The sequence below is a fragment of the Manacus candei genome, unplaced genomic scaffold, assembly GCF_025592945.1.
Source record: "Manacus candei isolate 608988 ecotype Guabito, Panama unplaced genomic scaffold, ASM2559294v1 h1tg000069l, whole genome shotgun sequence".
In the NCBI taxonomy this organism is placed as follows: domain Eukaryota; kingdom Metazoa; phylum Chordata; class Aves; order Passeriformes; family Pipridae; genus Manacus; species Manacus candei.
In genome coordinates this window covers 5,184,748-5,304,895 of record NW_026138117.1, presented here as the reverse complement: position 1 = coordinate 5,304,895, position 120,148 = coordinate 5,184,748, and the positions used below count along the sequence as shown (strand labels likewise).

General features: G+C 39.3%; 4 protein-coding genes across 16 annotated transcripts; all 4 read right to left on the bottom strand.

Annotated features, from left to right (window-relative positions):
* Positions 1 to 5,414: 5,414 nt before the first annotated feature.
* SLC9A4 (solute carrier family 9 member A4) lies at positions 5,415 to 38,667 on the bottom strand. Of its 2 annotated transcripts, none has more exons than XM_051806851.1 (12): positions 38,234 to 38,667; positions 35,660 to 36,123; positions 29,573 to 29,832; positions 26,482 to 26,699; positions 22,066 to 22,268; positions 20,844 to 20,930; positions 19,566 to 19,636; positions 17,139 to 17,300; positions 12,267 to 12,363; positions 10,300 to 10,431; positions 9,490 to 9,577; positions 5,415 to 7,816 (listed from the first exon to the last, which is right to left on the bottom strand). In XM_051806851.1, the coding sequence occupies exons 1-12, from the start codon at positions 38,631 to 38,633 to the stop codon at positions 7,515 to 7,517; spliced, it is 2,484 nt and encodes an 827-aa protein (XP_051662811.1). In that variant the 5' UTR covers positions 38,634 to 38,667; the 3' UTR covers positions 5,415 to 7,514. The 2 variants fall into 2 exon arrangements, with proteins under 2 accessions (XP_051662811.1, XP_051662812.1); XM_051806852.1 differs by having other exon boundaries at positions 29,573 to 29,799.
* A 1,713-nt stretch (positions 38,668 to 40,380) lies between these two features.
* Positions 40,381 to 55,556, bottom strand: IL18RAP (interleukin 18 receptor accessory protein). 5 transcript variants are annotated; one of them, XM_051806857.1, is made up of 12 exons: positions 55,429 to 55,520; positions 54,289 to 54,380; positions 53,915 to 54,046; positions 52,617 to 52,884; positions 52,339 to 52,513; positions 50,918 to 51,092; positions 48,651 to 48,719; positions 48,368 to 48,488; positions 46,485 to 46,639; positions 45,458 to 45,595; positions 41,497 to 41,667; positions 40,381 to 40,850 (listed from the first exon to the last, which is right to left on the bottom strand). In XM_051806857.1, exons 3-12 carry the CDS (start codon positions 54,036 to 54,038, stop codon positions 40,480 to 40,482), a joined length of 1,767 nt encoding a protein of 588 aa, XP_051662817.1. In that variant the 5' UTR covers positions 54,039 to 54,046; positions 54,289 to 54,380; positions 55,429 to 55,520; the 3' UTR covers positions 40,381 to 40,479. The 5 variants fall into 5 exon arrangements, with proteins under 5 accessions (XP_051662817.1, XP_051662819.1, XP_051662816.1 ...); XM_051806859.1 differs by lacking the exons at positions 54,289 to 54,380; positions 55,429 to 55,520 and adding an exon at positions 55,545 to 55,556; XM_051806856.1 differs by lacking the exon at positions 54,289 to 54,380 and having other exon boundaries at positions 55,429 to 55,530.
* Positions 55,557 to 61,574: 6,018 nt separating this feature from the next.
* Positions 61,575 to 85,176, bottom strand: IL18R1 (interleukin 18 receptor 1). 7 transcript variants are annotated; one of them, XM_051806864.1, is made up of 14 exons: positions 85,083 to 85,176; positions 83,946 to 84,144; positions 82,563 to 82,632; positions 81,817 to 81,966; positions 81,408 to 81,525; positions 80,177 to 80,417; positions 74,887 to 75,064; positions 73,083 to 73,236; positions 72,520 to 72,582; positions 70,210 to 70,366; positions 69,897 to 70,030; positions 68,360 to 68,521; positions 66,607 to 66,765; positions 61,575 to 64,941 (listed from the first exon to the last, which is right to left on the bottom strand). In XM_051806864.1, the coding sequence occupies exons 5-14, from the start codon at positions 81,454 to 81,456 to the stop codon at positions 64,541 to 64,543; spliced, it is 1,698 nt and encodes a 565-aa protein (XP_051662824.1). In that variant the 5' UTR covers positions 81,457 to 81,525; positions 81,817 to 81,966; positions 82,563 to 82,632; positions 83,946 to 84,144; positions 85,083 to 85,176; the 3' UTR covers positions 61,575 to 64,540. The 7 variants fall into 7 exon arrangements, with proteins under 7 accessions (XP_051662824.1, XP_051662825.1, XP_051662821.1 ...); XM_051806865.1 differs by having other exon boundaries at positions 83,946 to 84,108; positions 85,083 to 85,105; XM_051806861.1 differs by lacking the exon at positions 85,083 to 85,176 and adding an exon at positions 84,300 to 84,767.
* A 5,561-nt stretch (positions 85,177 to 90,737) lies between these two features.
* On the bottom strand, positions 90,738 to 116,536 carry IL1RL1 (interleukin 1 receptor like 1). Of its 2 annotated transcripts, none has more exons than XM_051806958.1 (12): positions 116,432 to 116,536; positions 113,359 to 113,472; positions 112,412 to 112,482; positions 109,964 to 110,165; positions 109,507 to 109,675; positions 109,261 to 109,423; positions 106,403 to 106,471; positions 104,383 to 104,515; positions 104,133 to 104,290; positions 98,288 to 98,431; positions 96,399 to 96,557; positions 90,738 to 92,483 (listed from the first exon to the last, which is right to left on the bottom strand). In XM_051806958.1, exons 3-12 carry the CDS (start codon positions 112,476 to 112,478, stop codon positions 92,137 to 92,139), a joined length of 1,611 nt encoding a protein of 536 aa, XP_051662918.1. In that variant the 5' UTR covers positions 112,479 to 112,482; positions 113,359 to 113,472; positions 116,432 to 116,536; the 3' UTR covers positions 90,738 to 92,136. The 2 variants fall into 2 exon arrangements, with proteins under 2 accessions (XP_051662918.1, XP_051662916.1); XM_051806956.1 differs by lacking the exon at positions 113,359 to 113,472 and adding an exon at positions 115,912 to 115,972 and having other exon boundaries at positions 116,432 to 116,506.
* Positions 116,537 to 120,148: the final 3,612 nt, after the last annotated feature.

Sequence of the window (120,148 nt, the reverse complement as noted above, 5' to 3'; positions counted from 1 at the left end):
TCTTTCATAGGTGCCATAAGGATTGGGTCAGTGGAATACTACTTCAGGCACATTAAGCTGCACTGATATGTTCACCATTAGGGTGTCTACACAAGCAGTAGGTGTTTGAGCTCCCACTGGAGTCAGTGGAGGCTGAACTGTAGCCACCCACGTGTTCAACTGATTTATGCCCTAAGTGCCATTAGCTACCTTGAGCAGATCCCCACCAACTTAAGCCCCAGGGGTGCTGTCCAGCTGCCACAAAGGAGCTCCAAGGGGCCTCCCTAACCTCTGACTGCTGATCCAGGGAGTAAAGGGAGTAAATGGTTCCTATGCCAAACCTGGCAACACAGATGGCTCGAGGCACCTGTGTATGACTTAGCCCTGAGTGTCTTTAGCCCTGTGCTAAAACATCTGAGGCCTGCCATCCTCATCAGATCAAAACGAAAAGCAGCAATTTCCAAGAATTTCTGTTATTGGTTCCAAGAAAAAAGTTTATTTGCCATAGTATATTTACTTCTTACAAGCCCCTACAATGTTACCAGCTTTTGGAACTAAGCAAAACTTGCCAAACATATGTAGTTTTTTAAAGGAACGACAGTGAATGTACTAGGGAAAAGTGAGTGAAAAAAGTATTTTTTTCACATTTCATGTGTTTTATACAGATATCTTAAATATGGCAACATTTTATGATATCTTTTAGGATACTGGGCATTTGTAAACAGCAGGTCCTGATGTCTGGCTTGAAGCAGTGCACAAACAATACACAATTTTCTGTGCAGATTGTTTTGGTTTTTATGGTGAGAGATGAATGAAGACTTTCAGCTTGCTCTTCTGTTCCTTTCTGTAGGTTTCAGTCACCTGAAAGTTTAATGGAAGCAAAAGTAGACTCTGGGTCAAGGAACCAGTGTCTCTTTTTCCTGGCACTGTTCCTATAGTATGTGTACACACGGCTCATTTTCTTTGTGCAAGTTTTGCCACCTTACACATAGGGTTCTAACACTGGCATAAATCTCAGGATGTCCTGCTGCTGAACTGTCTGGCCTTTGTCTTCATACAGCACCCAGAAGACACTGTGCAGCACTGCAAGTATTTTCAATATTCATCATCATGTAATATTGAAGCTGAATATATTTGGATAGCTGACTTTCATTTACATATTGTTTTCTCACCCATTGCAAGCTGCTGTGATGGGAAATTTACCCACAAATAAAGTAGTGAATAAAGCTAGCTAAAGGGTTATAGGTTTTATTCCAAGATATCTTAAAAAAAAGTAAGAGCCCTTTTATTTTGACATTTGTGCATAACTCATTATTTTCACACCGTATCACTGCTGATAGTACATTAGAGCAAGGAGCAAATGGTGTTAGGCTCAGTATCAAATAATGAGTCATAATTAATACGTGACAGCAGTTTAACTTCAAGCTTCTTTTATGATAATTTTATATTTAGCAGAATAGGTTACTGATAGGAAAGCACTGAGCAGATAGATGTCTAATGATCTGACTTGTGTTTGCATGTGTAAAGGGATGTTGCAGATGGTTAATACCTGTGCCCCCAGCTCACTGTGGCTATTCTTGACAGATACTTCCTTTTTTCCTAGCTTTCTCCTGCAAGACTGTAGAAAAAAAGTAAGGGATGATGTTCAGTTGGGATGTTTATTCCTTACCAGCTGTTCTCTATTGATGTGGCTGCAATCTGCCCTGCCAAAGTAAACCCTGAAAATCAGAGTTTGGACTAGTTTTCTTCAGTTCATGTCTCATTTCTTGTGACTGAAAGGTAGTCGAATTTTTCCATGTGGATGGGTGGATTAGAAGTAAACAAGAACCAATATTAACTTTTGAAATTTCACACCTGTGTAACCAAAGAAGGAAAGAAAAAGGAGTTTCACTTGTGATTAACACTGAGACAGATTCTCAAAACGAAATGAATTAAGAAGCTTAGCTCAACAGACTTCTAGTCCTTTTAACTGGTTCAGAATATTACTCATATAACTTCACACCTTTAATTTTAACGTTCTCCAGTATAGTGAGTTTGGCAAAACAATAAATGTAATTGTCCTACCTAAAAAGTAGACAAAATATAAAGATAAGGTAATCTGTTTTTCCACTCTCAGTGTTTATGTTTTATCCATATACAGAGAAAATTAGAAAAGGTACCTATGAAGAAAGGCAGCTTGGAAATATTTGTTATATTTTCCAGAGTCTCCCATAGGCTTCTAAATAGTAGTTTCCACAAATATATGACAATAAAATGTGAGTTTTGGGGATCTAATGGCTGCAGAGAAAAACTTTGAAAGTGTCAGTTCTCAAAACTGACACACCAGCAAGAAAGGCTGCTGGTGAAACACTTCACGATTATTTTAATCTTCTGTTACTTAAAAGTCATGGTTCTCATTCATAGCAATTTGACAATTTCCCCTGCAGAAATCACTGGTCCTCTTTCTCTGACTACCTCTCTTGTAAATATGGATTAAGCTATCCTTCTCACATTAAACATGATCTTCTCTACCAGCCCCTCCAGCCTGAAATTCTGACCTACTTTTCTGAATCTCATATAACCTTCCCTAGCTGGTCTTAGTATATCTGAACTTCTGTCTTTCAAGCTGGCCTAGTTCCTTGGCCCACACACACGGCAGTAAATCAGTCCACCTAGAGCTCCCATTGGGACATTTGCTCTATTCTTATTGCAGCTCCTCCTCTCTGGCTCTGATAGACACATGCCTGCTCCACTCACTGGAGTTTTAAGCCATGCCATGAGGTGAATTATCGCCCCTGCTTTTGCACTAGTGTAACTCAGAAACTGCTTTCTGGTCTTTCATAGCATCCTTCCCCACCTCGCTTGCTGGCATTATTACATAACCAGCGTGTCATCTGGGTGCTGTACAGATGGCAGAGGCAGCCCTGACTACACAGGGGTGAGCACTATTGCCCCTGGAAGAGAGATCATAGCAATGCCACCTTCTGGTGCACTCTGGTATATCGGGAGGGCACAGCTTGGGTGCTCCCTGCGCTAGCTGCTATCATGTCCTGATTGCTGGCGCTGCCCTTGCTGCTGCATTCCTGATGCTAAGCTCTCTAAGGAAGAGATTATCCTTTTACTACACATTCTTACTTGCCAGGGATATGAGTTGAAAAGCAATAGCTGCAGCAAGACTAACAGGATCTAACAGTTAATTACACTGTGCAATAAATATGAAAGTATTGCAGGCTGCTCACAACATATTATTGACTTTGATAACTCCTTCCTGTTTTCTGCAGTATTCTACAGAAAATATTGCAATATTTGACCATTACTGTTTTTACTACTAAACTCTTTTCTCATTATAACTGTTCTTATTGTCCTATTTCTCTCATCGATTAGCAAGTTCTGTTCAGGTGTGAGCTGGTTTAGGCTGGGATAGAGGTAATTTTCTTCATATTAGCTCATATGGCGCTGTATTTTGGATTTGTGTGAAACAGTGTTGATAACAAAGGGATGTTTTTGTTGTTGCTGAGCAGTGCTCATGACGAGTCAAGACCTGTTCTGCCTCTCATGCCACCCCACCAGAGAGCAGGCTGGGGGTGCACAAGGAGTTTGGAGGGGACACAGGCAGGACAGCTGACCCCATTTGACCAAAGGGATATCCCACACCATGTGGTGTCATGCTTCGCAATAAAAGTTGAGGGAATAGGAAGGAAAGGGAGGACATTCAGAGTGATGGTGTTTGTTTGGTTTTCCCAAATCAGCATTACACATGATGGAGCCTGGCTTTCCTGGAGAAGTCTGAACCTCCACCTACCCATAGGAAGTGGTGAATTAATTCCTTGTTTTGCTTTTTTTGCGTGCACAGCCTTTGCTTTACCTCTCAAACCGTCTTTATCTCAAGCAAAAGTTTTCTCACTTTTGCTCTTCCAGTTTTCTCTCTCATCCCACTGGGGGGGAGGGAACGAGTGGTTGCATGGGGCTGAGTTACCGGCTGTGGTTAAACCACAACAAGGTTGTGGTTTATTTTGTCTGCTGTCAAAGGTAGAGGCTATTCATTATTATTCCTTCCTGAAACTCACCTGTCCTGCACTGTCCTCCTGCCCAAGGAAATAGTCTGAACTCTTTGAGTTCCTGTTTCCTCTCTAGATTTTGAATAATAATTCTTTGCCTTCTGGGCATAAGTATACTGTTCTAGTTCACCTTAAATCAGTATACAATTTAAATTCCAGAGTACCAGGATAAAAAATAGGAGATCTTGAATTAACTTACCTTTGTAAATTATCAGCACAAGGTTCCTGGATGTGACCCAGGTTAAAGAGTCTAAGAATGTGCACACACAGTGGATTTAAATTCATTCTCTAAACCACTTCAGTTTTCTTTATGGACAGGCCTGAAAGCCTATAGACATGGAGTAAATTACTTGTAATAAGATATTGCTGTAGTTATTGCTTATTCAAAACATACTTAATGTGCTTCTTTAAGGAGAACTTTTTGTCCACAAGTATGAAATAACAATAAAAAAAATAAAATGTGCAAGTTTATATTTTAGAACATATTTTATACAGGCATTTGCAGCATTGCTTCTTGGCTGTTGGCCAGCAAAACCATTAACATCAATTAATGGCACAGAAGGAAATTTTCTTCCAGTCCTATTTACTAATTGCTAGGAAAGAAAACTAAAAATAGACTTTACAAGTTTGGGGGCCAAACTGAAAAATCTGAAAGCACTCTATTAACTTCTAGTTGCTCTACAGCTTTACACTCTCTGAAGTTCTGGTCTGCTGGTTTCATTGAAGAAAATATTAGAAATTAAGCAGAAGAGAGAGATTAATCTCCATCTTTGCACTATTAGTATTTTAGAAAGATTTAATTATTTTTCTCTAATTCTAATATAAATCAGTCATTAGAAATGGAATGCTTTGCTGCCTACTTACAATGGGTAATTATATAATGGTCTATGACTTTCACAATATTTAAGGAATTTGGGAGTCAATTTTGAGTATGTTTGTCAAACATATACTGACCAAACTGCACAGACTCCTCTTTTCTATGATGTATGTCTAGGCCCTTTCCATTCCACTCCAGACATTAATCCTCCTCATCTCCCAGAGTTTGTTTCAGTCCAGTTCCCCCAGACAAGCCGTTGATTAAATCTTCTTAAAGAGGAAATGCTGAATTTGCAGCTCACAGTAATTCCTCAGTTAAACCTCTCTCTTGAGCCTCCTTTTGAAGATGACACAATATCCCCTCTTCCCCCTCCTTTCAAATTTCCACTTTCTCTCCATCACTGTCCCCAAGGATTGCCAGCAATTCATATCACCCACCAGCCACTCTTGGAGATCCCACATCCTCACGACTCTGCAATGCAGAAGCACGTTCCACATCTCTGCCACCCTACTCCATACACCTCTGTGGCCTATGGACCACATCTTATAGGTACTAATTTTGCCCTTAATTAAATATCATGTGGCAACTGAGTGGCTCACAGTGCAATTTAAGACACAATTTTGTATGATAACTGTTCCTTTAATATCACAATTTAATTTAGATTTATGATATGTCAATATAACTTGCTATAGGACTGAGATCTGGCACAAGGCTTTTGTTTAAAAACTCTGTAGAGAACTTCCTCCTTTGGTGGAGCTGGGTTTATTTGTTGATTTTCAGGTACGTAACTGTATTTCATTGCTAATTCAGTGTCAATACAAAAGCAAAATCCTACTCTGTTTTAATAATGTACCAGTGTTTTCATAAAAGGAAGTTGTATAATTTCTCTGGCACAATAAGGAAATACAAACAGAACTTGAGTTCCATAAAGCTTTGTACGATTTCAATACAGATGATTCATTATCCTGCTAAGCATAAAAGCTGCAATCTTGAGAAAAGGGGGGAAAGGGCTTTTATTTTTTTCCTCTGGTGGTGCTTTTTAAATTTCTTAGTTTAGATTCTACCTGTCCTGATTCAGAAATCCTTTGTAAGAAATGTGAAGTCATAACTTACGCTTATAAGTTTTTTATGGACCAGGACACACAAACACTTAACAACAATAGGAAAAAAAAAAAGAAACATACAGGTGGCACTGCTCTCTCTAATTCTTATCTCTCTGACTCTTAGAGTAGCATTTACAGACCTTGAGTTGGGCAGCTAAGAATGCTCTGAGTGGAGGAGAAAGAAACTTGACAAAAACATGTCTGACCTTGGTGCATTTCTTAACCATAGATTTGAGCTGTAAGGGTGGGTTTATGGACTTCTGGATTCATTTCATCCCTCTGGATAAAATCAGCTCATGTACAGTTTCAAGACACAAGTGACAGTGGCAATGCTGCAGAAAAGAGCTCCATCAGAGGGACTAGGTGTCTAGGACTTAGCCTTTATCTAAAATTACTCAAGACCATACTTCTTGCTTATCCTGCCACTAGGGAGACCTACCATTGAGAGTGGAGCATGGGCATACAGAAACACTTGGAAGGGAGCTCTGTAGAAAGGTTGGGAAGTCATGTGCTTCAGTGCACGACCTTCTGGTTATTTCTGCTTTTTTGGTAAATACTTCTCTGTACAACATATAGACAGACACATTACAAAAAGCTGGGAGCAAAACACAGGGCCTCTCTTTCCTGCTAGCCGGCAGGCTACAAGGTTAGGTTCCCTTTACCTTTAATCCCAGTTTCTTACTTCCCACCTGCAGTGCTGGTCCAGTTTTAGTGTGAAGAATGGTCCACCCATTTTGAGCACACAAAGTGGGAGTGAGGAATGGAGATTAGATACAATGAAGCCTCCCACTTGCTGAATTACAAGAAAATTGTGTATGTTCTTGCCATCCCGCATTTACAAGTAAAAGGTATCCTGACAGCACCCTGCCTGAAGAGTCCTCTGGATTTGTGCATACAAGGATACCTCCTTTATTCATTCAATGTAGGCAGGTGATAGGAAATTGGTTTAAGTAGAGGGAGTTACAGACCATCACAGCAACTAACTTTAGGCACTTTTTCAGAGCCAAAATCTGAGCTGACAAAAAATTCCCAAGTGCTGAAAATGTCCACTAAAAATCCTTTTGACTTAAGATCTTGTTTAGGCACCTTCAGTTTAAAAGCCCTAAAAATGCCTTTCTGCTTTTAACTTCTTCCTGGAATATCTCAGCTACTCTGAGGTCAAAAGCTCTGTGCAAGTCATCAACCTATGCATTCGCGTGTCAAGGATGCCTTTACAAATTTCTTTCCTCTGGATGCAGGCCATAATTATGGAACAAAGGCAGTATCAGCTTCTACCCATAGCATTGCCTGAGCCCTACTACTGTTGCTTAAATCCAGGTTCAAACCTCTGCAAAGATCATGTTCTCCTCTTTCCTGCAGTGTTTTGTTGGAAAGAACGCTTGATATAAACATTTAAAAATTTGAGTCTTCTCTGAGCCACTAAGTGCCTTGATACAGTGCTTGAAAGTGATACGAGAACAAGGACACTGGTCCCAAAAGGAAAATCATAGTTTGGTTCATATAAGAAGAGCTTTGTTATTTCTTTTGGAGCAGTGCACAAGGGGCCCTAGAGATGCAAACACTGGTCTTCTCTGCTCCTCATATAACTAATGGCCTGGCTGGTGCCATTGCTTCTGTCTCTTCTTCTGACTCATACTCCTCTACTTCTCTCACAGTGAACCGAGACTTTGGCATTAGAGCTAGATTGTCTGCTCTGGTGAAACGATGATGGCTGATTGAATTTCCTCTTCGACCTGACAGATTGCATGGACCTGCTTGTCTATCTAAGTGTGCCATTGGAATCAGCTCTTCTTGGCGGTGCTTTGCTTCGAGTGGCCGTAGTCGGGCCTGGGGTCTGAACATTAATGGCAATGCAGCATCAGAGCCACTTCTATGCTGATCTAAAGAAAAATAGACAAATAATTAATATTTTAAAGAAGAGAAAAGAGAACTGCCATGGTATAGGCAAGAGCATTCAATAAAATACAGCATTATGGTTTTAAACTCTGTAACCGAAGCATTTTAAATAATTACTATAGAATAAGAAAGAAGTCAAGAACTAAAAATAACCCTATTTTTTTATTTTCATCCCAAAGCTGATGTTTAAAAGATTTTATTTATCTTGCCTCTACTCTGAAACCCCAGCAAATAAGCACATTCTGCTATCTTCTGATGTCTCGCAGACCTGCCCAGTGCTTTCGCAGGGCAAAATTGCTCCTTTACGTAGTTCTCAATTTTCCACAAATTTCACAAGTATACATAGTAGGTACCATGGTTGAAAAGCATTTTGAAACTCACAGCAGAAAACAAAAATGTGACAAAGAGATGTGACAAAGAAGACTCTAGTGCCATCAAATATCAAGTTTACCAGTGACCTGTGATTAACAACTAGGAAGAAGAGTTTCATCTGAAACCAGGAGTTTGACTCTGGGGTGCATTGATTACACTGGATGTGTCAGACCTGCTCCTACCAGCAGTATGGTTTGCCTACACATATCTCTTCTGCTTTCATCTCTTTCACAGTAAAACAAAAAGGCAAGAAAAAAAATTTGCACATGCAGAAGTTGTCTGAGTTTTTGATACAAATATGAAGATAAAAAATATGGTTTCAGTCACTATAGCTAATTTTGCCAGAAATTAAAAGGAATTTTTATAAGAACACCAATGCCTTTATGGTTCACATAAATAATGTGTCCCTGTGTGTGAGGCAGGAGGAGACCAGGGGATCCAGGAATCTGCTACAGGGAAGACTGGCTGCCCAAGGCCAGCTACAGGAGGGTCCTACAGTGCACGGAGTGGAAGAGTCTGCATGGGTTTGTGTGTGTGCATGTATGTATGTCTAAGTACCAGTAGCTGCTATGTGTCTGTCTCCCTAGGGGTTTACATGCCCAAGTGACACCAAATGGGCAGATGGAAGGTCCAGGGCCAGCTACTGAGCAGACCATCTATCTGAGGCCAGCTACTGGGGATTCAGATAGCATGTTTGTATTTATAAATTTTCACTAATAGTCTATCAGCCTGATCAGTCAGAGACAGGACCAAAATGTAGCCATTGGTGCTGTTTACTTGTGTGTGAGCACTGTGCCTGGTCTGTGCTGCTCTTTGTGTCTGGCCATGTGTACATGTGCACATAATTATGGAATGAGGAGGCCTGCTGGTAATATCTGCCCAGTCTTGATACTTGGAGGACCTGGGGGCATGTGTCAGCCTTGCCTGGACTGGGCTACAGGTCCAGCAACTCCTAACAATTTTGCATACAGTTGTGTCTGTGGGGCTGCAGAGTACAGATAGTTTGCATTCGTGGGCTTACACAAATGCCAGGTGGAAGTGCAGGGATCTCAGGAATATTTGTGCAAGAGGGAAAAAGAGAAAACTAGGAGGTGCTGGAACAAGACAGAAACTGCTGCAGTAATGACCATAAAAACAAGATAGATAAAACAGAAAGGAGAGAAGTGTGTAGCTCATTTAAAGAGGCCAGGGACTTTCATGCGAGTATTAATTTAATACTGTTAAGTCCACTGAACAAATGCCCCAGTTTCTTTCACTAGAATACAGAGTAAAGCAGTTCCATTACCTGTAAAAGTAACGTGCCTGGTTTTTCGTCTACTGGTCTGTGTGGGGCCCTGAGGCAAAGAGAGGTAGCGTACATCCGTGGTGTTAACCTGTGTATGAGACAGAAGTGCATTCAGTGTCCACGGTTGCCTCCACTTGGCATTTATTTGGTGGAATGGTAAAGACGGATAGTTATATGCTGCACTTTACAGCCAGGCTTTGAGAGGTATGAATAAGATCATTGCTTGACTTGGATGGTTGAATTCAATGTCAGCTCCAGTCTAAGTGTCTGTCTGATATAATAGTCCTAGAGGGTTTTTTTACAGTCAGCAGAGAGAAATATGTTCTTCTAAGATTCACCTTTCCTATTTCATGTGACAAATTTAAATAAAACTAATCTATCCAGCAAAAACTTATCTCTTTTCCTTAACTGTGATTATCTCAGGTATAAATGTCTATGCTGTCCAGTGCCTACATTTGGTCACAAAAATCTTTTATTGATCAAGAGTGCACTTGTCAGTGCAAGGTGTCAGGGGCTTGGCATCAGGCTTTCTTTGATTATACTCTGTTTTGCATATGCAAAACCAATGCAAGTTCTTTTACTACATGCAAACAGAGCAGCAAATCTCTGACCAATGTATAGAGGTAGGACATAAAAACATTGCTGTTCACATGCAAAGTGAACCCCTTTCTTCTTAGGTGCTGCATGAGCATAATGGGGAAAGTATCCATTTTGATTACAGCAAAAAGCATATAAAAATATGTATCTCTTTCCATATTTACAGATAAGCAGAGGCATTTTTACATAAATGAGAGTTTACACAATAGGTACCGGTCTACTCCAGGGCAAGCTGTTTCCCTTCCTGCAACTCTGCCTCAGGCTGTGCTGCCGGCGGATGAGGATTTCTTGCGCTTGTGTCTCATTTGTGTTGGTAGGTAGGTTGTGTCGGTTGTATGGTGGTGCCTGAAACAGAAAGTGCACTCAGCTGATTTTTGTTGCATTTGCAGTGTTAGTAATTCTGGTCAGTCACAGGGCCAAGGGTACATCTGCCTCAGCTCAGGCACCAACCGATCTCTTTGCTAACACGGGAAAATGCAGTCTTGCACAAACCTCACTGCTGCACAGTAAGATGGGAGGAGGCATGAACACAACTGTAAGTCTCCCACCTCAAGGGTTACATTTTGATGCCATTTTTTATAGACTCTTGCCTGCTTGAAGTGCAGGTGTATAAAAATATAGCCACCTGTTAAGAAGGCTGTTAACATCTCTGGGCTTGTCCTCCCTTTTTCATCCCTTCACACAAATTGGGAGCTACAGGTATGAGGCAGGTCCCAAAAGAGAGATAAGTGGCTAACTCACCTCTGAGCTTTGGTACTAATATTACTGAGCCAGAAGCAAGTTGCAGATGTGCTCAGGAATGAAGAATATGTCTCCAGAATGAGATGCACAGCTGAGTTCCCTTTCCATACTTTGACAAACTACAAATTAATATTACCCTAAAACTGAGCATCATTTAAGGTAAACTTTTTAATTTATCACATACATCTACTGAAATGGGGGAAATAATTATCTGCCTTAAAGAGAAAAATTCAGTGAAGTTTATAAGCCCTCTTAGAAAGTAGAATCTAATCTCAGTCTCATTTGCAAGTCTTCTTGTAAAGGTGGTCTGGTGAGCCAGAGCATTACCAGGCCTTCAGAGCGAAAAGGGAAGTATTAGAAGTGGCATTATTTTACTTCCAATCTTCCATTTCCAAAAGCACACAGTTCTCAATACCACATAAGAAGCAACTGGTTCAAATAATCATTACAGTAATTGATTTTGAAGAGAGAGTTCATTTCAGTAATCTGAGATAACCATATATGCGAATTGTTTCTGGTAAGATAAGAAATTAATATCATAAGGATAATTAGCCAGGGAAAAATCAAACAATGCTAGGAATGAATATCATATTAATAATGCCACATTTAAATGAGCAGGCCCTAGCATTTTCTAGTATATGCGTCTTAGATGGGTTAGCCTCACTTATTGGTGTCATTTCAAGGTTACTATAATATATCCTCTACCACTCATTGCTGTGGGTTACTTGTCTATTCAGGGCCCAGGATTGGGTTAAGTTGATACTACAGACGGGGCTGCATCAGGATTAGTACGAATTTCTGCAAAACAAATCCCTACTGAGGTATTATCACACCAGCTTTATGGAGGCAAAGAACATCGAATAAGTAAAATGAAGCTACGGAGGACGTCGAATTTTTCTTTTTCCTGCCGCGGTGCGGGTGAGCTGCTGCTCTCACGCAGGGCTGCGCAGGGTTTAGCGCCGCCGGTCCGCCCACCCGCGCAGGGGAGCTTCGCTGCCGCTGGAGCCCCGGCAGCCGCTGCTTCCAAAGGGCGAGGCAGCCCTCCCCGAGAGCCGGGAGCCCCGGCGGCCCTCCCGAGAGCCGGGAGCCCAGGCGGCCTCGAGGAGGCTGTTTCCCATCCGGAGAGCTGTGCAGCGAGGGAAGCCTGACCTCTACAGCTCAGTCAGAGATTTTCCTGGCTTTTCGCGCTGCCATCAGGGTGAAAAGCTGATGGGAAAAAAATCAGCTTTCCTTTATTCCGCATAGATAGGGGGCCCAAGCCCAGGCTTTTTCCCTCCATCCTTTCCCCGGGCAGGTGCCGGCTCGGAATGGCTGCGGGCTCCCACCAGGTGCCCCTGGAGCCTGTGCTGGTGCTGCTGCCACCGACGGTGCTGCGCTGCGGGGAGGGCAAACAGGGGCTTTGGGTCTGCAAACTGAGCAGCAGCCGGTGGCTCACCCACCCTTTGTCGCACGTGGTACAGATTGTGTGCCAGGACATCTCTCATGGACTCCACCTCTGCAGGGCACAGCCTGTGTGCACGGCGGTTCCTGCCACTCCTGTAAATAAAAGGGAAAATTAAATATGATGTTAACGAGCTGATTAAATACTAATCCTATGAAATAACACACAGTCTATTTTCAGTGCTAGAACAGAAGGCTACAAAGAGCCTTTCGGTGATCAGCAACACCAGAAAATCATCTAAAGATGAATAAAAAACGGTCAGACTTTGCTCTTTCACAGATTTTATCCATACAGTGGGTAGTCAGATTGGGCCCTAAACCTCACACTCCTGGCAGTAGAAACTCTTCTCTCTCTAACTCTCATAAGGAAGTTCTTATTCAATAATTAGATTGGGCCACAACCAGCTGTACATTCAGGAAGGCACTGCAAGTTTCCTCCTGTCTGAATAAAGACCTCAGTATGGTCTGGCAGTCTGGGTTTAGCCATACTACTGGTTTTAACTCCTTTGAGAAAGTGCAGAAAATCCCTAAGAACTAAAGGATATGCCAATTGTGGAGCCTGAAAGACCTGCCCTGTTGTGAGGAGAATGTATAGGGTTTCCTTTCTGATGACCCTGTTTCCCCATTTGAAATGAACTACCTAAAAGATAATCATCTTTGTATTTTTAAAAAAACTCCGACAAGAAGCCCACTGTCATTTGTAGCTGCCCAGTTTTTTCCACTAGCAAAACAATGGAGGAGGGCTGCTGTGAATTGTTAACTGATTTTATTACAGTGATCAGTCTCTGTGAGAGTTAGCATTCAGATGAATTCCCAAGAAAAGAAAGGGAAATAGATAGTGATCCTCCAGAATAAATCAGTCTGAGTTCATCTTGTTGTTTCTGGGGGTTTTTTTCCTTCATTCTGCTTTCCTGCTTCTTAAAAAAACCAAAAAACCAAATCAAAACAAAACAAGTGATTGCAAGTCTTTGTTTTCAGCTAAGTGGTGTCCTGTAAACTGCAGTTTAAAAATTGATCATGATCAATGTACAGTATTGCCAAAGCTTTGTGTGCATTTATTTCATACTTCCTCTAAAATAAATTAAAAACTTTTAATGGCAAAGGAAGATGGATTCAAGCTAATCTGAGATTATGCTGTAAATATAGGAAAAAGATTGTAGTTTGCAATTACAGGTACTTTAACAATATTACCACTGTTTTGTTCTATGATATACCATGAACATCTTGAAAACTTGTAGGACCAACATGAACTGCCTGAATTTTACATTTTACTACCTCTTACCATCAAGTAGACAGTAAGCCCTGGTGTCCTGGCCCTGTCCAAAGTCCCTGGAATATAAAACCTAATTTCTCATATATTTCAAGGTGCTGGAATGTGTTTTCATTCTGCATCAGACTAAAACTGAATCTGACAATTTTTTTGTCAAATAAAAACTAAGAGAAAAATTGACAACAGGTGAAGGTATAGTATTAGAGCTGGGTCATACCCGGCCTCCTCCACAAGCCAGCACAGAAGTGGTCAGTTCTAAGTCTTTTAAAAGCTTATTGTTTTGCTCTTAAAATGTTCTCTTGCTGAGGTAGCAAGAGAACAAACAGCATGAAGATAATCTGTATTGTTCTGCAGCACAAATAAAAAAATGTGTATTCTTTTCATAGAATTGGATATGAACCTACCCAACAGATAACAATGCACATATATAGTAATAAGGAACAGATTACTTTTACAATGTGCAATATACAATACATTTAAAAAGAACTTTAAAAAAAAACCCAAACAAGTTTGGTATGTTACCAAACCCATAAAGTAATCCTTACTGAAAGTATTTCTTTGTTCTTATGGAAACTTCCAACATGTTACAACAAAGCACAGCACAGGAGATATATTTGTGGAGAAAAAAACCTGAACTTACAATACGACATGAAAACTGACTGTCTCTCTGTAATGAGTACCCTGACAGTACTTCTTTCTTTAGATATGGAGATGTATAGTTGATATGATACTTGATACATTGATACCTCCACAAATGGTTTAATATTATTTTTTTATATTATATCAGAAATTTTGAACTTTGTAAGCTGCTCACCAATTTTTACTAGTCCTGTGAAGGAACTAACATTCAACAGGCACAGCTCTCTCACAACTGCACCACCACAAATGACAACACAACACTTGGTTCTCATTTGTACTGTATTGATTTTACCAAAGTCAGTATTGCACCAATATAAAGCCAACAATAAGTAAGCTCAGCATCAAACCATCTTTCTCTCTAATGAGCATATGTCCTCCAAAAAACAGCCGTAAACCCACAGTTTTGATAATATCTGTATGACTCTGCTTTTGCCATTTCTCTTTTTATTTCTAAGGCTTATATTCTCCAAAACATCATAACCAAATGCTCTATTTTCATTCAAAAGGGATTCTTTGTTGCACAATCCATAGGCAAATTTTTTTTCAGTATGCACTGAAGATACTTGCTGGACACCCATTCCAACAGCAGGAATCACGCCAGCATGAATGCAATTTTGCTAATTCACAGCAATGCAGATCTGCATTGATTCTTGTAATGCAATTCCCCTTGGGTACATAAAGGCTACAAAACTGATCAGAAGTGCAAGTGAGAGTTTTCTTACTACTCTGGCACTGCTAATAATGTTTTACATGCCATACACTGGAATTTTATTTCAAACCTCATCTTGTTCATGGCCAGAGTTTGTATCCTCACAGAAGACAGGGATTTTAGGTACAAGCTGTCTCAACAATAACAATCAGACATTCTATAATACATTTAGAAACCTTTTACATAGGTTCACTTAGTTGCTCAGGAAAATGGTGACAAGAACTTCTGCACTGGCCCTGACCAAAGATCCAACAACTAGATCACTATACTGTCTCCTGTAATGCTCCTGACAGCAGACATCTATCAATTAACAGAGTTGGGAAAATATGTCTTTTCCTAGAACACTCACAGTCTGTGAGAATCAGAATATTTTTGAGGCACAGGCTATGGGGTTTTTTTAAGTTGACACTTCACTTTTAAAAAGGCTTTCTCAGTAGGAGAAGCTGTTCATCAGAGATGATGCACAGTAAAATTGAATTATATCCAGAGTCGAGCTGGCAAAAATTACTCCATCATACCAGCTGTTTATTATAGAACATTTTTCAATCTAAATTCTCTGCTCAGGAGAGAATTTCTGAACTACACTGGAGTAATTTGTTTTATTTTCTCTCTCCCTCAGGAAAAGAAGAGGGACATGGTTTGATTGCTATGGATTGTCTAATAATTTTGCACATTTTCTCTTGGCTCAGAAGAGTTAAGGGAATACAGCAGACAGAAAGGAGCCTGACAGGCATGAAGTCTTTTAATATCATCCATTCAGCGAACAATGATTTAGAGAGAAAAGGGCTGGGTGTTACACTGCATGCTGACATCAGTTTCAAGAAAGCAGAAAGATCTTGACATGATTAAGCCAAAGTTTCAAGAAGGATTTTAATTTAACATCCAGTTGGTATTTGGACTTTCAGGTATGGGTAGAGATGACCATTCACAAAGGAAAATATGTTGGACCCTGCCAGAGACTGCTGCAAAATGCAGAAAGGTTTAATGATGCAGCAGGCAAGAGCAGGCAGTAGTAGCAACAGTGGTCAGCAAGACTCCAGGAAAGAGTTTGTGAAGGCAAGTGCCTTCAATACCCATACTCTGGACAGTGTGTTGCAAAATGAGGAGAAATATATGCATGTCAATTATAGCATGCAGGAGTCAAGATTTGTGCAGACTTCTCTCCTAGAGGATAGTTTCCTCGTTGATGGCTCTGGTCTGTCTGATGCCAAGTTGCATTACTGTTTCCTAGAATCATAGAATGATTTGCATCTAGTTCCAACACCTCTGCAATGAGCAGGGACATCTTCAACTTGATCAGGTCGCTCAGAGCCCCATCACACCCAACCTTGAATGTTTCCAGGGATGGGGCATCTGCCACCTCTCCGGGCAACCTCTTCCAGTGTTTCACTACCCTCATCGTAAAAAAGTTCTTCCTTGTTTCTAGTCTAGTTCTCTTTTAGTTTAAAACCACTACTTCTAGTCCTATTGCTACAAAGCCTACTAAAAAAGCCTGTCCCCATCTTTCTTGTAACCTCCCTTTAAGTGCTGAAAGTTATAATCCGGTCTCCCCAGAGCCTTCTCTTCCCCAGGCTAAAAAACCCCAACTCTCTTATCATTTCTTCACAGGAGAGGTGCTTCAGCCCTCTGATCATCTTTGCTGGTCACACTCCTTTTGATGCAGGATATGGTTGTTTTTCTGGGCTGCAAGTGCACATTGCCAGCTCATGTCCAGCATTTCATCCACAAGTACCCTCAAGTCCTTCTTGACAGGGCTGCTCTCAATGTTTAATTGGACAAATTTGTCACAGAAGTACCAAAATATGGCAAGATGGTTTGAAGGACTGCAAACTGGAGTAGCAAAAATTACAAATGCTACAAAGAAATCTGCTCTCAGCAAAAATTTGCGATTGGGATAATGGAGTCAGGGCCTGTGTGCTAAGCCATCCTGTAGGTCTCTCAGCACCTAACAGGGATGAGCAAAACCCGTTGGCAGATTAGTGGCAAGTACAGCCATCTTGATCCACTGCTGTGATTTAAAGCAGCTAGAGTGGCTTCTGCACCACTCATGATTCCTTTTCAGAACTTTGCATCATTGAAAAGAAACAGAGAAAATGTCCATTTTGATTTTCACTCTCTGAACAAAGAGACAAAGTGCAAATATAATGAACACCAAATTACAACTACTCTTTTCATAACTGTCTTTTTTTTCTTACATTTTGTCCCCCTCCTTCCTCTTCCTGCTCTGCAAAGGGTCAGGAGGTTGATACTCACTGTAAAGAAGCAGTGGATGGTTTTGAAATTTGCATGCCACTCTCAGCCATCTCTATGGCCAGTTTTATCTCCATCTTTTTGTATAATGACACAAGACTGGATTTGGGCTGGTGTTGCCGAATTAAAATTTTCTTCAGATACTTATTGTCAAACTTCTTAAATCTGCAAAAGAGATACCAAAATCAAAGTGTAAAAAAGGGAATGTGGTTTTTTTCTGTAGTACAAGCTGATCTTCATTCAAATGCACATACATGTAATTTGGTGGTGCAAACTGAATCCAAATTAGAGGCACCTGTGGAGGCTCCTGCAGGCCTAGTTAGCAGAGACCTTTAGGGGGATATTTGGCATAGTCTGCTGGTCCACAGAGATTTCAGAGCCCACGAGACAAAAGAAAGAAACAAGCTGTAATCAGAGCAAAAAAGAGGGCTGTGTGTGTTTGAATATAACACCACCACATTTGTCAGAAAAGAATATGGCCAGTCTCCACGCTTTTGTACTAATGTTGTATTATAGTAGGGCATAACAGCAGCAGCTGCTCTTACAGTAATCCTGGTCTATTCAGCCAGCCACCAATGAGGCTCTAAATGGCCCAGTAGTTACAGTAGTTTGAGCCCATTATGTTGCTGATAATTTTGAATCCTGACAATTAGAGTAGAGAAAATACATTTCTTTGTATTCTGAATAACAGAGAAATTGAATGGACCCCAAAATACTATGTGCTTGCAGATTGTAAAATATCACTAATGTGTGGCATCATTTGAATGTGAATGTGTGCGTGTGCCTTGGAACAGGTATGTGCTTTCAGGCAGCATTTAGCAGAACAACAGTGAATCTTTAGCAGGACAACTGTTCTGTTTCTTTCAAAGGAATAGTTTATCACAGCGAGGTAATGTGCTCCACAATGCTAAGAAAAGCAATACAGAAATCGTATCTTTTTTTCTTAACAAAGGCTATTTTTTATTCCTAAATAGCAGAGGTAGGTACACAAACGTTTCCACTGGCATTAGATTTCTTTATGTTTTTCTGTGTAACAGAAAGCCTCCTGGATTGTCATCGCTGAAGTAATTAATTCTGATATACATCTTTAAAGCTGCATAGAAAAGTTTAGGGAATACCTCTAATACAGTCTTCTTACGTTGTGTCTTCAGACATAGTGTGTTTTTTGAATCTGTCCCTAAACCAAAACACTACATTTATGGCTAGTATGGGCAAAACTCTCTTTTCAGAGCTATCAGGTAGACGTGAGACAATGGGATAGCATTTACTCGAACATATGTGTCAATGCAGCTACTTCAGTGAAATTACTGCTCCAACGGGGAATTGTTCAGACTATTGTCTATACAGACAGTGGTGTGGTCCCAGCAGATGGGTGTCCTAAAGCTATCTCTGTGTTGTCAGAGCCAAGAAGACATTTTAGCTTCCGGGTATGCCCTAGTACATTACATCATTACTCTCCACTAGGACAAGAACTGGATTCATAACAGCCATCTTCTTCCCACTCTTAATTCCTGGTTTCCATAGGGAGAAACCCAGTAATGAAAGGAGTTGCCACATGTCCCAGCAGACACCCCAGCTGGATTACTGGAGTCCAATGCTGAAAGGTCAGACAGGATTAGAGCACAGAAACCTAGGCATAGCTAGAATAACTAGGGGTAATTTTTAGCCCACAGAATCATAATAAGATGTTGGGAGGAAAGAAAGATTAGTCTTTCCCCTACTTCTCTTCACATGCTTTGGTGGTGGTCAACATGATCACAGAGCTCTCTTAGGGAAAAGGTAAAGGCCACAGCATATCCATCGCTTTTGGGCAGTGCTTGGAATAGTCCCAAAGCTCCACAAAACCACCTCATCCTGCTTATAGAAGAGACAATGCAGATCCTGCATTTCTGAGTGAAGACTAGCTTGAGAGCATCTGCTTATGCTACTGAACATTTGAATGCAAACATTCCCTTCAGATCTCTTATTTTAAATATTACTGGATTGGTCACCTGTAAGGACAGGTGACCAATTATTACTGAATCTGTACTCACCAAGAGGGGATCATATTTGCTGTGGAGGCTTACAGCAGAAGTCAGTGAAACTACACCTTATGTAGCTTATGTTTTAAATCCAGAGCTAAAGGAGCATTGCCAGGGATCTTAGATTTATATCAAAGCTATGTGCACAGGCTGATGTTTGCAGCACAAGTTCCCGTGCTTTACTTTTCTTTTGGAAGTATAATTTTCTGTTTCTTTGTGCAGAACCAAATTAGCAGGCAATATATGAGCACTGCCCTCCCAAAAGGCAAGGGTTACTCTGGAGTTCAGTTTTTAAAAGGAGATATTGCACATGTCCCCAGTATTTTGATTTCCTATTCTATTTACCTATTGTATTTTATATGGTAGATAGGTTATTTTATTATATTAGGCCGCAATAAGAGATACTTACTTATCTCTCAGCTGATAATGACTCCAGTGTCCACATATGTCTTCAATACCAGCCTTCAAGTGATCCATCAACTAGAGAAAAAAACATGGAAAAATTTTAAGTGGCCACAAACAGATATTTGATGACAGAATTTTGAGGGTTTTTTATTTTTTTTATTGGAGCATGTGAGTTAATTCTGAAAGCAACTACATTGCTCTAAAAATCAAGGCAAAGATCCCAGTGTCAGCTCCTATGCTTGGCTGCAGTGGCAATATTTTGATGGAGGCAACAAATCTCCTGGTCCTTTTTGCCTACTGAGCCCAAAAACTAAATTCTTGGTTCTGTCAACCAAACTTCCCTTCTGCATGTGTGACCTCTCTGAGAGGGACACAGCACCAGGTACCTAACACCTTTGCCTTGACTGACAAGTTCTCTGAGGATTTTTGAGATTGTTATGAGGCTGGTAAGTTTGTCACTGCTAACTGCAATGTTTTTCAGTCATTTTTTGTGTATTACTAGAGACAGACAGAAAAAGGCCGGTTCTTACAGGCATATTGTCATAAGTGGTGCTTTAAATGTAAATTCTTTTCAAGGTTAAATGTAAAGGTTGAAATACTAAGAATTAAATTCAAATTCAAATCAGTTGATATGCTCTAATTTTGCTAATGTCTCTGCATATGCTTCATTTTAAGTCAGTGTTTCCATTAATTTCAAATTTATTCCCTAATGGGAAAATGAAAGAATGTGCATACTTTTTCTATAACATTGTTAAGTCAGTTTGAGCAGCTTTCTGTTATTTTATATAATGGTAATTCGAGAACTAAAGTAAATGTTTGTGAGGGGAAAGATCATGACTTGGAATAACTTGAAATTAAATTTGAAGTCCAATGGTTCAACTCATTTTAGTTCAATAAAACTTGATTAAAGACTTTGGAGGTGTCAGTCTGTCTAGAAACAGTCAAAAGATGGCAACAAATGTATCTGACAAATCTATATCAGAAGGATTGTGAGTTCATTCTGTAAACTTTACCTTTCTGCTTCTGTCCTCCCACGGTCACAAGTACTAAGAAGTAAGGACTTGCTACACCGTGACATTTGTGACTTGATCTTATAATATGATAGTCACTATGAGTATAAATGAGATATCATATTTTAGAAAATTATGCCTAGGGTTTCCTCCATGTATCTTAAAAGCATTGAGTGTCCAAATCCAGTGAATGCCAGCGCTTCCAGGTGCCTCCCTCTATCCACCCTTTCTCTTCTTTTTTGGGATACCAGCTACTGATATAAAAAACTTACTCGCACATGTATTTCTTCATTGATAGATTCCTTTTTGTTTGTCTTTTTGACATCCAGATATCTGACCAATGGTCCAATTGTGATTCCCTGCATTTGGAATAGTGAGTTGAATTATTAGTTATCTTTCAGAAAAAAAGGGAAAGAAAGTAAAATGGTTTAATTTTAATAAATTAGGAAAGCTGTGTCTTAGACACACAAGTGAAGTATTATTTGCATGGAGAGCTATAAAAGAGAATTAAAATCAAAAACTTTAAAAAAGATTGTACACCAGGGTTTTCTTTAAGCAAGATTATATTTGTTGGCATATTCTAACTATGTAAAGTAATTGACTCATTGCCAATTTTTTTTTAAAACAGGACTCATTTGAAAGAAAACATTATCTTTGTGAGGTCTTGCAATCTTGAAGCTGTTTATTTTAACATTTTTAGAATTAATATCTTTGATGGGGTTCACTTAGAAACAGATTTCAGTTGTTCCCACTTCTTTACTGTACTGATACAGAATAGCATTTTAAAAGGGGAAATAGAAACAAAATGTGGGTTTTTTTCCTGAAACATTCTGCTGAAGTCTAAGTGCTTTACCTATAACAAGTGCATAGTGCCCCATTGGCACCCTATAGTATCTGAGATCTCTGTGTGGGAAAATATAGAGCATGGGATGCAAGACCTCTGGAAAATTCAGTTCTTCCAGGTACAGCAGTGTAAGCTAGGTGGAATAACCCAAATATCTAAAGTAGACACTTACACTTGCAAATATTAATTATTCACTTTATTTTTCTTTAGTATTCTTTTTAGAAGGATTTCAAAATATTCTTATTTGGTCTCCGAGATGGATGAAGATAAAAGTATAAAATCCAAAATCTGTCTTAGAAGAGACATACTGTTTCCTGGTCAGTTTGGGATACATGACTAGTAAAGAATGATTTGGTGTAAAGTTAAAATACTTCTTAAATTGGAAGCATCAGGAAATGCATATGGAGTGAACATAACTTTGAATACAGAGTGCCCTTTCCCTTGAATATTTTAGAAGACACGTTTTTTCAGTACAGGATTTCTGTAATACCTAAAATTTCCTGAAAGGGTAATTACACATTGAAATGCTAAATCTGGCCATAAAATGCAATAGCTTGTCCTAGTCTAGAAGTAAATTCAATGCAGTTTTCACTATGAAGCTTTCAGACACCTCTATTACATGAAAGCAATCCATTAAGAAATATACTTACTTGGATGAACACAGTGAAATATATAACGACAAGAGTAGCAGTGATGAACAGGTTTTTTCTGGGGAAGAGATGCACTGGAAGCAAGACTGCAAGAGAGAAGCTGCTGGCTCCTCGAAGGCCACTGTAGGAAATAATGAGCTGGTCTTTGACAGTAAAGGGATATGTTCGGAACTTGTTACTGATGTAGAAGAGAGCAAATACACCTAGGAAGGGAAAAACCCCACAACTATTATTATTAATCAAGGAGCAAATGAAAATATTAAAGGCAAAATGTCTTGGCTCAGGGAACTGTTGACAGCCCATTTTTTTCAGTTTTAGTTTTTTGTAGCTTCTCTTTGACCAGCTGCTGAATCTGGTTCATGTGAAATAACCTCATATAAAAGATGGTGGTTCATAACTGCTTCAGGATTTACACAGTTTAGTAGTGAGATTACGGCAAAAGATTTACTTTCTATATTTATGTCTCATAGTTTTCTCCAAAGTGTTCTGGAGACAAGAAAAATGACTGGATGAGAGTTTCTCCTGTGCCTACTCTTGCAATGTTTCCTGCTTTCTGCACAGTATCTGTACAAAGTGTTTGAACAGTGCTTTACCAATAAGTCCTGTGGACAGGTTCACTAAAAGGCAAAGAGTAATAGCATTTTAATTTTCAGTCCTCTGGCTTATTGTGTCTCTACTTCTCTGTTTAATAAAAATTAAAAACAGTAAGACAGTGTAAGGATTGCAACTTTTCTTTTTAGAGTACTTCCAGCAATCTGCTTGATTTACTCTTAATCTTCATTGTCTTCCATAAGAAACATGTATCCTATATTTTGTGTGGAAACTGGTAAATTACTGACATAAAAGCTGACAAATGCTGGTAATTGCTGGTGTTATTTTACACAGCTATCATTGATAAACTCAGATTATTAGCGGTAAAGACAATAGCAGTATGCTGTTATGTAGGTTGCTGGATACCACTTTATGCAAGACCTTTTTTGGCTATTTATAACTGTGCTAGACATCAGGTACTAAGACTGAAACTGCATATGTGAGGTATAACCCTCAGGCAATACCTTTATTCAAGCTTCAGAAAAAAAATGTGTAATCATTTTAACACACAGGTTTAGCAGAAAATATTTTGGCCTTCTGGAAAGCTCTAGCACTCCCCTTGGTGTCTGAGAGAAGGATGGACATGTGGCAGGAAAATATCTTTTATATCAGGAGAGTACTGTTTCCGTCTTGATTGGAATGATATTTCAAAATGGACTCCAAAAGCAAGCCTTGAAAAACTTAGAGGCCATGCTTGGTCCAGAAATAGCAAGAAAATATGTAATTACTTTGTTTTTGCTGTCAACCCACAAGAATCATATCACCTCTACTGTTGAGTATTTGTGTCTTCCCTATATATAATAGAGTTGTTCAGAGGCACATACTTGAACCTTCACAGGTTTCCTCTTCTCTCTTTTTCCTCTGTTAAATGTCTTTCTCCAGGGCTCCCAGACAAAAATCAAAGTCTTGAAGTGTGTATGGGCTTTGAAGTTCAAACCATCATCTTCTTCCTCCTCTGACATTCTTTTTGACTGAGGGATAAACCACCCAACAGATTTAAGAAATAGGACCTTAATCTCAGATGTTTGACATATCTGGTCCCAGATGTTTGAATCAGAGTTCTGTAGGCTGGAAAGGACCTTTGGAGTTCAATTAGTCCAAGTCCCTACTCAAAGCAGAGCTAATCAGATCAGGGTGCTCAAAGCTCCTTGAATGCCTTTAGGAATGGAGGGCTGGTCCAGTGTTATAGTAATGGATTACCCTCATGTTAAGATGCAGGTTCCTACTGTCTAATCAGAATTTCCTATGTTACAGGTTGTGATTGTTCCCTGTGCCCTATTGCTGTACACCTCTGAGAAGTGTCTGGATCCATCTTACTCTCTGTCTCCTCTGATCAGGTACTTGTAGAAAGTAGTAAGTTTTCTTTTGTGCCAGATCTTCTCCAGACTGCATAGACTCAGCACTCTCTGACATTCCTTGTATGTCCAGTGCTCCAGCCTCTGACCAGGTTGGTGGCCTCAACAGCACTTGATCCAGAACTGTCATATTCTTGTACAGTGGGTACCCTGGAACTGGAAAGCACTCTGAAAGCAGCACACATTTTCACCAGTTCTGAAGAGAGGATAAGAAACATTTTGCTGGGCCTGCCTGCTACACTTGCTAATGTAGACCAGGACATGTCTGAACTTCTTTGTCACAAGGACATAATTCTGGCTTGTGTTCAACTTATTGACTACTAGACCAGGCCCTTTTCTGCAGAGCTGCTCATTAGATTCCAAGCCTATACTAGTGTACGGAGTTATTCCAACCCACATGACAGTCCTTGCATGTGCTCCTCTTGAACTTCATAAGCCTTCTGCCTATTTCTCCCGTTTGTCCAGGTAACTTTGAATGGAAGCCATCCAAAATATTGACTACTCCCTGCAGTTTTCTATCAGCCACAAAATCACTTGGTGTGCAATCTGTTCCTTCATCCAGGTCATTAAGGAAGATTTAAAAAATTGATCTCATCTCCCCAAGGGATGCCATTAGCCACCAGCTCCGACTGTAAAGGGAATATAGATGGGGCAAATGGCTGAAGGAGGTGGTGGCAGGTGATCAATATAGATTTCTGCCCCACTGGATGCTCCAGAGGGTACTCCTTTGATTATAAATGAACCATGGGGGAATCAACCTACTAACTTAGCCAAGGTAGCCTAATTTCTGTGCTCAGAATATCTCCTCCAAGGCTTCTTGATAGAATATTTGGATTTCTCATTTTCTTTAAAATTATAAACTACCCTGAAAAAAAGCTACTGAAATTCAAAAAGAATGCTCTTAAGATGGAAAATTCAGGTACTCAGAAGTTAAAAAATGTCAGAAATAAGGTTGCCTACATAATTGTATTTTTGACCCTGTTATGTGTACTACTTCCAAAATATCATTAATTTCAAAAACATTGTTCACTCATATTTTTAGCTAGTGGCAAATAACAGTGGCTCAGTAGAATGTGTTCCATAATTCATCACCTCTCCAGGAGTAAATGTGTTTACTTTAAGTTGTAACTTAACCTGATGCAGCCAATCATCTTAGGTCAGTCGGTTAGAGCATGGTGCTAATAGTACCAAGGTTGTGGGTTCGATGCCTGTATGGGCCATTCATGTAAGAGTTGGACTCGATGATCCTCATGGGTCTCTTCTAATTCAGAATATTCTGTGAAATTCTATGAGAATAGAGTATTAAGGCTCCAAAAAAGGAAGTCATAATCTCGTGGGCTACCAATCAAAAAGAGACCTCTATGTGGCACGGGCAGGGACTGTACCCTCTCACATCTCTATCATAGAGACTGTAGGATCCTGGAGAAGTAGAAGGTGAATAAAGCTCAGAAAATGGCCAGGCTTGTAATTAGCATCTCCTGCAGGATCCATTGAAGACACCAGTAGATGGTTGGTCTGATCCAGTAGGTCATTCCTTCTTTCCTTATGTCCTCTAGAAAGCTTGGCAGAACAGTACTAGTAGATGAGGGAGAAGATGGCAATGTGTTGCCTCTCTGCTTCCACAGTTGTAGTAAACTCGCTAACAGGCACAAGAGCAGCTCTTGGTAGAGGCATACCAGGATTGCTACCACCTCCGGAACACCAACCACCAGCTGTCTTATTGCTTCTTCTTTTTCAACATAACTTTCAACCCATCCTGGACATTAGGAGGAGAAGAGCGCCTGTGTCCCACAAGTCATGTGAAATTATCTATAAACTGTCCTACTCATGCTGCAGGAACCCCAGTCTCACAGATCAGGGACTAGGAGACCTTTGCAGGAGTGGGAGATACCATGTGTGAAAATGCAGTATTTTCATACAAGCACTATTTTCTAGCAGTTTAAAACTTCAGAGTTGACTTGTGAGGAGCAGTAGCATAGTTGGTTGACCTACATATGGTATAAGTCCCTGTTCAGTCATCTATCAGCGCTAATTTTCACCTTCCCTCTTTTTATATGTCTCCAGCACTCCTGGCCCAGGACCTGTAGTAGGACCTATAGCACTAGAAGTGTGATGATATACATTATCTAATTAGTTAATGCAAGTGTGTGATGAAATCATTATGAGGCCCACTTACCAAAGGCATATAGTTAACTAAGATACAAGCATCTCTATAAGCATAATCCTGATAATATTTTAGTTTGCTTAAAATATTCCATTCTCACCTAAACATGAAGTCTTTGCTTGGAGACTGACATTCACGTTTGTTTGAGGCTTTTTTCTATTTTTTCTCCATGTGTAGATTTGTGAAACATGCTTGTCAGTAAGATAAACCAGTTGTGACAGTCTACACAGACTTTTCTAACATACCTTTGCACCCAAGGGTTTCTCTCTGAGGTGTGGAGAAGGTTTTCTGCAAAAGCTGACTTACTCAGTGTCCGCCAAATGAGGCAGAAGAGCAGAGTGAAGCAAATGAAGGCCCAGTTCCACTCGTGGTTTTTCCCCACTGTAGAAACTCCCATGAACACAAAAATCAGGGTCTCACTGATGCTGCTTAGCATCTTCATGAAATATTTTATTGTGGTATAAGAATTCTGGGACACATTCTCCTCCACATATTTTTTCATTGTCACTGCACATGCTGTCATTCTGTATCAAGAAAAACATCAGAAATCAGCCTGTTTTTCTTTTCAGTTAAGAACAACCTCAACCATCATTACCTGCACTCTCTATCACCAGATTCTGACCTTCCTAATATCAAGAAGAATTTTATTTCTTCAGTTACATTAGCTATTTCACTAGATAGAAAAGCATCTTCATTCAGCTTTACAAATCTGTTCTACATACAGGATAAAGGAAGCAAACCAGTCAGCCTTCCTAATGAGGAAGTGAGGGTATCACGTTCCAGTTCAAAGTCCATTTTATCCTGAATGCCTAACACAGAGTCACCAAGCACCAAATATTTGTCTCAAACAAAGGGCAGGTTGGTTTTGTACCAGTTAGAGGGACATAACTTGCCTCTTAGTGATCTTCCCCTTTGAGGTGGGAGAACACGGTGGTAGTGCCATGCCAAGGCCAAAGCTCCCAGTGGCTCCCAGACAACTGACTGGTAGATCAGCAGTGCCAGACCAAACTTCAGGACTCTCCACCCACAGTAACCCATTGTTGTACAGCAGGTGGAAATTCAGTTGTCCTACAGAAGTGTCCTTCCCCTTTTAGTTACCTAGGCTGTGAGGAAGGTGCCTAAGGAAGCAAAGGGATGTTTTCCACTTCTTCACTGTTAATGAAGACTAGAGCTTGCTTCAGAAGTATCAGCAGCCACCCAGTACAGACACTAGTGACAATCACATGGAGCAGCAGTCTTTGAGCAGTCCTACTGAAGGGGATTCCCTCTTCTCCCCTACCTTTTGCATAGTCATAGGTAATAAATAGATTGAGTGCGATGCTAGTAACATATTCCATCACCTATCTAGTTTCTACTGATATGATTTTATTCTTTGGGGGCTTCTTGTGATTATATTTTTTCAAACTTCTGAATTCAGAGAATGATGACTGCTCATTAAATAACCTTCCTCTAGTTTCCGCTCATTTAATTTCCACTGAAGAAATCTCAAGGGTATCATGGTGGAGCTGAGTCATTTAGCATGTCCAAGGACACTCCAAGACAAGGCCATTAGGCATTAATGATTAATACTGTTGACTTTCAGTTACACATGCATAATAGACTTTCACGATCCAAGTGAAAGATGAATGAATCCTCAATAATTCAGAAGAGTGACAATAAGTTCTCATCTCTAAAACAAGCAATAATTTCCTTAATGAAGCAGTAAGAATAATAAATCCCAATTATATTAACATTCTTATATTACTAATAATTTCAGAACTCTAATAAAAATAAGAATTAAAAAAAATAAAAAGCTATGTAGTCTAGTGCAATGGGTAGGCAGGCAAGCAGTATTTTGGGCAGTGCAGGTAGGAAAGGGTACATAAGGTATTAGCACCACCTGCATAGCACAGGAGGTCTCACCCTGCTCAACTAAAGTTGCCAGTCACCTCAATCTGGGTAAATATGTTGGATATGCAAAACATAGTACAAGACTCATCTGTCTTGTCTAATTTCTCAGGATAACCTATATCCTGTATAACTATTTATTTAGTATGTTTAAATATTCAAATATTGCTTCCCAGGGTCATCCTGCAAAGGTAGTTTTTTACAAAGCCAGTTCTGCTCTGAAGCTGAACAAACTGGTGTTGTTCAGCCTGGAGAAGAGAAGGCTCCAGGGAGACCTCATTTCAACTTTTTGATACTTACAGGAGGCCTATAAGAAAGATGGGGACAAACTTTTTAGTAGCACCTATTGCCATAGGACAAGAGGTAATGGTTTTAAACTGAAAGATTTAGGTAGATTTAGACTAGATATAAGGAGAACTTTTTTACTATGAGAGTGGTGAAACACTAGAACCGTTTGCCCAGCATAGTGGCAGATGTCCCAACGTTGGAAACATTCAAGGTCAGTTTGGAAGGGGATCTCTGCATCCTGATCTAGCTGAAGATGTCCCTGCTCATTGCAGGGGGTTGGACTAGATGACCTTTAAAGGTCCTTTCCAACCCAAACCTGTTGTTCTATGAAATCACTTTTTCACAAGTGGTGGTGAGTAAATGCACCTGTCTGGACATCAGCAACTATATGCTTGCATTTGTTATGTTTAAACTGCCATCAGTTTTCTCCTAAAGTCTCTCACTTCCACCCTTATTCCTTCCTTTCTCTTCTGACTCCCTTCCTGCCTCCACCGTTTTTCCTTTCCACAATACTCACTCTCTCTGCATCTCCCGTTGACAGACCTGCCAGCTTTCTCTCTGCAGTGGGCACCCATGCTAACACAGTACTTTAAGGAAGCGGTCCCCAGCATTACAGCAGTATCAAACTATCCTGACCACATCAAAATATGATTGTCAATATCCATATACATGAGTGTATGTATGTGTGTGTATTTGATGTTCTCAGTTGTCTGGTTTTGCCCAGTTTCAATCCCAGTGATGCTGTCCAAATGTAATGTAATTCCAGTACATTGTGTTAGAGGTGATGTTCACATCTGTATACAAACCCAAAAACTCTGACATTCTTTATTATGTTTTCCATACTCATTGCTTTACGTCTCTCTTGTGATCTGATGGTGATGCTGCTTAGAAATAGATACAGATAAAGTGATGTATTATCAAATCATTCTCTCCTCCTGCTGATCTTATCAGAGGTAGCAGACAGATGGTAGCAGCAATGGTTACTTTACTCACACCTTGCAGTACTTTTGCCAACACTCCTTGGTATCACATCTATTCCTACACTAACTGTAGGCATTTCCTAGTTACCACTGCATTTTACAGATCTATTAGAAGCTGTCCACTGCAGATCTCTAAGCCAGAGGCTGAATGCCTGTGTTGTATCAACCTTGAGCAAACCACCTGAACAAAACCGTGCCACTTCCTTCAAGAGGTCATCCAAAAAGCCATAAGGAATACTCACGCCAAAATGCCAGAGATGTAGAGGGTTTCAGCAGACAAGTATGACAGGTAGCTGAACATGAAGACCAGCAGGGGCTCGATTGCAGAGACGTTGTGGGTGAATCGAGTCATGAATGCTGAAACAAATCCAAATACGATCCCAAACAATACACCCCCCAGCCCCACCACGAAGAAGCGAGCGAAGCCAGCGAAGACGTCAATGGATTCGATTTCTTCGTACCTGTGCATCTGGGTGAAGGCAATGAAGATGTTGTATAAAACCTATGTGTGAAAATAAAGACACAGCAGTCAGGCATCTTCTGAACCTGGCTGTCTTACTCATTTCATAGGTAAGAGTGTGTGTCTATGTATGCCTAAAATTGCTTTAGACAGACAGCAAAGTAACAATTGAAATCTCAGCTGGTTCTTAACAAGTTCCAGGATTAGGGGCCTGTTAAGTGCCCTGAAAAAGAGCAAAAAATGAAGGGTAGATGGTTGTGCAATAGAAGTAAAACATTCAGGGACCAAATGCCATTGATGTAATCAAAAATACTCTTTTTTTTGTTTGTTTTCTGAAGGTAAATTTAATTTTTGATCTTTGTAGCAGATGTTGAAAGCCCAACTGGGTACCTTAAAATCCCCAGGCTCTACCCTCCATGTTCTCTTTCTGACTCAAGATGAGGCAGGGCAGGGACTAAGAATCACACATTGGATTTATATTCCATTTGAGTTTTCTATATGATCAGTAGACTGGACAAAATTCATTAGATGGACTCAGGAATGTTAAATGTTTTTTAGTAGTACTTGACACATAAAAATCATGAAACATCACTGGGAATGGAAAAGAAAGCATGAGAGAGAGGGGAGGGGAGGGGAGGGGAGGGGAGGGGAGGGGAGGGGAGGGGAGGGGAGGGGAGGGGAGGGGAGGGGAGGGGAGGGGAGGGGAGGGGAGGGGAGGGGAGGGGAGGGGAGGGGAGGGGAGGGGAGGGGAGGGGAGGGGAGGGGAGGGGAGGGGAGGGGAGGGGAGGGGAGGGGAGGGGAGGGGAGGGGAGGGGAGGGGAGGGAAGGGAAGGGAAGGGAAGGGAAGGGAAGGGAAGGGAAGGGAAGGGAAGGGAAGGGAAGGGAAGGGAAGGGAAGGGAAGGGAAGGGAAGGGAAGGGAAGGGAAGGGAAGGGAAGGGAAGGGAAGGGAAGGGAAGGGAAGGGAAGGGAAGGGAAGGGAAGGGAAGGGAAGGGAAGGGAAGGGAAGGGAAGGGAAGGGAAGGGAAGGGAAGGGAAGGGAAGGGAAGGGAAGGGAAGGGAAGGGAAGGGAAGGGAAGGGAAGGGAAGGGAAGGGAAGGGAAGGGAAGGGAAGGGAAGGGAAGGGAAGGGAAGGGAAGGGAAGGGAAGGGAAGGGAAGGGAAGGGAAGGGAAGGGAAGGGAAGGGAAGGGAAGGGAAGGGAAGGGAAGGGAAAATGATTGCCTCAGTTTCATATTGTCTCCAGCTAGATAAATGAAGTCTCTCTATCCTCACATGATTTGGGTTTGATGCCACTTAACCTCCTCCCCAAGGAACAATCTCGAAGTAAGAAACAAAAACTGTGGCACTCTAAATGGCCTAAAGACCCTTCACACATGCATATTTTGACTAGAAATCTTGAAATGACAAAATTTAGAGGAAAATAATGTCAGATTAGAAGAAAGGTTGAATTTACTGCAATTTATAATTTTTATATAATGTATTATATAATTGGGTCTGTAAAGATAATTTCTTTAATTTAGGGCAGAAAACTTTATCATACTTTTATTATCAATAATTTATTTTCTGTGGAAATTGGTGATGAAAATTTTCAGCAATTCCACTTCCACTTATCTTTTAAAAACTAATAGAAAGTTTCCATTGTATTAAGTGGTGTAGTAATAAAAAGGTCCTAGAGGTTGTTGACAATTGGTTAATATTAAGTCCTGTCAGGTCTGTTTACAGTGAGTGTGTAACACATGAAAGTCACCTTTCAGTTTTCAAGAGAATTTGGGAAACAACTAAAGACACCAGTTCTCCAAAGCTGTTCCATCAAAGCGTTAGTTCAAAACCAAAAAGTAGACCAATATAATTTGCATTTTATGGTTTTCTCTGGTCTTTCTTCTTCATTTAGTTAATTCCAAAAGGTTATTAAGAAGATTAAAGCAGGTGTTTGCAGGTAGAAGAGTCAAGTTCATTAGGATAATAATTACTCCCCAGCTACTATCTAATCTTAAATTGCTGCTGGGGACATGTGACCTTGAGGCTGTCACACAGCCTGTTCTCCAGAAGGCTCATTGCTAATATTTTTGGGGGACAGACAAAGCAAAACAAAATATTTCATGTGAGAAAATACACAGAACCACTTTATCCTAATGCCAGTGTATGAAATTTGACTGTTCAATGGAAGATAAGGAAAAGAGGGTTCATTCTTCTCAGTAAGCAAACCTCACTGAACCTACCATATAGCTTTTAATTACAGAATCTGTTTTCTCTCTGTACCCCCTTTCTTGTAGACTTTAACCTATTCCTAAGATTTGTGGTTCTTTGTAAATGATACCAAGGCATGAATCTATGCTGACTTATGAATAAAGCAAGTTATCCTCAGCAAATGACTTTGCAAGGTTTTTTCCCCTTTTCTAGTTCCTGTAGTGTCTGTATGATTTAACTGAGTTGGCATCAAAATAGAAATTGTGGAAATATGACATAATTTCCATTTTTTTTGTAACACGCTTCTTGGGATTAAACTGTTCTGTATAACAATCTGCACTGTGTCATACAAGTAAGGTTCCATGTAAGTGCTGCTCAGCTAAGTTACATTGCAGTGTTTATGCCAGTAAATGGAGTACTATCATTCTTTACATGGTAGGAAAGCCTAAATTGGCTTAGGATGCTTTTATTCACACAAAAAGAAGGGTTGGATTGATGTTTTGTGTCATTTAGCAACTCTGAGAATGTCTTTTTTGGAGAGAGTGTTACTGTGTGGTGGTGTACCACTGGGCGGCTCTTAGACCCAGGAAGAGGAAGAGAGAGCATGATGACATTGTCACTCACAGGGGACCCACCAGGGACTGCTCTGTGCTCCAGCTGTCTATATACAATTATTGCATATGCCATCCCCATCAGAAGCATTGGAAAAAAAATTTTCAAGTGACTGCCTTAACCACCAACACAGGCAGTCTTGGTAACTTTTTCTTACCACTCAGATGATTCTTAATGACCACTGTAGTTAGTTTTACTCTAAATACAGTGGATCAAGTTTAACATCAGTAGCAGAGACTATCTCCATCCTCCTTCCTAGTAACCATACATCCCAGTTGTGAAAGCCTTCCTCAGTGACGCCAGATGGGCAAATTCAGATTCCCTCAAATAAAAAAATAATTTTACTTGGGTCTTCAACATGTATTAGATTAAACTGTTCTGCTGCATACAAAGAAGAAAGGGTGCCATAAGAGAATATAGTCACTTGCACTCATTTTGAGTACAGCCTGATATATAGGTGTTCTCACTGTTTCTAAAATCAAGCCTCAGGGAATATTCCATTTCCTGATGCATACACGTGCTCAGCCCCTGTTGAGAAACAAAATTATATGTGTATATGCGGGAGGAGAGCTTTAGATGCCTGAAACATTTTGCAGCAAAATCAGGTTGCTCCACCTGTGTTCAGGTTTGAATAAGATCTGCACTGGATTTACCAACATCACTATTTCGAACAGGGCTTTGAAACTCCACTAATGTATGATATATGCTAGGACCAGTCCTGTTGCTGTCTGAGCTATTCTGATGCTCTCAGAAACAACTGGGTGCAACTAACAGGACTTGGAGCATTCTTGTTCCATCCACAGACATGGCCCTACTGAGGAGAACAGGAAAAAGTACCAATGGGTAAAAAGTGTAAATTATCCACTTTCTCTCTTTAAGTCAAAGGCATAACTTCTAGATCGTAATTCTAATTCCACAGCCTGTTCTTTTGCAATTTTTTAATACCAGGATATTAAACTAAACGTAGGAGACACCTATTGTTGCCTCAAGTGTAATACACAAGTTCAACAAAATTCATACCAGTTTTTCCTGCTGGAGAAAAAATGTTCTAGCTGATAAGCAGACTGGAGAGAACCAGGGCATATTTGTATTTAAATAATAAAAAAATACGTATGCTTAATATATCTTGGAGATATTATCTTTTTTAAACACATAGAGTTAAATGAAACAGTTAAGAGAGAAAGAGAAGGAAATTGTGAGATAAGACACCTGAGATAAATAGTTTTAGAGTCGTTAAAGCAAGTGAGATATCAGAGAGGAAAAAGCCACCTATTGGGCTCCATTCGGGTGACAAATACTTCAGTCTTCTGAAGCATGAAGACAGGCAGAGATTTTGAAAACTAAAATGCCCAGAAAATGGATGAGGGGTAGCTGATGCAGAGATGCAATAGCAGGAGCTGACAAACTGCTTGCTACACAGCTGCTGTGAGAAGAGCTCCAAAGATAAATGTGGGGGGGCAGTGGGAACTCACAGTGTTGTAGCCAGCATACCCCATGTACAGCCCTTTCATCTCTTTTACTAACACACCTATTGAAGCTGAGGAGTGCCTAAATACCACTGTTTAAAAAGGCTTTCTGTCTTTCCACATTTATGCTGTAACAGGATGCTATCTGAAAGCTCATGTAAATACCATCAGGAGTTGGACCCTGGACATAAATAACAGCTGGGAGAAAAGAAAAGGCAATGCAGTGAGCCAGTCAAAAAAACCATGAAACAAGCTCTTTCAGAGTGAAGAAGAGGTATGAATTTTTTGAGGTTTGCAGTTGAAGGAACCAAAAAGACAAGTGTAAGTGATAGATGCATCCTGGGTTTTCCTGTTACAACTATAGCACACAGATAGTTTGCATGTAAATGAAGTAACATTTGTCCCTGTGTTCTACATCAGCCTTACATCTCTGATTCACCAAGAGGAAGGATTTATGATCAATAGGTTGTGGCTGCAAGAAATTACTTTGTTCTTTTTCCTTTCCTCATCACTCATAAACTGCACTTCTCCCATGAAGCCTTTCAGCAGTGAACTTTATACAGATTTTACAAGTCCAAGTTTTGCTGTACCTCATGTATAGCATTATCTGAATAGTTTTTATGTGGTTTAGATTCCTGTGATTTAAATTCTGTAAAGATCTTATCTAATGAAACTCCTTAATCTGCCATTAACTTGTAGCACAGGAGCAGTGCTGTTGGTTTCTGAGCAATAAATTTCCTGCTTGAAATTTCTTCCTTGAAAAATATGTGTGTTCTAAGTGTTCTTACCACTTCTGCTTTACAGCTAGAGTTTCAGATTGCTCCAATTTTAGCAGAACTAACGAGATATGGGGGGAAATATTAGCAAAAGAAGCTCTGTAAAAGCACTCTTTTCCTATTAAAAGAGAAAACCAACAACAAACAACAAAGAAACCCCAACCAACCAAACAAAATCTCTCTTATTCTGGAAGCATTGTTTCTGGATACTTGAGATAAGACTGCCAAAATAGGTGAGCATTTGTCAGATGTCAATTTTTTTACTGATAGAAACATAGTTATGCAATGTTATTAGTGACATTTGGAATTCCTCTCAAAGGTCTCTGGGGAAATTCCTAAGAGGGGTTGGAGGATGGAGTGTGGCTTCCAGAGGTTGTCCACATTTGGATTTCTCTTTTTTTTCAGAGGGCTCTCTCAGGCATATGACAAAGCAGGGTCTCCCGTATTTCTACTCCTGCTTCCTTCAGTTTTTAAGCAGTACAATTTTCTATTTATTTCCTTGCATATTGCCAAGAACATTCCTAGGTCTTACACTGATCCTACCAGGGATATCAGCTGTAGCTCACCCATTCATTTCAGTGAATGCAAGAGCAAGATGAGTTCTCATGTGTATGTATATACTTCCCTCTTCTAGCAGCTCTAAAATACATGCTTTTGAAAGAGTTAATATAAGATGTAATTAAAATCCCTTGTGGGTAATCGAGTGGAGTATCTATAAAATAAATAATGTATCTAGAATCTCCTTAAAGCTGCAGTTGTCCTGTGCCCAAAAACCCTACAAGCCACAAGAGCCCAAAGAAGGGAAGACAAGGAGTGGAAAGAAACTCACCACAGTTATGCCATCATTTAGCAATGACTCTCCAAAGATCATCATGTAAAGCTGCTCATTAACGGAGGCTTCTTCAAAAACTACCAGCGCTGCCACAGGATCCACTGCTGAAATCATACTGCCAAAGAGCAGATTCTGCAGCAGGTTCAGGTCGGTCAGGCCAAAGGCTTTGATCTGGCAGACTCCATAGAGAGAGAGGCCAATCCCAAATGAGTTTAGCAGAGATCCCAGAACAGACCACCACAGAATGGACCCAAAGTTTTCAAAAAATGGGCGAGTTGGCATGAAATAACCCTCCTCCAGGACAATGGGTGGAAGGAGATACAAGAAGTAAATACTTGAGCTCATCACTGGTGGAGATTTGTGATGCGAAGCAAAGATGATTGCTCCTACCAGTGCTCCAATAGCAATCAGGATGCAGCTTTCAGGCATGAGTCTTGGTAATCGGTGATAGATATGAAAACCTTGAATAAAACATTAGGATATTATTCAAGTTTAAATCAACCTGTTGTCAGAGAGATGTTTTGCCTCTGTTTGAATACTTTGTCTTCAGACAGCTTTTGTTCTTGGGATTATGAATGTAAAACCAGGCAGCACTGTTCCCCTTGAAACTAAACATTCCCAGACTTGTATCATTAAAGCAGGGCAAGAGTTTGGCCACGAATCTCTTCTCTTCCTGCTTCCCAGCTTTTGATTTTTAAGCAGGCATGCCTGAACCTAAGCTCCACTTCTGGGAAGGCAGAAACTTCTTTGAAGATTCTCCACAATTTGGAAAAAAATGTTCTTCAAGAATCCTTAATGCCCAACTGCTGTTAGGTTGTCTACTCACTATACCAGGAACTGTGTAATCATACTGTGAATGAAAGGTGTCTCTACTAGAAATGTGAGGAATTTTTCAGAATTTACAATAATGAGAATGAGGCAGACTAAGAAACCTTTAAATCCAATGTCTGTGTCTCTATGACTGAGGGTAGGTCAGCCTTCATCTTGTAACTCTAGAATGTAATGCCATGAATGTATTTCTGTGACCCTTGAATTATCAATCTTCAAAAGTAAAGGAACAGAAAAATATTTTTATGAAATTTTCAATAATATATTTAGGACACCATTTTTTATTTTTTATTTTTCTTACCAAAAGAAATGTTAAGATCATAACTTGACTCATCTCTCTTTTAATTATCATGCTCAAGTCTTATGTCAGTTTTACAGAATAAGGGGATTGTTTTGCCTTTCAAGATCTCTAAAGTGTTTCCCAACCTGAAATCTTGACAGCTTGGAAATCTTCTCTGGGTAACCAGATTATTCAGACTAACTCTTTCTTCCAAGTATCAGCACTCCACACTTTTCATCAAAAATAATGTTATTTGAAAATTCTCAGTAAAGAGAACAGGTTCACTTGGAAGGCATCACACAGTTCTTCTAAAGTATCTATTTCTTGGTCAAAACAAGAATATTGAGTAGGTGTGCCATATGGCAAGTCCTGTGCTTTTATGGATGATGAATAAAGAAATTGGTCAATATGCTTACTGCTAACACACTCTGCTGATGCCATAACAACAAATTTTATTTGTGAAAATTTTGATTATTGTGCTAGCAGTGAAGACATTGTTTATAGGAATTGGATTGAGATCATCAGCTATAATAAAACTGGCAAATCATGGTCAGTGGTAATGACTTCTGTCAGCTGTGTGACTATGATATGAAAAATGTTTTTCTTCAGGCCATCTTCAGATAAATATCAGGCCCACCTACCAGCCTATTCTATAGTAATGTCTGAAAAACCCATGGAAAGATTAAAAAAAAATATTACATGTGTCAGCTCTTCATATTATTACCATCTTTCTCATTTATTTGACATTGCTGCATTAATTCTGAGTAGTCAAAATAATTTGAGCCCAGCTGTGAAAATGTGTAAGACATGATGAGCCATTTGCTGTGTTAATTGCAGTCCCTACTCTTCAATGAGTTGTCTTGCTCCATTCAGATACCCACATGGAGCTATAATAGAAGCTGGATGCATTGGTCTGTATTCAGAAGGTACCCACCCTACATCTCCAATGACCTACACCCTCTTAGACTCTCAGTCTCTCTCCTCTGGTATTACTTTCTGAGCAACTTTAAAGTGCAAACGTAAAACAAAGGCTCAGAGGGAAATGTTTCCTATTATTCACACAACAGGGTAATTCTTTCCACTTTTGTCCCCCAAATTCAATATGTTGAAATCTCAGTCTGGTGTAACTGATTTCTGCAGCAGAATCAGGTTGCAAATTCTGGTATCTTGTGATGTATAAACACTAGAAAAAGGGATGGACAGCACTGTGTAGGGGAGCTGTGTTGCTACTCAATAACACAGACAACCCAAGAAACATAAGGTCATATGTTTACTTAAGTTAGCTAGAAGCATTCAGAGATGGAATATTGTTACTGCCATAGTAATGAACATACCTGTTCTTTTGAGGACAGAAGCTGTAAAATCAATCCCAACTACAAAAATGCATGGAAGGTACTTGGCTACGTGGTATATTTTTAACTTCTTGCCAAGGTAGGAGGACCCAAGACCCATTTTCTACTTACCTATTTTTGCAAGAGAGGCAAGGAGGATCCAAAGAGTAACTTCATAGGGAATTTGCACATAGTCATAGTCCACTGAGAAAACATGTAGCCTCGTATCTTGTGAAGAGTCAACAGTACCCCCAGGATCACGTTCACGATGAGGCAAGAAGCTCTTGCCCAGGTTGGGCTCATCCACATAAGCAGCAGCAGAACAGGAAATCAGACTCAACAGCAACAGCAACCAGTTCAAAAGCTTTGCATGTTCAAGTGCAGCAGAGCCCATGCCTGGGGCTGTGACTTTTTTATGACAGAGTATAGAGAGTGCATGAAGGTGTGTAACACTCACTTCTGCTGATTCATGCTGCTCATAGCCACAGCCACTTCTTCCTCGGGGCTGTTTCATTTGCCTGTTAGAGGTCATTTTAAAAGCCCTAATGTGCCTGTCCCGTTCCTTGTGTTACAGACGGACCTGGAGTTTGTATGAAGATACCGGTTCAGCAGGTTCCTCTGACCCAGATAAACCTTGGCCACAGCAACGCCCTCTTGAGGAATAAAAAGCTCTTTCCTACTACATTATTTATCCAGCCATTTTGATTTTTTTTCCCACTGTCAAAAATATATTAAAAAAAAAAAAAAAAAAGCAAAAAGCTGCAATGCTCAGAGTTCAGGCAGCAAGCGCAGCACGAGTGAATAGCATCAGCTGGGAGAGATGCTTGATGGCAGCTTGGGAAGCAGGATAGCCTGCTTCATGCCTTCCTCTCTTGCCCTCGCTTCTCGTCTGCCTCCCCAGCGCAACTGGAACCTCGGGCATCACACTTAGCACTGCTCACTGATCCCGTCGCAACTGGTAACAAAACTACTCGACGTGTAAATAAAGGGATTGTGCCAGGGCTCGCGGCAGGGACATCTGGTGGGGGACCACGCAAATTGCGTCCTTTTTCGGAAAGGGGTTCTCTCTCTTAAACGCGGGTTTAAACTTAGCACATTTTATCAACAGAAAGAAGAAGGTCTGAGTCACATCACATGCCTAAAACTGGATTTTGAGTTATCTTGTTTGGCCTCTGTTTTTTTCATACCAGCAAGGCACTTATTGGGCAGCCACATTATCCTCCTCCAACAAAACATTCGGCCTTATGGAACTTTTTTTAAAAAGGTCAGCATCTTTTCTCCTCCACAATACCACCAGTCCTTCCACTGAAATCATCGAACCCAATACAAAATTAGGCAGATAATGCTCAGCCTGCTTGCAGAAGAGTTGTTCTCGTTTTCAGTATACCGGTCCTGTTAACAGCAGTATTTCTTGAAATCCCTTTCCAAAAAGGAATCTGGAAGATGGGCTATTCAATTAGCATTATAAAACAAGGATTTGTTAACTGGAAGGCCAAATGAAGTCAACAGAACAACAAATCAGTGGCTATAGTACTCAGATTTTCTTAACGCAGAGCACTGCATTTCACTCATCTACAGCCATACACACAGACTGCAAGATTCCTCCAGAGTAAGTGATATGAACCCTGGAGACTTGGCAGCCAGAGGACCGCAAGGGAAAGACTTTAGAATCCCTAGAAGTGTGCTAGCTGTGACAACCAGGGCTTTGATTTACAACTGCAACACACCCATAATGCCAACAAGTTCAGTGGGCATTGAGTGACCAGCATCAGACAGGATAAGCAATGTGCAGGTGTCTATGAGTGTGAAATGTTTCACAACTCGTAGGAATTCTTTCTCTCACTGCAGCAAGGATGGAGATGCCTGGGATCAGCCCTGAGACAGCAATCCTTCTTTTCTGAATCCATTAGGCATACCCAGTTGTAGCAGTCTCCCATGGCGTTTTCCTGGTGCTCCCACTGGAGGAGGTAACTCACTTAAAAAGTCTGGATTTTTCCCACTAGGCTGCATTGGAAAATTAAACTACAAGCTTCCTCTGGAGTTCCCTTTTTTAATTATTTTCTACAAAAAAACCTATAAAAATATTCCCAAAGAAGTACAGGGAAAGAACATTGTATGTCTCAACATCAGAGCAAAGGAGTATAATAAATATAATAAAAATAGTAATAAAAGAAAAATTTTTGAAAGATAGCTCACATTTATGGTTGCATGCAGTGAAAGTTTTACTGTGGGCTACAGCACTGTCACACTTCAGTCATTCTTACTGTTTTGGAGTGAGCTATTGCTGACTGTAGTGAGAGTTCACAGTCGTCCGATGATGTAGAAAAAGTCTTTGACAATCATGTCACCATTGCCAAGCCCTTGTGAAATTTCTGCTATCAGTATACCAATCTGAATAACCTTTGGAATAAGCCCTTTAGGTTGCAATTTCCCAGCATCTTAGTAGTTTTCACTGGCATGTGGTAACGCATATATTTCCAGAACTTCTTGTCTGAAGGGGCAGAAATAAAAGACTTCCAGGTAACAACTGGTAAAATCCGAAGAGCTTTCTTCACTGCTGGAGGTAAAGTCTCTGGCTCTTGGAAAGCTTGGAACTTTACTAATACCAGTTTGATCCTTTTATCTTCCAATGCACAGTTCACTGCTGCCTGCAGTTCAAAGATGCTTGGTCCACTGACATAGGCTGGGCTCAAGACAATAATTACCCTTCTGCTTTGTTTAATAGCTGTTACAACTTCATCTGTGTATGCTGGAGAGAAAATGGTGATAGTTACTGAGTTCTACAATGGAATTTTTATCTTATTAGTTCCTTTATGAACAGCTAAAACCCAGAAATAAGGAAAGCCAAGAATTGGAATGATGACCAATCACATAACCTCTAGAAATGTGTTTGCTATCAGAGGGTACCATGGCTGTTTTTGCATAGCCTTGAAAACAAAACTTTCTGCTCAGGAGATGCAGGGCACACCTGAGACCTCAACACACTTTGTTGCTACTCAAACAGGGTCTCAAGGGATACTTGGACTTGTCTTTGTCTCTCCCAGGAACAGGAACCCATAGCTTTCTAATTACTGCAGGTAGCATATACTAAAGTTGCACAGAAAGCAACTACTGAAATATCTGGGGTCTTCTTTCCAGGGAGTGGAGTCTGCTTGCAAAGAAATTCTTGGATAAGAAGCTTTGTCTCAGCCTAGTAACTCCCAGTGATCACACTCAAATGTACATATGCCTCAGGCACAGGGACAGGATATAAAGAACAAAATGTTATGAGATTTGAGCATAAACTCCACTACTAAAATACATAAGTTGTTGATCTGGTGCATAAGGGTTTTTTTTGAAAGTGAAACACAATTTTATAAAAACTGAAGAATTTCTACCATCCACAGGAACCTTACCTCCTCCTGGAAGAATATCTCTTTCAAGAATACATAACTTGTATCCATATTTATTTTCTAGCATATCTGGAAGAAGCTCCAGGGCAAATTTTTCCTCACTAATGAAAGTAGAGTCCCTTTCAGAAGAGTCTAGTTTTGCATAGGACACAAACGCATCAAATTCCTTGCCATCTAAAATAAATTAATAAAGAAATAACAGTGTATACATTGTATACATTAGCAAGTCTGGCTGAAGCATTCAGCTTCTTTCTTAATGCTCAGTTTCTATTTATACCTATTTAAGTAGGCACAACACAAACCTAAAATTATAACCTGTTCATGGAATACAGCTATCCGTTTACCAAATCCTTGCTTGCTCTCGTTGTCCTGCAAATTTTGTAAACATACTCTACCAAAGCAAAGGAGGAAGCTATAGATGACTGGTGCAAGGTAGTTTAAAGATCTGGCCCCTTCCATGCAAAATCCTTGTGGTAGGGAATGATTACCTGTCTTTTCTCTCATTTGCCCAAATGCTGCTTCCAAAAATTTCTCATCAATGGCCAACCTTCTCTAAAAATATAATTAGTTTTAAAGTAACAATGTTCTTAAATATTAGCTGCTTGCAAAAGATTTTTATGTTTATTATTATGTTTCTAAGCAGAGACACTGGTGTAAGGAGCAAAGCCTAATTCTTATCAAAGTATCAGTTCAGACACCAAGTACTGACCTGCAACTGAACTTTGTTTAAGTCTCATTAAAAGAATGTTTGTAGAGTGCAGATGAAAAATATATAAAGAACTTTCCTTAGCTTTCAGTCACTCTGGTACCAATGTCCTGAGTTAGGCCCATTCTTAACTACAAGGCAAAAGCAATCATATCTCTTTGTTGAATAAAATTTGAACTACATCTGAGGGAGAAGGAACAAAAAAAAAAGGATTTCTGGTGAAAGCAGGAGGCACAGTGGACTCAGTACATTTTTCCCTATGTAGTTGCTTGAGGCCATTTAGGGTGTCCTAAGATTGATAGAACTGCCAAATTTGACAGGGGAAGTATTGGAGACTCAAGTCTTTTGGAATGACAGTACATCCTCAGACAGCCCAAATTACATCGGACACCTATGACCAATTAGCTGAGTTGTATCATATGTCAATACAGTTAATAGAAACCAGAAAGAAATTCAGCAGTTTAGAGCAGGGTGCTGCTGCAGGGCAAGCTGAGAAGCTCTATAGATTTTACTGTATGGACTGCATCTTCACTGCTCAGGAACTGAGACATCTACCTCCAGCACAGACACCCGAGTGTTGAGTATCATGATCCACATGCCTCCATGTTAACCTCCTGATTCCTATCCCTACATGTAAGATTAGGATCACAAACAAGAGCTAGAGCCACCAAGTTGCCACAGAATCTAGAAGAGTTCATATGGAAAGGAAACACACAGAACACTAATGACATGGACATGGATGAACTGGGGTGGGACACCTACATTCAGAACCAGCACGTAGCAGAAAATATGTCATCAAGACAAAACATAGGTGTGCAGATTAGGTTTGGATGCCAGTGATGTGATCAGGTAACATGTTGCATCTCTGTTCCTCCCCTCTGCTCCTGGCCATACACTTTCAACCACTTCCTTCTACTGGTGTAGTAGCTCTTGTGATAACAGAGGAAGCCAATTCACTTTGCTGGCTACTCACTGTCTTTTACTGAGTTATTTTTCTGCCAAGTTGAGCCAATTTAAGCCCACAAGAGTGAATCACTAGCAGCAGGCACACAGGACTAGTGTGGGAATTGAAGGTGGTGCAAAGGGTCACTAGATTGATTCAGCTGAACATCAATTTAGCTACACTCTAAATTGAAGCTTCTTTGAAAACAGTTTTAAAATGGCAATAAATTGCACTACAAGCCAGCTATTCCTCATTTCACCCATAGAGGTCACTGTGATTTTATTACACAACAACCATTAGCGAACACATTCCTTTATAATATTACTATTACGATAGCAAGTTAAAACCAAATACACAGTAAGCACCACTGGGACTTTTTTCCCCCCATAATTATACAAGACAGTTAAAAGCTGAGGAACTTTTGGTACAAATATTTAAGATCTTCAAAGTGTAGGAAATGAAGAATACCCGACTAAAGCAAAGTGACTGTATGCATGATCTATTAATGTTAGAATCAAAGCTCCTGCATTATTTCTTTCTTCTTGTGGAAGAAGGCAGGGGGTTTGAGATGTATTTTAACAGGATAAGGAGGAAGCCTAAGGGTTAGAGAGGCATGAGAAAAAATGTGACCTTGCTGCAGTCTTCAACCAAGTTCAATCAAATGAGAGGGTACAAAGACGATGGAGACAGTAATAAGTGAGAAGGCAACAGACACAAGTTGCAGCAAGGAAAATTCTCATTAGAGGTTAGTGAAAAAGTTTGCAGTGTGACAGTGGTCAGACATTGGAGCACATTCTCTAGAGAGGTTGTGCTTTCTCTGTCCACAGGATCCTGTACAGCCTGGTCTAGGATGGTTCTGCTTTGAGCAGGGTGTGGGATCAGATGACTCCCAGGGGTACCTTTCAACATGGTAGTATTCTGCAATTCTCTGATTCTGTGCTAAGGGAGGTGTGGGAGAAGAAATGATGGAAAGGAAGAAGCAGCAAAATCAAGTCATAACTGCTGCTTTGCTGTTCTGTGAGCAAGCCCTTTCAGACCTCAGGTGACTTGATATGCATCCACATGAAGTGAGAATGACATAATGCTGCAGGTGAGAACACATTTATCCTTAGGCAGAAAACTACCTGGGTAAGCACAGTTCGTTTGCACACCTCATATAGTCCCACACTGCAAAATGGTGCTGTGTGCATGAGGTACATGAGGACAGGGACTGCCACTCTGGAACCCAAGTTCAATGCACAAGTCTTGGCATTTCTGTCTCTGTCCTACTGACATAGTGTGTGTGCTCTAAGGGGACTTTCCAGAGGTTCTTAAATCACTTGGTTACCAAATAGCGGGGAATTTTTGAGTGATTCCCCAAATCGCTTTTGCCAAGTGCTTTAGGGCTCACAAAAATGTTTTCCAAAAGGGCAGTTAATAGTCTAATTGTGTATGTATTTATAGGTACCTACATACAGTTATTTGACAGTCACATATAAGCTACATATTCATATGCAAACACAAAAGCAGACTCAGACACCTCTATCTCAAGCTGCATCAAGATGCGAGAATTTTTAGAATTGGGCACAAACTATCCGAATTTAGTTTTGGGGCACAAACTATCAGAATTCTTTCAACCCTTGTAAGAAAATTATAGGTTAAGTTCTTGGAAGGAGTCATAGTCATAATAATTTCTGATACATTGTTACACTCTCTACTATTTCAAAGGTCTGTTTTAGCTGAGATGATGGAGCAATGCTACTACAGAGACTTGAAATATCGAAAGCTAATCACTCTGGTGCAAATGTCAAGCCTGTTTCCAAAACTTTTAGAAAGGAATATGAATTTCCCAAACATACACTTCTCCGTTGGTGCCCTATATCATCTTATTTCTCTCTTTTGTTTATTCTTCTGAGAAATCTTTTGGCTTAAAGTGAAAAAAATCAATAGACTCTGGAGTCCTTTACTTTGTTATGCAAGGACATTTCATTCTTGTCCACAGGTGCTGTTGAACATTTTGGGAGAATGATGTTAAAATGTTGGAAATGTTAAATTATTACCTGCAAATGGACTGACAAAAGTCAACTTCCTACTCCAATTTTCCATGGGTAAATTAGGGTAAAAGGCTAACCGTGACATTTCAGTTGGTGTTAGATATTTCCTCCACACTACCTAGCTTTTTTCATCTGCATTCACTGAGCAACTTACTAGGTTGAGTCAAAGAGAGCAGGGTTATTAAGAGAACTTAATTAAATGAGTAATTCATACCAGATTATCCCACATGGCAAAAGCAGTAGAAAAACTGGAGAAAATTAATATTATACAAAGTTTCTTACCTCCTGAACTTTTGTTGTGGGCCAGATAACTTCGGTACATCAGCACTATTTCAATCCAGTGCTGGTAAATAAAGGCAGTGCACAAAACAAATGCAAATAGAGTAGAAACAGCACTGCATAGTACATATAAGAACAACACTGTAGAAAGAAAAGATTCTATCATAACTCATGCTTCCCAAAATAATATTGACACTTATATAAAAAATTCAGTCCAGAAATGGGGACAAACCATTTCTGGACACAGAACACAATCTTCACTCTTACTCAACTGGCAAAATTTAAGGAAGTCAGGATTTCATAGGTAGCTGCAAACTTTAACATAGAGTTTCAGTCTACTATCAGGTATCTTTTTTGAATATCATCTCTTTGGTGGTATGAAAAGTCAATCTATGATAGTAGGCACAAAGAACACAGTCTCTGGTATACGCAGTAGTGCTGAAAGTAGTCATCGCCTGAGATGGAAAAGTTACATCAGAACTGATATAGCTGCACACAGTGCCCTGCTGGCAGCTTCCTGTACCACCTAATGATGAATCTCCACTGTGAACTATAGTTCAACAGTTTAATTTCCACACTGATTCTGGTTTTGACCTTGAAAGGCTTGAAGGGCTACCACATTCATATCAGTTATGGTAACTTGACAGAAACATGCTGCTAACAACTGGGAAAACAAACAGAAATGTGTTAAGAAAATCGAGGAATACTGTTGCTTTCAGTGGCCTCCTTGTTTCAGTTTAGTAGATTATCTTTTAATGTTCAGAGATGCTACTCTCCTCTTCTTCCTCCCAGTTACTCTCCAGCTTCCACCTGGCTCACCTGCCTGCACTAAGTCCCCAGATAACCTTGTCCTTTTGAGTAGTCCTCATAATACTGTGCCTTTCAAGACATCTGACAAATCAAACTTTTCCCATCCAGCTTCAACTTCTGCTACTAGCTAAAAAGCCATTGTCAAGGTGGAATGAATTTGTAGCAGTAGAGTAAATCAAAATGTCTTCAGGGGCAAATAGTCACCAATTGGTAGTTTTACCTCTCTGCTTTCTTTTCAGCTGAATCACAGCAGTGGCATTCCCCACTGAATTTTCAGCAAAGCACGTGAAGTTGCTTCTGAGGTCCTTTTCAGTAACTTCCTTCAGCGTTGCAACATGAAGAAGTGTGTGCCCCTTCAAACCTTTTGGATAAACACTAGAGAGAAAAAATTGTGTATTTTCATGATACCTTTGCTGTTCATTCACACAGTCTTCAAACATGTTACACAAAAAAAGAGGAGCCTGCAACTTTTTAACATTCATCTTTTAATAGAACTTTTAATAGTAATGCAATATTCTGGTTTGGAACTTCCATTTGGTTTATATATTGTAAGGAAAATACTAACATCAAGGGCCTGAAGACTGAAAGGTTTATTCTTAATTCATCAACTCAGCAAAATACTTACCATTTGCCTTTGACTTCTATAAGATTATTTATGTTTTTCTAAGATGCAAAAAGTTCCCCCAGCAGAAATGCAGATAAATGAAACTTCAAAAAGTAGTCCCAAGAGAGAACTAGCTGGGCAAAAAGACTGAGCAGCACAGCCTCTTGCAAAGGGGTAAAAGGCCCAAGGACAGAATAGGCAAACAGAAGAAGACAGACATAAGGGACAGAAGTACAGGAAATGAAGAGGTAACGGAGGAACCCCTTTGGGGTTGAGTGAAGGATACGGATAACAGACTTGTGTCTGCAATCACTCTAGAATGCCCAGGGTTTCTGAGTTCCAGCACTCCCCTTTGAAAGCCACAAGTACAAGCATCTTTGGGTCATCCTAGAGGCACCTTACATCATGGCCCTGCAAAATGACAGCCTCCTATGGCCCCACCACTGGTAACTCAAGATATACAAGCACGAGCATGGGCAAGGATTCAATCTGTACTGAAAGTCTGTTGGGAATGTTTCATTTATTTCTGTTTTTAACAGACAGACAAACAGAAATTTTACCCATGTAAAAAGCTAAAAACTTGTTAAGAAGAACATTACAAAGCTAAATATTCAAAAGTTAGGAAAATCCAGTTTCCAATCTACCTCATGAGTGAGTTTGTGCATGTGTGTGTGTGATATCATAATTTGTTATTTTTTTCCCCATATGACTCCTATTATGAACTTAATTTTAGCAGTGACAGCAGGGTTTTTGCTTCCCTCAGTGTACAGAAAAGCTTACCCATAAAGATGACTCAGGGCTGTATAGTGAAAGACACATTTGCCTCTGTTACCTCTACTACATTGCTTGCCCAAGTTGAACACTGCATAAATGAACAAGAATAGGAAGGAAAGGAAGCATGGTGACTATAGAGGTTGTCCCCAAGTCATAGAAAACCTTTTCCCCACATGTTTCTTCTCCGCAGGGTCTGGTTAATTCTTGCCAGGGAAGACTCCTAAAAGTCAGTGCCCTGAAATCCAGAGCTGCAAGTCCTCAAACTGCATCTGTAAACACTTCAGTGTTCACTCCTTTCAGTGTCCACAGTACTGTTTTATTGATCTGATTTATTCCCCACTCAGAGACAGCATCCAAGGACAGACTGTGTGAACTGATAGCAAGTCACAACAGAGACACTGTTTTCAAGAACACTTGAAAACAGCTGATGGCAGCGCAGGCAACCAAGGACCACTCACGTTGAAGCTGTCCATAAGCTAATGCCTTAGAAAGAAGAGTTAAGATTGAACAGAATGTTTGCGTTCTTGATTTTATAGCCATCGATATGTGTTTCTGTATGTTACAGAATGTGTCTGTCTCATGTTCATGGACATACACATTACTAGGTTGAAGAACAGAGACTTCTGAGTTTCTTTCAAAAAAACATATTTAGTAAAGTTGTTATAGAAGGATTTTTACAGTTGCTGGCTGTGGTAGTAATAAGACTACTGGGAGAGGTTTCTCACCTTGTTTCCTGATTCAACTTCTCATTTATATTTTCTTCATTGTTTCGTTTCCATATTACCCTCATCGAAGAAACTGTTTCAAACCCAAACTGTACGCGGCATTCCAATTCAAGTGGCTCTCCTGGAATGAATTAACACAGGAAAACCATGTATGGAGGCCACCAGAATATTTTTCTGTTAACTAGTCTAGAAAGCAAAGCTGTTTTGATTCATCAAGATTTATCTTTATCAATACCTAATTTAAACATGTTCTTTTGCTTTTAGATGAGGAATTGAAACTTACCAAGTTCTGCTTCGAGGATCACAACACCATTGGGATACAAAAAGTTTGGTGGATGAATAGTGTTTTTTGCTGCAATTAACAGGAATATTATTAATAAGAATAAATAGCTATTGTGAGTACAGAATACCAGAGAAAATACCTTACAATTTATTTTTTCAGATGTTAGGTGGAATTTAGACACCTAAATCCAAGAGGATGATTTACAGTTGTTGAGGTATCTGAGAGTACACAGATAAGGGAGTTTCGACCACAAAACTTATCCAGCTACTTACACACCTGCTATCTCAGTTACTCTGAGACACTGTCAACTTATATGAGCTGAGGAGCTCAGCATACAGCCTGCACTCAAGATTATTTAGGATTCAGAAATTAGGACCCCCCTTGCAAGACCACCTGAGGGATGTAAACCTCATCCCAGTTCCTTGCCAAACCTTTTCCCATGCCCAGTAAGCACACATAGAGCACATACACACCTCTTTAACAAGCACAAGTACTTGCACTAAAATAGCCATGTTGTTTTCAAATCACAGGCTGCCAAAGGGCACAGAGAATGACACCCACAGCTTATACAATAAAACCCGCAGCTCTGATATTCTAGGAAAGTCCCATACTGCAGGAAATGGGGCCACGTAACACTTTTTTTTCCACCAAGTCACAGCAGAGAAATGTACGCAAGGTTCCAGGGTAGTATATGTGTGTATGTCACCTTATAAGTGTTTTTCTGATTGTGTATGAAGTGAAGGAAAAGAACTGAGGACAGTGTGTCAGCTCAGGTTCAGCCAGATCAGAACAAAAGCAGAGCTACTTCATGTGTGCTTGGAAAATATTGTGGCAATATAGCCAGAAAGAAGAGTGAAAGAGCATCAGATACTGTGAGCCACCACACAGAGCTCTCAAAAGTTGGTGAGACATGGTTTCCTGTCCTGAGGGGATGTATAATTTTTTTTATTTGAATTCTTAGCACCAAATGCATAAAACACCTAATGCAAAAAATCACCTATTTCAGAGAAGTGCTACTGAGGAGTAGACCATGGAATTTCAAAGGAGTGCTTCCTCACTAGACCATAGAAACAGGTTGCCTCACCAGACACCTTTCTTTTGCTACCTAAATCTTGTTCTCCCTTCCACAGAGTGGCCCACTTTCCACCAGGATTCTGAGAACCAGTCCTGTGCTGTTGCCATACAGAATCAGCGGTACTGGTTCCATACAATTCAGGATATAGAATAGATATATATACTTTCCTACAGGACCTTTGATTCACTGGAGTGACTGCAGTGTCTTACAGCACTCAACCATAGATATCCGGAAAAAAGCATAACCACATCTCTCCTTTAGCAAATCAAATAGTCTCCCTCAGTACTGGTCTTGAGTTGCTAGCATGCTCCCTTGCACAGCATTGATGTAGTCCAAAAACACTGCCAAGGCAACATCTGGACTTTGCCTGAAGGCAACTGAAGATAGCCAATATTACAAAAAGGGTCACTGTGGTTTGAAAGAGAATATAAGGCCATGCCACATGGCTGTGCCGTAGAGTCCTAGCCAGTTTTATTTTGTAATGCATACAAAGCCTGAAAGAACAGATCATGCAGGCAGTGATGCCTTTCCCCAGACAGCACATGCAACAACAAACAGCTTGTTAGACTGCTCACAGCTCTCATGTTTGCTCTGCTGCTAAAAAATTAGTAATTGTGGAAGAGAGGCACTGATCCCACCAATCTCACCTTTCTTATCACTCTCAAGAGAAAAAAAATGAAGGTTTCATCCATGCCACAAGGAACGATTTTCTTACCTAACTCATACTTTCTCCATCACTTCAGGGAGACAGGCAGGGTTGAGATACAGTGCTTTTGTCCACATTTTCGATGTAGAATTCGCACTGGTTCCTCCTAGTATGCAAATATGTTCCTAACATTCCTCATACAGTACATGGAGAACATTGGCATCAGTTGGAGTTTCATAAATTCTACTTCCATATCAAGAGATCTAAATCCTTTTTTAGATTTCATCCCCAATTATAGTAACTACAATAAATCCAAGGCAGAGTTAGATCTTGAAAATTATGGTATTGTATGATACATGCTATTACTGAACCTTGAAGGTTCTAGTCAATGTCCCAAGATGTCCTCAGAATACTTGCATTTTAATGGTCCTGTAGCTAATTCAGATTATGGGTTTTTCAGAACAAGAGCCTGAACAAAAGACATAAATTAACATAACAGAGAAAACAGACTTTGAGTCATTTATTCAGAGTTATTATATTACTCACCAGTGACTTCTACTGTTACTGCTGTTCTCATTGTCCACTTGGTAGTGTTGTCATACAGAGTGTAATCACACACATATATTCCAGCATCTTTGTCATAGGTTGGATTCAAGTAGATTTCATTATGCTTCAGCTTTAAGCTTGGCCTGCTTTTCCTAAGTTTTATCTGATGACCATCCTAATGAAAAGAATTTCAAGGAATTAAAGTCCTTTTTTTATTGCTGTTGTTGCTGCTATTAAATTATATTTTAAATATATTTTGATATGATTACCATGGCAGTAGGGCTAAACCAAAGTCTTTTCACTGAAGACCAAAAAGGGATTTTTAGGAGTCTGATGACATTTTTCAGTTATACTAAAAAATATGTGAATACCATTGTCCTTTTAAAGATCAGTTAAAATTTATGGTTGGTGTGAGAAATGTGAAATCATAAAGCTAATCTCAATAAAACTCCTATTACTAAAGAGAAACAAAAAGGACAGCTTTTTTGATGGACTAAGTATATTTTATTTTGTAAATAAATTATTTTGAAAGCATTTCAAGTTCTTTAATTAGAAGTAAATCATGAGTTTGGATTGTCTGAGACTGAGAACACTGTCACTACTTTTAAAAGAATGAAAACAGGCTATTTTTTGAAAAGTACCTCTATTTTTCATCTTAATATTATTTCACTGAGACCGTTAAGAATTTTCTTTAAATCAAGTTCCTGAAAAAAATCCATTAATGCAAATGGGAAGAAGCTCCTTAACTTCAGTGGGCTTCAGACCAAGATGTAGGTAAAGATATACATCCTTTAAAATTTGGAAGTAAATAAAGAGTAACTTGGACTAGATCATAATCCTGCTTGATAGAACAAATAATGTAAATAATACCAGGTAGTAAAATACACAATTGAAAATTTAGTCATTTTCCTTTGTTCATTTATACAGGTTTAGACTTTATATTGCAATCCTTACAAACAGTAAATCAATAGTGTTTCAGTGGAATAGTGTTTCACTAAAAACAGGAATCTTGGAAAGAACAATTTGAAGCATTAATCTTAAAAGAATTTAATTTCTAAAAAAGATACTTTTTCTTTGGTATATTCGATATTTTCAGAATTTAAAATGTCAAAATGAACTTAAAATTTTAAATTTAAATCATATGTTAGTTTCATAAAAAACTTATTCTGATTCTCAATTACTTCAATTTCTTAGCTGAAGAGAAAACATTTCTTGGCTTCTGTTTCATGTGGCAAATTTCTTCAGAATTCTTACTTAAAAACTTGATATATATCAATTCAAGATTCCACTTTTGGGTTGAATTTCTCAGGCTGCATTGCCTGTCAAAGAGGAGTTCAAGAACCTATGGGACATGAACATTAACTAGACCTAAAGCTCTACCTCCACTCAGCTTTTTGAATGCTAAAGAGACTGAATCTTACCTTGTACCATTTTACATCTGGCTTTTTTATATGGCTGTAACATTTTGTCCCAGGACAGGTTATTGAATTCCCACTGCCAGCAAGCAGATATAGCATATTTGTGTCATAGGCTGAACATTTTGCTGCCTTCTTTGTTTGAACCTCCAAAACCATTTTAAGACATGGGATTTTTTCCCTGAGTGATGCAGGGGAAAAAAAAAGTCAAACACTTAATACACAAACCAAACCAAAACAATAATTCTCATATAGAAATATAAATCTTTTGTTCCATTACTTACCATATAGTACACATGTAGATTCCAGAAGCACTGTCCCTTACTGGTTTAAACCAAAGAGCATCCCCCTGGAGAGCCAAGTTAGAGCTTTCCTTGATAACCCTCAGTGTCTCTTCATCTTTCTGATGCCAGAACCACTTCACCTTATGTTGATTTGGAAGTGAGTTATTATAAATGTGGGTAGCATCTCTATCTGGTAAAGCACATTGTAGAACAAACTCCTCACCATTAATTGCACGATACCATATTTGAGGTTCAACATGGGAACATCCTAAAAAGCAGAATAATGAGATATCAGTACCATCTGAGAGAATACACAGTCATGGTGAAAAAATAAAAATTAGGAATACTACATAAATAGAACTTTATCTTTTTTGTGTTAAATATGTTTTTATGTGATCAGATGCTGGACAAATAGGAAATAGATTTCCTTAAATATGCAATTTGCCAGTGTTCTCAAAAGTTTATTCAAAGGTTTCCAAAGGTTTAATAGGCCTTTTTTAAAAGTATCTGAAGATTTTTGCATGGGTGCTAACCCATTAAACCTCAACTCTGTAGAAAAGCAGGTGCAGCGCTTCTAGATCTCCTCATATTAATGGAGAAGGGACTGAAATAAACCCGAAGAAGCATATCCTGCCCACTACATGCCCTATTCAGGCTGAGACTGACAAACGTTATTGTTTCACTGCTTTTAAATCCTTGCCTTCCTATGTTTTAGTAGCTCTCACTAAAATTAAACACTTTTTTGGATTCTGAAAGGCATGGTTAGCCATCCTAATCCTCCTACTGCCACTCAGGCTGTGGTGACCCTTGAAAGTATGGTAGGATTTCATTCCAGCAGAAAAGAAGGCATGAAATCTATTCCTCACCAGCCCAATTGGGGACTGGGGACTCTCTGCAGTTTCAGTTTCTATCTGCAAAATGAGTTGGATGAAGCTTCTCCAGACAAAGGAGAAGATTTTGATAGATCAGTGTTGTTCTGCTTTTTTCTTCCTTCTCCCCATTCCCCACCTCCCCAAGAGGCTTGGACCAGCTGCTGGATACTTCAAGGAGCCACAGAAGCAATTTATTTGTTCCATTTGGGTCTCAGAAATTCTCCTTTGCATTTGTCCTTTTCATTAGGGAATTGAATTTTGAGTCATATTTAGAGTAAACTGTACTACCAACATTTTAAAAGCTTGCAGCGAGCCTATTTGTCTTGGACAGGAAAAATTCATAAAGGCAAGGAAAAACAAAGATTCCCTTTTCTCAGCTTTCAGAAAGCACCACAAACAACAAACATCACTGGAGCCAACTCTTACCTGGCAAGTTAATCTCTCTAACTTCTGCCCCACTGACAAACAATGTCAGTATCCAGCATGAAGTCAGCATGATTTTCTTTATCAATTTTGATTGATATTCTGAGACATTTTCTTTAAGAATCATCTTGCTTTCTGTAAAAGAGGAAAACATTTTTTTTTTGTGGATAAGAGTCCAATAAAATAGATAGGTAATTCCATATTTTATTATGTACCTCCATAAAAATTAGTAGACACTATTTCCTGCATATTGTGTTTTTCAAAATTGGTGTTTGCGGTACCTTTCCTGCTCTTACTATTTCTCAGAAATGCAGGATAGATGATACTCAAGAATATGCAATAGTCTCTTTAAATGCACCATCCATGGAGTTGCTTACAGATAGATTTCCAAGTCATGCCTACAGCAATGCAGAACTCCACATCTGGAGTGAAAATGCAGATCCTTCCTCCTTTCATAGGAATATGTTCTCTAAGAAGAGAGATAAGATACCAAATAACAACATCGGTCTTCATCTAATGACAGCTATCGGCAACAGACTGAGACAGGCATAAAATCCATAAAGATCTATTCTATCTTGAAGGTCAATAGGTCCAGAGTGTGCTGACTGGATTTCTTTGGGATTAAACCAAACCTGAAGATGTGCTGCAGCTGCAAATAGGATTGAAGTAAAACTATGCAGGAGTAAAACTATGCAGAAGTAAAACCCTCAAAGCATGTACTGTGTGGATGTACGTCTTTGATTCTAACTCTTTTACCCAAGAGACATGCTCCCACAGGGCTTTGTTACCAGATAGAATAAACATACCCTAGGATGTCCATTAGGGTCAGCAGAGCAACCTAAAGACACCTTCTTCTCCTCCCTGACTTATCCAGGTGTGCAGCATCAGGCCTTGCTTTTGCACCTAAATGCTGTGCTGCACTGCTTGAACGACCCTGAGACAGACAAGGTAACATCTACACCATCATAAGATACCAGCTCTGTGGTGTGCCATCTGTAAGCTGAGACTGGGAACACCCAGGGGATTTGGAGCAGGTCCACAAAGCACTCAGCTGCATCCAGACCTCTACGTGACAGCATCTTGTCCAAGGTGAAACCCCAAACCCTCTTGTATGAAGTGTTTTCCCTCTTCTAATAAGAGGTCTGATCTGCATCCCACAGCCTTCTCAGCCACAGGGCTAGAGCAAAGGCAGGCTGCCCAGCATGCATATTTGAGACCAATGGCTCAATCTGGGTATTTAGTAAGAACACATCCAACACCTGTGACTGACACATCTGCAGTGTCTGATTCAGGAGTAAAGGTCATGTATTTTGCTGATGTTCACTTTGTGCAACTTCACATTGTGCAACTGAGACCTCAAGAGGTTTTTTTCTTTCCTTTGGTCACAGAGTGACTCTGCATTTGCACTGCTGTCAGAAAGACACTGAGTCAACCCAAGGGAAAAACAGAAAAGGTCGGGCAAAGACTACAGTCCCTTGACTGTTGGCACTTCATGCAAATCAGACACCACACATTACTGGCAGGCATCAAGAGGGCATCCAGTTCACACTGAGCTAGCGAGAGAGGTGATAGTAACTCCCACTTAGCAGTTTTTCAGGCAGCTGTTCTGTGTAGAAAGGAGCACTTTAGTCACCATTCTCTTCAGAATGTTTGTATTCCTTGCAAGTGAATGGAATGGTCTATTTTTATGCTCAGAGGTCACAGAGAGTAAGTTAACTCATTTACCTGAACCCATTCTGGTGCTTTGTTACAGTCTGTCTGCTGTCCATTGTCATCATCCCACACATCTTTCAAAATCATCTTGAAACTCCAAGCCAGTATGTATGTCTGAATAAAGAGAGTTTACTACCAGCACTGGGGCCTTCCTTAACTTTACCCACTCTCTATCCACTGCAAAGGGATCAATGGATCCTGACTCTTGTATCTGGGTTTATGACAACTGTAAAGAGCTTGCTCAAGGCATTCATTATGGCTGCATCTCTAACTACATTAATTCTGAATAAAACAAAGGATGATGTTTTGAGTTACGTCACCCAACAGCCCACATGGCAAAGGTGTACTGGTGCCAGTAGCAAGCAGGACCCAAGGGCCTTTTGTGTGATTCAGTGCTGCAGTCCTTTGAGCAGGTGAGCTGATGTAATGGGTTGCTCTTGTCAAAAATGGAGGGGCAGGTACTGATCTCTTCACTCTCATGAGCAGTGATAGGACTCAAGGAAATAGCATGAAGCTGAGTCAAGGGAGGTCTAGGTTGGATATCAGGAAAAGCTTTTTCACCCAGAGGGTGGTTGAGCACTGAAACAGGCTCCCCAGGGGAGTAGTCACAGCACCAAGTCAGTTTGAATTCGAGAAGTGTTTGGACAGCACTCTTGGGCACATGGTGTGATTCTTGGGGTATCCCATGCAGGGCCAGGAGTTGGACTTGATGATCTACTATGATCTACTTTTCCATCCTTCCTTCTCCCCTCTCTCAGGCAAATGGTCCAATCTCTTTCCTGTGACAGCTCTTGTCTTTTCTGGGGACTCATTCAATCTGTTAAGCCATCAGAAGCTACTTGAGGAGCGCCTGACCTGCCACAACCAAGCAGCAGAAGCACTTACTTCCCAGCTTCCCATATGTGTGTAAATGGGGACACAAAGGCTTCATGTAATGGTCACATCAAGTGACCATTCACAAAATATTTAATAATGTCAGTGATATACAATCTCTCTGATCTCCAATTTACTGCCATACTAACAGTACCCTCTTGAAGCTCAAAAAGGTCACCACAAACAGGGAAGTGTGAAAGGGAGGGTTAACTAATGAATGTTACAGCTTTGGTTAGCAATCTGCATAATTCTGTTGTCTTTAACTAGGTATGGGAAAATACACCACTGCTATTTTTTTCTTTTTCTGCTAACTGATAACACTTTTATTAGAGAATCTGTTATCTTTGCATTCCTATAGTGTTTAAAAACTATGGTAGTGTGTGAAATTAAGAATTGTCATCTTGCAAGTGTGCTTGACAGTAACAGGGAAATTCACAGCAGAAACAGGTATATTTGCACTGCAAGTGGACTCAAGGTGATTCAGTAACTCAGTTTACTCACTGACTCATTTTATCTTGGTTGGTGTCTGCCAGAGAAAGTAAGTACTCTACTCTAGTCAACTTATTTCAAAAGTGTCTGCCTTCTGCCATATTATCATATCCTTAGTCTAGGGATTTAGGATGTCATTTAATTGGAAAGTATCTTATATACAAAGGAAATTAATGTGGTTTTGTCATAATTTCCTGTGATAAAAAATATGAGAGAAGAATAGGAACTGTATTGTTTTGCCTATGTTTCAACTCCAAAAGGATCTCACAAGAAAACAGTAAATTTCTATTCCATAGCATTTGGTATGTATTTACATAAAATATAAGCAAAAGAAATCAAAACCAATTTCTTGAGAGCTGTACCAAGTTTCATATGTCTGAAGTCTAGTAAAGACTGGCATTCCACAATCTTACAATCTACTATTCTGATTCTGATGAAAACCACTTTAGCATCAAAGCTATCAATTCCTGTGTCTTGTATTAGACTTATATCAATGGAAAGGCAAACATAATCTGATTCCAGGACTAAGATTAGTAATAACCATATAGGAGATGAAAAAAAGCTTCACCACACCTACAAAGCAGAAAAAAACAATTTAATGAAGCTACTTACTAAGACACTATTGTTTGTCTGACCAAGTAGTTAAAGCCAATTTACTTCAAAATGCACATTCAAAGGCAATGAAATTAACTCACCTTCAAGCAGATGGGGTAAGGGAGGGCTAAAATCAGAAGGTAAAAGATATAATTTAAAAAAAAATTAAGTCTGAAAATCTTACCTGCACACCCTATACAATATGATAAGAATTGTGGTTAGTTCTAGCTGTGCACTGTGTTGAGTCTGTTTCCTTTACAGGAATTTCCTCTACCTCACTGCCATCATCCCTTCCTTTCTCAGTTTAGTTGCATTAGGTTTGAAATTTCCGGATCACTTTCTTGTAAAAAGAACAGGGGAAAAACCTCCTAGTAAAAGATCAAAGCCTCTCAGTTTCTAAAATCTTCTATTTGCATTGTGTGCAAAAATGTGTTGGATTTTTTAGTTTGCTTCATTTAAGAGGGGAAAGGGTAAAAGTTTCGTTGTCTTTTTTTTTCCCCTATATGCTGTATTAAGATGGTTCAAAAAATCTGTAATATCTGAAAACTACAAGATTATTCCAATATGGAATAATATTCACTCTGAGAGTCAAGGTCTCCTTATCCTTAATGTCCCCAGCTACCTTCCACACCCACTGCAAGTGGGCGCTATAATGGGGGCACTAATACTTCCTATCTGTGTCCTCCTAGTTAAGGCTCATTAGTTACCCAAACACAGCTTTGGCAGAAAGAGAAGAGGAGCCCTGATGAATCTGAGCCATCTATGACTTGCTTCTGGGACATGCTAGGCAGGTAGAGCACTTCAGTCCCACACAGCCCAGGCCCTGTCCCAGTCTTCCTACATGGATGCAAACCCCATAAAAGACAGACTGCACAGTGATTCAAACTATATTAAAGCATCTGACAGCCCTTTGTCATCAATTCAGAATCCAATGCTCCTTGTTTCAATAGAGGATATGTAAATCCATGTACATCAGTTTGCAGCAGACTCATTTCAAGAACAGCAGGACTTGCTTTTCTTTTCTTGTGTGAAGTTTGGTCTCCTTACTACAGATTTCATCAATTACTCAATTTCTTACAAGAAGGTAAAAAAGGCTGTTTATTGCATAACATGGGGTTTCAATGTTGCCTCTGTTTTTGTACACATTCCTTTATACCATGACCAGTCCTAATGCCTGATTCTGTTGTGTTCTGAGCATTTGGAGATAGAGAATTTGTATTCTCAGCTTCCACCATGTATTTAGCTCTCTGCTCATTCCAGAACAGAGCCTGCTGATGATCAGACTTGGTGTTTGTCTCTTAAGGTATTTTCAATGTTTGGCCCCAACGCAAAATATATATTTGGTTTATAAGTTACAAAAGGCTTCACTGTATCTCTGGAGATTTCAGTATTGAGAATTAAGCTTTTGAAGGTATCATTTCTGACTAGGGAAAAAAAAGAATTTAATTCCCTCTTCCCTGAAAGAAATTACAGACTGCAACACAGATAAAGTCAAGGTCTTCATGTTTTCAAGCTCAGACTATCAGAAAAAGATGGGTCTTTCCCAGAGATGCATCTTTGCATCTTAAAGACATAAAATATACTTCATTCATTTTAAGTATTGTCATACTCCCCAAGTAATAGGCTTATCACATTCAAAAAATTCAGCAGAGCAGTCCAACTGTTAACTCAGAAATATATCTTAAAAATACATCTCAGAAATACAACAGAAGCACCAGTTTTGAAAGCCATACTACCAAAAGGCTGAGTGGTGTGTCATACTGGTTACCATACCACATGCAAATCTTGTATAAAGTACCAAATATTTGGCTAAGCCTCTGCTCCAATTCACTCCTTTCTAAAACTAATACAGACGCTAAAAAAGCAGCCTCACACACGTGTACTTCCCAGTTTCATATTTACCCTTGGCTACCGGACAAAGTGTAAAAAGGAGAGAGTAAAGGATGAACCTAGAATATCCACCCTGCTTCCTCTCTCTCCCCTCCCTCTCCTCCCCCTCCCTCACTTACCCTCCCACTCTGCTAGAATTTCACATATTTTACACTACAGCTCCAGAAAATTGTGCCTCCACCCCTGTGGAAAATCAAGGTGGGGGTCCTTATCTTACCTTGTCCATCTCACTTCTGGTCAAGTGGGAAAAATGTACTGTCGCAGTGCATATGCAGTGTAGTCTTATAGTGCTGGAAGGATTACATCTCTATAGTATTCTGGTACTATTCTGGTTTGACACATTTACACATCACCTCCTTCTCTGCCCAGTACAGTTAACACCTAGTGGGTAAGAAATTTTCCTCTCCGATTATCTTCTACACCGAGTTGGTGGTGTTGGTTCTGCTGTTACAGGACGTGTATGAACAACCATAATTCACAAACCCTATGCATTTATAGGTCCTTATGCTGTACTACCCTATACTACCAACACTATATACAATAGTCCCAACTCCTCCCGACATTTATCTTAAAACTATCAAAAGACAAGACTTTTTTGATACTATTTTTCTTCCACCCTGTATTGTGTGTATCAGAAACTGGTCACCCAGAAACACTAAAAAAATGCAGACACAGCGTATGTTCTCACAGCCAGTTACTCTGTTGTGGTATGTGCAAGAAAGACAAGAATCTTCACGACTGGTGACTTACAACAGCTGTCTTCTCCATGATCCCATCTGTGTCCTCCTCAGGGAAATTACATATTTCAATAGGTTGTTTGGATTTGGCTTTGTTTAAATTGTTCTTCACTACAAATGAGACATTCATTGCTTTTGGAGAGCTAGTCTAACCACAGTCTTGTTTTTTCCTGCTTTTTTTCTTCATACTCAAAGCCTGACACTTACTTGTGGTGGTGCATCCTTCCCTCCCCTCCCTCCACCTCACCCCTCAGGCCACACTATGATCTGACAAATGCTCGTTTGTCAATGCCTCAGCCTTGATGAAGCACCTGGACTAAGCTCCTCCTGGGCTTATTAGAAATCCTGTCTGTTCCCAGGAACTAGTGCTCCTGTTTTTAAAGAACAGCCTTGAAAACTCCTTGCCTGAATAATACAAGTGAAATAACATTTTCATTATCAAACTTTCAAAGTCAGTTTCTGACCCAAATTGTGGACAGGATGGAAAATTACTATGACTCCTATAAACAGCAGTCCAAAATGAGATCCTTTGAGCTTTCCTGGATTGAACTGGGCTGTCACCAGCAATCTCCCTCTGAGTGGTGCCTCTCAGAGACAGCCAGCTCTCCTGTTCACCACACTTGAAGGACCATCACCAAACAACAACAGATCCTGGGCTGATACCCCTACTGCTCGAGGCTCAACCCTTTGTTTAGAAGATGCAAAGTCATCTGACATGAGTACTTCACTGAATCCTGGGGAATTTTTCACATAAGTACTTCTCTAGGTCTGTGCACCTAGAGTGTGAATATTCTATAGCAAATGTACTACGAATGTTGCTCTCCCGGATTCTTAAGTACTTCAGAGTTGTGATTTAGGCCTGTAAGTGAGATACTGTTGTGCTATAGTAAATTTTACACAAATCTTTTGTTAAATTGTTTAAGTTATCAATTAAGTGCTGTTAAGTGCTGTTAAACCGTTAGGCCTAAATTGTTTGTCAAGTCTGGGGCCCAGTTTAGCAAAGAGGTCTACTCTGAACCTTGTAAATCAATGGTATGGTTGTCCTTATTCATTTTTATCCTTACCCTTTTCTTGCCCTATCCCCCACTCCCACAGCCTCCACATATAAAATTTTTGGGTTGATTTTGGGTTTAGATTGATTTATTTTAGGTTTTAGCCTGATTTTTCTCTGTCTGCTTTAGCCATCTAGCAAATAGTAGTGTGAATCTTGCCAACAAACTTTGTCACACTTTCACTTTTATATTAAACCTGTTTTTGCTAATATATTGGCCAGTGATTCTTTAAGCAACCTTAAAACACTCATTCACAACATTACTTCTGTCTAACTGCAGCAAAAATGGAAGCCACGGAGTGGAGAGGGAGAAATAAAGTTTTATTAAGTGAAAAATGATACAAAAACCTCAATATAAATCACGGACATGACCCATTACCTCAAATCGACTACCATGTAAATTCACTTCTACATTGACATATACATCATCAGGCAAATCATCACAACTATAGTCTATAAAAGTAGCATTAGCAGTTAATTCCTTTTCTCTATGGACTGGTAAACAGAAAGCAGGCATTTCCAAGCCCTGATTAATGTCTGTAATTCAGGATATTAAAGCAATATTAAAGAACAACATCTGCTGTTAGTAGGAGTATGCACCTCCTTAATTTCCCTTGTCTCCCTTTACCACTGCATGGGCAGTGAGGATCAGATATAGAGATTAAATGACTGTGTCACAATACCTTTCTGTGCAAAAATGCTTTCCCTATTACAGATGTTGAGTAGTTCAATATACATCTGCTTTGCTGGCATTCAAACAACTTTGGAGTTAATGCCATTTAGCTTTCAACTTCCCTTATGTATATTCCTCCATTACTGTGTAAAACCTCAGTATAAATTCTGTATGGTGTCACAGGCTTCAGGATACAGGTTCATGAGGTGTAGCAGGTATATGCAGTCACATCATCTCTCCAAGCTGAGGTGAAAGAGAAATTCAACTCAGTTTCTAGTAGCTGATTCTCATAGAGGGTAGACTCAGTCCAGCACTTTCAACAAACCATGTGCACTATGCATTACTCTGCTCTACATTGCTGGCAAAATCCTGGCAAAAATACTCTTGAACAGACTAATACCTGCTAGAGCAGAGGGAATTCTTCTACCTGTAAGTCAGTGTGGTTTCAGAGCCAACAGAAGTACCACAGACATGGTGTTTGTTCTCAGACAACTGCAAGAGAAGTGTAGGGAACAGAACAAAGTTCTCTCTATGTAACCTTTGTCGACCTCACCAAGGCTTTCGATACTGTGAGCAGAAGAGGTCTGTGGCAGATTTTGGAACGTTTAGGTTGTCCCCCCAAGTTCCTCAAAATGATCATCTCACTCCATGAGGATCAGCACAGCCAAGTCAGATATGGCAATGCACTTTCTGAGCCCTTTCTAATAACTAATGGTGTGAAACGAGGCTGTGTTTTTGCACCAACCCTACTCACAGTCTTTTTCAGCATGATGCTCCAAAGGGCCACGGCAGACCTCGATGATCAGGACAGTATCTACACATCTAATACCGTACTGATGGAAGCCTATTCAACCTTAGGCGACTGAAGGCCCACACTAAGACCTTAAACCATCTTGTCCGGGAGCTGCTTTATGCTGATGACGCCGCCCTTGTTGCCCACACAGAAGCAGCTCTGCAGCGTTTAACATCCTGCTTTGCAGAGGCTGCTGAGCTCTTTGGTCTGGAAGTCAGCTTAAAGAAGACAGAAGTTCTCCATCAACCAGCACCTCAGGAAGTCTTCCTTCATCCCCATATCACCATTGGCAAATCAGAGCTCAAATCAGTCCAGCAGCCTCATCTCCTCGGATGGTAAGATTGACAGAGAGATAGACAACAGATTAGCAAAGGCATATAGTGCCTTTGGAAAGCTTCATAAAAGAGTTTGGTGAAATAAACACCTGAAGAAAAGTACCAAGATCAGTGTTTACAGAGCCATTGTGCTGTCTACTCTCTTATATGGATCCGAATCATGGGTCATCTACTGCCACCTAGAACGTTTCCATCAATGTTGCCTCTGTACAATCCTAAACATCCACTGGTCAGATTATGTGACCAATACATCTGTTCTAGAACAAGCAGCAGTCACAAGCATTGAGGCCATGTTGCTGAGAACACAGCTGCGTTGGGCAGGGCACGTCTCCAGGATGAAGGACCACCACCTCCCTAAGATCTTGCTGTATGGTGAACTTGCCACTGGCTGCTGCAAGAGAGGAGCCCCAAAGAAAAGATACAAGGACTCCCTGAAACAACATCTCAGCCTTGGCCATATTGATCTTCATCACTGGTCTACTCTGGCCTCCAATTGGGAGGCCTGGAGACACACCATCTATAACGCTGCTGATGCTTTTGAGAACGCACGCAGGGTCACTCTTGAGGAGAAAAGACAATGCAGAAAGAATCGTGCCTTGCAGAATATACCACCTAAGGAGTCTTTCTGCTGTGCCTTTTGCAACCGGACATGCCTGTCTCATATTGGCCTTTTTAGCCACCAACACGCTTGCAACAAACGTGGGTAGAGCCCTTCTCAAATCTTCATTCATGAAGCCCAGCCATGATGATGATGATGATGATGCACTACGCATATTCACATACATAATATAACACATTAGACCTTTAATTATATCTCATCCCCCTCCTCTCTCTGCCAAAATGAGTGTTTACATTATTCTCAGTGAAACAGGATGTAAAGTCTTTACCACTTCTCCAAATCATTCCCACTTGTCTATACCATGTACAACTCAGTAGTAAATATTGTCCAAATCTGCCCTACTATTTCTAATCTCCCTTTTCTCTGTTTTTATTTGTTTTTTCTACTTGACATTGCCCAAAGCCTGCATGCCAAACTCCATAGGGCAGGAGCTGTTTTGGTCTATTTCCAATTAGAATCCTTAGAAAATATCAAAATACAAAATAAAGAGCATCTAAATAAAAACAAGAGATTGCAAATACTAATATATTTATTGAAGGGCCTCAAGAAGTATGTAAGTAAAATTATTATCATTCTACATTACTGAAAAATGTGAAATAAGAATGTTTTTCATTGTGCTTTGTGCCATGTGGTAAGTCCTAAGCAGAATGAAACTTCTGCTCCCTGTGCAGGTTGCTGAGGAAACTCTCTAGGACAGTATTTAGCATTGGGATTAACATCATCCTAATCACTGTAAAAACTTCTACATTCTTCTCAAATGTCAGAGCTGGCCTCTTATGAACACTATTTTCCAAAATATTATTTCATTTTATTAGTTAGCAAAATTTCCCATTTTCCGCAACATCTTTTTTCACCATAATTGTTATAATACTGCATTAAAGTCACAGTCCTCAGTCCATAGTTGAGCAGCTTTTGAGCCTATGTCAAGATTATTATAGTGCCTTTTGGTATTTATCTTGGTAGGTTTTGCTGGCATCAGGTACCGAAGGTTCTTCCAAAATCTGGAATTCACAGGAAGAGATTTATTCTTTTTCCACTTCACAACCCTCTTTGATGGTAAAAGAGACAGTGATTCTGGCAAGAAACTGTAGTCACTTATAGGCATATATTCAATTAATATGATTTTAGTTTTTCTTTCAACTAGGGCTTTATGCAGTCCACTCTCAAGTTCGTATATGGCTCTGTCAGAAACATAGTTCTGGCTCAGTATAATGATTAATCTTCGGCTTTTATCAATGAATGAATGGATATCATCAACAACTGCTGCAAATTGAAGATAAATATATTGTTAATTTAAATTGAAAGAAGAGACACTGAATCGACAATTTTTTAACATTCACATACGTACAAAAAATGTTCCTTTTATAATGTGATAGCATGTAAGCATCCTGTTCTTATGAAGTGATTAATACATATTAGAGATTAAGAGTCAGTGAAAATGAACTCAGGTATGGCCAAAACTTTTTCTTTAGACCAGACGAAAACCTATTTATAATCGCCATCTACTCTAGACAGCTGTTTGGCAGGAGTAACATGGACAGAAGGTGACAGCAAAATTTAACTTTCTCCCATCCAGACATCTCTGCTCTTTCATCATAGATATCACCGGAGTGATTCACAGAAAGCCATCAACAGCAACCTCTCTCCAAATATCCAGTACTCTTCAGGTTACACTTTTCTTTATGACACCAAACACCCAAATCTATTGCCAGTAATCCAAGGCTGATAAGACTAGCACGTAATGGCAGAATGATTTCCAACTGTGTTTTATATTGACGACTTTTGGTATGAAAAGTGATGAATGAAAGCAAGTGGTGATACCCTTTAAACACCAGATACAATTTTCACGCACAGTTTCCAGTGCTTGTTTCAACACCACGGAACAAAGTCTACAAGGACCAGAGATCTAGAAAACATGCCTTGTAGGGAAAGGCAAAGCAAACTGCAGAAGTACCCTGAAGAAGAGAAAACTGCAGGGAAAAGGAGACTGACAAGGGTACTGAAACACCAAAAGCTCCTGTAAATAGAAGGAAACGTTCTATTTTCCATGTTAACAATGGATCAGACCAGAGAAAAGGAAATAAGTTAAAACTATCGAAGGAATCAGAATGCACACTTCAGTAAACCTTTTTTTAACACTTAAAGAGAAATAAGTAAAAACAAAACAAAACAAAAAAAAAAGGCTTGGGAGAGCCGTGGCACTTCTCAGGTTAGAAAAATATGTCAGGAATGGATACAAGGAGACAAGATCCTGCCTAGTGAAGGAGGCTGACTGAACTTATTGTTCCATGGTTTTAATAATGAAATCCTAATCCTCAACTAGATCTTTGGACTAAACAGAAACTCCTAGTATCTTTTTTCCAAGCATCTACAAAAGGCCGATGTCAGATCTATCCACAGGGCATGCAGAGAAACAAAACTCCATGTTCTCATTTCTGTTTTGTTATGGCACCCGTTACATTCAGAAAATGGTTTCAACCACCACACTGAAGATAGAGCAAACATACAAGTTACCTAAGAGTAACTAGTACCAGAGATACCAGCTGCTCTGTGCAGTAACGTGAGTACATTCATTGGCCCTCAGCAAAAGTAGTTCAAAAGCACTATCATTGTGAAATACCTGACATCATCTGTGTTCTCAACTTCTTCCATGCTATCTTTTTCATCTTTTCATCTTGGTTCCTTGTAATCAAAGATATATATGTGTCTGTGTCTCTGTGTGTGTAAGTGTATATGAATTCATAAATATATCTATAAAATATGTAAAATGTGTGCAAGCAAACTCTGCATGCCCACAGTCTAAATTAAATGGAAAATGTATCCTTTCAATGCACAACACATTTGACACAATTCCTTCTAATTACAGACTTCTACCCTTGTGTCAAAATGATGAGCCTATTTAATGACAAGAATATTCAATACACTTACCTCCTCCAGGGGATACATCCCTCTCAAATATACATAACTTGTACCCAAAGTTTTCTTCTAATATCATGGGTAATATCTTCAAGGCAAATTCTCTCTCCTCTTCAACTGGAGAAGCACAGTCTTTCAGGTAAGACACAAATGCATCATATTCTTTTCCATCTAAAAGCAAATCAACAATTGTTGTCTTGTTAGCAACCATCAGAAATCCAGTGTCTGATCCATCATTCTGGTTTTCAAAATTATTGTCTCAGTAGCAAAGCATCTAGAAACTCCTGCTCTTTCTTTTGATACCCCGAACAGTCTTCAAACACTCTACATCAGATTTAAAAGAAGTCCTGAATCAATTTAAACTTCATACAAAAGATTCTGATTGCATTTGGCAAATACTTGAAAATAACATTTCCTTTCCACAGCAGTGTTCTGAAATAAAATTCAATTAATTTAACCAGTTAAAGCCATATCTGTGATGATGAAGAAATGAAGGGAAGCAAAAAATGTATCTGTAACCTGATAAAATTGTTATTTAAGAGATATTGCGGATTTCCACATTTATTTTACTTTTTGTCTGAGAATATCATTCTGTAGAATGGGTACTAGCAAAATAAAATCAATCAGTTACTCTTATAACTAAAAGTCATAACTAAAAGTTACAGGAGTATACTACGTCTGGTCATGCTTTGGGCACTAATTTACAAACACAAAATCAAAGACCAATTCAGAGGGCAAGTCTACCACACTGAGCAACCATGAACCTTTCTGCAGAACAACTATCTGGATCGATACAGTGGCACACATGGCTTTGCATCTTAAATTGTATTTCTTTGCTTCCCTTTCTGAATGCCTTACTGCATGCAGTTCATAAGAGAGAGCACAAAGTAAAGCCAGTGAAACCCTACAACTGCAAGAGCTCTAGGAATAGGAAATCCATTGCCTATTATCCAACAGGCAGCTCCTCCAGGGCAGCCTAGTCCAGGTTCTCAGAGATCCTCCTTGTAAGCCAGAGGACGCAGTGACAGCTAACATCAACAAACAGATATATAAATAACACCAGTAGGCATAAATGATATCCACCCATTACTGACAAATCTCAAGCATTAGAGACCAAGGAAGATTAGGAAAATCAGCAAGTTTTTCATACAGCAAGTTTTTTCACCACAATTTTCAGAAAAATTATTCCCAAAATTGGGTAACTGTCAGTCTTGCTTGCTGTGAAGACCACAGTGATGCTGCCTGGTACGATCCTGCTCTCCTTTAAGTGCATGTAATGACAAACCCATAAACATTGCAATGGCTTCTGCAAGTCAAGGAAGCATTTTAACCTTCACCTCACTGAAGGGCATCAGTGAGGAGAAAACAATTTTCTGTCAGTCTGCCTGGCTGACAACTCCAGAGTGCTCATCCTCTTCACACATAGATAACTGCAAACTTCTCCACCTTTATATACTTTTGCGATGAAGAATATGGCAGAACAGAGCTCATCTGAACAGCATCTAACCATGTCCCTCCCACTACCTGCTCCAGAGGCAGCTTTTTCACTGTTTATCTGCTGTTATTTCCACAGCTGTATAACAAACACTTTAGCATCTGACCATCAAGTTCTCTTTTACATATTCTTTGCCATTTCTACTCACAAAACTCCTGGATTTAAGATTAATTTTTTGTCTTCCTCAAAGATGATTGTTTTATAAAGCCTACCAGAAACTATTTTTCAATCAATACACTTATTTCAATGTCAACATTAACAAGGTCATACCTCCAGCAGTGTCATCTCTTCTGCATATATTCCTGTAAAATAGAACTAAGTCAACCCTAAAAATCACACAAACAAACACTGCAGCTATAGCAACAAATGGAAATAATACAGCGAGGACCATTCCAGTTGTAAATACATGCACAGGTAGATCTTGGGTGTTCCCTGTAAAACAGAAACCCATGAAATTACAGCCTTATCAAAGAGTATTATGTGACAAAATTACTGTATCCAATACTGACGGCACCTTAAAATCACCTCAAAAAATTACAGTGTTGATGAGAATCCTTTCCTGCTAATAATTCAAGCACATACACATGCCACTTGTCCTGAAATGGAGAACTACAGAAATACTCTGAAAACTGGAGAAACAGTCTTGCATGCGTTCACACACATAGATGAAGTGTGTGTGAGATCAAGACTGACACTACAAATCCTCACAGATGTACAGTATACCAAACTGGTGGTCACTCACTTTTGTGATGAGTTTTCTCCAGGTTCTTTACTATGTCCTATTATTATCTACCTTTCACCCCCTCTCAGTCTATGCATAATAGTCCCTTATGCCCCCTTTAATCTCTTTGGCCGATTTTTTTTTCTTGTCTCTAATCTCTTTCAGGCTTTTCTTTTTCTTAATTATTTTTATTATGTTATCTTTGGGGTTTTTTTAGTTTCAAACATAGAATTTTAACACTTAACTTTGTGAAGTTTTGATGAAGGCACTGTTGAGTCATGCTCATTGTAGTCTGTACTACTTCTGCTTTATTATATGCATCATCTTTTGACGAGTTTATTGTCACATGTTTTCCTTCCAGTAAAACTTGGAAAGGCCTGATAGAGATAGAAAACAAGAAGAGAATGCCCATTTGTGATGAAACTCCAGGTCATCTGGACTATAAATGTGAAGTCCTACTATATGGTAGAGGTTAGCTTTCCATAGCTAGAAGTATAGAATTCCTGACAAGACAGAAACCATTGACCAGAATGTTTCAGGCATTATCAGCAACATAAAAGACTGACTTTTCCGAGGGCAGGAGGGTCGGGGGCAGGGGGGAAGGGGGAACACCAAAAAACCCAACAAAAACCAACACACACAAAAACCCAACAAAAACCTCACATTTTAATTTTAAGAAGGGATACTTAATAAACAAAGTGTTCCAAACAGAAGACTGAGGGCTGCACCAAGTTTGGGTATTTAATTCCTGTGATCTCACCAATCTGATGAGTAGGAAAGTACAGGGGAATGTTTTTTCATGGGATCTTAACAACATGCTGCCCAGGGATCTGTCCCCAGCTGTGTCCACAGCAGCAGCAGTTAGACTATGGAGCCCAGACACAGCTGCTCTAGCAACTCCTTCTGCCCGTTTCAGAGCAGGAGGAATCACCCAGGGTGTTGTTAGGTCCAGTACTAGATGGACCAGGGACTTCATAAGCAGACAGACATATTTGAAGAGATGTTCTGAAATGAGTACCCTGCCCTCAGGATTGAGAAGGCTGCCATGATTAATAATTAAGTATGAGAAGAATGATCATGTCATACCTTTCTTCAGTTTTACTATTTTTATTTGTGTGCTTTCATCAGCTTGCAACATGCAGGTGAAATTATGATGCATGTCCTCATCTGTTACTTTTTTAATCCGTAGTAGCCTTGTGACATAAAACTTGTTTCCCAACCTGCAAGGAGGAATGGTGTTAGCAACACTATCTGTACAGAAATCTACAACCACCGGAGAGGCAGATTTAGAGGAAAGGGTTCTAAAAAAACCCCTCAGGCTGCAATTTTACTGAATTTGCAGTTGTACAAAGTGCAGGACATTATCCCATATAAAGTACAGCATTTTCAGGAAACCTACTGTAATTTTTTGAACTCTTCTTCACATATTGAAGGTTCATTCTCAGGGATACCTGTGCATTGTTCTGGAAACGTTTGATTAATTAACCAGTAGAGGCTGGCATCTTCTTGCATATAATAACCCAAGAAACCTGTGCAATTGAGTATCTCTTCTTTACCTAAAAAAAAAGTATAACATGAGAAGATCTAGTAAGAAGTAGTATTCATGTTCACAGTGCAGTAAAATGTCAGCTTTCCAGCCAACATATCCCATGAGCTGTGCTCTCTTCTGGATTTCATAGCCCCTGTTCAATGTTCTGTAAGTGTTCTGCTGCACCCTGTTGCAGAGTGACAGTCATCCATTCCTTTCTCTCAGATAAATTATCACAGCCAACCGAGTTTAAATATGCCAGATTATTTCAGGCTTTAGAGAACTAATGGGAGTTGGACTTGGAGGGAGATATTCTAAGATTCTATGAACTACACTGTGTTTTGCAAGCAGAGAACAGGAGAGGACAACATATCACTAGTGCTCCAGGGCCAGGTAAAAGTAAGTAACTGGTAAGGGGAATTACAACCAATTGATTGTCATAAATAAACTACATATGACTACTCAATAAAGCCAAAGCCCCTGCTGAACTCTCACAGAACAAGTTCCCATCCCACACTTGGAATTCCTGAATATGTGAACAAGTCATTTACTCAGTCAGTTACTTGCCCCATTTAAAAGCACTAACTGGAAGTGACAGCAACCATTCCATAAAGTTCAGTTATTTTTAAGAAAGTTCAAAACCAAAAGGACAACTGTACACTTGGAAAAATAAAGGCAGAAGACTGCAGCTCTGGAGTGTGAGATTTTTTAAACACTGTCGTGGGAAGCTTGACCCGAAGTTAGCTGCAACTTTGCGCCACTATTTCTAGGCTATGCCAGCATCATTTCCAGAGAACACATCCAGAATGCCCTTTATTAAGCCATAAAAAGTGCATGTTAGTCCTTGTTCAGGCCATATACACAAATGCTTTCCAGTAAGAGAGGCTTGCCCAGCAATTCTCCAAGGGCACTTACAAGCTGACCTCTCAAGATTTATCAGAGTGGATAGTTACAGAATCTTCAAAGCAGGATCCAGATGAAAATCTGGCCATCTTAGATTCAGACCTTAGAAATCCAAATCACATTTGCACAGACTGAAACACAGACCTAACCTTCTAGTATCTTCTACCTTGCAATCCCAGCTTTTCCAGCTATTTTTGGGGAGATTATAGAACACCATCTAGACAATGACAGGTTTTAAACATCATGGACCTAGCTCATTGAAAATTCCCTCCACTCTCCACCATGCCATCTGTCTCATGACTCAGCAGGTAGTTTAATGACCTTATGAAATGATCTTATCAAGGCAGATAAGGGATGGTAGTTCATAATCAATTGATGCTGAACCCTGCTAACTTCTAAGGGTTGGGACAAGCACAGTAATGAGGAAGAAACGTGCCGGAAGCATGTACTCAGAGGTTGGAAGTCATTAGGCATCATAGGATTGGGGTACTACTATTGGAAAAAGGACCTATCAAGCAACATTTGTAAGAAGGAAGGAAAATTAGCATCTGAGGTCCTAGATGAGCAAATGAGATACAGGTATGAGCCACAGAGCAGGTAACACATGGAAAGGAAGGATTAGGTAACCAGATGGGAGAAGCCCTCAGGCACAGGAGAGGAAAAAGACAGGTAAACTTCTGTTTTCTAAAATTAATTACAGCCTCAAACACAAAATCCTGTATCCTGTCCAAGATTGTGTGAAGCCTGTAGATCATGTTATCTAACCTACTCCCAGCTAGAAGAACAGGTAAGGTCTCTTGACAAATTCTTTGAAGGAGTGACAGATCTTCATGCCCGCATTACCAGGACTGTCGCTTCCTCACACTTCTCATTTCCCTGAAGAATAACATCCTCAACTGCGTCAGGTAGCAAGGAGATTTCTCATTATTGCTATTCACTGAAAAAACTATACACCTTTTACACATTGCTTCACAGGGTTTGCTGTCTACAACAGAAAGCCATGGAGAGATGGTTTATCACCACCGCCACTTTCTCTTGCTGGTCACAGCAGCAACCTCAGCTTCTGCCTCTGTAGAAGGTACATTTAGTGTACTGGTATATCAACCATGGAATACACTAGGCAAAACATAACCAGGTGTGAAGTTAGATGAGATACAAGAGGGTGCACAGACAATTCTTAGTTGATTACACTTAATCAGACCATCAACCATAAAGAGATCAGAACAAAAGCATATACGCGCAGTAGCTACCACAAAGATTTTTGCACTAATTTCATACCTATTTCTGTTTCAATTTCTTCATGGTGTCCAATTATCTCCAAAGTTACAGCCTCTGGTGCATCTAAAATAGAAACATTGCTATTGAAGTAATAGCTCACATGCATTGTTCCATAGTACAAATTACATACTTCCTCTATTTCTAAAACTAATAGCATACATTCCATTTAATTCAAAGAACAATATCTGGACTCTGGTGTTACTAAGTAGTTTAAAACACAGTATGACTTGTTGAATTTTTTTACATACATATATGTACAGTGCACAATTTAAAATGGTTGGAAAGACTCTTCTGCAAAACTCTTATTAAGTTTGTGTGACTTACAGCAGCTATTTTGAAAAAAAAAAAAAAACTGCAGGAAAAACATACCAAATACATCTTCCAAAATAGGTAATATGTCATCTTAACTTCTGCTTTTTTACTTTTCAAATTATTGTGAAATAGTTCAGATTACCAGATTTGTTCCCCCTTGTATATATTTATCAAATGAGAACTGCAATTAAAAATCTCCATTGTAAAGTGAACCAGAAAGCATGCTTCCAAATTTTAGAAAGCTTTCTTACCTTCTTCTACTATCAGTTTAATTGTGTTTGTGCTGTGGTATATCTTTCCTTCATGACTGATTATAATTTTACACGTATATATCCCAGAGTGCTGTGCTGTTAAGGTTCTAAAATGCAGTTCCCTCTCTGTTTCATGTTCATAATTCTTACAGTCCTGCATCAATAAAACCAGAAAACACTATTCTGTAGCACATATGCATTCAAAACCTTAAAGAAATTAAAAATTGTTTTTGAAAGTGTCACCATCATTCTTTTCACTATCTCAATGACATGTGTCTGACCCAAAAGAGGTGGAGGCCAAATTTTCACTCATGGTCACTTAAATGAAACTTTTGACCATTTAACCCATTAGAAGCTGAGAGCACTGCAATTTCAAGTAAGTGTCTAAGTATAAAAATACTGTATTGGGAACTCAAAAGTACTCTTTTTTTTTTTTCCAAAATGATGGCTTGGGTCTGTAAGTGTCATCTGCTTGTGGCTCAAAGCTGTCTAGGTTATGAGGAGGTTTCAGGTTAAAACAAAACACCTCAACAACAGGGAAAGTAACCGTCTCAGAGGGTAACAAGAATTGGACTCACATGTGTTTACTCTCCCTATTCCTGAAAAAAACTCTAGTTTGTGGGTGTTTTGTAATTCACAGCACATGCTAAGTGAAACGTCCTGTGAAAAGGCAGCAGTATCTGGTTCTGGTCTGAATTACCTTAGATCAAAAGGGAAATGAGCACTGATAGAAATTGTCCAAGGAATGGGTTTTTCTGGATGCATGTTTACTAGCAGGCTCTTGCTCAAAAGGCATGTGTGACCACCCCGGTTTTATCTCACCTTAGGGAGCAATAGGAAGACTTTGAAAATTTTCACCCAAGCAAGTGCTAAAGGATATTTAGGTGCAAGGATGGCTGCTTCACCTGTCTCACACAGTAGCACTGATATGCTCAGTTTAGCCATGAGAGAGGCCAGTCTGGGGTATGGTCCTTTATTGAAGAAAGCATTACAACCTGTGGCCCTATCCATCAATGGTCCCATCCTCCCAGGCCCCAAAGAACAAGAAAATAGCTTGTTATTATAGGGCCATAGCTCTTGCTTGCCAGGCTACTCCAGATGCCCATACTTAAGCAGTCAAAATCCCTTCCTGACACTGATTCAACATGCAGCAAACAGGGTCTGTTACTCCAACCAGGAGACCTGAGAGGAATAAGGAGCAATGCTCAAGGTGACACAACAGGGTAGAAGAAGCCTGTTCAGGGTGCCTCATCCAGTGGTTGAGCACAACATCCAACAGTTACAGATGCTTACACTATTATCAGCTATGCTCTGGCAAAAGCTGGTAGAGAGAATACAGATGATTTGCCTAAAATGAACAGAACTGGATCTGTCACACACTTATAAAAAGTGTTCAGAAGCAGCAAAAGTAAAAAGTTTGCAGTTACTCTACAAGCACATGCCACCTGTAAAACTAATATCTTGATACCTCATTAAGCATCAGAATATCTGTATCAGCAAAGTAGCAGCTGGCTAAACCAGCTGTGTCTAAATCAGCAAACAGACATACACATCAGATCTTTTACCATTACAAACTACCAGTTTAATAACTTCTGAAAAAAGTACACTTTTCTAATAAATCTGAGAGTAGAGAAAAACTTCATTTCGTATATCTGTCTGAAGTTTTTTCCCTAATCACCCGAGAAATTAAACCCTTACAGTGTTTGTAGATGTTTCTAAAAATTTGCTTGCAATTAATTTTTTCTGCAATCAGATATTTTGTTTCTATAGCCAATTATTTGAGTGAAACTGTTTCAGTAATTACCTTGTACCATGTTATGCTGTCATTTTCATTGACAGACAAATCACTGCATTTCAGTGAATGACCAGTTCCAGCATTTTTTATTTCCGTAGTTAAATGATTCTTGTTGAAACAGCTGCTTTCATTTCTTTCAAGTATATTCAAGGTCCACTTTTGAATTATAAAATTTTGTTTTCCATTGCTACGAAAAAAAAAAAATTAGCAAAATCAGTTTTAGGAGCTTTTTAAAAGAATGCAGCCTAGTGAGTTACACACAAAATACAAAATAAATTCTCTAACACACCTGTTAGGTAAAAAGTACATCTACAGCGACCTAATTATTTATATTCACCTTTATTACTTTTCCACCCCCAAGTAAGTGTTACTTCCTTTAACAAACAGGTTACCTAAACTAAATCAACTATCACAAAACATTTGACAATACAATTATATCTATGAAATATGGCAATATGTGCTACATCAACCCAAACAAGAATGCAACAATCTGTGGCATCATGTATAGTTACAGAAGAGCATAAAAGAATTTCAGGACCTTGAATCAGCTAAATATTTTGCAGGTATAATCTCCTATGTGTTGCTAAGGTTTAAAGCAGTAACTGAAAAATATACTTGTAAAACATATCAAAAATGAGATAGGCAACTCTACTGTTGTTCACAAAGCAACATTATTCATTGCTTGATACTCTGCAGATAGTCACTGGTATTTTGGAAATACTCCCGAACTCCGCAAGTCTCCTGAATTACAGCATCATTTATGGATTCAAGCCTGTCTGCAGAACAAGAAATTTTGGAAAGCATGCATCTCTTTGTCGTTGAGTCCTGCACTGATAAAAGATCTACAGTAGTTCACCATCCCAGGCTGACTGGAAGAGTCAGGAACTACCACTTCTACAGCAGAGTCGTAACATCCCATGCAGTATCTATAAAAAGATCACATGAATATGCTCCAAAAACACCTATTTTGAATATCTAGGAGCTGATCGTTGTGATTCAGATATCTACTAAGTTCTATTCACATATTCCTTGAAAGAATCATATTATAGCCATGAGTTATTTCACTGTTGGATATGTCCAAATACATGACTACCAAGGGAAAGGAACCTGGAGGACTTTTGACTTAAATTTGGCAAAGTTAGAGCTTACGAGAAAGCCATATGTTGCTGTCAGTTAGTGGGTGAGATTCTGTCAGTTAGCAGGTGAGATTTCACAACTAGTGCATAGAGCTCTCATTTGTTTACTGAACAAACAGGGCCTGACAAAGCAAAAGCAGCAATCACAGAGCACTTCCCTCCAATGTCAGTCATATCTTCATAAATATGTTTGAATCCTTCTGCTTCCAAAAAAAGAAAAATAAATTGCTCCCAGAGCTACAACTAGTCCAGAATCATTTCAATGAGAAGGGCCAGGAAGATAAAGCAGTTGGAAAGGAGAAGCATCCCCAGCGAGTATACCAGCTTAAACACCATTCTTGACTGACATGCCTTTTGACTGTACAAGATTCGGAAGAACTATTAGGACATCATTTATATGATGAATTTGGACCAAGTCTTGGGTTGTCTCTTTTCCACTTCTTAAGCCTGCCAAACAAATGTATTTATGTATTCTGCTCACCCTCTTCCCTTTATAGCTCCTTCTCAGCCTACACAGGTTCTCCTTGTTCTCTTTAGTCACTTGAGATATTCATTACTCATAATTGCAATTGACTCTCTAAACCAAAACAGTGGTTTGGTTTCTCAATCAACTACAGTTAGTTGACTACGCTGTCATAAACAGGAAAAGCCTTACCAAAACTTTTCCATCAGAGATGTGCTTGTGTGGGTATTCACGATGGGTGGGGTCCTCACCTATTCTTCAACATCATATTTACACATTTAAATCAGAGCTACTGATCACAGTCAGCAATGGGACCACAGTCAGCAGTCATCCTTTTACAGTGCAGTTTATACGATCTATTTTATATATTCTGTTTAGGACAAGATAATCTGTGCACCAGAAAGGCCTCTCTCTCCCTGACAGTAAAGGTACCCAAGATAAATTTAGGTGCAGACATAAACATTAATTCCAATTAATTCCACTTAGTTTGTGTGTTTCTTTAGGTATCACATTACTAATCTGAATACTGCTGGAGAGGCAAGTACAGACCTAGCCATGAAATATATATAATTTTACTATCTAGATTCAGTAGATGGAAGAAAAGGGTCAATAAAGCCACATGTTCTCCTCAGCACTGTCACTCCACAGAGGCTTTCTTCTGTGATCCAATTTGGTGAAATCACTTCAATCATTTCATGAGGATTTCACTCGAACTGGATCAAGATATTCTACCTGCTGAGCCAAAATCTGGCTGGGAGCAGCTCCTTAGAAGGTGTCAAAACCATACCTATGCAAATAAAGATAAATTTGTCTTATGAAATTTGGTTTTCAATCAAAAAAAAGATGCATTTACTTGTATTCTTTAAACTGCTACTGTCAGAATTGTTATATTCTCTCCTGGTTTTTACTTGCTGAGATCCTTTGGTGATTCTTTGTGGGGAACAGAACAATTTCTGGCTTTTCAATTCCCCCCCACCAAACCCACCAAGAAAGAACAACAAAATCTATCATCTTGACTCAGGAGACGATACAGGGAAGTGAAACCCCTTAGAGAATATGAACCAAGTTTACTGGATACATAGACAATTCTAGGTAATTCTTCAGCTGTTTCACTGCAACAAGCCAGTGTTATCTTCAGTATTTCAGTCTACCTCAGAAATGGTCACTGTACCTTCCAAATTGCAATATTGTATGTTTCCACTGCTTTTAACTGTTCCAAACTTATTTAAAAAGTGAGCAATACCACTTATTTAAAAAGTGAGGATTTTAAGATTTATCGTGTTTATCACAGATCTCTGTACGTTCGGGGTTTTATAAGGAATGTGTAAGTTTTCTCAGTTTCAAGGTCACCAACACCTGCTGACCTGCTTTTTTGTATTCTGTTTTTCTCTTTGATAACCACAGGATACAGGCTACAAAAAGCCACACAAATTAGAAATCCTCCCAAAGATCTGTGACACAGTTTTCCTGCTTACCACTCTCACTACAAGTACATACGAAATTTTTATTTTCAAGAAATGTTGCTAAATATGGACACAGTCAGACTTACAGGTGATGTCCATTAATCCCTGAATTTATATCCTAAGTCTAGTATACCAACAAACACATGTGAACACATCAACACACACATAAGCACACTTCAGGTTTATCTGTAAAACTTCTCAATCTTCTTTAAGTAAAAAAAAAAAGTGGTTAATACACTATAAAAACATTGTTACATCACTTTCACTTCTTGCTTCTTGCGTATTGTCAGTTGTAACATATCAGGGAAAAAAAATCCCTATGTTTAATTAGTTTTCAAAATCTGTCAATGCGTCTCCTTTTCTTGAAAATCTGCAGTATATGTAATTGTCACACTGTTCACTGAAACTGCCTAAACAATTATAAGTACTCCCATATAGCTTACAAATATCTATCTCTAAATTAAATTGTTGAAAAAAAAGAAGATAAATAAAAATATAATTTGAATACCTGCTTTCAAAAGTAAAACTTTTAACTCCACTATAATTGTAATTCTTATTAAAGCTTAAATCACTTCAGTAGTTCACAATAGCCCACAATTTTTCCCTATAAATAGAGGCCACTAAAAGTCCTCTGTCTCTGCAGAAAACAGTTTCTGCAATAATCTTTTGTATTTGCTGAAATTTAACTCATTTAATATGCCTGCCATTAGTGAGAATCATCAAACAAACTAAGCCCAATACCCCATTACAATCCTATGAAAAAAATCCCCTTATGCCTATTGTTCCAGCAGTGAGACCTGCTAAGAGTTCCCATAGGAGGATTGCAAGATTCTGGCATGTGCCTTCATTCTGATGCTAACAGAAAAATCTTTAGCAACAACAAATTTTTAGATTTGATAGTTTTTTGTGAAGTGAACATATAGACAACTGATAAAGGCCATAAATAAAGCCACAATTTAAACCCCAATTCGGTCTTGACATGTCAAGTACAGTTCCATGACAATAGACCAGCCTGTGTCAGGTATCATTGAATATTAATGCCTACAGACCAAAACTGAGCAGCACACTTCAGCTGTGCTGCTTCAGACGAATGTCTGTACTGAATAATACAACACCTTTACACAAAATTGCACAACAAAATAGACAAACTACCATACTCATCATCCCTAAAGATAATTCTCTTAAGATTGATTTCGGCATATATTAATAACATTTTTCTCAAGCTTTACCCTACAATTAACAATATTTAACATTTCGTAGACCACGACTTTGTACTTTTAAAAATAATATCACTAAGATGATAATAATTATGATACCTGGCAAAATAAAACATAAAATTTTCAGCTTCCAAGTTAACTTGGAAGTTAACAATTGAAGTCTAGCTTAGAACAGTAAATTATCAAACTTGAGTCTGTGATGTTACTGGAAAAATGTGAATAGCATTTTTCAGTATCTGTAGTCCCATACCCTTTATGAACCAGGCAAGAATCTTAGAAATATTTCTTGAAGGACAGCACAAATCATTACATGCAAAGTAGTCTGCTTCAAATTAATCATTGCTTCAGTTGTAAATGCTGAATGACAGTTTTATTTTAAGTTAGTCACAAGAACTCCATGCAGCAATTAGTTCCCCAGTCTTTCAAGATGTTCCAGTGAAGATTACCACCAAATAATGGAGGCCTCCCTATTTCTCTTTTTGACTCATGATGTTATACAGTGGTAAGAAATCAAATCCAGTTGTTTCATTTGTTCTTTGAATGGCTCCAAGCATGTAAAGGTTTGTACAGAAACCAGAGTTCAGCTATGCCACTCTTTGTTTATTGCTTTACTATACAGATAGATGACTTGGCAGGCCTCATAGTGTGAGATCCATCCAACACTGCAAACAAGAACAAGTCTGGGGAAGAAGACAAGCAAATGTTTCCTTTTACTTGGCAGTGGACAGAAGGGTTGCCTATCACTCATTTTGTTTAGGTAATTAATCACAAGCCAGAAGAAACGCTACCTGCCTTATCAAAAGGTTTACAGAACCTTTAAAAGGCTGCAATTGCTTCTAGATATTTGTAAGTATAATAGGTTCACCTTGATGGTTATAGTGAAATGAAGTAGAAAATGACACAACACTCAATGCAGTTCCCTGCACCTTTGTATGGATTATACAAAGGAAGACAGAGAAATTACCTTCATCACAGACATGTGCAAAGGCAAGATGTTCACCCACTGGGTTGTGTACCTACCTGTGAGTGACAGAGTAATTCCCAGAGTCACTGAGTTCAACTGGCCAAAACTCCAGAAAATTCATTTGTGAAACAATTCTCCGTGTTTCCTTTATCAATTGTTGTTTTCCAGCATTTTCTCTGTACCAGTTTATTGTGTATGCTTCTTCCTGAAAATGCTCTTGCCTTGACTCAGGATAACAAAGAAAAAAAAATTCCCCTTCTAGTACGTCAATGGAGGCACGAAGGGGACACAGCCTCTCTTCAGAGAAAGGGGAAAAAAGATACATTAGGAAGCCAAGTACTTCTTTCAGAAAATAATGTTAGCCTGACTTTAAAGTGATTTGCTGTGCTGCTGGTCTTTTGTAAGGTGACTTGATTTCAGCAAAGTGGTTTGGCAGCATTTGTTTATTTCAGAAATACTTACAGAAAAACAGTTTTCCAAGCCTTTATTCTACCTTACACAAGCAAAACCAGAAAGAAGAGCGGGGTGAAATAAGAAAGGACGTGTCCCTATCCCTATAATTCTTTCATGTCAGTTCCACAGTGTCAGAATCAAACTGGCACAAAGGGCAGAATCTGGCCTCACTCTACAGTAAAGCAGTTGCCACAAATGGAAGGGGAAAGGAGAAATTCTTCACATATGGTTTGATTTGACAAATATAGCTGAGATAAAAAGCACAGATCCTATGAATTAACATTTGCATTTTCTTATCTTCTAAATTAAAACTATGTAGACTATCTACATTATGTAGATTTCTGAAAAAACTTCAGATATCTTTGGGAAAGTTTTCTTCAAATGAGATTATATATGTAAAATTTAGTCTTGAAGTGTGCCTTTCCAAACAAATTTCCCAAATTTACTTTTTCATACAGAAGTCATAAAAATACAGAAAAGGAACCACGGTCTAGAGTTAACAGTAAAAAAATTCTATTTCTCAGAGATTATTGTTGTTTAGCAACTATTGTGACCGCACTTCTGAATGGCACAAAAAGAAGCAGACTCATTTTCTTGCTTGCTGTGGCTCTTCATACAGTTATGGTCATATACAACATCATCAAGTGTCTCCAGGTAGCATCCTTGATCTTTTTATTTCATAATTTCCTAAGCCTGGAGCTGGGCTGAAATTTCCAAATCTTTAAGTTTTTGCTCTTAGCTACAAAATACAAAACTTGCCCTATTCCAAGCAACTGTCAGGAAGATGGCACATATTTTGAAGGTTCTATTACTGAATTAAAGACTTTTACTTACCAGAAGCAGATCCTATGATAAACATTAAAAAAAAAATCACCAGAGTCATTTTCTTGAGTTACTTCTCACTTCTTCTCCAGAAAAATGAAACTGAATTGTTCTTGCTTGTTCAGAAAGCCTAAGAAAAACAGATTCACCATTCATCACAAGTGCAGTGAAACAGATTCCTCTGAGCATGTGAGCAGTGTAACTATTGCTTGGTGCTGAAGAGGGCTTTCCAAATGGGAAGTTACATATTTTTACCATAAGGCCTATTTTCATATATCAGGTAATGTGTCTAGATTTTTCTTAGCAAGTTTATTTTAAATTCATAAAGCATTGCAGGGTTTCCTTCTTCCATTTTCTTGTTCAACAGATGCATTTTACAATCTTACAGAAGCACTCAAATTCCAAACCAGTAGATACCTACCACAGGATAGGACAGTGCTTTTTTAGCTCCACAAAGATTATAAACTTTGCAAGACTGGACCTTGTAGAAACAGCTAGTAGAAACTTCACTTGCCTTCAGTGAGAACAGCACAATGTTTTAGATGGGGTATGCTGATGGTTAATTTTGAGCCTGTTGGAAAACAACGAGACATATAATTTTTTCTTCGAATTTTTGTCTGTGGAAGGAATAAGCACCAGCTGACAGCACTAACATTTCCACTGAGTGGGAGGACATGAAGCAACTCGTATTCAACTGCTTCATGTGTAGCCACCTGTGATTTCACAGGCAAATGGAAAATACTAATAAATAAGACCAGCATGGAGCATCTTCTCTGAGGTTCCTCAGAACATAAGGTTAACTGACAACCAAAGACAGTCCTAAAACCGTGCTTCAGTTTTGCTTATAAAACAGAAAGATTAGATGCATGACCAGCTCAGTTCAACTCCTGAAGCCAAGACAGATAACCATGCTTAGTCTCACCCAAACATGCCTGAACAAATGAGACACACAGACACAGCCGAGATGTATTTTAAAGATCTGTCAAAAGAAATCTCATTAGCAATCCATTTCTTTGGTTTTAATAAGGAAACCTGTAGCGATTTAAGAAAGCACACACTGTTGTAAGACACTGCCCTGCGATTTACAGTCAGAAACTTCCTGTGAACTAAAGAGGCTGGAGGCAGGAGACTACTGCATTTCCAGTAGTATTCCAGAATGACATTGACCTGTGTAGCTGCTCTCCCTCTGAGTCTTTCTCCTCAGTTTTTCACAACTGTGCCATCATCCCATAAAGCACTGTAAGGATATGAAGGAAGTGTTTCACATCTCTTTTTTCAGACAGACTGGTAGGCAGAAACAGATTTAGAAAGCTAGAAGAAGTTGGATTCTGAGTACTATGACAAGCAACTTTAAAGGGTCATACCATAAACTTGCCAGGCCTGGTTTCAGTTCCCTACCACACAGATTATCAAGCTCTTACACTTCACAAGGAAAGAAGCGACTCTCTCTTTATTTTTATTTCTTGAATTTACCTTCCTTTTCCACCCTATCACATCCAGAAAAAACACAGCTGTTAGAGATCATAAAACTATAATCCTCTACATAAAGATAAAATATTTTTATTTTTAAATTCAATTCTTTTTTGGTAAATCACATCAGCTCACAGAGGAAGTTTTGCTGAATGCACACAGTATAATGCAAGCTACTTAGTAATAACCAGGTTTGATATTCCTGACGACTCTTAAAAGCAAAACACAGAACATTAATCTTACTTTCCCATTGCTCTTGAACCTGTTCAATCTGTCTGAAATTGTTCTACTGTAGGCTAAAAGTATTTACATTTGAGCCATACAGTTTGCAGTACTCTTCAATAAAAAGCTCGGGGGGGAGGGGAAAGAGAGGAAAAAAAGATAAATGTTTTTGGTGAAAGTCAGCTAATATAAAGAGAATCTTTTGAGGAACGGAATAAGATTTTTTAATTTTCAGAAAAAATGGAGAGTTATTCTAAAGTAAGATAAAGATTCTATGCCTAATAAAGGAGTAAAGAAAATACTCAAAATACTAAGGCAATAATAGGGAATTACAGTTTCAATGTAAATTTATTCAATCACCAATTATCTATAAGGCTCAAAGTGACAATAGCTTTAAGCTTGTTTTTCAAATTTTATACATGTTTAAAAACACTGATGAAGTTATAATAATAAAAATGGTTCTTAAAAATATTTTTGCCATTGTGAAGCCAACAAAAACTTTAAACAAAATTAAGGCTTAAGTTCTGTAACATATATTAATGATATCTCATTAACTAGACAATTCTGTGCCTTTAAGCACCATTACAATTATTCCTCAATTTTACAGAATCGCCAGAAGATTTTGGAATAAAAGGGTGATGATACATGAACGGTTCCTTGTGGAATCTAAGTATTTTTTAAAATATCACCAGATAGTGCCATAATTTGCATAGCATTCATGAAAAAAACAAAAGTATTTAACAAACAGTTGTCTTAACCACACCAGGTCCAGGCACCGTTCTGCCAGGATTGCAACTTCTTGGTAAAAATGAAAATCTATCTTAATTTCAAAGAACATAAGTGAAGTTGTTTACTTACAATGCAAGTCTTGCCAGGTGGAAAGTCGCTGCAGAGGTAGTTCTCCAAACTCCACAGAGTTGCAGCTTGTACTTATAACTCTTCTGAACCTCATTCATCACTGAAACAGACTGCAGTCCCTCTCAGCGAGTCAATATACAGACAGCTCAATCTGAAAAACCTCCTGAAGAGTGGACTTTCTCACTTCATGAACACTTGACTGCAGGAAGGAAAACGGAAAAGGTAGATGTGAGAAACTCATTTTTACTAGCATTAATGGAATAGTAATAGCAAGTCTTTAATATTAATATTTATTCTAAATGAGGCATTTGAGTGCTGATACACAAATGTTTTAGGCACAATCTTTGCTCCCACCGCCTACTCCACCACTGACGGAGCCCATCCTCCTCCAAAGCCACCCGGGTGCGAAGGAAAGGGTTGCAAACAGCTCAGAGATGGCGACTTGGCAGTGCCAGTGATGGGCCGTGTGTTGAAATAAGCCACTTTCAAGGCTAAATTATTTACGACAGCTCAGTAATAAAGAGAAGTATATCATGGCCCCGAAGAGAGGTGTCCCAGCCGAGTGCCTTGGGGGTGCGCGGCGCAGTGTCGCAGTCAAGGGAAGGGCCGCAGGGTCGGGTACAGGAAGGGCGGGGGACAGGCAAGGGCCCCGGAGAAGTCCCCGAACAGCGGGTGCCGGCCCCCGCACTCCCGCAGAGATGCCCTTCGGGGCAGGCTGTCGGCTTCTCCGAGAGAGGGGAGGAAGAGCCGCCCACGCCCAACCCTCGCCTTGCCAGCCCGCCTGCCCTGCCCCGTTCTCCCCTGCCCCTCCGCGGCCGCCCCGCTGCCCGGGCCCTTCCTGCCGGACGAGGTGCCCGGGGGGCGCCGCCGGTTCCTGCGCGGGGTGCGGGGGCCGCGGTCCGGGAAGGCGCCGCGGGGCCTCTTCCCCTTTTCACTGGCAGGCAGCGGGGCCCGGCGCAGGGGCGGGGCCGGGGCCGGGGCCGGGGCCGGGCAGCAGCGCGAAGCAGTGCCGGGGTTACCGAGGGCGCTGGGCTGTCACCCGGGGCCGGGCAGCAGCGCGAAGCAATGCCAGAGTTACCGAGGGCGCTGGGCTGTCACCCGGGGCCGGGCAGCAGCGCGAAGCAATGCCAGGGTTACCGAGGGCGCTGGGCTGTCACCCGGCCTGGGTGAAACCCAGCGGTGCGCCCCGCGAGCAGAGGGAGAGACGATCAACTTTTTTAGGGGACGGTGGGGGGAGGGAAGGGGCCTTCGCTCTCACAACCTCCCAGGGGAAGAAAAGGCGTAAGGAGGTGATGCCTTCTGTTGTCTTCAGCAGAAACGCCTCTTCCTCCGCTTTTATGCTGAACGCCCCTTGTAGGACTCTTTTCCAAGAAATGTGGTGGAGATAGGATGGAAGCTTAGGCACGAGTATATTAGGCTAAGTATACCACCTTTTATCTCTGCTACAGCTTCCTCCCCACCTTTCTGGCTGGTTTGAGAATGAGGACGTGGAAAGAGCTAAAACTGAAAGGCTGATATTCTGCAAGGACCACAAGAGAAACCCACCAAAAAAAAAAAAAAAAAAAAAAAACACCCCTCAAAAAATTACAAAATAGGGTCTACAGGAAAAAAGACAAGACAAAAGACATGATCCTACGATATTTTTATAAGAAATGTCCCCATGTTACTGCTATTTTTTTCTGCGCTACCATCCCTTTCAGAGGGAGAGTAATGTAAAGTTTCAAGATATGAAACATTTTATCGCTCCATTACTGCAAAGGGAGTGTATGTATTCACTTCTAAATAAGCCCTCATACCAGTAATTGAGCTGGCTTTTTAGCCAAATGTTGATATATTGGAACGATAGTTCCATGAGGCGTTTCTGAGTTTCTGGTATTCCTGAGTAAATGAATGCTTGCCACTGTTAATTACACGAATAGTTTATCTGCTACTGTGCAATGATTCACTATACTTCTAAATAAAGTTACTTTGATAACAGCAGAAAAAAAATCATTCCCTCAGGAATTACCCAGGACAACTGTGAATGCAGAAGTTCCAAATTGCAACAGGAGATGTCACTTTAAAGGTAAAAGAAGCAGGTTAAACTAAAAAGAAGGAAGAGATTACACACAGCTGGCTTTTTTGCATATTTTCACTGCCGAGGTGAAGCAAAGAAACCCTGAGGAGTTTGACTGTCTCACCTCATTTCTTTTCCTCATCGCGGATTGAAATAATACATATATAACAACAATCAGACCTTTAGATAATGTAAATTAGCACAGCTCTAGAAAAGTCAGCTAAGAATCTAACTCACTATAATTACTTTAAAATTTTGTACAAGATACTTTGTGGTATTTTTGGTTTTAGGACTTAGTACTTGATTTTAAAGCCTAAAGCATACCATAAAAATTACATTACAGTCCCAAAGCTATTTAGCACCCAACAAATAAAATGATGAAGTAAAATGTCATCAGCTTCTTACTTTCACAAACTAAGTCTTGTTAGTGACTGTTTGGAAACTTTTTTTTTAACTCACTCTTTTGTAGCTGTATTTTCCATGAGCTGTTCTCACATTCTTTTGCTTTCATATCCCTTTGAAATACTCTCAAATTTCTGAACTTTCATCTGCACCAAAAAGTGCTGTGTTCAATTGGTCCTTTCAACTAATGTCATATCTAGCTTTGTGGTATGTGAATGTATGTGAAAGGAAAATAAACTTTACACTTTTTAGTCCTGAGACTAATACAGTTTTAATGAAGTCATAGTCTCATAATAGAGAAGTAACTTGACTAAAAATAGCTACAGCTCAAATTTTCTGTTTGAAAATGCCACAACAAAAATGAAAGTTTGCACTAATATTGGAAAACAGATTTTTGTATGAAACTCTGACCACCTGACCAACCAGCTAGGGAAGACGAGTTACTTTTCACAGTTTTTCACATCTTCCTTTTCATCTAACGTACACTATGCTGAGGTACTAACTGAAAAACCTAAATTGTGAAACTATTTTCATCATATATTGCAACACATCCAACTCTTGCAAACACAGTCTAAACCTGTTTGCTTTTAGCTGGCAATAGTCCTTTTAAATCTACTTCTTTTATCGCTATATACGAGTTATATTAATTCTTTATAGAGGCTAAGTTATATTCGATAGTGTTTTTCATCATTAGCTGTCCTTGATGTCAAAAAGCAGGTTACAGACTGATAATGTGTCTGTTAGAGCCTCATATATTTCTTAGAAATTTTAAAGTACACAAATTGAATATTTTCAAACTTTCTTCTGCATCACAGCATCACAGAATAATTCAGGTTGAAAGGGGCCTCTGGAGGTCCTTGGATCCAGCCTCTCATCAGAGCACTTACAACTGAGATCCAAACACTTAGAAGGACAGAGATTCCACAGCCTTTCTGGGCACATGTTCCGGCATTTGACCATGCATATGGTGTCATTTTTTTTCCTAATATGTAATATAAATTTCCCATGTTCTTATTAGAGCCAGTTACTTTTTTGTCCCATCTCTGTGCTCCTTTAAGAACAGTCTGGCTCTATACGTTCTCTCTGTTTTTATTGGATTCTTGTAGACAGAAATAGGGCCTCTTATCCTCTCTCTGTATGACCTGTGCTCATTGTGGTCTTTCCCTAGACTCCACTATGTCATTGTCTCACTTGTACTGGGTTTATTCCATCCCAGATGCAACTCTTTGCACATGCCTTGGATTGAACCTTGTGAGTTTCCCATCAGGCCATTTCTTCAGCCTGTTGCTGTCCAAAACAGCAGCCCTCTGCTCCAATGCGTCAACTATCCCTCCCCAGTTTGATTTTCTGTCTGAAAATCTATTGCTTGTGCAGTCTGTCCCATTGTCGAGGTCATCAATAATGCTGCTGAACAGTATTGGTGCTGATATCAGTCCCTGAGGGATGCCACTGGTAATGTGCTGTGAGTTGAGGTTTGTATGTTGGTCCCCCGTGGACTTTGGTCCCACTGTTTTTCCACTCACATTTGTAGACTTATCTGTATGTCATTAACAGAGATTGGACAAAGGACCTTGCTCAAAACAAGGTATGTAGCATCCTGTGTTCTCCCACTGTCCACAGCACAGCTGGATATGCATGATATGTTTCTAAAACAATAGCTGTAGTTTTTCAACCCCTGAAAGAGTCAGGAACATAAAGTTGTACATTCAATAGAATATACTATCAATTTTACATATCATCTTGTAAACATGCTTTGTCCAATGCTATAAGAAATTAATGTTGCATACACTACAAATAATAGCTTGCTACAAAAACTTCCAGAAACTTCTAAAAAATTTCTTCAAGTGGTCAGTCTTTTGTGCTTCACAACCATGTGAACTGGTTGTGAAGCTGTGTAGGAACATCAAATCTCAACACTTTAGGAAACCCCAAGACCAAACCATTTAATATGTTTACGCAAAGGGCTGGTGTATATTAAATGCATATGTGGTGAGGGCAGTACATTCCACATGCTGTTTGAAGTTATCCTATTTCATAGCAGCAGGAGCTGGTTTTCATACTTTGGAAATCACCAGACACTTCACCACTGACATCAGTGTGAGATAAGTCACTCCTTATTCCTGTCCCTTCTTTATTTCTTTATTGCCAGCAATTCAGTCTATACTTTTTCATATATGAAGTATCCACAGACAAAGTTTTACAACTGAGGACATACAAGTGTCTGTATGACTGTGGTTATATGGCAAAGAGACACTTCTATTCCTTTAAAATATGTTATTGTAAGAGAGTCAGCATTGTATTCTTAATGCCAGATTCTGAGCTGCTGTTTACAAGTTATGCTGCATGGGTTACAGGAGATAACAGCAGTATGCACACCCTGAAAAAATTCCCTGTGTTTAATTCTAAAGTTGATAGACTAATTTCTAGCTGGTCAGAATCTCTGAGTGCCTGTTCACCCACGAGATGGCAGGATGACTCTGTTCTACAAGAAGTTAGAGCAAATCTGCACTCTGGAGTCCCTTGAGGTGCCAAAACCAGGGAAGCATAGGTCAGAAATTAAAGGACATTAAATCTCTATGTGGACAGTATAGTTCAGCAACAAAATTGCCTCAGTTCTCTTTATTTTAAGCTTAAAACATCCAAACTGAATCATCTTTAAGCTTTGAATGTCTATTCCTATGTTATTATTTTTATGGTTATTTATTTTATGTTGAAAGCAGAGACTTTTTTTGCACAGGGCAGACTGTCATTCTGTTATTCCACAAGGGCAGACTGCTTAGTGTAAAATAGCCAATTTTAATTAAAAACATGGGTTTTTTTAAATTTAGATTCTTTGTAAGTTGCATTTCACAAAATCACAGAATGAGGATGGAAGGGGCCTCTGGAGGTTATCTAGCCAACCCCCCTCACTCAAGATTGCACTGTGTCCAGGCAGTTTTTGAGTGTCTCCAAGGCTGGAGACTCCACAACTTCCCTGGGCAAGCTTTGCCAGTGCTGGGTCACCCTCACCACCCTCATCATAAAAAAACATGTTTTCTGATGTTCAGCAGGAACCTCCTGTTTTCAAATTTGTGCCCATTGCCCCTGGTCCTGTCACTGGGCATCACTGAGAAGAGCCTGACTCTCTCTTTTTCATAGCCTCCCTTCAGATGAAAGACTTCTCCAGGCTGAAGAGTCCCAGCTCTCTCCATTTTTCTTCATAGGAGAAATGCTCCAATCCCTTCACCAACTTCATGGCCCTTTTTTGTACTCTCTCCAGTATGTCCATGTCCCTCTTCTACTGAGGAGCCAAGAACAGAACACAAGACTACAGATGTGGCCTCAGCACTGCTGAAATTGTAATGATGCTGTAAAAGTATTCCACAGTTCTTTTCATGCTTTCTCTCTGACACTACAGATGGGATAACATCTGTAGAAAGACATCCATTTTAATGCATAGCTCAGATTTCTTTACTAACCATCAAGGCATACCAAAAAATCTGTGACAATTGAAGCATTTTTTAGTCACTATTATGGTCACATACTCACCCCCTGGTTCTGTACATGTTCTTTGCCACTCCCTGTATTTGCCCCTTTTCTTTTGTCAAGGCCATGCTGTTCACTGCTGGCATACCGCATTAAGAGTTGTCAGGGTTTGCTTAATTACTTTCCTCTTTTTTTTTTCTTCGTTGACCACGGAACTTGATACAAAAGTAGTGTCAGTACAAGAGCCATTTATCAAGTTTGTTTTTCACCACCATAACTATGTCTGGCTAACAGAAGTCAATGAGACAGCAGTATGTTTCAGAGTAGTTTGATTCATTTCTGACCCCATGCACTTCCTCATTGTACCTTCTCCTGATCCCTTTCTAACTTCAAAATTGATCCTAGACTTCTTGTTTCCAAGATACTCACTTTTCATCTTTTCTTGTTCATCAGATACCCAGGACTTAGACTGTATTAAAAAGTGATCCTGTAATAATCTTGGAAGTGAATGTTCAGTCTTACTCAGAAGCTTATGTGAAAAATCTTCATAATGTATAGCAACAGGCTTTCCTGCTTTTACACATGCCTTAGTATTCTTTCTGTGGGAAGAAATGGTACTGTAGGAATAAACCAAGTCTCCTACACCAGCATGAATCCTTTTTGTGGAGCTTCCACAGAGACAGTAAGGTTTGTCCAGAGGGGATCTTTAGGAACAGGACCCCACACTGCACACAATCTAACGAGGCAATAACAAAATGCAACATTAGATGCTTTACACTTGTGGTGAAGTGACAATGACGCTTCTGTTCAATGACAGAACAGTTGAAAATATAACTCATAAGTGAAAAACTGTTTAATTTGGAATAGATCTTTTATTATAATGTTGAAAAATATCTGTACATTTATTGCATGCACATTTTTTCTACTCCAAATAGCTATCCATAAGTCTGAAGATCCACATTCAGTAAAAACTTACAGTAAAAGGAAAGAACTTGCCTGTTCTGTAATCCTGGACTTGGTAACAATAGGTGTTCTGCATCAAATTTTCACTTTTTAAGTTTGTTCTGCAGCAAATCTGAAGCTGAAAACAAAGCTTTCTTTGACAGTAAGAAATTTCCTGGTTTTAAAAAGCTAAAAAGATTAAAGTTTGCAGGGATATCTTTACTAGAACACATTTTCTTCATACACCCATGAAGTAGGAGGAGATTTGGCTCTGATCTTTGAATCTGAGGGTATTCCCTATCAGAAGAAAGTATAACTAGGCATGAGTTCAAAGCAGGGGGGGAAAAAGTGAATATTTCTTGTTATTAAAAATACAGTCTATTTTCTCAGTACCTTGAAGGAATGCTATCAGTATCCAAAACACCACCCTAAATTTTAAAATGTTATTTCCGTATGGAGATCATAGAATCATAGAGTCACAGAATATGCTGAATTGGAAGGGACCCACAAGCATCACTGAATTCAAATCCTGACCCTGCACAGGACCATCCCCAAGAGTCACATCGTGTTCCCAAGAGTAATAATAGCAGTAACAGCATGGTCTACTGTATTTGAAAGATTTTAAATTTCCTCTTTGCATGAAATTGATTTTAATATATATATAAAATATAAAAAATTGCATATAAATATATATCAGTGTATTTATTTCCCTCAACACTCCTTTTTTTTAATGCTGTATTCACATCAGTCTCAAAAGAGCCTTTAATGAGGCATCCATACTAAGAAAAACTAAAATTTCATGGTTTGAGTATCACTATTGAATCAAAAAGAAATGTGGCAAAAAAAAGGTAACAAAAGCATAACATTATACTTTCTAGTAGCATAATACACATTATACTTTCTAGTCAAATAATACAGAAAGCATTTAGGTTTGATCAACTGCATTAGAAAGGTGAAGTAAACCTGGAAGGCATTCACCTATTCACAATAATAACTTTCTGTTATATGTACAACTATATATAGAAAGAATATAGGTACATTTAGCTTCATGCAAAATACTCCACATGATCTAGAATTAGTTCTTCACAGAACTCTCATACCTATAAAAACTTGTCTCAGCTCCCTAGACCTCTTCTATTGATTTACCTTATCATTATTCAGTTGAAGGACTGAAAAAAGCTCAAAAAAAGTTCAAAAAACACGGTCAGACTTCCAGATTGTAAAATCATGTACCTTCTGATTGTAAAATCATGTACCTTCTGAAAGGAAAAAGAGTTGCAGGCATGTAGCCCATCCTGAGAGTCCAGCAGTATTTCCACAGACTGTTCACCCAGTGTTAGCTGAGTGTGAGGATTTGAGTGTCAGTGGCATATGGTACCTCACGTGTTTCCAGAACTTAGAATTGGGTGACTGTGGGTGTGCAGTGTGCTGCTCTTTCCATTTGATGGTACCTTGCTGCTTAATAAGAAACCTGAGAGATTCCTGAAGCTTCCCATAAGTCCCAATTCTCTCCATTTCCAGAAGGATCACCTTTGTGTCATTTTGAATGAGGGCATTGTATAAAGCAATGTGTTGATCATAAGTAGGTTCTTTACAATTAATCAGCTGGTGTGTTAGAAGGATGATCAGCCGTCTGCTCCTCTGCATCCTCTTCTCAATTGCACTGGCTGTATCTAGCAATGTACAAGAAAGTTATGAGACCCTGATATTTCTTTTAGAACCCTTTTGTGTTTGGGCACTTCATTTTCATTGCTTTTTAACCAAAAATAACTTCCATCTCACTTCAGTCTGGTACAGTTTATTTATTAGAAGAAGGCCTTGCCCCCCCCCCAAAAAAAAACATCCCAACAACCAACCAAAGGGGGAAGCAGGGGGAAGAGAAAAGCAAAACAAGCAAAAAACCCCAAACCACAAAACTTTCCTTTCAAATGTTTTCTTTGGTTGTAACATTAATATTTTCACTGCTCTTAAGAAGTTTTAGGAATTATAGCCTAATGACCTAGAGTCAAGTTCTGTAGATTTGGATTACATCAAATTTGTGCTTGGTAAACAGTATCCATGTAAGGAATCATGTTCTATTAAGTTCAGTGCTTTAGAGACTGATCTTGCAATACTTACCCATGAAAACTAGTAATTTGGAGACTTTGGGGTGACTTGCTTCTAAGAGGCTTCTTTACAGGCAGGGAGAGTGTTAATTCTCCTGAGTTATAGCATGCTAAATTATACACTAATCTCTGTGTCGGGTTGGTGTTCACCTTGCAGGGGTGGATCCAGACTTGCAGGGCATTTGTATGACAGCACAACTGAGGGTGTTTAGATTTCCCACTACCATGTTAGACAGACCTGATCAATGGAACTGTGCCTATGATGTCGGACGTGTTGAACCTAGGAAACTCAAGAGCCAGCATGCTATGGGAGAAAATTCTGGATCAGCTTGGAAAGCTCCACATCAAGCCTCCGGGAGCTGCTTTTTCTCAATGACCTGCTGGGATGTCTATGGGAGGAAGACTGCAAATGAATGCTTGTCCAGTGAAACCCTCATCTCAGTTTTAAGAGATTTCTGTGGTCTGAAGAATGAAAGCTGGAGTTGTTTTGGGGGGAGCATATGATGCTGGGCCAAAAGAAAGGAAGTGGGAGCCCAGATGAAGAAATTCAATGTAACTATTATTTAAGAAGCCAACTGATAAGCAGACATCACCAGCCAGCTCCATACGCATCCTCTTTTCCTTTGCTGGGGGCTGCCAGCCCACTGCAAGGATCTTCTCAGTCTCAGAGAGGCCCAGGTTTTTCAGCTTCTTACTTTTTCAGGAAGAAAACTCTTTCAATGAGTTCTCCATTCTCTTTCTTGGCTCTGGGACCATTTTGTGAAAACAATTTGCCTTTCTATGATGTTCGCCAATTCAGACTCTTTTCATTTTCTTCTTTTTCATTAAGTTTTCCTGTTGTTAGGAGAATAGATACCTTGGAAGGTGAGAAAAATGAAGCTAAGGAGTTACTGCCATAGGTTTAGTTCCCATAATAACAACAATTTTAAAAAAACAAAACCTTTCTCAGTTTTGAGGTGCAGTCCATTGTGCTCAGGACTGAAAGACCATGGACCTGAGGAGATATTAATTTCTCCATTTGGATTTCTGATGTTATTCTTGTGGCAAGAGGAAAGACAGGGCTGCATGATGCAAATACTTTAACCGAAGGATTCATTGCAGCCTGTTCTATGAATTTTAGAAGTTTATGTGAGTTCAGAAACTGACAGAAAATATTGTGAGAGAAAAATACATCACAACTGTTACAGATTAAAAATCAAGCATCTGAAATCCAGCTAGGACAGTATGTTAGCGGAAGTATAACATAAGCTTATCTGGTTCTCAAAGCCTTTTCCAGTCCTTTGCCCATGGCCACAGCTGAAGATAGAACACTTGGCTACACAGAACATTGCTCCAGTGAAGTACAGTCATTCCTCTGATATTTGATCATGGTTTCTTGTATTACAGATACAGTGGCTCCAGCAGTGCTTTGCTAGATTCTGCAGCAAAGGATGCAGTTGGCAGGAAAATGAGATCATGAGAATAATGGAGTAGAGGTAATGTTGGTGAAAACTCCTGGTTTGTTGGCTAGTATTTGCATTTGCAACTCTTCAGGTCACTGCTAGGTTGTAGAAAATACCATTAATTGGCAAGACCAGGAAACAAAAAGAATGCTAGTTTAAGGAAGCATAATAGGAGTCCAACAGCTATGCAGTGCTGTTTATCACTTGAATCATTCTGTATAACTTTCCCTTTTACTGGAAGAACACAAGTTTCAAGTAACAAAGCTTTGCTCTGAAACCAAGAATCATAAGCATTTCTTGGAAAACTAATTCCATTTTATATACTCACTGCAATTTTATTTTTTTTTCCTAGAAATACATGGAGTTTTACAATGAAAAATATGAAAAACTATGATGCGTGTTCAGGAAGGATCACAATAACTCAAAGAGGCATTTCCTGTTTATCTTTGCTTAGAATGTTTTAATTGTAAGGTTTTGGATTTGGAAACCAGATAATGAAAGGCTCAAGATCAAAAGATAAACAAGAGTGGGGAGCATATGTGTAAAGTCCATCTTCCTGGAAGCAGAGAACTTTTAAGTGCTCTCAGTGGTAGGTAGATTAGAAACAGCTTTTCCACTCAAGTGAAAACATTTTTTGGGCATCAAAGTGGATAAGAAAGAGAAAAGGCAAAGGCTGGAAAAGTAGGCAAGAAGAGAAAAAGAAGAACAATGGTCAACACTTGTGGCATTTTTAGATTTTTGATTAAATCAGACCAAACAAGTCAAACAAAAGTTACTCCCTGTCCCAGGCTGGCTTGGTGAGTCTTCTGTCTGTCACCTCTGGGTTACAAGCTTCCATTCATGCCTTCACTAAGTGAAAATGTGTTTGTTTTCATCCAACTTCTTAGAGCCCTTGTAAGTTCCACAGTTTTAACCTCAGTTGTATGCCATGCTCAGTTTTCTTCATGATTTCCATCCATAAACCACAGTTTTAGAGTAGTATCTCAGAAGAAAATATTAAACTGTCCCCAATCTCCTGAAGAGGTGGTGTAAGTTTTTGTCATTGACAGTTTTGTGAGCTACTCTTATCTGCTTGTGCTGGATCTGGGAACGATCTGGCTCAGCAACTTTTGCAGCTTTTTTTTACATTTGTGTTGCAGAGTTTTTTCTCAAGGCCAGGCAGCCCTTTCACAACTCTCCAGCAGAGAAGAACATCAAAGATCCCAGTCTCAGCTCAGGACAGATGAATGACACCTGGCCCACTGCAGATGACTTCAGAAATGTGTAACAGAAAATATGCCAGCTTAGGCTTCGTGCCTGCTTACTGACAGGGAGAGAAGATCTGCTCCACAGAATAACCAGAGCACAAGATAAACAGACAAATCAGCTCTGGAGGAGAGCAGATAGCAACTAGGTGACAGCAGTCATACAAGGTAGTGTAAAGGTGTCCATATGGAAATTAGCACAGTTTAATTAACATGATTTCATCCTGTAAGACAAGGAAGTGGAAATAAAGCATACCAACTCTCTTCTAAATCAATGCTGGGAATTGTGTGAACAGAAAGTAGGTCATGTCAGTGAACAGAAGCTGAACTTCCTGTGACTCTAACACCCTCATAACAGGTTGAAAACCCCTGAGTGATAACAGCAAAGGCATTTCCTCAACTCAGTTTGTGGTTTTCTCATCTTCCTTGTGTTGAGACAGCCAATCCTACTCTCAAGTGGTTTTGTTGTAGCTTTGCCCAGACAATGGCTGTGCAGTTACACTATCCAAAGAGCAGGTGTATGTTTGAAAGAGTCACAGCTGGGGTCACATTCCCTGCATATTTCAAGATGATAAACAATTTGTGCCCCTTCCCTGTAGCTTGCTTTTCTTAGCACACTGGTAAGCACAGGGTACCTTTGTGTCACCCTGCCTGAAAGAGCAAACACACAGCTGCTGAAGAGATGAACATCAAGCTCAGGAATTTAAAGTGACCTCCCAGACACCTAAAAGAGACTAGAACCACAGTTTGCTCATGCTTGACAAGTCATTTAGTGCATTATCAGACCTGAAACTTACCTTCTCCAGGATATATATCTCTCCCATAAATACACAATTTATATCCACATTTATTTTCTAGAATATCTGGCATGATTTGATAAACAAAGTATTCCACAAAATTAGCTTCATTGGTGTGGTTTTTGGGGTAGATAACATATGCATCATATATCTTCCCATCTGTAAGGCAAAACAAGAGGAAACTGTATTGTGTTGGCATGAATTAGAGCTGTCTATTGCAAAAACTAGGAGAGAAATAAAAATATCAGTCTTTGAAATAGATCTAAGAGGAAGCTCCTGCCTATCTGAATAATGTATTTCATCGGGTGCATGTTTGGAAATCAGAGACTGTACACATTTGTTTTCTGTGCTCAGTTGTTATGTCCTGTGTGTTTGTACCTTTGGAGAACCTGAACTTTGTATTGTGAAGGATGAATCCCAGGGTATATAGAGTAAGATTTCAATTGAGCAACGCATATTAGCACGAAATAGAGATGAAGCTCAGCATTTGTTATTTCAGTGATACAATGGGCTGTTAATAGACTTTGTCTCTCAGGACTTAAATTCTTCCATCTTGAAGATATTACTCATCATCATTACCACAAGATATCGTACTTCTGAGTGAAAAGCTCCATTCAGAAGTCTTATAGTCGGAATCAAGTACAAAGTTAAATATTTATTTAGCTCTTGTTTATTTATTTATTTAAATATTTATTTCTCTCAAATACATTTTCCATTACAGCATTTTTATTCCAATCCCAAATGTTTAATTTCTTTCTTTCCAGTGGAGATCCTTTCTTTTGTTCCCGTCTGAGGTTCTTGCTCAAACTGTCCTAACAATAGATCCTATGAGGAGCAGCTGAGGAAGTTGGGGTTGTTTAGCCCGGAGAGGAGGAGGCTCAGGGGTGACCTTATATCACTCTCTACAGCTACCTGAAAGGAGGTTTTAGCCGGGTGGGGGTCAGTCTCTTCTCCCAGGCAACCGGCAATAGGACAAGAGGACATAGTCTTAAGCTATACCATGGGAGGTTTAGGTTGCATATTAGGAACAATTACCTTTCTTCACAGAAAAGGTAATTAGATACTGGAATGGACTGCCCAGGGTGTTGGTGGAGTCACTGTCCCCGGAAGTCTTTAGATCACAGGTGCAAGATCCCACTGCCTGGTTAGCTCTGTTGATTTTATTGGTAAGGAACTGGATTTGGTCTCTTAAAAACATGTACCACATCATGTCATTAAGCCCCGCCTGCCCTTCAGCTGCCACTGCAGAGGGCTTCAAGTCTTATTTAAGTCCTAAGGTAGCTCCAACGGACTATCTGCTTACAGCTAGACAGCTGAACACAGCACAGGTCTCCAGTGTTCTTGTCCATGATGAAAACTTGCATGTGTGCACCTTCATTGCATGCAACTAAATTTAGATGTCTTGATCTTGAGCTGAAGTCCACCTATAATACTGGATGGGATGTATTCCTCCCAAAAATGTCTTACACAATATTCTTATCTTTCTTTTTGGCTTATAAAAATTGTGTTGCTCTAACACGTCTTTAACACATTAGCCAGCAGGTTTGTTCCTCTGCTCTAAAGCAGAACACATAACGAGTACAGTTAATAGCACCATAAATTGGATTTTCAAAGTCATTCAATGTTTTCTGGCAAATACTTTCGTTTTAAAAAACTATGAAACCAGGATTGAATCACTCTTTTACGTAATATATCACTACAGAACCCAGGAAACAAGGGAATGTGAAGCATTTCCAGAGCTATGTATGATTTCTCTTAACTAAAGGCTTAAGAAAGCAAAGGATCAGTCTAAGGTGTCATATGAGTTAGCAATCAAATATCAAATCAATTAATTTCCGTATGATTTCTCATTTCCTTTCTTTAAACTTTGTTTCTCAAATCTTACTCACCGTCCTTGACGGAGTAGGGCTGAAATATCTCCCGATACAATAGGACGATATCAGCTCGGAAGGACTGATAAAGTATAACCGAGACTGCTATTGCAGCTAGCAGAACTAGAGATCCTGCGATCAAGAGGACATTACAAAGAACCACTGCAAAGTAGAGGGATATATTGTTAGCCATAGAGAAGTTAACCTGTGTGCTGAAAATTTAGCCTTCTGTTATAGCTTTAAGGAGCTCGAAACAGAGATAACAAAGCTTTTTCCTTCCTCAGTTTGTGTAGCCAACACAGAGACCCCTAAACTAGAAGCATATTAGCAAAGTAAATTAGCATTTACTTTGTTGAATACAGACCTACTTATACTAAATACCACAGATGACAATGACGTTTAAGTATTTTGTAACTTTGTAAAAGTGTTAATAACACAACCAGGAACAATGTTCAAACATTTTTTAAGACATCTAAGCCTATACATGAAAACCACCTTGTCCACAAAAGGACAAGCTTCTGGCATGATTGCACAAACAGGGTACAAGGAAGCATGATGTGCCTGTAATGAAATCTTCGATGTAAGAACTAAGTACACCAAACAAGCAGGAAAACAGAACATGTCTTGCTCATAAAAATAAAATAAACTGTGCTAAAGTCAGATGATGTTCTCTCCTACCTTTTCCTTTAAAGAGGGTCAAGGAGCATAAAACAGCAATGATGAGTAAGAAAAAATGGGAAAGAAAGTAGCCACCCACTTTAGTTCCAGCTTCCCTCATGGAAGAGCTCTTGAATCTCACCATCTTCATCTTAGAGATGAAGACTTATCAAGGATAGATTCAGACTAACTAGATATAAGGAAGAAATTTTTTACATTTAGGGTGGTAAAACACTGGAACACATTGCCCAGAGAAACTGTGGAAGGTGTCCTTCCAATGGCTGAGGTGTTAGGCCTAGATAACCTTTAAAAGTCCATTCCAACCCAAACCATTCTATAAATTTATGATTCCATAAAGAAGGCAATCACCAACCCTGTGCTAGTCTAGGACATGATTGTGATTAACACTCCTCTAGAAGAGAGCTGCATTTCTATCATAACCCAGTTAGACACATTTTTGCAACAGTCCATTTTTCCTCATGTTCTGTGATTCATGGAGCAGAAGTCAATCTAGATATGTGCATCCTCTAGATAACATCTAGTTCTGCTATAGCAGGAGACAAGGTGAGGTAGAAGCAAGGTCATTTCATACTCACTTCAAACTAGAAAGACAGAATCTTAATCTACAGACTATTACAGTCACAAAGCTGAAGAAGATACTCTTGACCTATGTCCTGGATGTACAGAATTCACCAGGATTCAGTATTGAAAAAACTATCAATTCCAGATGGCCAAGATTGAAATTAAAATATCAAAAGCTTTCTACAGCAATTACACAAAAAGGATTCATTATTCTATTGCAGGGAAGATTAATGGCAATTGTTTCACAGTAGAAATCTGTTCCTAAGCCAATGAAAAAGATACCAAAGTCTTCTCCACTTGGTTGTAACATGTAGACTCAGAGCAGTCCTGCGTACATTTTTTCTCTCACAACTAAATCCATTAAGAGATTTCCATTCACAGTCCACTGTCTTTACATAATTATTTGTGCCTAACAGGACAACTCACCATCCTATAGTTGTAATGATACAACTGCTCTGGGGACTGTCTGTGGTTCAGATCACTGAAATTACAGTGTATTGAGTTGTACTTATAGAGGAAATGTAAAAATATTAGTGCCAGAGAAATTCTGCTGAAAAAGTATAGAAATGAAGAATTTAGAAGTACATTTTCCTTTTTCTCTGGTAGGATGTGAGGTAAATCTATCACTATTTTCACACTCTTTACATTTTTTCTTTGCCATTTAAAGGGAGAAGGAAACATCAGGCTTGTGATGAAGCTTACCTCACCAGAACTAGATTTGAGGAAAACACCTTCTGATAACATTGAAGTGAGTAAGAAAACAGTTCCTTTTATGGTGAAGTTTGATTGTTTTGTATTTTTCACAGTGCCACATGATACCTATGAAGGAATCTTGTCTTTGTCCACACCTTCAAATTTTATGATTTGATCCATTTTCCTGGTCAATTACACACACACTCACAAAATGAGGAAACTCCTGACACTGCCTGGTGAGGACGACCCAAGCATCAGAACTTGACACTGTTTCTTGTTGATTCATTTGTTGACAGTGCCTATCACAACATTACTATTACTGTTGTAATCCATGTCTCTATAAGAATCTATAGAAGAAACAGGTTCCAACAACGACTTCTGCAATTATGAACCTAAAAAACTGTTTATGTTTGGTTTTGTACTGATTAGACCAAGGCTGGAAAAGAAGTGATAAATTTCCTGTGCTTATGCAACTTGTAAAGCATCAGACAAGAATTCCACAGAGGTCTTCCTGGAAGAGGAAGTTCAATTCCCAGCAGGACTCTCATTTCTCTGGAATAAATCAGCTCTCTTCAGGACAATGGGAGCAAGTGCCACAAGTCCCTGAACAAAGTTGAATAGATCCTGTTGTTCCATTTGACTTTGCTGCATCATTTAGTGGCAGACAGTTCATGAGTAGGCTGTCTTCTATGAATTTATGTTCAAGAGCAATGGGAATACAGAACTATCAGCTCACAAGAAACAATATTGGAGAGGCAAGAGAAAACAAGCCAGAAAACAACTTTTGAAGGATTTCCTGCTGAACTCCAGAGCAGTTTTGTCTAACTTCTCTGACTTCTAAGACGGATGCACTTCCAGACAGTAAAGGCAGAGATCTGAGTCTGGAATTCCTGTCCACATCAGTCCACCAAATATGAGTCAAAAGGTTAGGTTCAGCATTAAGTATCTTTGAGGAAGAACAGAGCTGATGCTTTGGGCTGACCTTTATCTCTGCTTTGAATGACTGGAATTTATAGTGTTTTCCAGAGAAGAGGGTTCATGCTAGAATGATTTGTGGTCCTCTGGGCATTTTGTACTTCCTCCTGAATAAGAACCGAGGAATGCTCAGGGAGAAATAAGATGATGTTTGTAGGTCAGACACATGAAAAGCCACCTCCAGTTATTTAACAAGCCCTGAATCAAGATAATGAACTAAAAAGCAGTGACAGCTTACATATTAATAAAGAGGGAAGGAGTTGAAAGGTATTCAGAAAGTCCATATGTTCCCTAGCAGACAGGTTAAAAGAGATGCTGAAGGGATGTTCCTGTCCTTGCTGGTAGAAGGAGATAACACATTCACTGTTTCTGCAATTACTTGTCATTGCCTCTGTCTCAGGAGCTAACAGCTTCCCTACCTCCACCAGCAGAGATACTTTTGTGAGCATTCATCCACTGCAGTTATCAATGACCTGAACGGACATGAACAGTGTAGATGATTAATTTCCTCGTTCTTGAGCGGTGGCATCTTTCAGCGTAAGAGATACCAAGCAACTGCAGAGGGCAACTGAGAGTAGTCTGGCAGGTAGAGTTGCTGTCTCTTGCCAGGTGTGCAGCAAGACTAGATTTGTCTTTGCCATGAAATGTGGAAGAAAAGGGAATTAAAAGTTGTCACAAATTTATTAGCCTTAGTGACCAGAGGCACACTACTGCAGTGACACAGACAATTTCAGAGCATATGAGAAGACATGTCTCATGGCAGAAAGAGAATGTAAAATCTGGGATGCTCACCATCTGTGGCATTAAAAAGGGAGATACAGTACGGAAAGATCTGTAGGAAATGGGATGTGAAGAGGTATTATGACTCATGAAGTGTTGGTGAGGGAGTCAGAAGATACCAAACAGCTTCAGCCAAAGAAGGGACAGAAAGGATGAGAAATAGTGTGGAAGATGGGTTCCATATTGACTACAGGTGATCAAAGTCTAGGCAAGGGTTGAATAAGAAAAAAATTGAGAAATCTTCCACAGCAGAAGGAGAAGCAACCTCTAAATGTAGCAGCAGCAACAGCAGCTGAAAGATGCAGGGACATTAGCACCTCCTAATGGAGGCAAGAACACAGCTGCAGAGACTGTCAAATGTCAGCATTTTTATTATCTTCAGAGGGAAGCTGTCATTGTTCTAGCATAAATATTGCTCAGCTGTGTGAGGAGTGAGTGAAGAAAACTAAAGCAGAGCACAGCTACTTCTGGATGCATCATTGCTTGCACCAACAGTGCTGAGGAGCAGAAACAGACAGCTTGTCAATAGCAGCAACAAGGAGAAAGGAACAGGTATCCACACAAAAAGGGCAGCAGCAAAAAGGGGATCACGGTCAAGAGCTTTCAAGAACATTTACTGAAGACTTATGGATAAAAAACAAAATAAGATTTGTCTGCAACAGAAGGCAGATTAAATGATTCACTGGATGAATACAGAATATGTTACACTCTTTCCTTCGACTAGTCTGTAATACAGGACCAATAGTGCATTGCTGAACTAGAGTGAGCAGAACCTGTTACTCAGTTTCCTTCCCTTTCATTGCAAGTACACTCCCACGCTCAAGTACTGCAGTGCAGAGCTGGTGTGCTTCCAGCTTCCTTGAGTGATGCTACGCTCACACTCACTTATCTAACCAAAACGTCTGCCACCTTCCTCTGGAAGGATGTGGTGCTATGCTGCTGTTGTAATTCACCTACATGCCTTCTAGCCTTGGCTACGGCAAGGAAAAATGTCTAGTCCTGGAAGCCATGATCCTGTAGAAAGTTATGGGCAGTCAAGAATACTGCAGAACAAGGATCTGTGCACACCCTGTGATCACAATGCACTTGATTTTACTCTTCCCACCATTCACTTATCTAAAAATAATCCCTGTTTAAGGCCTTGACATTTATTCTCAAGGTCCTCAACAAAAGAGAGCAGGTTTAGATTAGATATTAGGAAGAATTTCTTTACTCAGAGTGTGGTGAGGCACTGGAACAGGTTGCCCAAAGAAGCTGTGGATGTCCCATCCCTGGTGGAGCTTTGAGCAACCTGGTCTAGTGAAAGATGTCCCTGCCTGTGGCAGGGAGGTTGGAACTAGATGATCTTTAAAAGTCCCTTCCAGCCCAAACCATTCTGTGATTCTTGGTGGTTCAGCATATCTGAAGGGATAAGAGAGGAAATCATTGACAGCAGCTTCTCCTTGTGCCTTCACAGACAAAATAGCATTTTCTGCCATAGGAATCTAACCTACAAGTGCTGGTAACAGTGCTTAGGGATCTGCCTATCCCTGTTAAAAAAAAAAAAATTCCCATATGAGCTAAGGATCATTCCCATCCCCACCATTTACTGCCTTGGATTTTTCTTCTGTTTCAGGTACTCCTGAAACAAAACCAAGGGAAAGCCTTGGAAGTGCTACTGATGCCTCTGTGTGGCACAGAGTGAATCTCTCTCAGAGAGAGAAGATAAAGAGACTCCAAAGAAGTTAGTCACACCACTTAACATTCAGTCAAAAAAAAGGCACTAAAGTGGATGCAGTATGGGAAAGAAGGCAAATCAACTGGCAAACCAGCAGCTGAAACTCTTATTTTTAAAGTTTGCCTATTTTCTGCCGTGGTTTCACACTAGAAGCAACGGTTTGTCACAGTGGAGAAATAACCTAGAAACAGGATATTCTTATCACAGGGCTGATACAGTCACACTCTGTTCTGTATATTTCATCTCTTGCTAATATTGTTTGAATAATGCCCCACACACACAACAGAATTTACCCCAAGGACTTTCAGCCATGAGAATTTTGCCACTGGCTTGAATATGTGGGAAAGAAGCAGGCTGTTTTTCTTACTAGCAGAAACTTTCTTACCAACCGAAACAATAAACTCACCAACATATTTCGAACTGAGTTCAAAATGTAAAAATCAAAATGAAATATCTTACTCTCAAATTGTGTTTTGAGTTGTAACGTCACTGTGACTCTTGTGTTGTGCATTGCATTCAATGCTATACATGTGAAATTTGACTGCAGATCCTCCGTTTTTACTTCAGTTATATTCAAAGTGGTCTCTTCATAGTATGCTTGCGCGTGTCCTTCAAAACTAACAGAGAGAGAAAGAGCTGGTACCATTGGTTTTAGTGGCTAGGCACAGTTTGCATAGAGGAAAGATTATTCTGTGTTATATGCACTTACAATTGTGTTTCTTCATGAAATCTTGTAAAATTGTAGTGTTTTGCTGGGATGTTATTCACATCCCATATGACAGCAGACATTGGCTGTTTCTTAATCCCCAGGAGGGCCTGACATTTCAGAGACAAAGCAGCACCTAATCAAGACACAGAGAGATGTAAACATTCCTTGATGAAAAATGTAATTTTATTTTCCTCATAACATCTTTTTCTACAAATCTTCATATGACTTGTGAGTTTTGTCTTAATGGTTTTGACATATTTTTCTGAACTACTGCTGACAAAATGATGCATAGAAAAGACTCAAAAATAATTAGTAAAATGAAATTTAACAAAAGATCTTATAAGACGCCAAGGATTACAGAAGGAATTGTTTATATTTATTATGATGAAGGCAATGTACATTTTACTTGTGATGTGTAACACATGTAATTGGCTATTGAGAAACATGGAAGGTATATGCTGATTTACACACAAATGTACATACACAATAACACATTTAAATTTTAGTATTTATTATTTTGCATAAGTCTTGTGTGCAGAGTGTTATCTTGGATTTTATACAAGCTGGACAAAAGTAAAGTAAACCTGTCCAAGTAAAATTAAAACAGGAAAATATTTATTATATATTTGTCATTAGGAAATATTTGTTCCAAAGTAAACATCACCATTGCACTAAAAGAAGGTATAAATAAAACATGTTAAATTGTTTCCATGTAAATCTGCATCTAAGCAGGACTTAGATAAGATTATGAAATCTTATGATTAAATCATGAATTGGTATTTGAGAGCATGGAGAAATACCTTCATTTTTGCAAACAAGGGACAATAGTACCAGTACAAGTGGGTTTTATATGTAAAGTGAATTTGCTTCATGTAAGCAGTACCAGATTACTTATTGTCCCAGAGCCCACAGTGCACTATACCCTGACCATCTTACTAGAGAAAGCTTTTCCTGGAGAACAGATCTTATTCACATCTAATAATGTGAAGAGACAACTGGGGGAAAGAGAAAAAAATAATGGTAATGCAAGTCAACATGGTAAGTTTATGAGCCACAGCATGTGGCACCTCAAAGAGGGGTGTGGGCCCCTGCAGTACTTGCTACCACAGCAGTCTTGCTGTAGGACAGAAACAGTGGAGTGGTAATTGTGATCCCTTCTCCCACTGGCCCAGCTTCACCCCACTTGCCCTGGGAGACAGGCATCCTGGATTGCCTATTTACATTTCAGATGGGTTTGGTCACTTGCTGGCAAGGTCTACTTTTCTGCACTGACTATACAAAAATCCCAGACAACTCTCACTCCTACCAGAAACACCTTGCTCTGATGGTTCAAGTTACCCAAGATTACTCTGAATCACTGAGAACATCTACAGGCCTAAACAAAATGGAGGGAGGGAGCAAGCTCTACCTCGTGGGTTCTCCAGCCAGCTATTTCTAAGTTCACTCCTTGGTCCTGTTTTTCACCCCCTCCCAGTATCTTCCTGATAGATCAGACTGGTCTGATCCATGCTAGCCAACACGACAGGAGAGAGGCAGTGTTCCTCAGCCTCAGGGCCAGCGACCAGCCCCTTCCTCTCCTTCACTCCTCAACAGAGACAGAGACACTGTCTCCACGTGGGGACTGAAAGTAACATGGAGTAGGTCTAATTGCAGGAACAGTCCATCTTTCCCTTTTAAGGGGTACCATCAAGCAGTTTCAAGGGATTTAGCTAAAGTCCTCTTTGAAGTGGATGGAAGCTGTCACCCCTTCAGCTGAGACGTAATGATTCACTCTGTGACTAATACTAGTCTATCCCAGTGAGAGTAGAAGAGGTTATTTAAATCACCTTAAACTACACTTCATACTTAAAAAACCCATCAGTTATCTCTAACTTCACACAACTGTGCTAGCAGTGAATTAAATCTCGTAAACATTGTGATGCAAAACTGTAATGAAAAATAAAAATCTTCTGGAAGATCCCCATATTTGCTAGGCCATAACAAAATGTTAATTTAAAAACAATTTGAAGTTTGTACTCACCAAGCTCCACTTCTATTACTTCTTTATTCTTTGGAAATAAGATTTGAGGAGGTAGAGGTGAGTGTTTTGCTTTAGAAATAAAAGAGGAAAAGAAAGCACATCTTAGAAAGTTGTGAAAACGCATTTTGTAAGATAACATCTGTAATCTGTACAGTTAATATTTTATGATCACAAAACAGAATTGCAAACTAACAGTGTTTCACATGCCTGTTGGAAAAATCTGGGTTTAATCCTATAACCAAATATTTCTGGGGAGTAAGTAGATGTTAATACTTTCGGTATTTTCTACTCATTTAATTTTTAAGTTTGTACATAAAGAGCAAGGAAAAAACTTAGTTTCTGAAGTACTGTTTCAGCTGCTGAGTGGGGAAAAAAAATCAAATAGGCTTTGTTTTCTCAGCTGCTTTTTTTTTTTCAAGAGATACAGAGATTCCTTCCAACAATGGAGAAATTACTCATATCCACTATATGAAACAGCTAATATATACTTTTTTGCAGTATCTGAACTGGTAACCCTCTAGCCCACAGCTGCCTGCCCATGTTCTTCTGTTTCCCCCATCTTCTGAAGACTCTGTACTGTCTGTGCATCTCTTGCTGCACACAACTGCTTCCCTTTACATCAGTCTACATGACAGTGAGCATTCCTCATCATAGAATGCTGCAGTCATAAAATCTTAAAGTTATGAAAAGATCAAGTCCAACCATTAACCCAGCACTGCTGTGTTCACCAAGTGAACTCCAAGTGCCACATCTACCCACCTTTTGAATAGTTCCAGGAATGGTGATTCCATCATTTCCCTGGGCAGCCTATTCCAATGCCTGACTACCCTTTCAGTGAAAAATTTTTCTTATATCCAATCTAAACCTCCCTTAGTACAACTTTATGCCATTTTCTATAATTATCTTCCAGAAGGAATACTATTTTTTCTTTGACATATTTGGTTTTTATTCTCACTAATAATTGCTGTGAACATGTCCAAATTACATCCAGCCATTTGAATTAGGCATTAATATATTTCAGAATTTTTTCTCTTTATGCATTTTTCTTCTTTTCTTGCCTTTTATACTGTCTCATATTTCCCACTGCAAATGCATTGCTTGCTATTGTTTTCCTCATTAAAGTTTTCCAACTCAAGGCACATCCGTGAAACCCATATAACCTATATACCCTAAAAAAATTTGCAGGACTCATTTATGCCTCTGCTTCCCAGACTACCAGAAAAGCAGTTCTCTTTACCCATCCTAACTGTTTCTAATTTTCATTAACTGGATCTGATAAAATAGAAGTGTGGACAGAGCCAGTAGCTCTAGCTAGCTGAATATGCTAAGTTCTTAGCTGCCAGCATTCAGAGGCAGAAGGTCCTCCGGATCAGTATGGATTTGCAAGGCAACAGGAATGTACATAATAGTTCAGTATTATTAACAAAACTTAACAGCTCCGCTCATCAGCATACTAATTTTAAGGTCTGATAAAACCTCAAAGAAGTTTTCATTAAAGACTTTGAATTTAGCAAAAACTGGAGCAGACATGACAGACCCAGCTCATATTTCACGTTATGTTGCAATATCTTCTTTCTGCAAAGATTTCAAAAGAAAATCAGATTGACTTCAAAATCTGCCTGAATGTAACACAGGCTTTTGTAAATTTGAATGATTTTATACCAAATAAAACCTAGACATTTTTATTATAACCCAGGCAGAACAATATTCCTGGCCAGTTAGAGAAGTTTTGATGGAAGTACATTCAAACAAAAATTGTTAGGCAGAGAAGTGTCGTGAAGACCAACATGGTATTACACAGCATAGGAGGAAAGGCACCAGATTGTCTAAGTTACTGTACTAGGTCTCAGCTCAAATCTGCCTTTTGTCCAGCTCAGAATAATTAGAACAAACTCTCCTACTGAGATGTGGGCACAGCAGCAAAAACTACAAGAAAGGCTCCTACACTCCAAATCTGCATTCTGCCCACAAGCTGGATGCCTCCCCACAGCAAATGAACATTACTTGTTTTTGAAAAAAAAAAAAAACTAAACTAAACAAAACAACAACAAAAAACCCTGCACAAGCCAAGCTCAAACCCTCCACCACCCCTCAATAAAAGGTCTTTCTGACTGTTTTGCTACTGATCTGGTTGCAGAACTGAAAACGCATTTTGAAGTTTTGCACGTTGATGCAACATGAAAGTGCTGATGTCTGTGTGCTATTCCCTGACCACATCCAAATACAAATCCTGCCTGAGAAGACTGCATCCTAGAGGCACCTTAAAGTCCACATGCCTCAGTCATGTTGGCCATGTTCAAAATCACAAAGACACAGTAATTCCTGAGCTCCACTCGTTTTCTATCTCTCTATATATCTTGTTCATTTTGTCTCATCCAAGACAAATCTAAAGATTTTTTCAAACCTACTATCAAATAAATGTTAGATAATCAAGATGGACCAAAAGGCATTGAGTTATAGGTTATCAACACATCAGTGATATAATGATCACCAGATGATCCTCACTAGCTACAAATTCTACTCCTCTCAAACAAATAGAAAGCAGAGCATTGTGGCATCCCTCTGAGGAGATCCTCCATTTCAGAAATAAGTGCTACCAGACAGCTCTGTGAACCACAGAACATAATCAGAGTCCTCAGTAAAAAGCTGAATGTGACCAGGCCTGACTTTACCCCATCTTGGTCCATTTCGATTTTCATCCACAAAATTCACCTTAAAAGGCTGATCTAAAGCTTAATTAAGAAGATAAATAAACCAACTGAAAGTCCTTTTCTCTTTAATGTAAAAAAGGGGGTTCCTTTGCTTTAAATTGACATTAGTCTTTTTTATCTTCGCAAGCTACAAAATGACTGCCTTACCCTCACTTATGAAAATTCTTGTTGCTGATGCATTAAACACATTTCCTTTATGAGTATAAATAAACTGACAAGTATAATAACCATCATCCTCCCTTGTTGGGTTCTCAATATAAATGTATTTTTCTTGCTTGAAGTATCTCTGTCCCTGAAGAGGTTTGCAGTCCTGGAAAAGAAAAATTTATTTGATTGCAAGTAGCTTTTCACAGTATTCTGATCTACACTGGCACTCTCGGGGGGGTTATTTACCTTATACCACTGGACGATAGTAGCATTCTTATAGTTATCAATGGTAGGACAAACAATTTTTCCTCTTTTAGTGTCATTTGGGTAACGAATCTGACTTGGGAAACATACTCCTTGCTTGTATGAATGCACTTGCACACTCACGTTGAATGACTTTGTGCGATTTGTTGAACTTTAAAAATGGAATAAAGGTATGTCAATTATAGTATTTATATACAGAATTTATTAAATATTTTTTTAAAATGTGAGTCTTGTTCTATAAACCTGTGGATGATTATTTTACTTCAGTGACAGATTGATTTTAATGATCTATTATAAAAATAGCAATTGCAGGATGAAAACTTATGAAAAGTTATGAGGAAAAAGGCATCATTTCCCCACATAATAATTAGAAGATGTTAATAATATGTGTATGTTTCTTTCTAGTCTTACACCTTTCATTTTTCAATGTGGCACTTACAGATGTGTTACACAAGTGTAGTTTCCGGAATCCTCTCTAGAAATTGGCAGAAACCAAAGAAATCGTTCTAAAGAAAATATTCGTGATCCCTCCTCTTCTGCAGGAATTATTTTGTTAGTATCCATGTGATACCAGGTGACTTTCACAGATGAACTCCATTTGGGACATTTTATAACTAAAGCCTCGCCTTCCATTGGATCAACTGTAAATGAACAAAAGATTAAAATTTTAGATTAATTAAACCTTTGCCCCACTGAGACAGAGGAGAACTTGACATTCCTGAATCAGCAGGCCAGTCATGTCCCTCTGCCTTCCTTGGGCTTTCAGAGATGACACATTGAAAGCTTTTTCTCACCAGATTTTTTTTCTTTCGATTTTGTTTATCTTGAATTATGGAGCCATTTTTTTCCAAAAATAATAATTCATCTATGAGACTGAAACAAACAAACAAATCTCTAGATTCTAAGCAGACACATGCTAAAAAATATGAGGATTTAGTTGAAAAAAATAGTGATTTCTTACAATGAACTTCTTATGTAAATCTTAGCCTGAAATACTGTTTTTATTCAAAAGAGGAATTAAAACATAAAGAAAAATACTGACTTTAATGCTGCACTATGAAGTTAGCTTTCCTTACCTCAGTGTCATGAATAATTATTTATACAATACATAAGTGGTTTTGTTCTGGCTTTTTAAGGCAGAAAAAGGAAATTGATTTTTTTTTTCATGTAAGAAAAGAATCATAGATGGAGAAAGCCTATAGATTAGATCCTTAGGGAAAAAAAACCCAACCAAACAAAAACCCAAAAGTAGAGCTTCTCTCTGAAGTTCATGAAAATGTGTGGGGGGGAAATGAAAGAAATATAACAGACTGAACGGAAGAATTTGATGAGAAGGTGGGACAGTGAAAAGATGCTAGAAATATATAAGAGACAAATAAGAAGTTTAGGACAATAAACCACACATGCTCACACATAAGAAAAAAGAGAAACAAGTTGGGAGTAAAACGCTACATTCTTTAATAATATTTTAACTGCATGTACTTCTATTTTTTAGTACTGAAACTGATCCAGAGAAACTTGAATCAAGCAATTTTGACAAACATTTGAGTTCTCAGGCACCTGAACAGTGAAACACCTACTGAAAAAAGAAATACTAATCTGAAAGTTATATTGCATGTTGAGAAGAGAAAGATGAGGAAATGAGCATGGATAGTGATGGGATAAGGATGGAGCTTGGCAGAGGAACTGCAGTAGATAAGGGAACATGAAAATGAAAGTAAACAACCAAATAGGTAACCAAAACAGAGAGTATCTATCAAAATTGACACTTTGTGAGAGTATTGCCACCACTTGGCTTTAGACACATAGGTGCACAAATCAGATGGTGAGCCTCTCTACATGGTGAATTCTTCTGCTTTGGTTCTTTCTAAAGAAGCAGTCCATCTCCACTGATATTAGGTATCGTCTTGCTTACTAATTCAGGCACCTAAATTAGCCACATCAGGTATGAATACCCCCAACCTCATCATTTTAACAGCATTCCCACCCATCAGCCTTGCAAAGACAGTGGGACATATCAGGGGTGTCAGAAAAGGCAACATTGTCCCACCAAAAGTGAAACACATTGGAAATACAGCTTTCTCTGGGGAAAATTAGTAGGGAGAGGGAAGACATGGAAAAAGAGAGGCCTCATCTAAACTCAATTACTTCAGTGAAAATTATTTTGGTAAATTCTTCAGCAGGATTTGGCATCTTAATAAATCTAATTTGTTTGAATCTTAGCATTTATATTGTAAAATTGACAATATGGGGAAATATTTAGAGATCATATCATACAAAATTTTTCAGATAAATAAGCATCTCAGCTAGAGAATGGAAGTACATGAGTGCTGGGTAACACTATGTCACCGGACAGCAATATACAGCTGAGTCAGAAGAGCTGACCCACCAGAAAGAGTTTACTGTTCTGAACATCCCTCATATGCAGAGAAATGTTGTTGTTAAATTGGACTTTTCAGTTAATACCCCCAAATCTGGGACATTAAAGAGCATTTTTATTGAGCAGAGCACCCAGTTACACCCCTGATTTAGCAGGCTGCATATGCACAGGTCCTGTTCAGGGCAATCTAAGCATGCTTTTGGAGACATTGCCTGGCTGGGACCTTGAGCAACAGCTACTCTCAAGTTCTTTCAAAAAGACCCTTTTCTTTCTGTTTGCAGAGATGTCAAGTGGCAGAGTAGAACCTAGACTTGATGTTGTAGAAACGGACAGTACTTGCTGTTTTTTAGTATACAGAGAAAACACACCAAGTTTTTAAATCATGATTTGCAGCTTGAGATAAACTCAGTAATTTTAGGTTTAAAACTAAAACTACCGATTTGGAAACAGCCTACACATTTCTACAGATCAAACTTCATCAGGAAGTATTTTTAAAATGTGACTTACATGGTTCAGTTGTCATGGAAATCGAGAGGAAGGTAGATAGGAAGATCAAATCTGCATACCCCATCATATTTCTAAACCAAAAAGAAAAACATTGGTATCTTAGAATATACTCTGACTGCATCAAAAATACTGTACTGATGTACATCAACTAACAGAAAATGTTATCATGCAGTGATAAACTGCATCATGTGAGCTGCTCTGTACAGTGTGGTTTTGAAACTTTGAGGAGATGTTCTTTGTTCTATTATCAGTGCAATAGCTGATGTTCCATTGGAACTACTGTTATGACTTACTTTAGGGTTGGGGTAATTCCCCATGATAGGAATAACCATAACTCTGCCATGGTAGGCCTCAGGCAGAAGCCTCTTTTCACTTGGTTGCTTCTTTCTTTTTAAGGAAGCTAAATGTACAGTGGCATTCTCTTCATAGTCAAGTGTAGAAAAATTATACCTCAACTTAGAAAAGAACATATCCTGGGTTAGAAAATAGATACCCTGGCTTTGAAGGAAGGTTACATCCAATCAGCTACTTAGGTGCACAACACCTTTTTGGCTTTCTAAGGAAATGGAGGTGTTTTCAGTGACAGCTCCTCTAGGTAAGTGTTTAGCAGTAAGAACAAAACCAGGTGAGTGCCATCAAAAACGCTAACCTGAAAGGGAACTGAAAAAATGGACTGGAAAGGTAGGTAAAGGAACATATATTATACTTATGTAACAGCAGTATGGCAAATCCCATCCTTCACTGATGTTTTCATTTGTGTCTAACTGATATGGACCTTCTTGTAATTCCCATCTCATGATGTGGCTCAAGAACTCCACAGCAAACCACTTTATTAGAAAAACTGATCATTTGATCATGGACATTAGGTTGATCTAATCCAGGAATACCTCAGAAGACAGTAGGCATGCAATCCAGCTATACTACGTAGCTGTAAGCATTCTACTTACCATTAATAAACCCTTCCCTTGAATGCTGTCCTTCACTGCAGATCACAGAGTGGTGGATTCTATTATCATGTATGAGTAAGAAGCACTCCCACGGTACTACAGATAATTGGCAAGCTTTCAGGAGAAATGAAGTTAGAAATTAATTATAATTAATCTTGCAGAGAGTGAGCAGAAGTAGTGAAAAACAGGCAAGAAATGTAAGTACCGTCATCACACTTATGGCAAGGAAATTTTATTTCAGTGCCAAAGATTTCCAGACTAAATAAACATTGACAGACCTTATCAAGGCCTGCATTTTTGCCAAGTCTGAAATTCACAACAGATTCAATTTTGAGCTTTCACAAATGTCACCAGCTTTTTATTGATTTGGAAAGTTTCTTCTTTTAGAAGGTTTAATAACATCCATAGGGCTATTCTAAAACTGTGAAAAATAATAACAAAACTTAGTATTGGAAGAGAAAAGTGTGAGAATTTCGATGTAGGTATTCTGCAGGGATATTCACAAATCACAGGAAAGATGAGGTTTAGACCAAAAAAAGCAGAGTCTCAGCATTAATGTCACAGCAGGGCTGATGCCATGTCTTTTACAGAAAGCGAGTGAACAGCCAATGTGTGTGAGGAGTGCTGTTTGCTTTCATTAGAGCAGGACAAAAGCACCACATGCAAGTGTAAGTCTATTGACTTCATTAATTCTAAGGAAACTTTAGGCCAGGTGAATAGATTTTTAGAGGATACTTTTGAACATAACAAACATCAGGACTTTTGCCCCGGAAGAACTTAACAAGCTGGCCCAGAACAGGGTTCATGAGTGACCTGGGTCAGGACAAACCCTCAGGAGAGGGTCACAAAACAGCACACAACAAAACTCAGAGCATTATTTCTAACACTACCATGGACCAAAAATACCCTGACTATTCCTTCTCTGCTGAGAGCCTTTTCCCAGCAAGTGTTTGGTTCTGTTCCAGGAACTTATTTGCCCCCAACAAGGTATACCAGCAGTTATACTAACTGCCCTACTATTTTTTAGAGCTATTTTGTTTAAGCAACTGATACCTCAGCAAGATGACAAAAAGTAAAACAATTGATTTTTAAAGGAAAATCAGTTTCATAGACTAAGTTTGGAGACTGTCTGAAATGAGGTCCTTTCTCATTTGATATTTTATTTGTATGTGTCTATTATGCATTTGGCCACAAGTAATACCATTAGCAGAGATATTGGAGAGTCCCTTATTACCAGTGCTATTTGAGCCCTAGAAATGGAAGGCTGGTGATTAAGAGAAACTTATGAGGAGCTGTGCTTTCTCTGTTTTTGAGATACAGCTTTGTCCAGGAAGGGAGCCAATTACTTGCTCTCAAAAACTTTTCTAACAAGTACCAGAATGATTCAGAAGTAAGAAATTTATAATTTCTTGTCTCCATACTTGCTACCAGCCTGCACCAAAAGAGTGTAAAATATTTGAGCTGGGATTCTCCCCAGTTTGATGATTTCTTTATTGATTTTCCCTCCATTTTTAAGCTACCCTGTACTGGCAGTAGTTTAAGTAGAGTTTAGGGTTTGTGTGTATGAATACAGACAGTATATGAGGCTCTAGTTAAAGAGGAATGTTCCCTGAAAATACAAAGAGATCAGGCAATTAAAAGAACAATGTGATTCTGTTTGCATTTTCCAAAGTCAGCAGCAAACATCAAATTACCTCAATACGAACTGAAGCAGAGTTTACAGTTCTAGACAGAAAATATCAAGAGATGAACTGGTTCTATAGTGCCTTACAGCTTGTGGCATTACTCTGCACAAAGCAAAATTAAGGCATCCATATGTCCATGATCCTTAGGTCAAATGAAAAGAGTATTCTGAGGCATAAAACAAAGGCAGTAAGACACCTCATGTCCCATAGTCAAAAGAAGTTTCCATAGCTTGAAGCACTGAGAAACAAAGGCCATAATTTCTGGAAATAATTATGCACTTTCTGCTTTTGTAGTTTCATTTAGAACGTTTGTTTTATTACATTTGTCTAATGTGAAACTCGCATAACATATTTTTGGGTCCCCAGTATACTATGAATTTAGATTGCTAATATTAAGAGGGAAAAAAGATACAGAGACATTTTCCATAAATCTCTCTCTTCCTATAGCTCAGAATAAAAATTTCAGTGTGATGCTGAAAAAGCACTAGATCCAAAACTTGGGATAACTACCTGAGTATGTCAAAACCGGCTTCTAATGATTCAATATCAAAGGAAGGTGAAAGAACTGGGATCCCACTATGTACGTTGCAGAAGCAGTACTCTATAGGGCTTAACCTGTTGTTTCTCCAAAGGCAGCTGTCTTATATTTCTGATTTTCTTTCCAAAATTGTATTTGGCAACAAAATGTTTATAGCACTGTTTATAAAAGTGACAAACGTTATAAAGGCACCATACTTTGCATGCTAACAAAACTTGGAAACATTATTGCAATTTCTACTTTAAAAAGCTTAACAGATTTTACAATGTAAACATACCATGAAAGAGAAGTTGTGTGAGATTTGTTTACTAAGACATAAAACCCACATACCTTTTGAAAGTGATTTTCATTCTTTTAACAAACCAGAAAATCCATTCTGACTGAAAATGGACTGTTAAAATAGCAACAGTAAAACTGTACTTATTCCAGAACTAACATTCACAAGAGTTAAGAACTACACTAGTTACAGTGTAAAATTTAGGAATTTCAATATCAAAATATGGAAATGTTAGAATTGATATACACAGCATTCTTAAAACTATTTTGAAGAAAGTACATAAATATATTAAACTCTGATAAGTCAATTGCTCAGTAAAGTTTTTCTGTGTCTCTCACTTATTAATAAAACTGTATGCCAGAAAACTGAGGCCAAATCCATTTCTAAATACACTTCACTATAAAATAAATCTTTATTTTGGTCCCAACATTGTCTATCATGGAAGCATATCCACTATTCTAATCTAGTATTATTTTTTGTGATAAAGAAGCACATAAGTGAACTGAATAAAAACTTTTTTGTCAAATCCTACAATTATTTTTGGTTAAATGATAATATAAAAATTTGACCTACCTTCTGGAAAATTCAGAGAAGTGGCTTGTTCTCTGTGACTGGGTCTCTTGCACTGATTTCTCTGCTTAGCTTGTACCAAACATTACTGGAAACTCTTTATCTGGCTTGTGCAGTTCATATCTGCATAGCAAAATACACTGCTTAATCCTGAGACACCTCCCACTGAAGAGAGCAGAACATGCAAATGACTGTAGTAATTACCTTAAATATCTATCAGAGGTGGCATCTCATAGTTCAAATCAATCAGATATCTTTTACCACTAGCATAGTTTTTCCGTTAATTGCAAATTATTCCATTTTAGTACCATTATATTGCAATAAATGTACTGGCTGGGGAGGACAAAGAAGGGACACTCAGATGACAGAAACTGCTTTGAAACATTCTGCTTGAAAACAAGTGACAGCTTTGCCTGGTCTCGTCAGGTGAAAGCTTCTTGAGAACAGCTCTAAAATTCCCTGGTGAATCAGGAATAGTTTTTAGTGAAGGAAACTGCTTCACTGAAGCTAAACTGAACAAAGAAGGTGCTGAGGAACCAGTTTTCTGCATCATCAGCTAAATTAAGTCTCTGAGGGAAAGATTTTATTCTGTGGTTATTCAAACTCTTATTTTTTTTTTCCCCTGGCAGAGTTATGAATACCATTTGTCCCTTCCAGTGTTCCTGGGACTCTACTGTCAGCATGCAGCAACTCCACATCAATACACAAAGATGTACCAATCCTACTCCAGTATGCAAAAATCTTATTGATGTCACACCCTTGCTCTCCCCAGTTCTTGGTGCAGCGCTTCCTTTGAAGTGGTCTGGGGGTTGCATTTCTCATATGACCCAGAAGATGCAAAAGAGCTAAAAAAACCCCACCTGCAACAATGAAATCTCACAATGCTTTGGTCAACCAGTCAGTGTCTATCTTAAAAAGTTCACAAACTACTCCTTGCTCAGGTTTGTGAAGTTTCATCAACATCAAGGTCTTCCTCATTTCCTGATGTGAGAGACTTGGAAAAAAGTCTGGCGTAACCATCTGCATTCAGTGGCAGGTTCAACATCCTCTAAACACAACATGTTAGGTTACTCTGGGGAAAGGTTGAATATATTCAGGTAAAGCTAACTTCCATTGCCTGGACACAGAATAGGTTATTCTATCATAAAGTCCACTGAAACTTAGATCAGAGAGTCTTATAGTGTTGCTGCACAGCTCAGAAGAGCCCTTCAGAAGAGCCCTTCATCCTGTAGTTTGCTACCCATGCCCAGGTTGTTCCCAGATCATGGTGCAGGCAGGAATTGAGCTCCTGGCTAGAGAGGATAGTTGCCAGCTGAGCAAAAGCCATTCTGCAGCTTTCATAAGAAACTACAATCAATATTGAATGCCTTGTAACTTTTGGCCCATCTTTAAAAAAAATTCTACTGATAAGTATATGGAAAAGTGTGCTTACAACCTCAAGAGATTTCTTTGAGGAGTGAGATGCATCATGCTCCATTGGCAGCCAGTATGCATAGCACTTCAGCAAGCAAGGGAATCATCTGTTCTCAAAGCAAAGAGGTCAAGAAGTAATGGGTTCAAACTGAAGCGGAGAATAGTTAGGCAAGACAGCAGGAAAAATCTGTTGACAGGGAAGGTAGTGAAGCACTGGAAGAGTTTCCTAGGAACCTAGTGGAGCTGCCACTTGGTATTAGAGAAAAATTTAGTATTGGTATCACGATGCTGTAGCTGACCCTGCAAGTCCTTATCAGCACTAGGAGTCAATGGCCCAGAGATTCAGCTGTCCATGGTTCAATGACTGGTTTTGGTGCAGCATGACTATGAATTTAACTCAATTGTGTTGACAAAATTACTTCTAGGCCGTGAAAAGCATGCACACTAAAGCATGTGAGATACCAAAACTGAAAACCCAAATCAAAAGAAGTTACTGACATCTTAATACTTAGGCATTCAAGCATGACAGAGGAAAAATAGTAACACAGAAAAAGTCCTCAGATAAAAAGCAGAGATAGGGAAACAGCAATTCAGCAACTTCAGGGTTCACTCTGCTTCTAGAAGCAGTGTTTAGTCAAACAGCATGGTAGTCCTACTTGTCTAATACCTAACTCTACTAGGCAGGAAATACTTGCTGTGTAAAATTTTTGCTCCCTGCTTGCAGACCATCAGTACACAGTAGGGAACATCCGGACACAGGTGGCCCTGTCAGGAAAGATTTTGCTTTCTACTTTCATTGAGCCAGCCCAGGGAGCACTGGCAGCAAATGGTGGGACAGCAGGGGAAGATGTTGGGTGTGTCCCCACCTGTTACATCTAATTTTTTTTAGCTGGTGGGGATCCACCCTACTGAGGTTGCAGTGTCCTTCCTGTTCCTCTGTGTCATAGTGCCTTTCCTGAGGCTAACAAAGGCATCTTGTGCTTTGTGTAAAAGCGAAATCAGAAAGATTTTTCAAGGTTTTTAATATTGTAATGGGGATGGACTTCTCCCAAGGTAAGAGTTGCCTTGGTCTTTATTGTTGATCGTGTGGTCCTATTACCACTCACATTGTGATAAGAAGAATGGGCTGGTCCCCAAATAGCTCTGCTGGTTCCTTTCGTTGAGAAGTTTGAGACAGTCATCCCAAGAAGATACTGTTGGAGGGATATATGCCTAACCAGAGTGTATTGGGTTTATGTGGCAAAACTTGGGAGGGTACAGAGGTGACTTCTGTGAGAAGACACCAGGAGCTGCTCCCATGTTGAATAGAGCCAGTCCCAGGCAGTTCCAAAACAGACTCACCGCTGGCCAAAGCTGAGCCCATCAGCAACACTGGTAGCACCTCTGTGGTAACATATTTAAGAAAGGGTAAAAAATTGCTGCGCAGCAACTGTGAGAGAAGACTGAGACAACCCTGCAGAGACCAAGGTCAGTGAAGAAGCAGAAGGAGAAGGTGCTTCAGGCATTGGAGCAGAAATCCCCCTGCAGCCCATGAAGAAAATCGTGATGACAGAGTCTGCCCTCCTGCAGCCCATGGAGGACAACAGTGGAGCAGGTGGATGTGCTCTGAAGGAAGCCGTAGTCTATGGAGATCCATGCTTAGAGCAGGCTCCTGGCTGGGACTGAGGCCACTGAAAGGAGCCCATGCAGGAGTAGGTGTTCTGGAAGGTCCTGTGGCCCGTGGTGAAACCACACAGGATCAGTCTGTTCCTGAAGGCTGCAGCCCATGAAAGTACCCACACTGGAGCTGTTTGTGAAGAACTGTAGCCCATGAGAAGAGCCCACATTGAAGAGGTTTGTGAAGGACTGTCTCCTGAGAGAGGGACCCCCCATTGCAGTGGATGAAGAGTGTGAGGAAGAAGAAGCAGCAGAATCAAAATGTTATGAACTGACTGAAACCTCCATTCCCCATCTCCCTGTGCCACCTGGGAGAAGGAGGTAGAAGAGTTGGCAATGAGCCTGGGAAGAAGGGAGGGGTAGGGAGAAGGTGGGATTAGTTTTGGTTTATTTCTTACTATCCTACTCTGTTATTAACTGGCAATAAATTAATTTCCCCAAGTTGAGTCTGATTTGCTCTTGACACTAATTAGTAAGTGATCCCTCTGTCCTTATCTCAACCCATGGACTTCAATAGTATTTCCTCCTCCTGTCCTGTTGAGGGATAGGGTTAATAGAGCAGCTCAATGGGGCCTTGGTAGCCAGTCAAGGTCAACTGGCATGGCAAGCTCTCGGACAACAGTGAGGACATGCATGTGGATGGGAAAGGAT

Coding starts and splice junctions, on each gene's coding strand:
- IL18RAP (XM_051806856.1), bottom strand. Junction 45,596..46,484: donor GCTGAAAAGAAAGCAGAGAG/GTAAAACTACCA, acceptor TTCTTTCTACAG/TGTTGTTCTTATATGTACTA. Junction 41,668..45,457: donor CCACAACAAAAGTTCAGGAG/GTAAGAAACTTT, acceptor AATTTATTTTAG/ATGGCAAGGAATTTGATGCG.
- IL18R1 (XM_051806864.1), bottom strand. CDS start 81,456: ATGACTCTGGTGATTTTTTTTTTAATGTTTATCATAGGATCTGCTTCT. Junction 72,583..73,082: donor TAAACTGATAGTAGAAGAAG/GTAAGAAAGCTT, acceptor TTTCTATTTTAG/ATGCACCAGAGGCTGTAACT. Junction 66,766..68,359: donor AAGAGATGACACTGCTGGAG/GTATGACCTTGT, acceptor ATTTGCTTTTAG/ATGGAAAAGAATATGATGCA.
- IL1RL1 (XM_051806956.1), bottom strand. CDS start 115,931: ATGAAAATCACTTTCAAAAG. Junction 104,516..106,402: donor AGTAATAGAAGTGGAGCTTG/GTGAGTACAAAC, acceptor TGTCTTGATTAG/GTGCTGCTTTGTCTCTGAAA. Junction 96,558..98,287: donor GCCCTACTCCGTCAAGGACG/GTGAGTAAGATT, acceptor TTTGCCTTACAG/ATGGGAAGATATATGATGCA.
- SLC9A4 (XM_051806851.1), bottom strand. CDS start 38,633: ATGACCTCTAACAGGCAAATGAAACAGCCCCGAGGAAGAAGTGGCTGT. Junction 36,124..38,233: donor TGCCTCTCTTGCAAAAATAG/GTAAGTAGAAAA, acceptor GTTTTATTCAAG/GTTTTCATATCTATCACCGA. Junction 29,833..35,659: donor TAAATGATGGCATAACTGTG/GTGAGTTTCTTT, acceptor TTTCACACATAG/GTTTTATACAACATCTTCAT.